General features: G+C 39.9%; 4 protein-coding genes across 8 annotated transcripts; 3 read left to right on the top strand and 1 right to left on the bottom strand.

Moving 5' to 3' along the window:
- Positions 1-5,454: 5,454 nt before the first annotated feature.
- gpr157 (G protein-coupled receptor 157) lies at positions 5,455-26,684 on the top strand. Its single transcript, NM_001131040.1, is given in 6 exon segments — positions 5,455-5,471; positions 6,105-6,150; positions 6,826-7,226; positions 20,950-21,163; positions 22,473-22,664; positions 24,341-26,684. Coding segments are annotated over 4 exon segments (972 nt in total). The 5' UTR covers positions 5,455-5,471; positions 6,105-6,150; positions 6,826-6,843; the 3' UTR covers positions 24,524-26,684.
- A 5,125-nt stretch (positions 26,685-31,809) lies between these two features.
- On the top strand, positions 31,810-46,601 carry slc2a5 (solute carrier family 2 member 5). The gene is made up of 12 exons (NM_001008186.1): positions 31,810-31,896; positions 36,574-36,672; positions 37,100-37,260; positions 39,992-40,116; positions 40,197-40,349; positions 41,510-41,635; positions 42,225-42,412; positions 42,715-42,825; positions 43,846-43,947; positions 45,130-45,205; positions 45,460-45,587; positions 46,318-46,601. The coding sequence occupies exons 1-12, from the start codon at positions 31,852-31,854 to the stop codon at positions 46,555-46,557; spliced, it is 1,554 nt and encodes a 517-aa protein (NP_001008187.1). The 5' UTR covers positions 31,810-31,851; the 3' UTR covers positions 46,558-46,601.
- Positions 46,602-48,878: 2,277 nt separating this feature from the next.
- Positions 48,879-110,172, bottom strand: ca6 (carbonic anhydrase 6). Its single transcript, NM_001079014.1, is given in 10 exon segments — positions 48,879-49,802; positions 51,840-51,947; positions 52,182-52,305; positions 54,679-54,831; positions 61,589-62,055; positions 62,796-62,862; positions 65,132-65,227; positions 66,038-66,186; positions 68,513-68,695; positions 110,082-110,172. Coding segments are annotated over 4 exon segments (366 nt in total). The 5' UTR covers positions 66,164-66,186; positions 68,513-68,695; positions 110,082-110,172; the 3' UTR covers positions 48,879-49,802; positions 51,840-51,947; positions 52,182-52,305; positions 54,679-54,831; positions 61,589-61,978.
- eno1 (enolase 1) lies at positions 107,730-121,418 on the top strand. 5 transcript variants are annotated; one of them, XM_012966301.2, is made up of 12 exons: positions 107,730-107,857; positions 111,419-111,515; positions 113,236-113,331; positions 113,977-114,035; positions 115,574-115,643; positions 115,733-115,866; positions 116,032-116,254; positions 118,814-119,011; positions 119,270-119,471; positions 120,094-120,202; positions 120,332-120,390; positions 120,983-121,418. In XM_012966301.2, exons 2-12 carry the CDS (start codon positions 111,431-111,433, stop codon positions 121,050-121,052), a joined length of 1,305 nt encoding a protein of 434 aa, XP_012821755.1. In that variant the 5' UTR covers positions 107,730-107,857; positions 111,419-111,430; the 3' UTR covers positions 121,053-121,418. The 5 variants fall into 5 exon arrangements, with proteins under 5 accessions (XP_012821755.1, XP_012821756.1, XP_012821758.1 ...); XM_012966302.2 differs by having other exon boundaries at positions 107,754-107,857; positions 111,422-111,515; XM_012966304.3 differs by lacking the exon at positions 113,977-114,035 and adding an exon at positions 113,720-113,778 and having other exon boundaries at positions 107,754-107,857; positions 111,422-111,515.
- Positions 121,419-122,450: the final 1,032 nt, after the last annotated feature.

Genomic DNA, 122,450 nt, shown 5'->3' with positions numbered 1-122,450 from the left:
CCATTGAATTGAATCTGGTCCATTGTTAGATCAAATATCACTTGTTTGTTTTAGATGCAACAAAGGTATTTCCTATGGATACATAGGGACAGACAACACATCATTTTCCCCTTTGTGTGACAGCTAGGTAGGCATGTTTGTCCACTGATTCATAACCATGCTAAGGGAAAGTATGTTCCTTAATGTACAAAGCTTTTGTGATGTTGTCTACAGCTACTGCCTTCTATGGAGGCCAAGCCACTTGCATGCCCTCACTAGGGGCCTCAGGTACTGCCTCGGATGCATGTGTTAGAGCACTAAGGAGCATTAAATCACACCCTTAGTGGTTATTCAGGAGGCTCTTTTTTTGTCTGGGGCACACCTGCGCTCTTGCACCAGATAAAAAATCGAAACCTGTACAATGCGCAAATTAGGGGGAAAAAGTCAGATAAGATGGCAGTATGGCACTGCTTTCGAAAGTTTCCCTGGACGGTGCATTTTGTTCCTAAAAGAAATAACAACTGGTTCAGGGAAAATACACAATAATTTAGTACACTGAAGGGTGCCTAAAATATTGGCTCCTCCACTCAGTGAATCATTGTCCAATATTTTATTTCAGAATTCATAACAAATCTGCCACATCTCCATGCAGTTTGCTTTCTGGCTTGTAATGTGTTAGGAGCTGGGATGTCAGGAAGCCATTGCCCCACCCATTAAGCTACAAAGCATAAAGCATACTCTGTATGGAAAAGTCTCTCTAACTATTCTATAAATTGGTTCAATATATTTACTCCAAGAAGCCCTAAGGGCTCTTACACATGTTCCCTTGCGATGGCTGTTTCATGTGGTGCAAATAAAGTTTATCAGAGCATGGGTCACATGGCTGTGGCACCCTGCAAAATGAAGAATATGGCTAGCTCCATGTGAAATTTCAAAATTAAGTATAAAAAAAATCTGTTTTTGAAAAACGGATTTCAATGTAGAATTCTGCTGGAGAAGCTCTATTAACTGATGCCTTTTGAAAAAAGCATGTTTTCCCATGACAGTATTCCTTTAAGCAGTTGCTGTGTGGTGTGATTCAGAGCAAGGCAAAATGCGTTAATTGATCTGATTCTAAGTACTGTGCTATTACTGACTTGCAGGTGCCAATTCACATGCGTTGTAATACAGATTAAAGTGTACCAGCCTTTTAAAGAGGTCCTCCGTGAATAAACTTGAATTGATATCATCCAAGTAAGGAAGAAGCTTATTTTTCTAGTAGCAAAGAAAAATGCCTTACCAGACTTTACCAGGGACCTGCAAACTTACACCCTTATTTATCTTCCCACTCAATACCAGCATTTTCTTTAAATTATATTGTTATTATTTTCAATACTATAAGCATAATAGTACAACTTGAATGACACATCAAATAAAATTGTTTTGTTTATTCTCGGTATTGCTATGACACCTACTGGCCAGATATGGACATTGCAACTGCTTCTTGGTGATACCAGTTGTACCAGAAATTTCCAAATGATGAGAACTATAAATCTCACTGAAGGCCGTTTACTATTTGAATGAGACAGTGTATACAGGAATATTAACACACTGATTTGTGTCTGAATAAAAAGTTATCATACAGCAGTCAGAGTCATATACAGAAATTCATGGTGTGTGCTCTCTTTACCTAGACATTGTATTAGAGCTGTCCTTTAAAACTGCCAACTCTGACACAAAGTTGCAGACAGAAACAGATTGTTAAGAGAGGAAAAATGCAATTCAGAACTGGTACAAAATGTTTGATTAACCATATTTAGAAATACCTTATTTCCATGAGATGACGGCTATATTAATCTTTTATTTTCATAATAGTTCCCCTTTAATTAAACATTTTTAATGGAATGGCAATCTGTACTTTCTGAAAAATGCCAGATAGGGGCTGCTGTAAGATGCCATAGACAGTCACTATGTATTGGGTCTATTTTAAATCCTATTAATCTGGACCTACAACAATTCCTACATAGTAGAATTAACATAGATTAAGAATATGTCTGAAGAGACATATCACAAAGCTGAACTGATAAACTCTACCCCTCTCCCCAGTTTTTTTCTCCTTTTCTAATAAACATTCACAGATACTCTCTTAATTATGTATATTACTGATTGTATGGATCCTATGCACACCGCCCTCTGAATCCTTGAAATGATTCATTACATACACATAGTAACTATATGGCTACCACTGGCCTTCCTATATTTTTATCTTTCTTTCCTATTCATAACATTGGCAATTTAGCAGCATAAAGCATATTTTTACTGGCCAGGTGACAACCATGTTACTACTTGTCTTTTGTCTGGTGCCCCAATAAAAATGTTACTGCCCCATTTGGTTCTATTCATGTCTCTGCCCCCCTGTTCTCTCCTTTATCCTTGCCCCTCACCATCTAAATGTCACTCCCTCATATTGCCCTGTTCATGTCTCTGCCCCCCTGTTCTCTCCTTTATCCTTGCCCCTCACCATCTAAATGTCACTCCCTCATATTGCCCTGTTCATGTCTCTGCCCCCGTTTTCTCCTTTATCCTTGCCCCTCACCATCTAAATGTCACTCCCTCATATTGCCCTGTTCATGTCTCTGCCCCCGTTTTCTCCTTTATCCTTGCCCCTCACCATCTAAATGTCACTCCCTCATATTGCCCTGTTCATGTCTCTGCCCCCCTGTTCTGTCCTTTATCCTTGCCCCTCACCATCTAAATGTCACTCCCTCATATTGCCCTGTTCATGTCTCTGCCCCCCTGTTCTCTCCTTTATCCTTGCCCCTCACCATCTAAATGTCACTCCCTCATATTGCCCTGTTCATGTCTCTGCCCCCGTTCTCTCCTTTATCCTTGCCCCTCACCATCTAAATGTCACTCCCTCATATTGCCCTGTTCATGTCTCTGCCCCCCTGTTCTCTCCTTTATCCTTGCCCCTCACCATCTAAATGTCACTCCCTCATATTGCCCTGTTCATGTCTCTGCCCCCGTTTTCTCCTTTATCCTTGCCCCTCACCATCTAAATGTCACTCCCTCATATTGCCCTGTTCATGTCTCTGCCCCCGTTTTCTCCTTTATCCTTGCCCCTCACCATCTAAATGCCACTCCCTCATATTGCCCTGTTCATGTCTCTGCCCCCGTTTTCTCCTTTATCCTTGCCCCTCACCATCTAAATGTCACTCCCTCATATTGCCCTGTTCATGTCTCTGCCCCCCTGTTCTCTCCTTTATCCTTGCCCCTCACCATCTAAATGTCACTCCCTCATATTGCCCTGTTCATGTCTCTGCCCCCCTGTTCTCTCCTTTATCCTTGCCCCTCACCATCTAAATGTCACTCCCTCATATTGCCCTGTTCATGTCTCTGCCCCTGTTCTCTCCTTTATCCTTGCCCCTCACCATCTAAATGTCACTCCCTCATATTGCCCTGTTCATGTCTCTGCCCCCCTGTTCTCTCCTTTATCCTTGCCCCTCACCATCTAAATGTCACTCCCTCATATTGCCCTGTTCATGTCTCTGCCCCCCTGTTCTCTCCTTTATCCTTGCCCCTCACCATCTAAATGTCACTCCCTCATATTGCCCTGTTCATGTCTCTGCCCCCGTTTTCTCCTTTATCCTTGCCCCTCACCATCTAAATGTCACTCCCTCATATTGCCCTGTTCATGTCTCTGCCCCCGTTTTCTCCTTTATCCTTGCCCCTCACCATCTAAATGTCACTCCCTCATATTGCCCTGTTCATGTCTCTGCCCTACTGTTCTCTCCTTTATCCTTGCCCCTCACCATCTAAATGTCACTCCCTCATATTGCCCTGTTCATGTCTCTGCCCCCCTGTTCTCTCATTTATCCTTGCCCCTCACCATCTAAATGTCACTCCCTCATATTGCCCTGTTCATGTCTCTGCCCCCCTGTTTTCTCCTTTATCCTTGCCCCTCACCATCTAAATGTCACTCCCTCATATTGCCCTGTTCATGTCTCTGCCCCCCTGTTTTCTCCTTTATCCTTGCCCCTCACCATCTAAATGTCACTCCCTCATATTGCCCTGTTCATGTCTCTGCCCCCCTGTTCTCTCCTTTATCCTTGCCCCTCACCATCTAAATGTCACTCCCTCATATTGCCCTGTTCATGTCTCTGCCCCCGTTTTCTCCTTTATCCTTGCCCCTCACCATCTAAATGTCACTCCCTCATATTGCCCTGTTCATGTCTCTGCCCCCGTTTTCTCCTTTATCCTTGCCCCTCACCATCTAAATGTCACTCCCTCATATTGCCCTGTTCATGTCTCTGCCCTACTGTTCTCTCCTTTATCCTTGCCCCTCACCATCTAAATGTCACTCCCTCATATTGCCCTGTTCATGTCTCTGCCCCCCTGTTCTCTCATTTATCCTTGCCCCTCACCATCTAAATGTCACTCCCTCATATTGCCCTGTTCATGTCTCTGCCCCCCTGTTTTCTCCTTTATCCTTGCCCCTCACCATCTAAATGTCACTCCCTCATATTGCCCTGTTCATGTCTCTGCCCCCCTGTTTTCTCCTTTATCCTTGCCCCTCACCATCTAAATGTCACTCCCTCATATTGCCCTGTTCATGTCTCTGCCCCCCTGTTTTCTCCTTTATCCTTGCCCCTCACCATCTAAATGTCACTCCCTCATATTGCCCTGTTCATGTCTCTGCCCCCCTGTTCTCTCATTTATCCTTGCCCCTCACCATCTAAATGTCACTCCCTCATATTGCCCTGTTCATGTCTCTGCCCTACTGTTCTCTCCTTTATCCTTGCCCCTCACCATCTAAATGTCACTCCCTCATATTGCCCTGTTCATGTCTCTGCCCCCCTGTTTTCTCCTTTATCCTTGCCCCTCACCATCTAAATGTCACTCCCTCATATTGCCCTGTTCATGTCTCTGCCCCCCTGTTTTCTCCTTTATCCTTGCCCCTCACCATCTAAATGTCACTCCCTCATATTGCCCTGTTCATGTCTCTGCCCCCCTGTTTTCTCCTTTATCCTTGCCCCTCACCATCTAAATGTCACTCCCTCATATTGCCCTGTTCATGTCTCTGCCCTACTGTTCGTGCTCCTCACTTTCTAAAGTTCCCGCACAAGCGCAAAGGGCAGCCAATAAGGCGCGCAATCTCACAGCCTGACTGGAATGGAGCACAATTTGCGACAAGAACTAATGAAAGAAGAATTAGAAGAAAGGAGAATTATTTACTGCCTTTGTACAAGCCAGACTCCACGTACTACTAAGGAAAATATACAGCAGAGGGGACAGCGGTACAATTAGAATAACAACGGGGCCCCTTTCTACTGTAAACTATGTTTTGTACATCTGCCCTAAACCAGTAGAAATCCCAAATCTCAGCAGCAGATAGGCCGATCCCGTCCCCTTCCGGCTGTCCCACGCTGAGGCTCCTCCCCCTACACTTCGGGCTGGGAGAGTGAGAATGTTCAGAGACGCTTGAGGAAAGGAGGTCTCTGGGACTGTAAGAGGTAAGTCGGTGTGTGGATTGGGGGAGCGGGGTTATTACACGTTACACCTGCCCTCATACTTAGTCTGACACACGTAGCGCAGTCTCTGCCCGACCCCACTGACCCCAGCTGCATTCAGGGTCTTAAAGATCCGCTTGGGAAATGGCTATTGTCATCCAGCCTTTATAGAGGCGCAAACTTAGCGACAAGTGAAGAGGCTATCCATTGCCTGTGCGGAGCAGTCACTCTCTCAAGGAAGGCACAAGTTACTTGTGGCAGCGCAATAGTGTGTTATAGAGAGGGCTCACCTTGCCTTGAAACTGATTGATTCTAGTTACCATGGCATTTATATGGGGTGCAGCTGTGCTAATGGGGGTCGGGTAACCCAGTAGTAGTCATGCCCAAGTGCTCCAAGCTTTCTAATGAGTTTAGTACCCTGCAGGAATGGCACAGCAAACCCTTAAGGATATGGGCCCCCCTTTAGCATAGTGGTAACAACACCTAGTTTGTTATTTGAATAGGAATCAAAGTGCATATCCACATCATACCAGGTGTATCATAAACTTCCAGTAATGAGGGGAGTTGTAGGAAGACAAAAGCAGCTAGGATGAAAATGTGACTTATTGGTAATGGTGACCTTTGTATTTCCTATAGAAATGAAATTGATGATGGCAGAAGGGCTTCTCTTGAGGCAGTAGAGGTAACTACGTTTTCTGTGATTTGTTGCACACTTTATATATACTCTCTTGTGTAGTTGTTTTTTTTTTTATATATATAACTGTTTAATGCTAATTATTCCATTGACATTCTAGATGGGTACCTAGTTATTGCTACCAATCCTTCCAAACTCTCTCTTTAGTCACTTTTTCCACCAGGTGCCTGTAATGTCCCTTGCTAAATGCAGACACCCCGAAGACTCGCAGTCATAATAAATTCTAATCAATAAGTTGCTTAGAATTTATTTGATGCAACCAGATAGCTATAGTAAGTCATTGGCAACAGTAGGCAATTTTAAGTTAGTTGCTCAATATGTTACTGTCTGCAGTATAAGGGACTCCTCTACTCTCCTGTCTCGCTCTGGGGTTTTAGTTGCTGGTGGTATCTCACATGCCCATTGTTATACAGCCTTTTTGGGTTGTACTGTAAGCTACAAGTATGGAGTATAAAATATAATCAAATCCACTGTTAAATTGTGAAGTAAGCAGAGAACAGCAATAGCTCTTCTAGCATTTTTATTAAAAAATATTTTTGCTATTTCCCTTTAAAACCACATATCTAAAACTTTAGTAATTATTGTTTTACAAGTTACAAGATTATTGATGATTATACACTTATATGAGAGAGTGATGGGTATTTTTATGTTTAATTCCCTTAGTTCCGGGTCTGTGTTTCCATGGCTTGGCTGGTAATTCCTCGGGAAGACCTGAATGTGTCTGAGCAGGTGATCGTACTCTTGTCCTGTGTGCTGTCTTTCCTGGGCTCTGCCCTCATCATTGTAACCTACATCCTGTGGCAAGATCTCAGGAGTCGTCCACGACTCCTCCTTCTCTTCTTGTCTGTGGCAGATCTGCTATCTGCTCTCTCCTATTTCTATGGAGTCCTGCGGAACTTCCAGGATTCCACATGGGACTGTGTGACCCAAGGGGCAATTTCCACCTTCTCCAATACCAGTTCATTCTTCTGGACAGTTGCTGTGGCAGTATATCTGTATATTACCATTGTAAAGTCTCAGCAGAGCTTTGCTGACCAGATTATTCCTTGGCTTCATCTAATCAGGTAAGTAAAAACAAAGTGGTAAGAGAACAATGTTATTACCTTTTATCATCTTAAGTTTGCTTCCAACATACAACAATACAAGTGAGCAGACTCAGCTTTTATTATAGAAATGTCTATTGAAAAAAAATAATTGAATTGGATTATTTTGCTCTTTGTCTTTATAGTTCTGAGGGTGTTGTCTATTGATGGTTTTTACCCAGGCGGAGGAAAGTGAATCCACTGTCATTTACTCCTTTCTGTAGTTACATTCACCGGCATGGGGTCAGCCCATGTGGAGCTACATGGAGCAGATATTGGCATGAAATTGCAGACTTGTTTTTCTGTGCTGATATCTGCTTTGTGTAGCTCCACACAGGCTGACGCCACGCCTGTGAATGGGGCTACAGGAAGACGCGCACAACAACAGATACGCTTTCCTCTGCCTTGGTGAAAAAAAGCAGTTGAAGGAAAGCAGATGATCAGCATTGTGTGCCCCTGCCCTTAAACAGTCATTATGTATAATATTCCGGGCCTCCAAAACTTGGTGTATGAGCATGCACTTCTATGTGTAACAGTCTTTGCTTTAGGAAGTCAGCACCAGGAATTAACCACTTGAAAATGAATGAATTTTACTGGGCAAGTCTGAATGTAAGATGGATTGAGATTAAATAAATGCTAGTAAAAAAACATCAGGTTAAACCATATCAGAAGTTGCAGTTCAAAATTGACAACAGGTAAGGGGAGGTCATAAACAGGCAGTCAGTGATTGGTAAAAAAGGTAGTCAGTGATCGGATGAGGCTGAGAATAAGGCAGAAGGTCCGACCATAATAACACACAGAACTATTAATATTAGATGTCTCACGTGTGCAGGCTGTTGCTCAGAAAAAGGCATCCTAAAAGCTAACACTTGAGGAGGAAAGAGCTCTCCAAAAAAGCAGCTAACTTGCTCCTGGCACCTGAAATACTATCTCTGACACTGCACTGACAACACTAGAATGAGAGGTAGGAAAGGAAGAAGAGATAGAAGGTAAATGCTGCATAGCATTCAGGTCTGGTGGGTAGGTGCTAAAGTATCTACAGTAGATTGCTGGCCACCAGCACAGAAGTTTCAGTCTTACCTTTAGGGCTAATCAACTGGATGTATGCACATATTTTATGTTTTCTTACTATATCATTTTATATTAGGCCATTTCCAGTTTTCATGCTTTCTCCTTTTTTTCTAGTTTTTTTTTTTTTTCTAGAAGAGGACAAATTAAGCTTCCTGTATTATCATAGCATATGTCTGAATCTAGCCAAGGCATGTATATGTTTCTATGTGCCAAATTTAAGTTTAGGAGAATACATTGCAAAAGAACACAGTGGTTCTCTTAAGTGAAAAAGCAACCTCATGTATTATGGGTTATAGTTTCTTTGCAGGGCACAAAGTAAGCAAATATAACAGACCCTTCCTTCCCTTTTTTACTTTAATAAATGTGTTCTGAAACTCAGACGCCCATGTGAAATTCTGCTTCGTCAAGCAGAGGAAATGTAGTGTGAGCGAATAACAGACCAGCTGGGAGCATGTGTGCGCTGCAATGCATAGTTTTGTGAAGGCATTTGGAAGATTTGGCTGCTGTTTCAGCCACTTTTCGTATGCATGTGGCAACTTAGAATGGGCCGAAAAAAAGCATCTTGTTCAAAAACTAAATTCTTTTAGTGTAGAAGGGCACAGTATTGCTCTTGTGATCTTGCTCTCCACTTCCCCATTGCTGGGTCCAAAAATGAGGATGGGCATGAGGGATAGGGGGCTGTTCTGCCAAGCAGAAAAGTAACCTAAGGGTGCTCCTAGCTACAATTGGCACCTGATTCTTTAAAGGAAAGAGCAGCATAAAGCAGATTTGACTAATTCTAGTGTATAATTATTTTAAAACACATCCTGGACCAGAACACTGGTCCTGCCAACAATTACAAATGCACATGAATTGCAGTTAGACTCTACAAAGTATTAGCCTTGTTAAGTTGCATACATTTTAAAATGCATTTTTCTTATGGGAGCCCTGTAAATTCTTGCAACTATGACTATTTCCAAGTGTTTGAGTCATGAGTAGACTGGTGACTGCATTCAGAAAGTGTGTAAAATTGAATAGAAACTTTTAGCGCATTTTGAGGAAGGGAAAGTCATCAAATGAAAACATTTTGCATAAATAAGAGCAATAATCTTTTATATTGTACATTTTTTCCTTTAACAACTTTTATTACATTCCTTCCTCAGCCTTGCAATAAAAAAGTGGATGTTTTTGTGTAGTCTAAAAGGGAGCCTGTTTCTCCAGTTAAAAATATATATTTTTAGAACACAAAAAAAAATACTGCTAAAAATCCAACAGATTTCTTACAAAATTCTCAAGGAAATCAAATGTTACGTATTGCTATTTGGCTGAACAAGCCTGGGAAAGAGAATTTGTTTGGCTGTCCATAATTTAGTGCCCAGTTCAGCTGCTGTATTAATTGCAATTTTTATAGTGGGTAATATTAAAATGGCTGTATTGAGTTTAGTCTTATCTACATTTTATATGATGGGCAGTTTGTTTGTTACTAATCCATTTGTTACTCTATTGCTGCATTTGGACTTAGGAGCTGAGAGTCTGTATAATTGTTTATATACAGATTACTCTGAGACCAGGGTCTTTAGACTCTTAAATTGTAAAATCAGTATTTTTATATTTGACCATGTATCATGGCTTTAACTCTGCTGGGTTTAAAATTCTCCAAATTGCAAATATTGTAAATTATATTTGTCATGTAATAATATTATGACATTATCCTAGGCCTCTGCTATATACATGGTATAGTGATTAATGGTGTTCTACTGGAAAAAAAGCAACACTGGCCTAATGGAAAAATATTTCTGTTATTGATCAATTGATTAAATATTCCAAATTAACTTTTCATAAGCAGACTGTGCACCTGAACAGTCTAAACTAAAGGCTATCTATTAAATCAAGGACATAAGAGAAACACACACATGGATGTCCAGTTTGAATTACTTGTCAGAAGTATGGGGTTCACACCTAGGAATTCAACTGGGGGGATATTCACCCAAGGGAATAACATCAAATCTCATTTTCATTTCAGGAACCAGTATATCCTGACCTTAGAGTGAAAAGAAATATGGGGCCTTATTTACACAGGCTCAGCTTGTGTTAGTTGTGTTATAGGCGAATTGACATCCTTCTGCTAATAAAATGCAGGGATTTTCAGCAGGATTTAATAGATGATAGTAGAGAGGCCTAGAAGATGTCAATATTTTGTTTTACCTTTTTTAATGGCTTTTGTTTTGCAATACCTGTGCTTTCTTCATCCTGTATGTTTTTCACCCTAGCGCATATCAGCACTGCTTGGCTGACAAAGTTATAATTTAGCAGCAGCTGAAAAGGAGCATGTTAAGTGCCCATTTAAGTATGTCGAGCTTCCCTAAGCAAACACTCAAACACATGTCAATAAAGGTTATTCTCTGAGAACTAGGAATTGTTAAACATTCTGTTGTGTTTTTTTACTATCAGAATCCTCCGCTTTACACTGGCATAGTATGGCTTTTCTAAAGTGTGAAAGGAGTGGGTTTGTATAGTATATACAAGAGTGGAAGCTTTTGTTAACATTTGTTATTGCTTCTTGCAATTGTCAGGCCCAGAACATTTGATTTTTAGTAACCATTTGCCTGTAAACCAGTTTTATTAAAATATTGGATATGGGATTGACCTATCAGGGACATTTGCTGGCCATACACGGGCAGATTTAAGTTGCCAATTCAGGTCTTATAAGCCTGTGTATGCGTCCCTCTGATGGGCATACCCCCTGATATCTGGATGAAAAAAGAACCACATTGGGTCACTGATGTGGTCCTTGCTCCAATGACAAGTGGATCCTATGGCATATGTCTACACTTCTAACAGCATTACATCACTTCTTAGTAGACCAAAGTGTATGTGTATATGTATATATATATATATATATATATATATATATATATATATATAGAGCTGATGGGAAGCAGGCACTCACGTCTTTTAGAAATTATAGTTGCCTGGGTGCAGTATAAAAATACAAATGTTGACAATAGAAACAAAATACCGCACTCACAGGACTTAGAGAAAAAAATAGTGGAGTTTATTGTGAAAAACGTCAATCTAACGTTTGGGCCGTGTCCACAGCCTTTCTCAAAGTGAACACATTAATTACACACCCACTCTTAAACCCAAAAATGGCACCAAAGTGTAACTGATGACGTCACATTGTGTAGCACCAATATATATATATTATTGCCTTGTTCCTTCAGGCCTTCATTTGTTAGTTAACTGAGATTTGTCATTTTCTGTATATGGATAGGTAGGCTGCTTTGTGGGAATTCCCTGTGCTCCCAGTCTCCCACTGATTGTTGCTTCTCTCTCACATACTTGCATGACTACTATTCAACATGAGACTGAAAGTATTAGGCATAACTTCTCTCATATTCCTTCTCTTTGTTATAAAGACAGTAAGGAGGCTTAGGGGCTGGCAGCATAACATGACATAACTGGCGGTGTGGCCTACATGGGCATTTCCCACATCTGTAAGATGTATATGAGAAATAAATCTATGCCATCACTGGTGTACCCCTGTAGTAAGCCCTGAGCTGAAATTTTAAGGGTACGGTAACCCATCAACTGGTGAGAAATGAGGTGATTGAGCTTCACGTTTATAGCACAGCTTTATTTGCCAGGAAATTGTATAATGAAATGGATCACTTATAAGTGATCTTCAATACAATAGCTGAACTTTTACAAAAATGTAGCTAGCTGGCTGGCTGGAGCATAACCCATCTTACCTGCTTTTCAGGTATCTTGTTGTTTACATATCTTTGAATAAAATTACTAGAGACAGAATACTTCTGAAGAAGTTTTGTATGTGTGTTTTTTTAGCTTGCAGTGTTGTTTTCCCAACATGCATTTCTGTTTTTTTTTCTTGTTCCCCACATTTCTGCTGTTACGCGTGTTCATAATGATGCTCCATAATGACATATTGACGTTCCGTAACATCAAGAATTTCATTAAACTTTTGTGGGGAAAAAAGCCAAGGTGAAAAGCAATTTATGTGCAAAATGTACCCGGACTAATCGTCAATACGCTACGTAATTAGGTCACCAGCATATAATGTGAAAAAATCCTGCACTCAGGTGAAAAAACGCATGGCCAGGGGGAACCCACTTCCAAGCATTATGCTTACCAAATGGTCTTGTTGACCCGGGTGCTCCTGCTCCGAGTCCGTAGCCAGGGGACAAATCTCACTAGCATATAATGCCACAAATACGTATATGGGCAATTCATCTAACAAGAGTTTGACCGCCATATTGAAAATATGTGGCGTATTTCAGCTGTGTTTTTCAAAACATGTGGATCCCATAGAGTTCAAAGGTGTGGCATTTCCTCGACATATTGGTGTTTCTGCTGAAAAACAGAAGCACTGGCATCATGTGGCAAATATCAGCTGGCAAGTACCCCATGGAAATTGCTATAGCGCGTATTTCATTATTTGCAGTAGGGCTTAATTTTGTGTGTATTTTCACTCGAATCCGTATTTTTAAAAATGTGACGTAAAACCGCCTTGTGACCTTGCCCTTATGAGGAATTTCCCTTAAGCGTATTCGTTGCATACGCTTGTAGATAAAGCATCAGGCATGCCTGGGTAAGCAGCCAATGCAGGAATAAAGTGAGCCACTATTGACCCAGTCAACAATGTATTGGCCAGTGGGTGGGTTTTAAATGATCAGCTCCTGGACTGATCAAGACTCAAATTAATTTTTTAAGTTAATTTGAATAATGATTCCATTTCTTGCACTTATTCTCCCAGGAGTCTGTTTGGATTTGGCATTAAGTTAATGGGTCAGATCGTTATGAAAACATTGATATTGCATGATATATTAAAAGCTTGGCTAATGGCTTTCATTTAATACGTTTTAGTAAATTGATTATTCATTTATCTGTTTCAGTTTATGTATTCCAACAGAGCATAATATTTTAGGAGAGTTTCAGCTTCCATAAATAACAACTTATAAGTAGTCTAAACAACTTTTCAGTTAGTCTTTATTATTTATTTGGTATAATGTTTCAATTATTGCCTTTTTGCTGTTTATAGCATGCAGCTGAAAATGTTGTTTGGTTGTCAGGAGTCACTGATGATGGCAACCAAGAAAAAAGAATTTGACGCAAGATTTAAAATTTTAATGCTATTTTTATTGTTTATTATCATGCCCTCTGCTATTCAAGTTTAAATTCCAAGCATGAAAAAAAATTAAATCCCCAAATAAATAAAGACAAGTTGCATTATATAGAATATATATATATATATATATATATATATATATATATATATATATATATATAATATAATATATATGGAATTATTTAGAATTCTGCTTTGTACTCTATAGAAATCAATAATTTCAAGGTAAACAACTTCTTTAAACGCCCACTACATTTTGTACAGATGTTTAAAGCTATGACAGCCCCTTTAAAAATGGCTGCAGTCCAATTTCATCATATGAGTGCATATGACATCGTATCCCAGAAAACAGGATGAAAGGGAAAGGGCTATCATTGAGCAGATAAACAAATCCTATAACATATTCAGTAAGGGAAAGTCCCTGCTTCTTAAAAAAAACAGAAAATAAATTTGCTTCTTTAATAAACTAGGGCCTGGCTATCTGAGTCCAGGGGCCAGATGTGTCCTCATTGTATATCTTATTTACTTATTGCCTCCCTCTGCTTTTTACTATGACCACAATATGGCCATGAACAAAGGATATATTCAATAATCAGACTGTTACATGAAAATATTTGCCTTTCAACTCTCACCTACATCCTTTCAGTGCAGAAATAGGTTGCATTCTTACAGAAGATTATACAGCATAACGTTCCTACCCTGTAGTTGGATATCAATTACAATAATCTCTAAAAATTGCAAAAGTTTTTTCCAATGTCCCTTTTAAAAAGGGTTTTTTGGTTAAAAAGTCAGAGACACATTTATAAGGATATCCTGCCTCTGATTCTGATAGAAACAGGAGTCATTCAGATTTTCAGTTTTGCAGATGTCTATAGCCTGGTTTTATGTGCGGGATTAAAGAAAAGCCGGGCCTCTGTTCTTTTATTTTACACATGTAGAGTAGGCCCTATGATAGCCGTCAGTTTTACAATGTCAGCCAAATAATAAAACAACAAAATAAAAAAAATTGATTTAAAGAGGCAGTTCACCTTAAAATTAACCTTTAGTATGATGTAATTGCAATTAGCGGTTGGTTGTATTTATTTATTTATTTATTTTTATTATTTTAGTTGTGCTACTTTCCACTGTGGAATTGTTTTCTCATTGCTACAGTTTAATTGTTCTTAGCAACCAGACAGTGAATTAAATGACATGTTGGAATATCAATAGCACAGGGATTGAACAGAAAAATCTGCTATAAAAAGGAAGAGCTTTCAAGTTATGGTTTGACTACAGAAGATTACCTGTTTTGCATAACATTTAAAATTAGAAATGCAGAAAAATGACAGTAATTACTGTATGAATATATGAAGGGATACTGTAAAAGTGCAGATAGCCTCTTCTGAGCAAACAATGTGTAGTGTAATTTACTTTTTTATTTTAATGTAGATTAAGGTACCAGGCACACTGTAGCTGTGGGAGTTTGTGCTTGCCAGTGGCTATATGAGAGGCAGGTCGGCATGGGCACATTGAGACCAGGATCTGGAGAGCAGGCAGAAAGTCAACAGTGTGTAAGGTTCATCACGAGCAGAAATCTGAGAAGCTCCTACTAATGGTAGTTGAGTATTTATAGCTTATATGGAGTCAGTACAAACCCTGCAGTACAAACTTGCAACAAAATACAAATGTAAAACAATTATTCATGAGATCCTTTAGGCTGATGCCACACTGGGCAGATTCTTGGCCTGCGGATAAACAAGGGCTGAGATACTGCCCCTATGTTTCAAAATTCTTATTGTTGTGCCTGTACCCAGAGCCATTGTGTTGGCCCAGGTTCAGACACATCAAGCGGAATTTGGCGCAAAACTACCCGCATATGTAGTTTTGTGCCAAATTCCACTTAATAGTCTGCAGCTCGGTCAACTCAATGGCTCCAGGTGCAGGCACAACAGTCAGCTTTTTGAAGTGGCAGATTCTCTGCCAGCGGTTATCCCTGTGTGGCATCAGTCTAAGGGCAGTGGCACACGGGAGATTAGTCGCCCCGCGACAAATCTTCGTTGACGCTGGTGACTAATCTCCCCGCAATGCCATCCCACCGGCTAGAATGTAAATCGCTGGTGGGATGGCATACGCTTTGCTGCAATGTCCCAAAGTCGCCTGAAGTTGTCTTGAGAGGAAACTTTGTGCACATGTGCCACCGCCCTTAACACTGCAGCGGCAGCACTGATAAATCTCATACCAACATATAATAGTGTAGACAGTAATATGGTGCACACCACTAACAACGATTATACCTGGGTGCAAGAGCAAATGTAGTACAATAAAACAAAAATGTGTCAGCACTGACAGGATTTCAATTATTTGAACAAAAGGTAAATTTTATTACAAAATGTGAAAAAGGAGCATTACAGATTTAAATGTCATGAGAGTGAGAGATGTTTGTACTGTCTTTTCTCTGCCTCCTGATGAAAGTCCCTGTGGGAGACTGAAACATTGAGGTCTGTAATGTTCCTTTTTCACATTTTGTAATAAAAATTACCCTTTTGTTCAAATAATTTAAATTCTGTGAGTGCGGACACTTTTTTGTTTTATTTTAACATATAATAATGTATACATTAAAAGCAAGGAAGCATGTTATTCAAACAGCAAGCAAAGTTATATTTCTCAATAATAATGTATTCTACCCAGACTGTATTCCAAAATGTCTCAAATTGCACATTTAACAGGTCAGCTGACGCTCAAATTTTCAAAGTCTAGTGTATAGATGTGTTGCCCCTCACTGTGGCAGAGTCCCCTAAAGCAGTTACTTTCTGATTGTTTTCCAGTTCTTGTTTGAGGTCCCACATTTGGTCTTGGCCCACCTTAGCTAAAAGTCTCACACTAAAGCTATGCCTTCAGGAATTTATATGGAAAAGGCTACTGCTCAGGGCTCCCTTGCAATTCTGTGTGGGAACCACTGTCCTAGGTATGGACTGCAGTACCTCTCACTGTTACCAGTGTGCATGACAAGGTCTGAAATATATCCCAAAACCGTGCCCTATACCAGTCAGAAAGATTCATATCCTTAAAAGAATACGGTCATGGGAAAAGATGTATTTTCAAAACGCATCAGTTAATAGAGCTTCTCTAGCAGAATCCTGCATTTAAATCCATTTTTTTAAAACACAACTAGATTTTTTTTATATTTAACTTAAAAATTTCACATGGGGCTAGCCACATTCTTCATTTCCCAGTATGCAACAGCCATGTGACTTTGATAAAATTGAGTCACACTTTACTGCTGAGAGCAGTTCTAATGTGTAGCTCTGTCTCCTTCTGAAAGCTCAGACTGAGGCACAATGCACTGAGATGGCTGCCTACATGCCAATATTACAACTTAAATAAAATACATTTGTTGGTTCAAAATAACATTTTAAATGGTAGAGTGAATTATTTGCCATGTAAACAGTGTCATCTAGAAATAAAAATTATACCAAAAAAATCACGACAGTATCTCGTTAGTGTCTTTGAGTAAAATGAATGGGGTCTTATTTTGTGTGACTGTTATGTCTATGCACAATAATGTACACACCTGTCTGTAGAGAACTGCTGCCACCTAGCACCTTACCTCACTGCTCTCAGCACAGATAAGCCATCTGTGTTTATAGATACCAAGGCTGCAGTATATTGAGTCACATGGCACTCACAAGAACACAGTGTTATGCTTAGAAGCCCTTGGATTGTGGGATTGAATTTATTTTTATATCTGCCTCATAAGTGTGAGGGGAGCAATGAGTCTGCAGATATTCTTTCTCACAGAGAAAGCTCTATTTGCCTAGATTCTCTGGAAAGTCCTTGTTCGGTCAAAAAGAATGTCTTTAGGCAGTGATGCAGATCATACCCGGATTGCTGCCAGAACCTTTTCTTAGGAAAAGTAAGGATCTTGGCTTTCTTATCTGCTCTTCCATGAGGTTCTGCCCTTATTTTGTGAAAATGCTGTGCCACCATGCAACAGAATTTCTAATTACTGTCCTGTGTGTTTACTTTTCCCCTGTTATTCATCCTACTTACTTTCTAAGTACAGAAGGGTTAATACTATCTTCCATCTAGTTGAACCACACTGGATCCAGAAGAGTGGGCCCTACAAAAAAACCTTTCTCTATCTCACAGCAAGATGGAGAACCTGACAAGTGGATCTCATGGCCACAAAGCTCAACTGCCAGGTTCCACAATACTGCTTCAGATATCGAGACTCGCAAGTTCTAGCAATTGATGCAATGGGACTTTATCCTTGTATATGTGTTTTCCCCATACCCATGATCCACATCGGCTTTACCAGTTCCCGACAACATCCAGTTATACTTGCCCCGAAGGCCAAAGTTTTGGATCTGTGCAAACTTGCCATTGCACCCTAATGACCCAACCTACTCCTCCAGGGACCTTGTCATTCTAACCTATCCAGACTCTCGCTAATGGCATGTGTATTAAGAGCTCAGTTTGGAGGAACAAGGGTTTCTCTGACAGAGTAAGCCAAACTCTACCTTAAGCCTGCAAGAAAACAACTGCTTCCTCTTATTACCGGTATGGCTTATCTATGTATTTTGGTGTAACCTAAGTACATTCCTCACCTAGTTGATTTCCTTTGAGATGGACTAGGAATCAATTCTCTGAAAGTACAAATATCAGCTCTATCAGTTCTTTTCCAATGACAACTGGAACAAGCTCTTTAAGTACCTCCATTTGAGCCCATTGCTTCTCTATAGATATAAAACTCCTGACTTGGAAAACCACATTTCTTGAGGCCATCTCTTTGGCATGGTGTATTCAGAACGCAGCACTGAGTTACAGGTCCCCATTCTGCATTTTTCAGAAACTGTTCTCCGGACAGTACAGTCATTTCAACCTGAGATATCCTCCAAATTTAATCTTAACCAAGAAATTGTACTCCCTTTTTTATGCTCCAAACCAGCCAATAAGAGGCATCCGCTTCTCCACAACCCTGAAATTTTATATGTTGTACCGCTGACACTAGGAAGTTTGATGCTGTCTTTGTTCACTATGGTGCCCCGAGACGGGGCAATTAAGATTTTAAAGCCTCCATTGCCAGGTGGATCAAAGACCTGATCAAATCTACAGATCCAAAAAAACTGCCCATTACCTTCAGAGTTTCTGCGTGTTCCACACAGGGGACTCCCTTGTGGGCCTCCTAGACGAAAAATTGTATTAACCCTTCTGTACCCTGTGCTGCCATGATGGGACTACACAAAATTGATTTATCGGTGAGTAGAAACAAATCCCCATTTCCTGTACGCAAGCCTTAGATCTGACCAGTGACCTTTTTCAGCTAAGTCAATTAATGTAATACTCTTTAATCTGAAATACTGGCTTACATATATTCATTCTTTTTCCCACACTACCCTCTATTATTATTTTCCCTTTGTATTGGTGAAGCAAATCTAACAGAGAATGTATAAATATATTGCTGTTTTCTCCTTTGCTTAGAGGATTGTAACTCTGCTTTTTTTCTTTGTCTAAGAAGCTGTGTTTATCTTGTTTACAAGAAATGGTTGGCAGTGCTAGAGAGCGGCCAGGAAAGGTCATTTTGCCCTGTACTAGGCACAGTAAGCATGCAGTTCTGGCACTAACATATCACTTATTGTTACTGACTTGGAAACAGGGATTCATATCCCTTTCCTGTATAGGTGGCCTGAGCAATGTGAAAATGTGTATTTTTTTTTATAGTTTTTACCCGTTCCTGTGTGGAACCAATTTTTGAAAAGACCTGCGTCAGAAAATCTTGCCTGCAGGATACCTGCTTTTTTTAACCCGCTGATACCCGACTCTCTGCAGGACCTTATTTCCCAATTCTACTGTACAGCGCTGCGTACATAAGTAGCACTTTATAAATAAAGATATACATACATACATACATACTACACTTCATTATGCACCACTATGCTATACCTAATCTACCTCTGCCACTGCAACAGCAATTTAACACTCAAGTTACTAAAGCTGAGATCCTTGAACCAATAGCTTCCTTGACCTTTAACAAAACACTGTGACTTGATGGTCTCCCACCAGTCCAGTATAAACAGTAGGCAGAGACAATAGCATAATGCCTGCACAAGGTTTTATCTCAGTTGAACAAGGAAAACTTCTAGATTCAGCTACGATAGTGTTAATCCGCAAAGAAGGGAAATATCCAGCCCTCTGTCGCCCTTGCCACTAGACTAAGTAAAGTTAGCACTGGACCAATCTGGCTTCATACTTGGTAGGTCCACGAATATAAACATCAGCAGGCAACACACAAACATTTACACACATCATTTACACTCAGGCTCAAAAATTATATCACTGGATGCTTCCAAAGTATTTGGCTCAAATGGCCTTACCTGTGGGGGGTGTTTAAAATGGAAGGTTTTCATTAAATGGATTAAACTCCTACCAAGCCCTGCAACACAGATGAGCAGCACTCTGGGATAAAAAGCCTCGAAAACTTTATTGTGGAAAGACTACAGACATGGGCCAAGGCCCATGAGTGCCCCAGAGTGCACTTATCAACCATTATTCAACAATTTCTATAACTACAGATGGCCTAATCTACAGGGGCCTAATCACCATGATCCCACCACCCTTTCAAGCCTGCTTTGATGAATGGGAAAAAACATGCCCAGCTTGATCCCCCCAAGGCTTGGGATGAGGCCACAGACAAAGCATATGACTGTCTTATTCAGACATACATTAATACAGTTTTAAATCCTATATCAACTTTATTACTCACAAGTGCTTTGCCAAAAGGAGAACAGATTGAACTTCCTGAGGTGCCAGGAACTCAGAGCCCCATTCTTCCACATGATTTGGGCTTGCCGAAATATTCAGCACTGTAGGAGGAAAGTTGTGCATAAATGACACACCAGCCTCTGGTGTCTGATGGGAATAATTAACAATATTATACCCCAAAACAGACAAAGAACCATGTTCCAAACCCTCCTATTCTATGCTAAAAAACCGATCGCTATAAAGTGGATGTGTAACAAACTCCAACCCTCAAGAAGTGGAGAGAAACACTGGCAAACTTACCTTTCTCTCTGTGCTGGGAAGACTCTTACACATAAAGCACTAGGGTCTGTAACTCGCATACAGATTTTGACTTCAAACTTATTACACTTAACTGAGCTAAGAACATGGTTTAACTAAAATGTGGATGCAACTTTCTTGTGAATCTGACCAAATAACCAATGTACTATGCCTTCTTATCAATCTGTACTTCATGATATGTACTTGCATTGCTCTTCTCTTTGTTTGTTTTTTTAAAGGCTTTATTTAAACAGTCAGGACACTGTTAGATCAAGGATATTGTGAAATAAATGACGAGTAGGCGTTTGAAATTTTTGAAGATTATAAAGGATAACAGTGCAGTTTTTGTGCTGCATTAGTAACCTTTTAAAGCCCACACATGATTATTAAAGAACTGAACTGTTACAATGCATTAAGCATTTTTGTGTAACACTTTGCCCATGCCTTACAGAAGTTTGCTTTTCTCCACAGCTGGGGGGTGCCATTGGTGATCACGCTATCGGCCGTCTGCCTGAAGAAGATCGGTTACGATGCCTCCTACGTGTCTGTTGGCTGGTGTTGGGTGAAAATAGATGTGGAGGATAAGCTGCTGTGGATGCTGCTAGCTGGAAAAGTTTGGGAAATCTTGGCGTATCTCATACTGCCAGTGCTATACATTCTCATCAAGAAACACATCGGGAGAGCAGTATAACTTCTTTTTTATATATATAATATGTATTTCTCTCTTCATGCCTGCTTTTCTGTTAGTTTCCTTGGTAATGGTTAACATAGTATGGAATGCACCTAATTTGCATAGAAGTTGGATGCCTGTAGCTGTTCTCTTTTCCTGGTGACAGAAGGGAAAGCTGCCATTTATACCCACATCCTACACCCACGTTATACCACACAATATAATTAAATGGGAAATTTGAAATACAGGGACATTTTATGTTCCATCTGGGCCTTTCCATGCAGCAACACAAATTTCTTGGAATTGTTGTGAGGTGAACACACATAAAATCTTTAGCGTCTGACATAGTCCAGGGTGGGGCAGAGGCTTAGATCTTTGCTGGGAGGGGGGGTCCTGTATCTTGTCTCCAACCTTGTACATCAGTTCTGTGCATATTTATCTTTCCTTCCTTATCCTTTATGCTTAAGGTTGATGGCACAAGGGACATTTTGTCGCCCGTGATAAATCTTCGTTAACATAGACAACACAACGCCCCTTGTTTCCTTCCCACCAACTAATATTGAAATTACCAATGGTGAAACACAAGCAGCGCAAAGTTGCCCAAAGTTTCCTTGTGAAGAAACGTTAGTCTACTACAGAAAGACAAAGCGCTGCATTTGGCTCCCCACCAGCGTTTTCAGTGTTAGTCAGTAGGAAGGCGTTTGCAGGAGATTAGTCGCTAGCAGTAAATCTCATCTACTGCAGGCTAATTTCCTAGTGTGCCATTGCCATAAAGCTAATGATTCATAAGACATGTTGTCTGCAACTGCCATACAGCAAAAAAAATACCCCTGGCTGCCTGAAAGGCGAACAAAAACTCCAGAAATGAATATGAAAGGGCAAAATTGTTTGTTTGATTGGCCTATTTAGATTTCAAAGTTAATGGCTGAGGATGAAGTGCAGTGAACTGTGATACCTTGCTTCTGTATGAGCAGCTTAAAATGAGTTGCAAAAGTGCTTTGTGTCTGGTTTTAATGGTACAAAATATTCATAGCAACATTGCAGTTTGATAACCTCTCATGTAGAAAAACAGCACCACCTAGTGGAAGTCATTGGATAAACATGGTGATTTTTCTTGCTCATCTTTTGACTGTTCCATTCATGATTTACAACATTAGAATTCCCAGAATAGATCATAAAAACCTGTGCTATTCTGGCAAATATATTGCTGCCTGTGTTTGGCAGTGCTGTATTCATACAGTGTGCTGGGGCAATTAATATCCCTATTATTACTCCCACTCGCAGACTCGTGTATGGCTTTTTAACCTCTGTGTTCTTTTCCCAGCATGCTGCTCTGGCTGAATACCGTCCAATATTGGCTACTTCACCAGTGAACCAGCCTAGAACAATCGCAGACAAGAAGCTTGTTTTCATCCCCATTATTTTTATCTTCCTTCGCGTCTGGAGCACAATTCGATTCATTCTGACACTTTGTGACTCTCCAGCTGTGCACAATCCCATCCTTGTCACCCTTCATGTAAGTGGCCCCACCTATATATATGTATTATTGTTAGCTACAAAGTTTTGTATGATTTTTCAGTTAGAACAGACTCTTTGTACCATGGATACCTGTCCTCTCTTAGATTTGGCAGGTTTGAAAAATAAGAATGGTGATATTTTTGAATTTTTCCCCACTGGTGTTTTACATGCATGCCCAGTCTTTCTATGAATTACGCAGTCATATTTGCATCATGTTTAATTATCATTTTATATACCCCACAATTGATCAAAACATATGATAATACCTCTATGTGTATGGCCACCTTAAAATGCTATATTTTGTTACTGGTCTGTTAAACAGTGCAGCTGAATGTTACCTTTTGCACATAATGCAAAAGTTGCACGTTTGAATAATTAGGATATAAAATGATGCACCAAATCCGCAATTTGGTTCAGGATTTGGCTAAATTCTAAAAGTCACTAAAAATAACAATTGGCATAGTGCTGTGAGTGGATCATGGCCGGTAAGTAATGCTCTGAAATAATACAAAGTGGATTTCCTGGAGATTACCATTATCTTTTGACCAAAAGCTTACTCTACACTGCAGCCCAGCATGTCAGTTGGCTCTCATAGCTTACAAGGGTTCTGTGCCATAGTCCTCATGGTAGGTAGGTGATGTTGCTATTTCACATTCCCTACCTATCCCAATGTAAACAGCACTGCTTTGTGCTTGAGACACAAAGTAATGGAGCTGCAAGCAGCTTTTATTTTATTGCTTATTGTCTGACTGAGAGCATGTGATGCAAAGTATATATTGTTTGTCTTGTAAATAATAACCTTACAACATCCTGAGCCACTAAAGGAATACCGTCATGATTTTTATGATGTACTTTTTATTTCTAAATGACACTATTTGCATAGCAAATAATTCACTCTACCATTTAAAATATTATTCTGAACCAACAAATGTATTTTTTTAGTTGTAATATTGGTGTGTAGGCAGCCATCTCAGTGCATTGTGCCTCAGTCTGAGCTTTCAGTAAGAGCCAGCACTTCACATTAAAACTGTTTTCAGGTAACCTATTGTTTCTACTACATATGTAAATGGAGGAGTCTCAAGCCGGACTTGGATTTCTATTACTATTGAGTTCTATTCTGATATCTACTGGGAGCTGCTATCTTGCTCCCTTCCCATTGTTCTGCTGGGAGGGGAGGGGTGATATCATTCCACCTTGCAGCTCAGCAGTAGTTTGAAGCAGAAGTGTGACTGACGTTTATCAGAGCACAGGTCACATGGTTGTGGCACCCTGGGAAATGAAGAATATGGCTAGTGAAATTTCAAAATTAAAAATATAAAACTGATGTGTCTTAAAAAAAACATGTTTTCTATAACAGTATTCCTAAAGTGGTGCTTTATGTCACCTGAAACTTGTATTCTATGAAATATCATTCCCCCTTTTGTAAGATAGATAGAAGGGTGATTAGATAATCATTGTACTTTACACCTGCCATAACCAGCCAGTTGCTGAGATCTTTATCCTTCTCACCACAAGAATGAGGTGTTATGGGTTCCAGAGATGATAATTTGTGCCCTTTATGCAAAGAGCTGGCATGGATGTAGATGTAGAGCTGGGATAGATTACTGGTTGTCTATAAAATGCTTATAAAAACTTTCTACTGCACACTAAATATTTCCTTTTTTCATATTTCAGGGCATTGGAAATACTTTTCAGGGAGGCGCCAACTGCATCATGTTTGTTTTATGCACACCTGTCATTAGGTCTCGATTAGTGTCCTTGCTCTGTGGCTGCAGCAGATCTTCTCGCAGAGAAAATGAGACGTCAACTAGACGAACATATGGGTCCACCGCAGGAACACCGGTGAACCAGACATGATCAGGCCACCCAGGTAGCGACTGACTTCTACAGAGAAGTTTTGCTTCATTAGAGTCTCTAATTTGGGCTTCCACAAAGACTTCAGAAATATAAAGTTATGGTGGCTATGATCTCTATAGTTACACTTTTAAAAGCAAATTGTCTTAAATGGTCCATTGCAATAATTCCTACAGAAAAAGTACACTAATCCCTGATGCTTTTAGTACCTCTTGGCTGTATTACAGAGCACATTCTGTGTCATATAGCCCCACTGTATATGCTACAAGGACAATGCAATAATTCTCCATTGGAGAAACCTGTTGTAAGTTTACAGTACATTTGCCTCTCTGTTAACGCTGTGATAAGCAGCAATAGCCTGCCATTTGCACATGATGATTGACTTGCAATGTGGCATTAGTGGACAATTGGCAGTGTGTCTTATGGCAAACTAGAAGCAGAATTCTACTTGCAGGTAACCTCCTTAAAGATTTCAAATTAGGCTACAAACGGCACTCCCTTTTCCAATGTCTAAAAACCCATAGCCACCAACCAGATGGTTGCTTTCAAACACATAACAAATAAATACTTCCTCTTCATTGGTTGCTGTGGGTTTCTGGAACAGTAGCAGACTTTGCACCACTTATTATATTTCCCCCAAAGACAGATTTCTGCTTCAGTAAAACATGTCTGCCATAATATAACTGTAATAATGTGAACTCATCTGCACTCCATATGCATAAAAAGGACTTAAGGATGTATAAAAGCTAATTTAGATGCCCTCCATACTAGATAAGCACACTCTTTGCAATATATTTTGTAAAGTTAATATTTTAATTACTTCCGTCCCTCGTCCCCCCCTTCCTTTAATGGTCTGATTGACAATGTCCTACAGCACTGAAGAAGCACCAAACAATATACAATATATCTCTCAGGGGCTGGTTTACTAACATCAGTACTAAATTGCATCAGTACAGTTGCCAGGAGCAATTGATTTTGACCAGAATTCTACGTCCTACAAGAAGGGCTCTGATCTGATTGGTATGGGTTACTTTACAGGTGCAGTTTAGCAGCTATGTCTGTAAATTAGCCCCTTGTTGTTTGTTGCCAGAGAAATAAGAATTTAGTATCCAGAAATATTTTTGGCTGCTATTTAAATGTACTTTTGTTTCTTTGTATAGCTGGTGCTGGGATTTTTAAGTCTTATTTTAGTTTTACATTTGTCATGCAAGAAGAGTTCCACAAAACCATTTAAATAGGCTGTACTTTTGTAAAAAAACACAATTTCTGTTCATGCTTCCATTAGCCATAGTTGTCTACTGAAAGTTAAAAAAAAAGATATATTTATTGCACATCGCCATATCTTCAAGATGGGTACGCAATGACAATTAAAATCCGCCATAATTAAATATAATCATATACACAGTTCTTAATGCCTTTTATAGTATTTTCCAGTAGTGGCCTTCACCTACTTGAATTAGGTTGGAATGCTGTCATGGAGTTATTGTTACAAATGAATGGAATGTTAGCTTAACATTAGAAATCTAATAGACAGATTAGAACCTCTCATCAGGTGAGGACTGCATCTGCATGTTGATGAGTTGCTCTCCTGATGGGTTGCCATAGGGACTCATTGGAATCTGATCATTGGCCCATGTGCTGACGTTCAGAACAGCCCAATTGGCCCTACACACAGTAGCCAGATCAGGAAAGTATCTGTTCTTTGGCGATCTCGCCAAACAAGTGGATCTATTGGCTTGTGACCAGCTTATATATTTTATTCTGCAGCAGTACAACAATAACACAGCAACCTTACTGTTTACAGTTTATACAAGGCCATAATGCCATTAAGCTCATACTGGGCCCTGAAATCACTGAATCAGCAGGTGCTCACCATGTGATGAGATGTACCAAAGGGACTGTTTAATAATGGTACTGTAACTTCTTTTTATATGGGGCCTGCAATATGTATATGCCTGACCTGTAGGACAACCTCATTCTTAGGAGAAACAATGTTAATTAAAATGATGTTGTAGCTGAAGGGGTGGGTGAAAAATAGGAATAAATGTGTATGTCCTGGTGTTTTAAACTGGGTTAAAATGATGAAGTGCCTGTTATTTTGTACTTGTTTATATTTAGCTGAAGGTCGACTCATCAAAAATATTAAAGCAAAGTGATTTATAAAGATGTTTGCATTGTTCCTTTACTGCAGTGGGTTCAGTTTTATTTATTTTATTTTTTTTACAATAGGTAAGATTTTGCTTATTTTACAATTATCAGGCCATAGGCTGAAACATCAATATATCGCATTGCTAGAGAGCATTACAATTAATTATTCAGAGACATTAGTAGAGCCATTTGGTTGGCCAAGGGATAGAATTATTTACTAGAGGGCCATGACTGGTTAGTGGTCTTACAATTGGGGAAAAAGCTCAAATTTATATATCTAATGCCAGAAAAAACTACCTTGCAACCTAGGAATGATATTCTTGCCCAAATAATTCTTGGGAATTTATCACATGACTTGAATTTCCTCAATCATGAAAATTAGTTCAATAGAGTTCGGGTTACGCTGACTTACATAGAGAAATACATAAAGAAAATATTAAAATGTCTTCAAAAAAATTCAAACTACAGAAGAAAGCCAGTTTATTTTCCATCAAGAATGAATAAAATGTGCATTTCTTTCCTTAGGTGTTTTATCACTGCAACATATGGTCAGTTTGCAGCTAAATATCTCTTTGCAGCACTTCAGCCATGCAGGTTATGGCTACTTGAAGTTCCTAAACCTGACTGTTTTGCCAACGTGACTGTCCCTTCTTAGCCTGTCAGTAATAGCTTCTAATGCTAACGGCCTCCTGCTGGACAAATATGGCCGCCCCTTAATAGAGGAACATGGGGGATCAGATATGTAATGTAAAAGCATCAGGAAATACTTTTATGGCAAAATTATAAAGCTCATGCAAAGACAATGTTATGATAGATGTTAAAAAGGTTTCATTTCTGGTGTCCGTATCTCTTTAAATACAACTTCTATAATACATGTTTTGCCATTTTTAGCAATAACCAAAGTCTTGTTATATTTCCTTCACCAATTTGCATCAAAATTAGAACTGCAGCTTAATTCTATGTACCATATACCTATACTTCTAAAAATGATACATTATTTTAGAAAGCATGATATGATAAATGGCCTTTGCATTTGTTCTCTGAGGCCTGCTTTGGCCTGCCCCCCAATTCGTTTATAACAAGGTTACAGAAGGAAAAATTGTTGCATGAGTCATTCTGCCTCTGTTAGAACAATATTTGGGACAGCAAATGTATTTTCACCCAATTATTATCCTAAATTACCTTAAAATTGGGCAATTTGGTGTATCTTAAGAGAAATAACAGACATTTTTCCAAATCTCACACCAACTGGCCTTCAGGCTGAGCCCCCTGTGACTGCCCCAGGCACCCCTAGGTGGGTCAGGAACCATCTTAGGAATCACTGCCCTAGTAGGTAACTGTAGGAAGGACTTACCTGCAGAAAGCAAGCTTCTCAGGGGTAAGGATAGTATGAGAGCCTAGAGCCCCCATTAAATGTGGATTGGAAGGGTGGGACTGGAACTCTCACGATCTTCTCACAATCTTTCTCCAGACAAAACGACCAGGAGGATTATAATTCGCAAGTAGTTATAATAAATAGAGCTTAGAGCCCCCAACTGGTTCCATAAGGGAAAGCTCAGCATGGATTCCTGTGACAAACAGGATCAGATTAATACCCTTGACACATAAGAAAGGGGTTCCATATTGGACCCCTCTCAATAACTATGTGTGGGTATAATTGAAAGTGACTGTAATTGAAGGTGGCTGTTTATTACTACAGCATCTACTCTATACTATGCAGTTTAGTAGTTATAATTGCTTTGTGCTAAGGTTTGCTGAGTGCTTCCATGCTGCCTGGGTAATAGCAGTGTGAACCTTGAATATTCTCCTTGTGTTTGCCTGGGTTTCCTCCAGGTGACTTGATTTGTTTCCAGGTAGGCATTGGTGTATTAAATGCCATCTCACCCCTGAAAGGGGCATCAGTGAGGACAGCGGTTAATTTATCCAGAAGATTTCAACAGCTTCTTAAGGTATATGACTTATATGATGCTTGGAGAGCATGGCACCCTAGTGAAAAGGATTATACTTACTTTTCTCCACCCCATCTCTCACACTGTCATATAGATTTGGTGCTTCTAGATAAGGTACTTTTACAAACCACTAAGGGCTCTGGCACACGGGGAGATTAGTCGCCAGCGACAAATCTCCCTTGTCACAGGCGACTAATCTCCCCGAACTACCATCCCACCGGCGAAAATTCAATCTACCTGCTAGAAACAAGTATCAAACTTATGTACAGGTGGTACATGGTACCTTGTTCAGAATCTTCCCCTCCTCAGCTTCCTATGCTGGAGAAACTGTGGACAAATTGGTTCTTTTATCCATATTTGGTGGGACTGCACAAAACTCTCTTTATGCTGGAAATTCATTTTTGATATGCTACAGGAACTTCTGCACACTTCTCTACCTTTCACACCGAGAACAGTGTTGTTAAACTTAGACCTGGATAATATTGAGTGGAACAAGAAAACCTTGATCACACATACTCTTGTAACAGCTAGACTAGTACTAGCACAGTCCTGGAAATCAATACACCCTCCGACCTCTACAGAACTAACTAACCTGATAAATGAAACCAACAGGTTGGAATACTTCCGTGCTAGAAATAATAATCTACTACATAAATATAACTCCAAATGGTCAAATTGGAATGACAGTCCTTAATCAGATGGTTTTCAGTCCACTCAACCTCTCCCTTCATAAGCTTTACAAGTTTAGAGTATGTAAACTCAAGCTTAACTAACTAATTGGTTTTTGCTTTGATTATGTCGGTACACCTGTGATATCTTGCTCTCTTTATCCTTTATTATCTCTCTACTTTACTTTACCTTATTTGTCTCCCTATTCTGTTTCCTAGCTTTCCCATTTTCTATTACTTTACAGTAATTATTGCCTTGGTTATCTGTTATCTGCTATGTGCCTGTGCCTTTTCTCCTTTGAATGTCTGCCTCCATGGCTACATAGCAGCTTATTTATATAAATTATAGTAGACTTTCTGAAGTAAACACACAACTTTTACCAGTGCAGGGCAGCAGCACATTATATTTTAGTTACTTTTATACACTTTCATTTTTTGGTGTTACTGTTCCTTTAATGGATAATTTGTGAAAAACTCTTGAGGAATCAACAAGATTCAGACGGAATTGTTATTTTTTCTTTTCTCTTAAAATGATTATCGGTACTACACTTTTTTCACTATTATGTAAGCAAGAACTGACATTTGATATAATGTATATGCTTTTTTGCATTTCTCTTTTACTGACTTTATGATACGATATTATGTACTTTTGGAACCTCAAGATGAATAAAAATTTTATTGAAAAAAATAAATTAATTAATGCCATCTCACCTAGCCTGTGATTCTTTACTGCACCTTTCAGTATTTCTGGCAAGCAAAATCCTATATTAATCATATTAATAGCTTTAATTTAAATAAAAGAACTTTAATAGGAGATAATATCCCTAAACGGTTTTAACCAAAAACAGCTTAGTTATTGCATAATTCCATTGCCTGTACAGTCCTCAACACTTTCACTTCTAGTCTCAGTATATTCTGTGTTCATCTGAGTGTAAGAGAACTTTTCCATGAACTCACAAACAAATTTCAGTGCTCACAGGCGTTCCTAGACATAGACACATTGGCCCTGCATTACTTAGCAAGCTGTTAAATGCAAAGAGAGGTGCCATTTGCCATGTTTTGTCCCCAGAATTACAGCATTATTGCATGCCCCATATAATGTTTCACCCACTGCAAGCTATTAATTTTACATGTATACTGCTGCAAAATTTGTGTCCAGCACAAGGAGTGTTCATGGCAGTATGGGTTAAATCTTTGCACCTTGTACCACAGTGCAATTTGATAAATGAGGCCTGTGGCTCCATGTTAGTAACATACTACTAAACTGTCTGTAATCTCCTTTATACAATGTTGATAAACTCCGGTATATAGCCTTGATATTAATTATTGCCTCAGCTTTGTAATAATTTATCTATGAACACTAATTATATTGTTGGTTTATTACTTCGGTGGAAGCTATTAATGCTAATGGTGCCACTTGTGTTTATGCAAACCGTGCAGCTGATTCAGCAAACAGGTGTTTTACTCTGTTGCTTATGGTATCCCCCCTCCTCTAGTCATTACACTTCATCACCTTACATTGTGCATCGCCGCCTATTTATTTCTAATACAGGTGCTAAAATACAGTTCTAATCAACACATGGGTGTCTGGAGCATGTACTTCCTCTTGGGCACATCACAGTGGGCAACACATAAAAACAACCAAAATTAAAGACTTTTTTTTAACCAAGATAAGAGCAGTCTATGAATACAAATCTATGTATTGGTAGTGGGGCATTCAGCAGCCAATTTAAACCCAATTCCTTTCTAGTTTCATTTTGTGTGAGCAGCATCAGCATATAAAACATTGCACTTGCCAGATTATAGGGAGAGGTTGATATGATCAGGGCTAGAAGCCCTGAGAGCCTAAATATCATCAATGTGATTGAATTTTAAGCCTTGGAGCTAAATTATTAGATCAATCTGATATTATCCAGCATATCATGGAAAGATCCCCAAACTGGCAAATTTTACAGTGTACAGCCACCTTAAAGAACTTAAGTATTTCTGCTGCAGAAGTGTGACTGAGGAATGCTGGTGGTTGTGCTTTATGCAGTCACATAGACAGAGAATAATAAATATCTGGGGGGGGGGGTATAATATTTACTGTAGACGTTCTAGATGAAAAAAAACCTAAAAGTTCTCCAGTGGAAACCCTTCTCTTGGTAATCTTTCCAAACCTCTCCTGTTTGTTTACATATCTGTGTAATATGTAAGAGGAGGGAATCATATGTTTTTTAAAAGATTTGTCATTGAATAATTGCTTAATTTATGCTAACTCCTATTTAATCATTTGCTTTTAGTGGAGCCTTACAAATATATAGATATCTTGGTCCATCTTGCCTATATTTATGTAAAGCATATAAGATGCTAATGAGGGATGAAGGAGCTTTCATCTAGCTATTGATGACATATTTATTCTAGAAAGTGAGTGTTTAGCTGCCTGGCTTTGGCATCATCCCTAGCATGCAAACATCTCTTTAATTGATAACATGTCCAAAGTACAGGACAAAGTTCTTCTTTCCCTCTCTGTGTTGTTGTGGAGCTCCGATCGGAGGAACTGGAGAGTTTAGGGGCTGCATAAACCATGGCATCACAAGAAAAAAAGGAGGAGCCTGATGAGAGGAAGGGGGTAAGTAAGTGAAGGGTAACAGAAATAGTTTCCCATAAAGGAAAAAAAAACACATAGGCTACAAAGGGGATGAGAAAACATAAGGATGAGCACAATGTTGTGATGCCTTGCTCTAATATTGAGATAAAGTTCTCATGCCACATATATGGTCTGTTTATTTTAAGTAATGCAAGTTAAGGGGTTCAATTACAATTTATAAAACAAACAATAATTTGGCCTATAAAAGATTATGCTTGCTGATTACTGTTTTCTCATATCCAGCAGCCAGTCAGCTATTCAGGCACGTTCTAGTCATTTAGGCTTGGAAGCAAATACTTGTCGAATTGTTTGCTAGAAACATGTGGGGCGCTTCAGTTAAACTATCTGATTAAGTTCTAGTACTAGGACGTGATGGGTCATTATGATGTTTCATCACTGTCTCAGGAAAAACTGAGCTAATTGTTTCCCATTTGCTGCAGTGGACATGGCCATGAGTATCCCACAGGCAGTCCCTGATTATCATATATACACATGGGTATTTTGTCATTTCTATTTCGCTGCAAAGTCGCTGTGAGCAAAATGGCCTCATATAAACTTAATCTGTAGATAAAACAAAAAGTTTGGGGACCCTGGGGTTAATACTGTGAGAATGGCAGCAGGTTGGATTTCCCCATTGAAAGTCAACAGGTAAAATCTGAACCACAGTTACCTGGTGCCTAACTCTGCAAAGTTTGGGGACCCCGATGTTATTACTGTGAGAAAGGCAGCAGGTTGGATTTTCTCAAAGTCAATAGGTAAAATCTGATTGGTTGTTCACAGCTCCGCCCACTTTTGGGCATCCAACAATCATCATACTTTCATTCAGGCTGACCCCATGATTATGTGATTCAAGTTTGGGGAATGTAGCTGTAAGCTGTAAGACTGGCAGCAGTTTCAATTTCCCCATAAAAGTCAATGGGTGAAATTTGATTGGCTGTTGTTGGCTCCTCCAACTTTGGGGTCATCCAACAAATGTAGCTGTTTCATTCGGGGTGACCCCATGATTATGTTATTCAAGTTTGGGGGGTGTAGCTTCAAAGCTGTAAGTGTGGCAGCAGTTTGAAAATCTTCCCTGTCAAAGTCAATGGGGAAATTGGGGCGTTCGGAGCAGCGCCACAAAAAGACGGGGGGTGGGATCGCTTAGAAAAGCACAAGCAACCGGCTCCGCTATAGGACGAAGAAGTGTGGGGAGTTTGGGTGTTGTACCCCTAAAACTGTAGGAGGAGTAGCGTTTAGAAAATGGGGGGCGCTAAGAAGAAGAAGAAAAAGCGGAAGAATAAGCCAAAGTCGAAGAACAGTAGGTTGGGGTTTGGGGCAAGTGTTTTATTTATGTGTCAGGATTTTGTCTTTTCCATCGTTTACCTTGACTACTGAAACAAGCTTGTGTGGGGACCCTTCGCCCCCTTTGAAGCTCCATGGCTCCCCAGCATCAGTAGGCACAAAATGTTTAATTTATGGAAACAGATTGATGTGGCCCATTGTTGCTTCACATCAAATATTTGCTTCACATCTTGTGCAAGTATTTTTAACAAATGGTGCCAATTTGAGCAATGAATGTGTCTTTGCCGTACCACAAATGCAGTTACACTTTGTAAATGAGGCCACTTACATCTGATCTGATAATGTTTCCGCCATGCATGCCCTTTACAATACAGACTTGATCTTGAAAATGTCATATTCAAGCAGGAACACTGGGTCAGAATGCTAAAAGGACTGTACCAAGTGCCCAGGTCTCACAGGGGGGTCTGCACAGGTCTACTCATCAGGGAGCCCAAGGCATGTCCCCTCCCCGATTGCCTGCATTCTCCACCCCCATGCATGCAAGAGAACAGCACCTTGGCTTAGACTATGCGCACAACTTTGCACACCAAATCTCCCCACAGAGAGACATTAGCGTATCTGCAAGTGGGAATATTTGGTGCTCTAATCTTTTGGGAATGCAAGCAAAAGAGATACATTCCGAGCTCCCCCACAACCCTGTTGTACCCTAGGAACATGCCTCTGCTGCTCAGCCCCTAATTCCAGCCTACAAAGAATTTGTTCTGCATATACAGAAGAAAAATACCTGCTGTATATAGCAGTCATTGCGAAGGGCTGACCATAATGGGTGGAGAGATATAAATACAATGCAGAAGTTGAATAGGATATATCATCTGGAAATATTATCCAGAACATTTAGAAACACTGCATTGCCATAATCTATAGTGTCCTATTTACACAAATAATAGAACTGGTTTGCTTTTTTGCTACAATAAATGCTGTTTCATATGCTTATCAAATGACTAGCCCAAATGCTAGAGTGTAAGAGACATAATCATATGTTACATATTTTATACATGTTGGTAACTAAGCAAGCGAAATCATCTTCATGGCAGCAATCCTATTTGTATAATGTTTAGTTGTTTTTAAGGCACATACCAATCTAATCTGTATATTAATCAGAAACATTCCACACAATAGTGATGAGAGTGGTTTGGGGCAGGGAGGGGGGGTTAGGGCTAAGAAAATGTTGTACTGGGTGGATAGCAGGTCAAACTTTATGCAGAGTCCCTTCCTATTTGTTGATGTAATAGCACAGTTCATTCTCCTGTGAAGGCTTTAAGAGTCATTAAAGGGGAGTTGGGCAGGTCATAACACATTGGACTACTTTGGACTAGGTTGGGTGTGGGTTAGGAACCAGTGGGCTAGTCAACTTTTTTTATTTTTATAAGTAAGGTTTACACTGTACAAAACAGATAATGGTACAGTATTTCTATTACAAGAGTTCAATAATAATGAAGCAGTGATATTAGCATGCTCCCTACATACATATAAGACTATTATCATAATACATTATTTATATAGTACCAATGCATTTACACAACCTTTACTTTAAGAGCACACTGGCACTTCCAAGAAATATTTGATTTATTCCTGTGACCTCCTGCCTTGTGTGGCACCCACCTGTCTGGCTGCTGTGACTGCTTAACTTTTCGTAAGCTTTAAATGGTATCAGTACTGAGATTAACTGGCCCCCTGCATGTTTCACACCTCATATTGAGACTGCAAGTCCCTGCATTGTTCACACCTGTAAGACCACAGACAGACACAGACAGCATACCTCAGACAGACTGTAGGAGCAGTGCTGGCATTGTGTCACTGTACATAGTTGTACAAATGTGTGCCTTACTCTGCCTGCCCTATGCTGCCTGTGTGCGCCATACACTGCCTGCCTCATGCTGCCTGTGTGCCATACTCTGCCTGCCCTATGCTGCCTGTTTGTGCCATACTCTGCCTGCCCTATGCTGCCTGTGTGTGCCATAAGCTGCCTGCCCTATGCTGCCTGTGTGTGCCATACTCTGCCTGCCCTATGCTGCCTATATGTGCCATACTCTGCCTGCCCTATGCTGCCTGTGTGTGGCATACTCTGCCTGTCCTATACTGCCTGTGTGCGCCATACGCTGCCTGTGTGTGACATACTCTGCCTGCCCCATGCTGCATGTCTGTGCGCCATACTCTGCCTGCCCTATGCTGCCTGTCTGTGCCATACGCTGCCTGCCCTATGCAGCCTGTGTGTGCCATACTCTGCCTGCCCTATGCTGCCTGTGTGTGGCATACTCTGCCTGTCCTATGCTGCCTGTGTGTGCCATACGCTGCCTGTGTGTGACATACTCTGCCTGCCCCATGCTGCATGTCTGTGCGCCATACTCTGCCTGCCCTATGCTGCCTGTGTGTGCCATACGCTGCCTGCCCTATGCAGCCTGTGTGTGCCATACTCTGCCTGCCCTATGCTGCCTGTGTGCGCCATACACTGCCTGCCCTATGCACCCTGTGTGTGCCATAAGCTGCCTGCCCTATGCTGCCTGTGTGTGCCTAACTCTGCCTTCCCTATGCACCCTGTGTGTGCCATACTATGCCTGCCCTTTGCTGCCTATGGGAGGTCAAACTGGCAAGGGTTTGTTCTGAGAGTTTTTTAGCATTTGGAAATAGTTGTGAAGGGGTCCCTGAGGTGTGCAATTATGTGCTGGGGGGAGGCATATGGATTTAAGGGCATATCTTAAAGGGGTGGTTCCCTAATTTTTAGTATGTTATAAAAATGTTTCAATTAGTCTTTATTATTTTTTCACAGCTTTTAAATTGTTTGCCTCTTCTCTTAACTCTTGCAGCTTTCAAATAGGGGTCACTGACCCCTGAGCCAAAAAAAAACTATTGCTTTGTGAAGCTACACGGTTTTTATTGCTACTTTATATTACTTATTTTTCTATTCAAGTTCTCTCCTATTCATATATCAGTCTTTCATTCAAACCACACCCTGGTTGCTAAAGTAATTTGGATCCTAGCAACCAAACAGCTGCTGAAGCTCCAAGCTGGAAAGCTGCAGAACAAAAACTGATATAATTAAAAAAACTACAAATAATAAAAAATTAAGACCAATTACCAATTGTCTCAGAATATTAGTGGGTGCAGTTTAAACAATGGTGTAATCAAACTTGGCTTCCATTATCGGCCCTCCATCACGAAGGCCAGAAAAATTCCGTCCCTCAGTACCACAGAAGTTGGACAGCACTGGTATAAAGTATACAATATTCAGTAACTAATCTATCATTTGTATCTTTTGGTGTTACTAATCCTGGTCTGATCAGTCCTTTCTCACTTTACGTTTTTTATGGCATTTCCCAGAGGCTGACTGCAACACTGATTCTGGTGACACTTGTTGCAACTTTTGGGTCTTCATTTCAGTATGGATATAATGTGGCTTCCGTCAACTCTCCTTCTCCGGTGAGCATCACTTTCCAACACATTTATGAAAGAGTGAAATTAGCGCTTGCCACAGTGAAATTCCACCACCCTCTGTTCGTTCCTATGGGGTTTTCAGGCATATTTATTCTCACTTTTACCCATTAATAATGATATAAGATTTTCTTCTACAGAAAGCTTAAAGTAAAGAGAATAACAAATCATATTGGTTAAAACAGAAGATAAAACCTTGGGGCCATTAACTGAAAACATCCATGTTAATAATGGCCAACAAATGTATGGTTCTTATTTGCATTGATTTATAATTCTACACAGGAGTATAAATTCCATACCCCCTTTAGCCTACCCCTGTTTCTTCCCATGTTAAGCTGGAGCTTGCGTTCCAAATCAAGTGTGACAGACATTTTGAAATTTCTTCTCACATTGCCGCACACTGATTTTCTTGCAGTTTATGAAAGACTTCTACAACAGCACCAACATTGAACGCGTGGGCTCACCCTTGGAAGATGCCTTCCTAACTTTGTTATGGTCTCTTACTGTGTCTTTGTACCCACTGGGTGGGTTTTTTGGATCCTTACTGGTGGGTCCCCTGGTCAGCAAATTGGGCAGGTAAATACACGTGCCAGAAGATTCCATATACTGTAGATAAATGCGCAGGTTTAATTTATATATCACACAATCTTGAATCCTGCAAAGTAGCCAGTTATCACTTTTAATGGAAACCTCCTGTAATGCTGTAATAATGGTCAGAAATAATTTATTTGCTTTCATCGTTGCACAACTTAATCCCCATAACCATTCCCCTCCCTCCCTACATGCTCCCCAGTCTCTTCTTGGCTCCTTCTCCCCAGTGACTGAAGAGGAAGTCTCAAAACTGTTGGCTTCCTCTCACCTTACTACCTGCCCGCTTGATCCCATTCCTACCAAACTTCTATGTAATGCCAACCCCTGTCTTATCAAATCCTTAACTCATCTATTCAATCTCTCGCTCTCTACTGGAATCTTTCCCTCCCAACTGAAACATGCACTTGTAACCCCTATTCTGAAAAAACCCTCCCTTGATCCCTCCAATCCTACTAACCTCCGACCTATCTCTCTGCTCCCATTCATCTCCAAACTGCTTGAGCGCCTAGTATACAACCGACTGACGCTATTCCTCTCTGACAATAACCTCCTGGATCCCCTACAATCTGGTTTTAGACAACAACACTCCACCGAAACTGCTCTAACCCGACTAACAAATGACCTCCTTTCGCTAAAGTCAAAAAACACTACTCACTACTAATACTTCTCGATCTCTCTGCTGCTTTTGACACTGTGGATCACCCTCTTCTCCTCCAGACTCTCCGCTCTCTTGGCCTTCGTGACACTGCCATATCCTGGTTTTCATCTTATCTCTCAGATCGATCCTTCAGTGTCTCTTACAATGGGGAATCATCTTCTCCCCTGCCTCTTTCTGTTGGGGTTCCTCAAGGCTCTGTCCTGGGCCCCTTACTATTTTCTCTCTATACCTCCTCACTTGGCAAACTAATAAATTCTTTTGGCTTTCAGTACCACCTCTATGCTGACGATACTCAGATCTATCTCTCCTCTCCTGATCTCAACCCAAAGCTTGTAACTCGCGTCTCTTCCTGCCTGTCCGCTATCTCCACTTGGATGTCCCAACGTTACCTTAAATTAAACTTCTCTAAAACTGAACTGGTTCTCTTTCCCCCATCCAACGCCCACACTGTTCCCGAGGTATCTATAACAGTTAACACCCCATCTTCCCAGGCCCGGTGCCTTGGGGTTATCCTTGATTCTGCCCTGTCCTTCACTCCTCATATCCAATCACTTATCAAATCATGTCACTTTCACCTAAGAAATATCTCCAAAATCCGATCATTTATCACCCAAGACGCTGCCAAAATTCTTATTCACTCTCTTATAATATCTCGCCTGGACTACTGTAACTCCCTATTAATTGGCCTTCCCCTCCAAAGACTGTCCCCTCTCCAGTCCATAATGAATACTGCTGCCAGGCTCATACACCTCTCCAACCGCTCCTCCTCTGCCATGCCACTCTGCCAATCCCTGCACTGGCTTCCCCTACCATCCAGGATAAAATTCAAACTAATGACTCTCACATTCAAAGCAGTTCATAACTCTGCCCCACCCTACATCTCTGTACTTATCTCTAGGTACCATCCAACCCGCTTGTTACGCTCCTCTACTGACCTGCTCCTCAACTCTTCTCTGGAATTCACTCCCACAAACTGTCAGACTTTCTCCCAATCTCTCTGCCTTCAAGAGATCTCTAAAAACACATTTATTCAGAGAAGCTTACCCTAATCTAGTTTAGCAATACCCTGTGCCACACTTCTCACAACTCTGGTCATGCCCATTCCCACACCTTGTGTCTCAACCCTTTCTCCTTGTAGAATGTAAGCTCTTTTGGGCAGAGCCCTCTTCGCCTCTTGTATCGGTTATTGATTGCTTTATATGTTACTCTGTATGTCCAATGTATGTAACCCACTTATTGTACAGCGCTGCGGAATATGTTGGCGCTTTATAAATAAATGTTAATGTAATGTAAATGTAATCAAAGCAAATGACTTTGTTGTACTGTGCGTATTTTCTGAGACTCTTTTCGTATATTTCTGCGACTTTTTCGTACTTTGCGACAAAATTTGTGCGACAAAACCATATTTTCGTGCCGAGTACGAAAGTTTCGGATTCATTCAAGCTTTGGTATTGTGACTTTCCTTGGGCCAGGTTGGAGCTGCAGAGTGCCATTGAGTCCTATGGGAGGCTTCCAAAATCATGCACAGAAGGATCAAAGTCAGAAAGGTTTTCCTGCCGTTCACAATCATTCAGATACGAAAATTTTGTGACTTTCGGATCGCCAATACAATATTATCATGACTAATACGATTTTTTCGTAAGCATTTTCGTGATATTCGCGATCATCAGAAATTATTGTATCTAATCCGAATTTTACCCATTTCGGTATTCAAACTCGTACTTTGATAAATGTGCCCCATATAGTACCTATTCTATTCACACATTTAGACTTACATAGCATGGTTAAAATGTGGAGGACAGAATGGCTTCAATAGCCATGGGTAGCATGAGTTGAACACCATCCTCATCATTACTACTAATTAGTTAATATTAAGTGCTGAGTCCAACAGATCTTCTAAGTCATTGATACTATGTGACTGAGCAGTAGCCTTTTAAAGACTACTGCTTTGTAATTTAAGGTTGTTGTTAAACAAGGACCTCAGCCAATAAAATAATTGAAATTCTATTTATAATGTTGCATGTATGATACATATAAAATACATCTCCGTGTCTCTAGGAAAGGTACGTTGCTGTTCAACAATATCTTTTCCATCATCCCAGCCATACTAATGGGAACCAGTGTAGTGGCCAAAACATTTGAAGTAATCATAGCCTCGCGATTGTTTGTAGGAGTTTGTGCAGGTAAGCCATTGCTTACAGTAAAATGCCCATAAAATATCTATTTTACCTTTCATAAAACTGGAGTATTTTATATGCAACAGGTCTCTCCTCCAATGTTGTTCCAATGTACGTGGGTGAAATGTCTCCAAAAAATCTTCGAGGAGCTATAGGAATAATGCCCCAGTTGATGATAACAGTCGGCATCTTAATGGCACAGATTTTTGGAATCAGATACATTCTTGGAAATACAGAAGGTGAGATACTGGGGAAAACTATTTGTGCACTGTATATGTGAATGTATTTCCACGTTTGAATACTGCATTACCTCAAGGATCATTGTACCAAGGGCAGATTTACCCTTTTCTCATTCATTTTTTCTCCATGTTTTTTAGTGCCTGGATCCACTTAATTTGGCCATAGTTATCTCAAAACCAATGATGAAATTTAAAAAAAAATACTTAAAATAAATTACTTAAAATAAATATGCCAAATTTTATAGAAATAATCTTCAATACTGAAATTATTTATTTTAGTGTATGATAAAAAAAAAGCTGTGGGGGAAAAAAACAACACTATTTGTAGTTAAACTGATATTTGGAAATCTGGCCACAGGTGCACACCAACCAGTCCATGGAAAAATCATACTAAAAGTTACATTAAAGATGAACTGCCCCTTTAACGTTTATTGGAAAGGTTCTTAGATTTACATTTTATTTCATTATGCAGTGACATATCTTGGGTAAAAATTTCCTTTAATTTATATTTAAATAACTAACAGAAAGAATGGTAGTTAGACTGCCAGGATGTACAATGTGGCATGCTTGTATTTGCGGCATTCCCCTGTATTGCAGGATGCAAAGTAGAGCTTTTACTTCACCTTGCATTTACACAAATCTCTCGCTGAAATAATAATATACATTTACAACTTTAAACTTTAAAGGGTCAGAGACTTACTGGTGACTAGCCCTTTATTTCTTTCCATTTGTAAATGCCCTACCCCCCAACACACACACACATAAATGGCAGATTAATATTGTCATTGTTTACCAAACTGTCTGATAACACACTAGACATGTGCCCATCTTTAGTTGGTATACCCTTTGCAGTGCAGAAGACAATAATATATTTTCAAACGCACACGATTGGAGAGATCAAACCCTCTATGTAAAAAGCGGTAAAAGTGCCGGGTGCTGATCCAAAAACCTCTCTCCTCAGACTGGTCAAGTATTAGTGGGCTTGACAAAAGGCCCAGGAGGGGCCCAAAACGTCGCCCTCTGTACATGTGTATATGGGTTAAATAAACAAACCTTTGCACTTCTGCAAATTGCCAATGTACTACTGGATTTATTTTGCAATTATATATTTTCAGAGAACCTATTGCATATCTGCCCTTTAATCCTAAACTGCATTACAGGTTGGCCAATATTACTGGCTCTCACTGGAATCCCTGCTGTACTGGAGCTTGCCTTCCTGCCTTTCTTCCCAGAGAGTCCAAGATATACACTGCTACACAAGGGCAATGAGGACAAAGCAAAGAAAGGTAGCTTTGAGGCTTTTGACACCTGAGGAGTTTTAATGCTGATAGACATCTGCATCCTAATGAGTTTATGCTAATACAATATTTCTCATAAACCTTGCTGGGAGACAGGTTCAGGAATTGGATCACAATGGTTTGTATCATCAGAATCAGCATGACAAACTGGTGGATTGTGGGCACAGTCTTAATAAAACACTCACACACGGAATAACACAGAGAAGAAACAAGGATCTACAGACTATATAGACCAGTGTTGTCCAACCTGTAATGGGCCAATTATATTGCATATAGCATGCTAGAGGGCTGGAATAAATTAAAATGATGATGTCATATAGCAAAGTCTGTGGAGCCTCTGAACAAATTGGGGGCCTTAAAAATCCTATGGAGGGCAATATTTGGCCTGAGGCCTCAAGTTGGACAGCCCTGGTATAGACTATAGGGTCACAAAAGCATAAATGCAAGTTAATGCCATAGTCTTTCTGCTACGCTCATCACGCATGGTAACCTAGTAGGCTTTCGAAGAAAAATTATATATATCAAATATATTTAACTTTTATAAAGCAAATTGTGCTCTCACCCCCTTTTTATGAAGCTCTTCAGCGTCTAAGAGGATGGGAAGATGTGGATAGTGAGATAAAGGAGATGTATCAGGAAGACCAATCAGAAAAGGCTGAAGGACAGTTATCAGTCAGAAACCTTTGTACTTTCCGCCCCCTGCGATGGCAGCTAATCTCCATTATTGTCATGAACATGGGACAACAGCTTTCAGGGATAAATGCGGTGAGCCATGCTGACATATGAAAAATTAAGCTTTTGGACCTCTACATGTTATTGTGTTATTGTGACCTCCTTCCTGTCACGTATGCAGGTGTGTATGTGTGTCAACCTGCATGCACTGAGCTGGGGCTGGAGCTGGGCCTCCGACACATTCAAGAGCCCTAGCCAAACAAAAAAGATGTGACAGTCCTGAAGCTCCAGTTTGGGGGCAGATCATTGTAATTTTACTAGGCTGATGTGCTTCTGGGTTTTATATTATTCTAAGAAATAATGATCACTTGTACTTATTCCTCTGTTTTTTGTAGGTGTATTATTATGCAGACAGTATATATAAATCAGCGGGGGTTAAAGAGGAAACCATACAGTATGTTACAGTGGCAACAGGATCTGTCAATGTACTCATGACTCTGGCTGCAGTAAGTTATGTCTGTATGATATTTAAAATAATTTCCTTCATGATTAATATTATTAAAAACCTGATCTCTGGCTGCTTAAATCAATTTATCCTTTTAAAAAACTCCTTAGAAATAAGATAATAAATAATAGTTCATAACAGCTACATCTGGGATATAAATCTGATTTCCCACTATTTGCCATTATATCATTATATTCAATAGTCTCTCTCCATGTGGTTTTGCCCTGGCTGGAGTTGTAGTGTAGCAGGCAGCTGGGCTTGCAAATTAGTTTTGCAGTCAGATAATAAGATTTTTAATTAAAACATATCCTGCCCCCAAGGCTTGCTTCCCTAACACTACAGTCAATTATTTTTCTTAAAAAAGAAAGATAAAACGTTCAAATTTGACTGATTATGATTATGGTTAATATGGTTTGTGTCCTTGGGGTGGCCCCAGATTGGGTGAGATATCTGTTAACCTCCATAATCTTTTCTCATTCATTATAATGACAAATGCCTGAACTCACAAAGCACTCACCGGTCAGCTGATTGTTGCTGAAAAATATGGATGTCAATAGTTTCTAGTGACAATGGCTTGCACCATGCAGCTTTAGGCAATCTTTATTTCAGGGGAACACATATAAGCATTTTCTGTCCTTCCAGTGGTGCAACTAAGCATCCAAAATCACTGTGCCACTTAAAAAGCAGGGTAATAAATGAGGGTAGCGTCTCCTGAAATGATCATAGCATCCCTCTGAATGAAAAGAAACATACATAAATGGGCAAATGTCTCAGCTTCTTGAAAACACACCTGTTTATACTGGGTGTAATAAGTGCAGATATTTCCATGAACGCAAAATTTCCAGACATCTGACATTTTCTAGCTCTATAAATCCCTGCCTTATTCAAATAAATGCATATATTCCTCTCTGTTTTACTTAAACTTAATAGGGCAAATTCACTAACCTTTGTTGATTAAAGTACTGTATCTGATTTGTAGTGCTTTCATTTTTATTTAATATTCTTGTTTGTTTGGATTCAGGTTTTTATTGTTGATTCTTGGGGGAGACGAGTGCTGCTGCTTTCAGGTTTTGGGACTTGTTGCATCTCTTGTGTTGTGCTAACCATTGCTCTTGTGTATCAGGTGGGGACATTTCTTTATTATAGTAACACTACAGTGCAGTTAGAGTACAAACATAGATGTGAATTACATGAGAATTAAAGCTTGTTTGAATAGTTATGTACCATTTAATTTTATTAAATCTTATGTAGGAAACTGAGTACAGGTATGGAATCCTTTATCTGAAAATCTGTTATCCAGAAAGCTCCTAATTACAGGAAGACCATCTCCCATAGACTGCATTTTAATCTAATAACTCATATTTTTGTATTAAGTATTTTTTGTCATAAACCCATTCACTTGGCCTTATGTAAAAATAGGTGCACTGCTGAACTGCCAACAACAAATATGTAATGGTGAAAGTTGATGTTTCGGTCCTACACAGAGGACCTGTTCAAAACATCTGTCTGTATAGGACCAAAACGTCGACTTATACAATTACATTTTTGCACATATCATAAGTCCCATGAGTGCTCTGTGTTCTACATGCTGATATTATTTTTTGTGGCAGCAATTGGGCCTTTCAAACTCTCTCTCTCTCTCTCTCTGAGTCTGGGGCTATTCAGCTGGGGTTTCGCAGGTATGACATCAAGGAATCTTTAATATCTTATGCGTGTGCATGTGTAAAGCATTCAGACCCTTTCTCTCATTTTACTGCAACACTGAAATTGTTAAACTTTCTAATCCCCCTCACTGTATATTTTGAATGTTTCAACCTGTTTCAAACTGCTAAAAACTTCAAACTTGGCTGATTTCCACCTTTTGACAGGACAATGATCCCAAAAACAAAGCAAAAGTAACACTGGAGCAACTTAGGGCTAAAAACCTGAATGTCTTACTATACCCAAGTCATAACTGTAATTTCAGTCCATTTGCTAATCTGTAAGACTGTTACACACAAGCACCATCTAACTAACCTGAACAGCCTGGAGCCAAATGGGCCACATCATGGAGATCTGAGAATGATTCATGAACAATCATCTGTTTTCCCTAATGTCATCTTGAAAAAATAATTTGGATATTTACATACAATATCATAGAAAGCAAAAATTCAGTGTAGTAGTTGCCATTTAGTCTAGTGAAGGATATTAATACTTTTGTGAGTCACTTTATGTGTAGATAAAATGAAATAGATACATAAATAGTTTATAATCGCAAAACTTATGCAAGTTCTTTAAAATGCTTATATATAACATCTTTCCTTAGACAACAGTGTCATGGATGCCATATCTCAGCATTGCCTGTATCATTATCTACGTTATTGGCCATGCCATTGGTCCAAGTAAGTGCCATCCTTACCATACATTTGTTTTTCTCCCTACAAGAAGTTATCATTCAAAACATTTCCACAGCCTTCCATAGAGACTCAAGTAGCAGCACCCCTTTTAGATATAAATGGTTGGGCAGTACTATAGCTAACAGAATAGTTGCAACCTGACATAACATGTGTGCAGTTATACACAAATATGCAGCTGTCGATTATTTTATCTTGACATTTAATATACTATCATTACATTATCCATTTTTCGTATCCAGGTCCTATCCCCTATGTGATTACCACTGAGATGTTCCGTCAGGCTTCCCGCCCTGCAGCTTTTATGATTGCAGGGAGTGTTCATTGGCTGTCTAACTTCATTATTGGGCTCATCTTTGAATTCCTTATGGTATGTTTATGCTCCTCAACCTGAATACCTTTTATTACAAATTTATAACTCAAAAATTATAAAAATAAACAGCATAAATAGCTCTCGCAATACCTGTCCCCTTTACTCCCCATCTACCTCTCAACCAAGGCTAATTGCCCTCATGGGCTCTCTATATCTCCCCACCCTTTTTATCTTTCCATCCTTTCTACAGTGTTTATCTCTTTTGTGACACTATCCATCTTTGTTTTGTGCCCCGAATCTGCCCACTTCTTTTCTTTTTGCTCTTCTCTTGAAGCTATTTCTACCCATTTCCCTCTTACCCTTTCATTTTCTCATCATCATCTGTGTCCCCCTTGCTTCTCTTTTTCTTTCTGTCTGTTTATAGGTAGTATATTCCTCCTATTTCAAACATATTCAACAACTTATTTGTTTTTCTGCTATTTCAGTTTTTCCATCCCCCCTTTCTGTCACTTTATAACACTCATAAAAGAAGGGGTGCACTCCCATAGTGTAAAATTGTACCAGCATGTTTATTCAAATAGAAGTATTGCACTTACAATGTAGCAGGAAATCATTACTCATCAGAAAAGTACTTTGTTAGGTTCCCAATGCATTTAGTCAGTGTCCTGACTTTCTCAAGGGCTGTAGACAGTATATACTTTTTAGATTTTTGCTCATCTGATATATAAAGTTGCTATGGGATATAATAGTACATAACCCAAATGCTAATTTCACTGTTTTCTGACAGAATGGATTGGGTGCCTATTGTTTCATCCTATTTGCTGCAATCTGCTTGGCTACATTTATTTTCATTTACATTGTGGTTCCTGAAACCAAAGGCAAGACATTCCTTGAGGTCAGTCAGCTTATGGCTAAAAGAAATGGACTGGAGGAAACAGTGGACTCAAAAGAATTTCAAGATCTAAACCCACCATCCAATGAGATCCAACAGGAAGAAAAGAATACAGTAATCCTAACACCATTATGATTAGGCATCTTATTCTCTCTTATAAAAGCCTTTATCATATAAAACATTTTGACCAAGGATATTTCCTGCCAAGGTGACTGTGCTAGTTCTAGTGGGAGAAATATTATGTTTGTTGGACAACAAATAGTCACACAGCAGAAGCACATCATTTTCCAATTCTTCTCATTAAACTTTTGCTTTGGGTAAGATCATACTTAAAGTTAAAATAAATAAAAGGTGCAGGCTCTTGTAGTCTAATGGTATAGAGATGATCATTTTCTTGAAAAGAAAAACATCAAAAACATGAAAGTTCTACGGATGATCTCTTTTTTCAGATGCTAAATGTGGCCATACACTGTGTTATCTGCTTATTTGGTGAGGTCGGCAAACAAGCGGATCGTCTCCCGATATGCCCACCTAGGGCCAAACAATCAAATTAAAATGGTGGGTATATGGGCACAAGAGGACCGCATCATATGCACCAGATGAATTAATTAATTTTAGGCCCGATATCAATCGGTAGGCCCATCGTGGGTGCCGATACAAGGGCAGATAAGCTGACGAATTGGTCTGAAGGACCAGAATCGGCAGCTGAAATTTGCCAGTGTTATGGCCACCTTAAAGGGAATTCGTGTTTGTGCAATTTTCGTGTTTTCTTTCTACCATGGCTAAACTAACTTTATAAAAAAGCATGAATGTCTACTCTGTTATCAACTCCATAATTGCAAACCCATGCTGCTTAGATCTTTTAATTGTTTTTCTGCTGGAGAAGCCTGGAGAAAATGTATGCCCAGATCCATACCTAAAGCAGCTTCTTACTATACCTTTCCCTCAAAGTCACAGGTCTTCAGACTTTGTGGTTTGACCCATTTTTGTGACTTTTTCCAGTTTCACTGTTCACCTATTAACAGTACTGACAGTACATAATTATTGGTAGTCTACACAGTGGCTTTATTCTGTACACAGTATTGACTGTGCTTTTGCTTCTATAAAAAGTCTGACTGTTCATGGGCCTGTAGCTACTGACAGTCTAACTGCGCCTAATTTCTATGTGTGCCATGATTCTCTGTCACTAGGCCTCCAGGTATTACCTATTCTGCCCCCAAGTATCTAGCTATCTTAAGCTTTACTGTGCAGGTCTGTAAACATGCAGGCAAACAGTACTTTCACTGTGTATGAGCATCTGGCTGTTAGATTTGCACAAAGCTTTCCGCAGTCTTGTCTACTAAGTGTTCTCCAGTTTACTGCACTCTGATTGTGTATGGGTCTCCCTCTAATAGAAATCTTTTTGACTTAGAATGAGCCTTCACATATTACCAGTGTGACTGTTTATTAATAATTTTTATTAACATTCATAAAAATATGAATAAGAATATGCACCCTGCTAATATTATTCTTCCAACCCTAGATGCAGTACTATGCAATATTGTTAGCATTTCTAACAGATCGGCATGAACTTTGTGACATGGTGGTCTGCACACATTTTTCAAACTTTCCAAACCTTGCCCACTTCTATTCACCAGTTATATTTATAATGAATGTTGCAGCCACTAGATGGCAGACTGCATATTAAATGAAGGTGATATCAAAAATAATGGAAGGGAAGGATTCTTGAGGGCTGCAGAATACTGGCTTTATATGTCACCTTTTCTGATACAAAATCTGCAAAAAGGCAAGCTGGCCATTTAGGGTCCAGGCGTTTGTTGCCTGCTTAGGTTAGCCTTTTGGGTGTCCTATAAAATGCCTCAAAATACCTTTTTCATGAAACAAAACATTGGAATTCCAGTATTCCTGCTGACAGCAATGCTTTATCACACCAGTAAAAAAATAAAAAGGGAGGCCTAAGCCAAATGTGTATCTTGGGTTGTCATCTTTCTGATATTTTATTGTTGATTTTTTGGGTAGAAAACAGCCAATACACTATACCCTCCTTATAGGATTGGCAAAGGGATGTTTGTCCAAACACCACCAGTACAAAGAGCCTTTATTCCAGTGACCAATCAGATGACTTACAAGGCAAGCTAAGAAAAGGTTGTGGGTGTTTTTCTATTTTACGTTGGGCCTTAAAATATATTTGTACCACATGTGCTAGTGGTTTTTCTTGCCGTTGGTGCATTTTAACTGCAGAGAGTATTATGGGGGTTATTACTGAGACTTTAATAAATTGTGTCTACGTCATCCACAGGCCCTTATTGTTTTTTAATGGTTTTGAAGCATTTCCTGTAGCATAATTCTGCTGCAGAACATTGCATTCTGTATGTCATTATACTACCAACTGTAAGCAACTTTTACGTTTTCATATTCATTATTATGTATGTTAAAGAGGGTCAAACTACATTAGCAACCATAAAATTATTTTATTTTATGACTATGTGCTTTCACAGTACAAGAGTCCATGCCTAAAATATGAACATGATTATTACAAATGTGAACATGATATTTATAATAAAACAAGAAAGTTAAAGCAAAAGTACTCATCACATAAAATAGGGATTTGGATCACTGTATGTTAAAGAGGGTCAAACTACATTAGCAACCATAAAATTATTTTATTTTATGATAATGTGCTTTCACAGTACAAGAGTCCATGCCTAAAAATATGAACATGATTATTACAGATGTGAACATGATATTTAAAACAAAACAAAAGTACTTGGATCACTAACAGCTGTTATCAGGCTCCAGAATAACACCCCCAGAAATTGCCATTGGTGTCTCTCCCCAAGCTAGCACATTCCCCCTAGCAACTGGCATATTACATTGACTCAATGACTTGATATGTTCAGGTTCAAGCAGATAGTTCCAGAGATGAAGTTGACTAATCCATCCAACATAGGCACTAGAAAAAATTCCCAAGGGATCATCAGGGTCTTTTCCTAATAAAACCATACCTTTGTCTTGGATCTCATAACCATGGTGAAGAGTCTTCTCCTTGCCCGGCAACCCACTTACCCAGAGTTTTGCAGCTCCACTTGGTGAGTCCCAGCTTACACAGTAATGAACCCAATCTTCTGATGTGTGGTGTATGTTGAAGCTAATAAACTTCCCTCCTATCCACAAGCCTATATCATAACCTACACTTAGAACAAGTTCCTTATCTTCGCTGCTTGTAGAGTAGGCGAATACAGTCTGAGAGCCTCTGTTCCTGGTCCTCACCCAAACACAGATTGAGAACTGAGTCATCTTCAAGGACCCTGCAGGTCGTACTTCTACACGGGCACCTGGGTGATCCTCAGAAAAGTAAAAGGAGGGATAGGATACAGAACCTGCAGGAGGTTTGCAAATGACATATATGTATAAGTCAAGGTAAGGAACACATTTTATCAAAAACTGTATGAGGAAAACAAAAGGGAAAGAGCTGATGCACTAAATAACAATCAAATAGTTAAATAGTAACTATCTAGTGGATTTGGTCACTTATAGACACAAGTATAGTAAGCATGTGGCAAGATGGCGACATTTCTCATAGCATTAAATATACTTTTCACTCCAGTTTTTGCTCCCCACACATAATTTCTATATCACTTGCCAGCACAGCTCACCCAGCAGTTAGACACACTGCTTTAAGCAGATGTTATGAAAATGACCACTTACCCATTCTTAATGTTGCATGCTACACAGGACTGTATATTCAGTATAGGCACACAAGGTCCCTTGCTAAGACAGTAGCTTTAGGTGGGCCTTGAGAGACTATATATTTAAAAAAAAACATTTTTCACAGACCACCAGAGAACACTTGCACTTGGCAGATTTAAGGGTGGTCGTGATTGGTGTATAGGCAGATTGTACTTCACATGGGCTGGTTAGCAATTGGAGGGTTATGTCAGTAGCCTGGTACCTAGGGCAAGATCCAAACACAGATCTGAACAATAGACAAGCTCCAAATAGATGTGACTGTGCCCTATCCCTGTCATGCATCATGGTTTCATCACCTCAACTATGGATGCAGTGGGGTAATAATATACAGTACTTAAGAAGAAGAAAAAGGTATAAACACTGGGGGGGGGGGTGCCATGTTGTTAGGCCACCGCCAGTGATTCCAGTTGCTTACTGGTCCATTGTACTTTTCCTGTGGAAACTGCATCACCATTTTGGTTTGTCTGCAGTATAACTGAATAAATTAATTTTGCAGTAGATTATAGATAATAATTCTCCCATTGCAAATTATGATTAGTGATCGAAAAATTTTCACCAGGCATGGATTTGTGGTGAATTTCCACATTGACCTCAATTGACGGATTTTTTCGCTAAACAGTTTTGTGAATTTTTCAGCAAAGTGAAAAGGGACAGATTCGCTCATCACTAACTAGGATACTTTAATTTTGCTTTATATTTTTCATGTAAATAATAACAACCAATTCATACCATTACATTAAAGGTTAAGTGCTTTACATTTTGCCATGGAGCACTTTCTGGCAGTGGAGTACCATACCGGCATCTTTATCTATGCTCACAAGTATTGCTTGTATCACCCTGGGCTTGTTCATGCACAGTAGTTATTTTATAGACTGCACTGAAGATGATACCAGGGATGCCAGGGATACCAGGGATACATGTGAGCAGGGAAGAAAATCGCTGTACAGTGTTCTACTGAAACATACCCTGGGTCGGTGTGTTTTTCAAAGAAGAGGTGCACCAGCCAGGGTAGAAGGTAATTAACTGTAGTCACTGGAAATAGATTTTTGTGTGGAGGAATTCAGAGATGGTTCTCCGGAGTAAAAGAGCAGAAAGAAAGGTTTAAAGGGGAAGTTGATTTGAAAAAAGTTGCTGTAAATATACAGATAGGTGCATTAAAGTACTATTCCCAATAGGTTACGGTATAATATAAGCCTAGGTGACAGATGCAGGTAGTTTAAGGGAGTGCAGAAGCCAAGTTAGTAGAAAGTGGATCAGGGAATGTAACTGTATAAGTGCTTTATCTTGAAAAAGAGAAGAGGATTTTGTGGAAAACAGTGAGAGATTTTTACTTTGGTACCAGAAGAGGCATGTGCCTAGGGTGCAATGGTGGTTGGGGGTCACTAGGATGCTATAAATGTACCTCTTTTGTTGTGACTTGGGCCTGGGGACACTGGGCCAAGCTCTATTGCCTCAACCACAAATACTACTTGGTCTGGCTCTGTTTGGGATTAATGTAATTAGGGAATTGATCAATATTTTAATCAATATTTTGGTTCTAATGTTGGAAATGAAATATTGGCTATGTTGCATACTGCAAGATTTTTAATGCACACTGTGTACATGAATAGAGCTAATATTTTGATATAGAGAATAAATGTGCAACTCGCACACAAACCCCTACTTACCTGACATCAGCATCCTGGAAGATTTTGAGCTGTCCGCCCTCTTCTTTATATCTTCAAGTTCAGTCGCAATAAGACGGAGTTTATTTGATATTTCTAGTTGACATGAGTCTGGGAAACAACATACCACTTGTTACCTGCTAGCAGCTGCATTTGCAATACAAACAATTTCAGTATTCAAACCCTATACAGGTTTCTGATCACATTAGTAGAGCAACCACAGCCAACTTGTTTGTTCCATACTAATGCAGCCTCCTGAACCTCTTTCTGGAGAAAGTGTCTATTAAGTATTGTGTTCAGCACAATATACATTCCCATTAACAACTTTCACTTTCTTTGGCTCACCTTTGGGCATTTTTGGATGGAAGGAAGCTTCTACAGTGCGGTCATACAGTGGCTGTGCATGGCGGTAGTCATTACGTAGTGTTTTGTTATGCCAGTCCAACAGAGTGTTTTCCAGCAAATCAATCTACAGAAAAATATTGGTAAATAATGGCACTTGTTATAAAGTATTTCACCTGCATCAATTTACTGCTAGATGATTGTTTGCACTTTATATGTGTTTACTGCAAACAGATATTCTAATACTTTATGCTCTTTCAGGTTAAAGGCATTTCCCATGGAAAGTTAGCCTAGGAAACCTACAGTATATAGGAGTTATTTTATTATGGAAACTGCAGTTGCAGTCAAATAAAAAATTTTACACAGTTTTTGCACACATTGACACAATTCATTATAAAGTATTGTGTCCAAACTTGCACTTTCCAATAGATACTTATCTCTAGTGCATCTGTCCTGCCTCCTGTTTTGAATTGTGCTTAAGTCCACCTACTGACGCAGAAGAACCCTGGAGCTCTGGGTATCTTTAAATTGGTTTCAGGGTTTCCATTGCAGGCTGTGTCAATACTCACAGCATAATTGAGCCCAAGGTATCACACACAGATATATTTTTGACGCCATGTGCCAGAAATCATGACATCCCAATACAGCGCAATTGCCTTCGCAATTGCCTTCGCACATTTCCCACAATCACGTCAGATGCAACACTCCCAGACTGTTTGCAAAATACTGCAGTGCAGGTAAGAACCATTCTTTGAGAAATTATGCTATCCCGACAGGTCTGGACTAGGCTTCTAAAGAGGCCCTGGCATTTCAAGTACTCTGAGGCCCAAACAGTCTCACACCAGCCCAATATATAGTGACTGTCTATGGCATCTTACAGCAGCCACTCTGGCATTTGTCAGAAACCACAGATTGCCAGTCTGGGCCTGCATCCCAACAAAAGGCAACTGCAAACGCTTTAATGCCTTGCCCACCATTATTTCAGATGCAACTCTCCCACTCCCATCTTTAATTAAGCTGGAATTGTAAGGAAAATGCTGTATTGCAGATGAGTAACATGAAGAATTGTGTCTTTGCACTTTAATTACAGAATAAGCCCTATAGTCGTTTTTTACCTAAACCTGACGGAATTTTTGTGTACACATATATGACTTTCAAAACCACTAAAATGAAGAAAATTGCATATTTCAGCATATTTCTCATAATAAAGGTAGTTAAAAAAGAAATATATTAGATGTTATTATATTTCTTATTAAGAGTTTTGGAAAGCTCCGTGTCTCCCCAGCTCCCCAGTGGCTGAAAAGAACACGAACAAAAACATTTTTAGAAAGTACACATTTTTACAGATTCAGAACAGGTAAATATATAGTTCTGCTCAACACAACCAAATTGTTGCTAAAGGTAGTGGTTTTTATTAAAACTAACCCAAAGCTTATATTTTTAGAACCTTATCTTCCATGTGTTCTTAGGAACAAAGAATCATCATAAAAATAAATGTAAGGGGTTTTGGAAGAGTTTCATCCCCAGTATGGATAGGATTGCCAATGTGATTGTACATATAATAGGATCTTATTGCTGCCCTGTATAATTTAAAGGACATGGAAAGGCAAAGTCACTTGGGGGTACCAAAATGTTAGGCACCCCCAAGTGCCCTTTTACCCCGGCTGGTGTATCTGTTGGGAGAGAACAGCACCAGCCCGGGGTACCTGCAGCGCTTCCTTCTTCCTGGTTCGCGAGCGCGCGTATGCGCAGTAGAGTGAACAGTGGAACTTTAACAGAGAAGTCGGCTTTTCACTCTACTGCGCATGCGCCGACTGCATAGTCGCAGCTAAACGAAGCAGGAAGGAGGAAGCACATCGCTCCAGGTACCCCCGGCTGGTGCTGTTTTCTCCTAACAGGGGCACCAGCCCGGGGTAGAAGGTAAGCGATTAAAGTCACTTGGGGGTGCCTAACATTTTGGCACCCCCAAGTGACTTTGCCTTTCCTTGTCCTTTAAGGGAATTATCACTTTAAAATCCATATTTAGCAGGATTCAAAGACATGTTGCAATCAGTATTTAATTTTTATTCACTGTTAAAATAATTTCTATTTTTTACTGTTCTGCAGCTCTTAGGTTTGCCATTTTGTTAAAGGAGAAGGAAAGGTAAAAACTAAGCTTTATCAGAAAAGTGTATTTAAATGCTCAGTTTGCTCCTCTCACCCGCACATTTTTATTGCCACACTCTGTGTCCGTGTTGCGCCACAACTTTAGTGGTGGAAAAAATATTTGGTGAACTGATTTCACAAATTTTGAAATTATATTCGCAACAAGAAAATCGCAGAATATATGCTATATGTTTAGGAGAAATCATCCATTTGCAAAAAAATTATGCGCTGCATGAATTTTATTAATGACCCCCCCATGGGTTTCTTATATTTGATTAAAAAAAAGCACTGAGATGACTAAGTAGACATTTATATTGCAGTAATGTTTTACTGTGTGCCCTGTGCCACTTGTTACCTGCGTTTTTGAAAGGTAGACTGGGGAATCAAACACAGTCCAGAGCACATTCTCTGTGCAGGGAGGAGTAGTAAGGGATCCGCTGTAGCGATAAAAATTACCTAGGTTCTCAGGCAACATAGCCATGACATCCAGTGTATGCATTTCTGTCTCCTGCCCTGGAAAATATAGACATAGATTAAAAAAAAAAGTATCTAATAATAAGTATAAGTAATAATTAGTAATAATATAAGTAATAATAAGTATCTATCCAGAAATAAAATATTCAAAAGGCACCATTTACTAAACTACAGACATGTGTCTCACTCAGAATACAGAATTGCTTGTAGTATCATTGCCTATAAGGCTCCTTTGCACAAAACAGCACTGTGCTCTGCTCAGCTTGCCCATCCAACCCTAGAGTCTCCAAAGTTCCAAGAATGGCCCCTAATTGTGGCACAATTCTGAGACCTGTTATTTGCTCAATTTGCCTTTACCAGCTTTTCCCAGACACAACACTGCTACATTAATAACCCTCTCTATAAGATGAACCCTGGCTGTGTTTAACAAAAGTGTAGAGGTGGTTTTTGAACCAAATAAAGATGTATCAAATAACCTTTAAAAAAAAAAAAAAAAACATGTATCAAATAGGTAGCAACAAATAAGTCTCAGTATATCAATATTTCAGGTACAGTGGCACAACATGCATCCAGTTCACTTTGGGGTATTACTCACACACTGCAGAGTGCCAGTGTTGAATTGGGGTGTCTGTGGCCTACCGGGGCTGCCACCATGGGGGAACCCCCCACCCCAGTCGCAAACTTCCCAACACATAGGCACACCTCCTCCACCCCCCTACGCACACACACACTGCATCACACTGCACCGCATCACACTCATGGTGTTCTTTAACTTGTGTTACATTCTTAGGGGGTGAGGGTGGAGGGCTAAGTTTTTTGCAGGCTTTGGGACTGGGTCGGCAGGGCCTACAAGGGCCAGGTCCACTGGGTTTTTCCTGGTGTCCCACTGGCCCAGTCCAACCCTGTCTCTTGCTGCCTCAAGGGTGCTCCAAGAGATTACACACAGAGTTCCTACGTTAAGTTAGTACCGCCATGGGAACTAGGGGTGTCCCTAGGGTTTCAGAAGGGTTGTCCAGGTGAAAACTGCCCGTTCAGATTTCCAAATAAGGAAATTTGAATAGGACTGTGGAGTGAATGATGTGCGATTAGTCAATCACTGATTGGTGTGCCACAGCCCACCCCCTGATGTCATGGCCCCACCCACAACACCACACCCACCTTACAGCTTTTGATAAAGTGGTGTGACACCATGAAACGCGTCAAGCGTGTGGTTTTCTTTGTATGTGCACAATATGCTTTTAATGAGATTTAAATAAAGTGGAAGATTTTTTAACAGCAGTGTTTGGTTGCTCCGTATAAATCTTCTTATCGTTTTGGAATTCTGCCGTCTGGGTTCCGGCAGGGACGTAGAGCACACACTGACTGTCCGGTAAATGCTCCCGTGAGATCTAATTTACCACACCCACCTTGCCCTGACTTTTCAGCATAAAAAGGCGGCAAGGTGTTAACTACCCCACAATAAATATCCTTGGTCAAGCACAGCTGCTCTTTCTAACTACCCTAACCATATAACTCTTATTCTGAATCATTCTATTACATGATCTGCAATGCACTGTCTATATATCCCTTCCCCACAAATTCCCTAAGGGTCCTTCTTCCCTTAGGGCCCAACTTTTTACTGGGATCTGCCACATGTGATCCCTCTGCCTTCTGTACCCTACACACCCATGAGATTAGTAAATGACCCCCAAAGGCACCGTTCCACCACTCCAGGTAAGACATTGAAAAACTAATGTTCCAGAGAGACAATTTAATTTTAGATGTTAGACTGTCAAGGTTGCGAGGGGACATGATTACTCTGTACAAGTACATTAGAGGGGATTATAGACAGAGAGGGGATGTTCTTTTTTCCCATAAAAACGATCAGCGCACCAGAGGCCCCCCATTAGATTAGAGGAACAAAGCAACGTAGGTGGTTTTTCACAGAGAGGCAGATTCTGTTAATGCCATTAACAGGGGCTTGGATGATTTTTTGACAAGCATACTATCCAAGGCTATTGTGATACTAAAAGCTACAAATAGTATTGATGTTGGTATATATGGTTTATGTATGTGAGTGTCAGTAGGTCAGTATAGGTGTCACGGTCGGCACCCAATACCAGAACAAGTGCCAAGCACCCTGGTCTCGGCTCGTGCTTCACCAGTAGCGTGACCGCCTTTGGCTTCGGGAGGAGCCCTCAGCTACTCGGATGCCACCTGGACTTGTACGAGAGGTGCTGAGCAGGAGTTCTGGCTAGCAATGGGGCACGACTGTATATAAGTCTTAAGGCCGATGGTCACGGTACAAATAGGAGTAGGCAAATACGTGGTCAAACAGGCTGGGTCGAGGCGGGCAGATAACTAGGATCGTCAGGCAGGCAATAGGTCAAACCGGGTAACAATCAGTAGGATGAGGCGGAAACAGTAGTCAGGGACAGGCACGGATCAGGATACAGAAATCAGAATAGTCAAAGCCAGGCAGGGTCAAAACAGGAACAACAAGAAGTATAAAGCACAATACAGGCACCAGGAGTAAAACCTATCACGGGCAATGAGTCTAATGCAAAAGGCCCTTTAAATAGTTTGAATTTCGCGCCTTTGCGCGCTGACGTCATGACGTCAGCGCGCATGCGCCTATGAAATGCGGAAGTGCGCGCGGGCGCACTAAGAGGTAACCGGCGCGTTGGATGGACGGCGCGGCGGGCGTCCCCGCCGAGCCGGTAAGGCCCTTACATTACCCCCCTCTCCAGGGGGGGCCACTGGACCCCCAGGTCTCTCAGGAAACTTAGAATGGAATTGTTTCCTGAGACGGTTAGCCTTGATGTCGTTAACTGAAACCCAGGAATTCTCTTCAGGGCCATAGCCCTTCCACCTGACTAGATACTGGAGCCGACCACGCACCATACGAGAGTCGAGAAGCTCCTGTACCTCAAACTCGGACTGCCCATCAACCAATACTGGGGGAGGAACAGGTACTACACGAACCTGGGGAGCTGGCTTTAAAAGAGAAACATGGAAAGAATTAGAAATCTTAAAGGTTTGAGGAAGACGAACAGAAGAGGGGTTTATAACCTCAGTAATAGCATAAGGGCCAATGAATCTAGGCCCCAACTTAAGAGAAGGGATTCTCAACTTAATATTTTTTGTGGACAGCCAGACAGAATCACCAACTTGATAGTGGGGAGCCTCCCTGCGAGATTTGTCAGCAGATTTCTTTTGGATAGCAGTAGCTTTAGAAAGTGAATCATGAACATCAGACCAAATTTTAGCAAACTGATTAATCGAAGAATTAACAGAGGGCACAGACGACAATGAACCGGAAAACGAAAATGCTTTTGGATGAAGACCATTAACAATGAAAAAAGGAGACTGACCAGTAGAGGAGTGAGTGGCGTTATTATATGCAAATTCTGCCCAGGGTAATAGTTCCGCCCAAGAGGACTGATTGTCAGACACATAACACCTCAGAAATTGTTCAAGTGACTGGTTAACTCTTTCAGTTTGCCCATTAGTCTGAGGGTGATATGCGGTGGAAAATGATAATTCAATCCCCACCAGAGAACAGAATGCTCGCCAAAATTTAGAAACAAATTGTACCCCTCTATCCGAAACAATGTTAATCGGAAATCCATGTAACCTGAAAATATTAGACACAAATAAATCAGCCAAAGATTTAGCGGAAGGGAGGTGTGGGAGGGGAATGAAGTGGCTCATCTTACTAAACCTATCCACTACCACCCAAATTACCGTTTTACCTTGGGAAGGAGGAAGATCTACAATAAAATCCATCGAAAGATGGGACCAGGGTCTGTCAGGGATTGGCAGCGACCTTAACAATCCCTGAGAAAGGTTTCTGGAAGACTTAGATCTATGACAGACAGAACATGAATTAACAAAAGTTTTGACATCTCGAGTGAGGGAGGACCACCAAACGCTACGTGACAGGAGAGACACGGTCTTGGCAATGCCCGGGTGCCCCGCCAATTTGGAATCGTGAGCTTCCTTTAACACCTGTTCCCTGAGATTTTCAGGAACAAATAGCCTCCCGGAGGGAGTCCCAACTGGGGCAGAAGACTGAACTGTGGATAAAAGGTTGGTGAGATCAACCCCCAGAGCTGCCACAATCAACTCACCCGGGATAATGGGTATGCACTCCCTAGAGTCAGGAGGATTAGATTCAAAACTCCTAGAGAGTGCATCAGCTTTAGTGTTTTTGGAGCCAGGCCTATAAGTAATAGAAAAATTAAACCTGGTGAAGAATAGAGCCCACCTAGCCTGTCTAGGGTTCAACCGTTTGGCCGATTCAATATATAATAAATTTTTATGATCTGTAAATACAGAAACAGCATGTTTAGCCCCCTCCAGTAAGTGCCGCCATTCCTCAAAGGCCCACTTAATTGCTAACAGTTCTCTATTACCAATATCGTAGTTGACTTCAGAAGGGGAAAAATTTTTAGAGAAAAATGCACAAGGGTGCAGTTTGTTAGTCAAAGGGTGCCTTTGAGAGAGAACCGCCCCAGCCCCAACCTCAGAGGCATCGACCTCAACAATAAAGGGAAGGGCAGAGTCAGGATGACAGAGAATGGGGGCAGATACAAATTCTTTCTTAAGAAAATTAAATGCTTGCACGGCCTCAGAAGGCCACAAGCTGGGATCTGCTCCCTTCTTAGTAAGGTCAGTGATGGGGGCAACAATCAGGGAGAAGTTTTTTATGAACTGACGATAATAGTTGGCAAAACCTAGAAACCTTTGGGTAGCATGTAGGGAAAGAGGTTGTGTCCAGTCCAGAACTGCTCTTACTTTCTCTGGATCCATTTCTAGACCCTTACTAGAAATATGGAACCCCAAGAACTGAACGGATTTAACCTCAAAAGTGCATTTTTCAAGTTTTGCGTACAAATTATTCTCCCTTAACCTTCGTAACACCTCTTTGACATGACTACGATGGTCACTTAGGTTAGAGGAGAAAATCAGAATGTCATCCAAATAGACCACTACGAACACCCCCAGCAGATCCCGGAAAATGTCATTGACAAATTCCTGGAACACAGCGGGAGCATTGCAGAGACCAAAAGGCATTACTAAGTATTCATAGTGGCCATCCCTTGTGTTGAAAGCGGTTTTCCACTCATCCCCTTCCCTGATACGAATGAGATTGTAAGCACCTCTAAGGTCTAGTTTAGTATAGATGTTGGCACCTTTAACGCGATCAAAAAGCTCAGAAATTAGTGGAAGGGGATAGCGGTTCTTAACAGTAATCTTGTTAAGCCCCCTATAGTCAATACATGGGCGAAGACCTCCGTCCTTCTTGCCCACAAAAAAGAATCCAGCACCGGCAGGGGAATTTGAGGGCCTAATGAACCCTCTTTCTAGATTTTCAGAAATATACTTTCTCATTGCCTGGGCCTCGGGCAATGAAAGAGGATAAGTTCTCCCTCTGGGGAGAGTAGAGCCAGGAATGAGGTCAATTGGGCAATCATAACGCCTATGAGGTGGTAGTGTCTCGGCAGCTTTCTTTGAAAATACATCAGTATAGTCATTATAAGCTGCGGGTAAGCCCTCCAGGGACGTGGCTGCCACTATAGGAGAAATACATGAACCCATACAATTAGGTCCCCATTGAATAATTTTCCCAGATGCCCAGTCAATAGTGGGGTTATGAGTCTGGAGCCACGGCAACCCCAAAATGAGCGGAAAGGTAGCACCCTTTATGATGTAAAGTGCTAACTCCTCGCAGTGAGAATTTATACACAAAGACAGAGACATAGTTTTCTCAGAAACCAATCCTGATCCTAAAGGTCTTTGATCTACTGCCATGATTCGCATGGGGGTACTTAAAGGGAATAAAGGTACACCAAATTTGGCTGCAAAAGCAGCATCCAAAAAATTCCCCTCCGCCCCCGAATCCACAAAAGCAGATACCTTGACTGAGCCCGTGGGCCAGGTTAGTTTGACCGGAATCAAAATCCTAGAGGCAGATAGGGGAGAGGAAACACCTGCACCCAAATGGAGCTCCCCTTCTCCATTTAGGCTTGGGAGTTTCCCGGCCTCTTAGGACATTGATTTAAGAAATGACCCTTCTCCCCACAATATATACACAACCCTTGGGAACGCCTGCGAGCCTTTTCCTCAGGAGATAAGCGGGAAATGCCCAATTGCATGGGTTCCTCCAGAGGCAAAGGTACAGAGGGGCCAGCACATTCAAAATTAGACATAGCTTTGGGAGAGCTGAAAAAATTAGAACGAAGAGAAGTATTTCTCTCACCCCTTCTTTCCCTTTGTCTCCTATCTACCTGGATGGCTAAAGACATGAGGTCATCCAGGTTAGAAGATAGGGGATAGTTGACCAGACTATCCTTGATGGAATCAGACAGGCCTATACGAAACTGACTGCGCAAGGCCATGTCATTCCAGCCAGTTTCTACTGCCCACCGACGGAATTCAGTGCAATACACCTCTACATCCCGTTTCCCCTGGCGAAGCCTACGAATCGCGGCATCGGCAGAGGATGCATGATCCGGGTCATCGTAGAGAATCGCCATGGAGGCAAAAAATTTGTCTAAGGAAGAACGGGCTGGGTCTGAGGTGGGCAATCTGAGGGCCCAAATCTGAGGGTCACCCTGAAGGAGGGTCATTACAAATCTTACTCTCTCCTCATCAGTAGAAAATGAATGAGGAAAGAAACTAAGATATAACTTACACGCCTCTTTAAATATGAAAAATTTGGACCGGCCCCCACAGAATTTTTCAGGGAAGGCAATCTTAGGTTCTTGGGGCCTAATGGTGTTACCCCACATGTTAGCAGAACCTACCGGAGGAGAAGATGCAGGACTGGACCGCTGCTGAGGAGTCTCCAACTTACGGGTCAGATTATGAAAACCCTGCAGGAGATAGTTTTGCTTCTGCTCCTGTTCCTCTAGGCGTTGAAGCAAGGTGGTCAGCAACACTTCAGTGGTGGAGGAGGCAGATGGAGCAGCAGCGGCTTCGTGACCATAGTCTTCAATGGCCCGTGATAATGTCACGGTCGGCACCCAATACCAGAACAAGTGCCAAGCACCCTGGTCTCGGCTCGTGCTTCACCAGTAGCGTGACCGCCTTTGGCTTCGGGAGGAGCCCTCAGCTACTCGGATGCCACCTGGACTTGTACGAGAGGTGCTGAGCAGGAGTTCTGGCTAGCAATGGGGCACGACTGTATATAAGTCTTAAGGCCGATGGTCACGGTACAAATAGGAGTAGGCAAATACGTGGTCAAACAGGCTGGGTCGAGGCGGGCAGATAACTAGGATCGTCAGGCAGGCAATAGGTCAAACCGGGTAACAATCAGTAGGATGAGGCGGAAACAGTAGTCAGGGACAGGCACGGATCAGGATACAGAAATCAGAATAGTCAAAGCCAGGCAGGGTCAAAACAGGAACAACAAGAAGTATAAAGCACAATACAGGCACCAGGAGTAAAACCTATCACGGGCAATGAGTCTAATGCAAAAGGCCCTTTAAATAGTTTGAATTTCGCGCCTTTGCGCGCTGACGTCATGACATCAGCGCGCATGCGCCTATGAAATGCGGAAGTGCGCGCGCGCGTGCACTAAGAGGTAACCGGCGCATTGGATGGACGGCGCGGCGGGCGTCCCCGCCGAGCTGGTAAGGCCCTTACAATAGGTTTGTGTGTGTGTTGGGTTCACTTGGAAGCATTAAACTTGACGGACTTCAGTCTTTTATCAACCCAACTTAACTATGTAACTATGTTGCCTTTATCAATTTCCATAAGCCTTGAAAGCCTTCTTTAAAGCCTTCTACCTCCATTATTATCTCCATAAACCCTTCCAGCATCCCCTGCTATTCTTACAGTATGTGAGTGAAGAATCCAGTTTATATTATGGGATTTATACATTTTTTGCACAGAACTGTGCACGTATATAATGATTATATCCTGGCACTACAAATCATTCTGGTTGAAGCAATGGCAACAGTGTAGGGGATGCCACTGGTGTAAAGGATGGCCCAAACATGCAATGATTACCTGCATATCGAATCTTGGAAAGCTTAGAGATAAAATCACTGTAATACGTGTTTTCATAATTACCAGTCTAAAAATTAAAAAAAGAATGTGAGTAGGATCAAGGGAAATAAATACATATTACACATACATGTATACAAATACATATTATGTTGACAATTCAATTACAATTCAGAAAAAATGCTCTTGTATGTTTATGGTGGGAGAGAAGAACATATAAAGCTAATAAAAAACATATTGCATTAATTCATCCGTACCGCATTGTGTATGTGTGAGCACACTAAGAGTTAATACTAATTTTATTTTATTTTCAAGTTGAGGGTATATCTAGTATAAATAAATTTAAAGCAACTGGACTTGTTTGGTAATCATTGAAGACGTTTCACTACTCATCCGAGCAGCTTCTTCAGTTCAACTGACTGGTATGGGAAGTCCTCAGCATATATGCTCTTCCACTAATCCAATCACAATGGCACTTTGTAACTCTTCAGAAAGGTGACATCTGAAACTCACAGAGGTGTGAATGCTGTGGAGTTACTTTGAAAGGATTACCAAACCAGTCAGTTGAACTGAAGAAGCTGCTCGGATGAGTAGTGAAACGTCTTCAATGATTACCAAACAAGTCCAGTTGCTTTAAATTTATTTATACTAGATATACCATGACCTGGATGAATGAAAATCTTCATAGACAAGTTGAGGGTATATTATTTTTTCAATGAATTGTGTGATGTAAGACACATCACTAAACACTATTTAAAAATATACCTTTTACAGGTTATTAGACTGTAAGTTCTTGTGAGAACTTCACATATTGTCTCCTAACAATATCTAATTGTAACTGTGCATCTGTTCTGGTGAAATGTTGTATAATAAACTGTTATGTTTTGTATTCATATCCCTTTACTCAGTAAAGTTCTGCAGAAGTTGATGGCACTAAATATAAAAAAATAAAAATTATTGTCTGTTTATTCTAAGGATATTGGTTATGGTTTGATTCATTGGAAATGTGTAACACAGACACAGAGCTGGGCTACAAAACAAAGAACTTTTCATATTACTGTAGGGGAATATTTAATGAGCATGATTTGTGACTATGAAATCATGGAGCTGCTTTTTTTTTTTCGAGGCCCAATGCAGAAGGTGGTATTGTGTTTTGAAGTACATTTACTTTTTAAGTGCTTATTAAGCTCATGTATATTATGGCATACTTAATGCACCATGCTTTATTTTCTTCCTAGCAAGCTGGTTTGTTTTTTACTAAGCATGCTGGGAAGCAGCATAGAAATATTGTTAGGTGCAGCACCCCTTACTGTATTGTTGGTATTTCCTGAGCCCCAACTTGACACACAGAAACCCTGAAATGACCCCCTAACAGACCAGGCAATATTTTCAAGCCCAGATGCAGGCACATTAATAATGCTATTGAAAAGCAGTGTCTTAAACCACCCACAGGATTACTCTGTTCATGTTCAATTCAGTCTGATCTTTCAGTTAGTCCACTAACCTTTTATGAGCCAGTGTGGATTTAAACATAATGTTTGTTTTTAACCTATAGAATTACAGTTAATTACAGTAATCATGCTAGTTATTACATTTATGCCTGCCTGAAGAAGGTTTAGTAACTTTGGTGGATGGGGTTAAAGGAGACTCACGTTTTTATTCAGAGCAGGGCTGTCCATCTGGAAATATATGTAGCCCTAAAAGTGGTTTGTATGCCCTCTGTATGACAAAGACCTACACTGATGTTTTTGCTTAATATCACGCTTCTATGAAATCTTGAAGAAATTTGAGCTCCTGTTACTTAAAAATCTACTCTTCAATTACATGCTGTTGCTACATCCTAATGTTGCTGCTCACGTGAGTAATGACTAATGACATAGGTTCTAGGCTCCTATTGTTTATTTCTGCAAACTCCTACACAGATTCCCATGTAGGGGCACCACTACTGGTGTAATCTCTTGAATAAATGTATTTTACATACTGAACTTTCTGCATCAGCCTAAAATATTGAAATACATCACTATTATATGTATTATAGATGATCTGGAACTCGCCATCTTGGAGTGGCGTTCGCAATCACAATGCTGATCATTTACTGATAATTGTCTCTACATGTGTTTTAGCAGAAGCAATTCTCAGTATTGTGTATGGCAGGGTATTTTCTGGCATTAAGTAGCTGTAACAAGTAGCTGCTACTAAGTAGCTCTGTGTGTTTTCACACTTATAGGCACACTGTTACCTACCTTTAAATATTATTCTGGTTTTCTTTGCCATCAGCAAAAGGAAATATCACTGAATTCTAAAATGTTAAGAGAATGGTTAGCCTGGGTATTACTTACCGTATAAAGAAATGCAAGCACAGCTAACCCGTTAGGTTTGTCCTTTGCCTCATCGAAGGTCTTGTAAGTTCCTGAGTTGTAATGAACAACGTGGAGCTGTGCAGGGAAAAGACACAGTGGGGCTCATTTATGATTGCAAGGTGCAGTGAGAATTGCAAAGTTGCAGCCATGGGGGCTACCTACAATCCTGGGCCCTGCACAGGTTTACTACAGCAGCAGCAGTTATGTGGTATCATGGTTTTTACCATGCTGGAAACACAGTTTGCATCCTAAATCCAGCAATTCCTGGAATTGCTGGATTTCTGATAAAAAACAAAAATGTTGCAGATTACAGGGCTCCTTGACTTGGTGATAAATTGCACAAGTGAATCAGCCCAAATTTTGTACCTTGCACTAGCTTGTAAATCAGCCGTTAGATTAGTCTCAGTGACAGTGATGTGACAGTGATATATGTAGAGCAAAGTCGTGCCCCACAGACTAGCTTCTCTGTCTTCAGACATATTAACACACACATTTACCAAGAGTCACTCTGATTTACCGCCCCCCCGCACCCTGTCAACCACAGTAACAACCCAGTCTCCCACTCCCTGTAATTTTCAGAAGAATCTATATTAACCCCCATACTTTAAATAAGTATTTCAGCGCTTAAATGTGAACATAATCATTGAAAGGTGCCAGGGGTGAAACAGCCAGGCTGTGGCTAAGATGTACCTAAGATATAAAACTCCTGTCTTGTATTAGACACACTATACAGATCTAAAACTGGCAACAGACAATATTAAGTAATTACATTTTTTTCCATTCCACACCCTCATGGAATTCTTTAAAACTCCTGATAGCTTTCCTTTATTTTTATATGGAACTGAAGCAGATGAATCAGGAAGCAGGACTAAATGTTGTTCTTACCTCAGCAAGATATCTCATTCCATCAATGGTGTGTTCTGAGCCACTGGTTTCAGATTCAAGTCCTCCCCAGTGTAGGTGCATTTGTACTGCAGTATAAAGACTGTTAAGCCCTTTCTTTATAGTCATGGAGGGTGGAAGGTCAATTTGCACTGGAAAAAATACGAATAAAGTTTTTAGAAATTCTTGTGTTTTTAAAATATGATATGGAATGATATCATGGAATAGATGCTTAGTTACACTAATGGTCCCTTACCAAAGTTTGTGGACCTTAGCTAGAACATGGCAGAGTCCCTATAATTCTACACATGGTCCCATGCACATGTAGGATTAAATCAAGCAAGTGTTTTAAAAGCAGAGCACATCAAAATATAATGGGAGCAAAGTACTCCAGATTGGCCAGATGACGAGGAGGAGAAAGCTCTAGAAGCTCCTTGCCTAATGTCCTTTAATGTTGGTGATTTTCTCAAATGCTTATTTTGCATCAAACCTGCATTACCACTGTTATAATTTAAAGAGCTAAAGTACACTCTAATGAGTTGGCATATTTTTTACATCTTTTCTTGGCGCTGCCCTACAATTATACCTATAGCATATATACATAATATACAGTTTGGTCATTCCCCTATGGTGTGCTTAGCGATGTCATCAGTTATAATCGGAGCTTAGTGATGTAATTTCTGTCTCATGACTAAAACTTGTATATTATAAAAAATGAAGTACCCCCTGTTGTAAAATATGAGGCGTTCCATGACCTGTATAAAAGCACTCGGCCTTCAGCCTCGTACTTTTATATGGTCATGGAACTCCTCAATGACTTATAATATCCCTTTATTTTACAATAGGGGGTACTTTATTCACTATATATATATATATATATATTACAGTGCTTTCTGTGGCCACCACTATTTAGGTTCAAATCTCTCCAAAATATTCAACTTTCTTCTAACGTCTATCAAGGAACCTTTGTTTCTTGTTATACATATATTGTCCTCAAATGGCTCTCGGGTATCCTCCTACTATTGGGTTGTGGAAGACCCTTTTACCAGACCATGTTACATTGGCCCATTTGGTTTATATTATAAATGGTATTCCAGATATATGTGATCATGTTTAGCAATGTTGGTTGGATTTCTTGAACAAATCTGGGGATGTCAATGTCCATGCTTACCCATTTGTTGACGTTTTTATTGTTATTTGTACTATTTGATTTTATTTACAATGGTACAACTTATGCCAACCAGTTGCCTATCAGGTACAAAGCGCATGTTTGGGTTTAAATTGCTAGCCTAAGGGAGGTGTTTTGTATACAACTCCCTTGCACCCTCAGCTTAGTGTGCCCATAAAAACTAGCTTTTGCATCAAAGGAGTAGTTAGGAGAATGCAGGTGGATGCCCAATGCCTCAATCTATACTTATGCTGGTGGCATACGTACTGAATGATTATCAGCTAGGACAAAATATATATAAAAAGGCCTATTCCCAATTAAATTACATGTAAATCCCCTACAAAAAAATGAATCAGTGAACAGTCTCTCCTGTTGTTCATAGGTTAATAGTAAGGCTGCAGCATCCACTTAATCCACTTCTCCTCCTCTGACCCACTCGGCCCCTTCAGTACTGCTGGTTTCCACAAAACCTCTGTTCCTCTGCTGGAGAAACATGTTTTTTATCCTAGCATCCTGTCTTCAGCTCAGTTTAATCATTACAATGCTCAATCCAAGCAAGACTTTTTATCAAAGTTATTTCCGCCTGTGTAAGCTTGTATTCTTAATTGAATGAACATTATAGCGCACATGTGATGTTTGCAGAACCAAATGTCACTGAAGATTAGTGAGACGGAAAATGGCTGTCTGGTGAAAGCTGCTATTTGTTTTAGGAAAAAGTGATGGTGCTGGCATATAGGGGATATATGCAATACAGGTGGTCTGCTTTAGGTGGGGGAGATGTGGCCAGCTCTTATACATGTTATGAAATTGTAGGGTTTACATGTCCTTTAATAAAATATTTATGCTGACCATATTATGTGGCCACCTTGTTCCACTATTAAAAGATCACAGAATATTGTATTGGGAAAAATTGTATTGAGTAATGTCTATTTTATCTACCCCATAAGTAGAAGAGGAGATAAAGGAGGTTGTGGACAAAGAAGAGGAGAATAACAAGTGTTTTCCATGGCTGACATTGCAAGCATTCAGTATAATCTTCATAGATGCTAGAGGAAAGCACAAAAAAAGTGGGAGAAAATAATAAGGTTTAGTTGCCTTTTAAACTGAGTGTAGCTAGAATCAATATTGGGGGGGGGGCAGCAAGTGAGGAAAAAAAATAGAAATGGGGAAATAAATTACCACAACATGTCATTTGACAGAAATAAATGAAGCAGCAATTATTTATATCTATAAATTTTCTACAGATCCAACAGTATATGAGAAAATGAATTTCTTATTCCAAGACAAATCCAACCAAATTCTCAGCTTACCTGAATGACCATTGTTGGTGACCTTGAAGTGACCAGTTAAGGGCCCATCATAACCAATCAGTTCTAACTGAGCCAGTTCTGGGTTGTGTCTGACTTTCTTCCTCTGAATGTCTATGGGTGACTGATGTCTCAATGCACAGACAGGATATTTTTTCCCCCAATTTGCTTCATCCACCTCTCCCTCTGTAAACAAGAAGCTTTTAGAAACTGACTTATTAATACAGTACATTCATTACATAGATGTAAACAACATTCATCACAAGTCAGCTGGTGTGAGGTGCCTTTAGTTGCACACTTACAGCCGGATGCCATTTCTGCATGGGGTGGTTTGGGGGCTACTGGCATCTTCTCTGCTGGAGGAAATGCTACATGCATCATTAGCCTTATACTACGCCTTTGTATTTTGAACCTAGAAGGGCAGTCAGGTCACCCATGAGTGTTTGTTACTGGTTTATCCTATGCCCTCTGCTAATCTCTACCATACCTCCCAACTGTCCAGATTTTTGCGGGACAGTCCTGATTTTAACAGCTCAGTCTGCAGACCCAGATTCTTACTGAAAAGTTCTTTATTTCCCTTTGATCTCCTGCACTGATCGCCAAAAATGATACAATGTTTTTCAAACTTAATTAAACAAGCAGCTTTTGGCAGAGAGCCCAGAAAACTCAACAGGCAACACCTGCACTTAGATACACCTTTAACTATTAAGCTAAACAGGTCTCCTGGGGGAACTGAGACTTGCAGCTTAAAGGGCAATTTCAGCTTCATTAGCAAAACTGTAATAACACATAAAACCCCCAAAAATGTACTCAAACTTTCATAACCTGCCAAATTTTGTAAAATGGGATTGGTATTTAGGGGGGTGTGATCACAAAAACGAGTGTGTGGCCCAAAACTTTCGCTGTGCTAAACACGGCATCTCTTTGAATTTTTCAAATGTTGGGAGGTAAACTCTACCGCTAAAAGTTTAATAATATATTTGAAGAAAATTGAATTGTAAGTACAGGATATAGGCGATACATTGTAAATTGTTTGAATACAGACTTATTATGGTCTGTTTCAAGGTAGAGAGTCTCTATGTCTCCATCTTAGTTAGTACTGATATTGGTATGTATGGTTTATGTACTGTATGTGAGTGTATAGATAGGTCAGTATGGGTCTGTATGTGAGTGGATAGATAGGTCAGTATGGGTTTATGTATGTGAGTGTATAGATAGGTCAGTATAGGTTATGTGTGCTGGGTTCACTATGTAACTATGTAACTGTGTAACAATAACAAAGGGATGTGTCGATGCAGGGAGCACAAAAGAATTTCCTAATGTACTTCAATGCTTATAAATTGAGGGAAGGAAGCTCCTTAAAAATGATGGGATATTTGCATTGGTGTAAAATTTGTATTGATTTTTATTAAGTTTCTTGCTACATTGGCCACAGGGTGTCAGTGTGAGATAAACTGTGCCAGGTACAGTATAAATGATTGATAGCCTGCCAGAAGGTCTATAAAGGCCTATTACATCATGGTCTGTGCCAAGATTTTAATAGAGGTGTTTTAATTTTTGAAGATTAAAATAAGTGCTGTTGGAAGAGTGAAATGTGCGCAAAACAAACAGCCTAGCTGTCTGTAAGCAACATAGCTAGGTCTCTTTCATCTACATAAGCCTTCTGTAGACTCTGTTAGCTAAGATTCTTAAAGGGGCAGTTTACACAAGAAGTCAACATAATTCTTATTTGGAAGCCTGGGACAAAGGATGGGCTTGTTTATGAATAGCCTGTGATCTCTATAAGGGCTATAGCCCACGGGGAGTTTCCTGCAGTCAAATCTTGGCTACCGCAGGCAACTAATCTCCCTGAAATGCCTTCCATCGTCAATAAAGTGAATCGCAGATGGGAAGGTACACGTGGTATTCATTTTCCAAAGTTACCCGAAGTTTCCTTCTGCAGGAAACCTCTGCCAACTTTGGAAAACCTAGTGCCCTATTTGCCTTCCCACCGTTGATTTACATTATTGCCAGTGTGAAAGCATTTAGAGGGGATTAGTCGCTGATATTTAATCACAGGCAACCAGGGGCGGGTCGAGCCAACCGGGCGCCCTAGGCAACCCGGTCGGCCACCTCACCCCTGCACCTGCATCGTGCACCCTCCCGTGTATTTTGGCGCGCATGCGCAGATGGAACGCGCGGGGAGGGGGGAGCAGCCATGTGAGATAAGAAGCGACGCGAAACAGATCGCAGACTAGGGGTAGGCAGGAGAGGCTCCTACCTGGTGCCCCCCAGTTGATGCTCCCTAGGCAGCTGCATCTTCTGCCTACCCCTAGTTCCAGCCCTGCAGGCAACTTATCTCCCCGTGGCCCATGACCCTTATGGGGGAGAAGGGGAAGTAATAAGCGCAACAATGATAAAGTCCAGAACTTTATAATCTTCAGTATGTAGTTAATGAAGAAAATATATGTTACCAGATTTCAGACTGGGCTAAAAATGATTGTTATCTCAAAAAATGTCACCTTTATTGGCAAATCTTCATACCCTCAGAAGGGGCTATACAAATTCAGTTTGGCAAGCATTTTTCATAACTAATGCAAACATAAACAAGCATAAATAAATATATTTTCCTTTACAGACACCCATGCTATCAGTGCACTTAGTAATCCCTCTCTACTTTAGGAACACTAGTCTTCTACTTTTCTTAGCACATTAAAAATGAGCTAAAGTTAAATCAAATTTTGGTCTAGTTACAATGTAATCTATTCATAGATCTTACTGTACCATCACAGAGGCAAAAGAACCCTAATGATATTTATGATCTTTCCCTTTAATGTTTCCCCGTAACCTCCCTTCTTTCATGTTTTAGCAAGTTATACCCCTGTTCCAAGTAGCCTTTACATGCTCAGGGCTGTTGGCTGCTAATAGATTAGGAAGTTTGCTGGATATTTGAATATGTTGCAAGAGAAAACTCTGACAGCCCTTTTATCCTTTGTTTAGCACTTAACACTTATACTAACGGCCAATGACTAATCAGTTCTGGGAAAACAAAATGAAAAGGCCAACATTTATTCAAATTTGATTTTTTGAGGTTGTTGAAACCAAAATCCACAGCAGCAAATGTATGAAATATATACTATGTATGGGATCTATTATGCTTTGGACATGCAGTCTTCCTTAACATATAGTTTTAAGGCTACTGAAACCATCATAAGACTCAAGAAAATTGTTTTTTAAAGAGAACTCTGTTGAAATGTAACTTATATTTATTGAACCCCCTATCTGGAAACTTGTTACATTTTTTTAAATGATTTTCTTTTTCTCTGTAATATAACAGTATCCTGTACTGGTTCCAACTAAGCTGCATGAATCCATATCCAAAACAGTCCAAGGTTTATTTCATGTTTAAATAAGACTTAAGTTATGGAGATCCAAATTATAGAAAATCCCTTATCCAGAAAACCCCAGGTCCTATTCCTTCTGGATAATCTCACACCCTTGGAGTTAAATGGATAATAGGTTTCCAAATACCTGTGTTTACCAAAGTAGTGCATCTGTACTCCAAGAAGAATAGCAGGTCATAACAACAGACCAGGAGCTTCTCTTAATATCCTATTGTAAGGTATTTAAAGCATAGTAAGCATTGTTCTGATTGGGGCAAAACGTCACTTGTAAATATGTTTGTCTGCATCTTACTACCCCTTTGTTTTATATGAATCCCTTACCTTGGTAAGTCCATTCTACAACATGTGAGGTGGTTAAGTGGCAGGCGAGGACAAGAAACAAGTACAGACCAAGCTGCAGAAGCCTTGCCATAGTTCAGCCTGCTTGTATCCGTAAGGACAGATGTGCTAAGCCTATAATCCACAGCTCATAATATGTAAATATTTTAAAAAGCCGGCTTCATGAAAGGCTCCTTTCCCTCCCACTACACAGGGTTCTGCCCCCACCACCCACCCTCTGTCTACATTTACCTAGTTTTTTTTTTTAAAGGGAAGGCATAGTTGTGCTGAATTTTGGTTTCGCCTTAAAAGGATTTTATTGATCTGGGCTCACAATCCTGTCATGTTTTACCAGCTTAGAATAGAGAGTTTGGGTCTTTGCCCAGTTTATTGCAGGTCTGTGTTAGACTTGAAAAGTTGATATTTGTCTTTTTGCCACTCTGACTTATTTAGTAGCCTAATAGATTAAAAGCTTACTCCCATAAACATTTAAAGTATTTAGTGAAAAGTTTTCTTGTGTTTCTGTGTAGATAATGAAACTTTAATTAGGCCGGTATAACTGTGTTGGTGCCTTCTTAGTCCACTCTATGGGTTGCTGTCTGTGTGATAGAATTTACAATATAGCTGTCTCTATGTTCAGTCTGTAGGTCTGTTTTCCTTTAACACTCTTCCTGAGTAGCCTGGCTGTATTTATATAATTCAAATATTGGAGCCCTAAATAACCTATAATATCTTCTAACGCTGTCAGATTATATGTCCATGTCACACCTTTAATTATTGACAATAACTAAACCCTTTAAAAACTATATGGCTGTATTTTATACACTGAATTTACTGTACCAGCCCAAAATTACTGTCATACAACAATTGCTTGTCTTTTGATCACGTTAGGCAATCTTTTGTGTAAGTGACAGTGACACTGCACATGTTCAGACAAAGGCAAGAGATCCTCTTTACTCACCCATTATCAATATACAGTATATAGGATATAAAGACATTTTGTTCATTAAGCTACTAATAAATGTCCCCCCTTTTCAGCAAAACAGGGATTGTTTGTCCGTATATTGCAATATATTCAAGTTGGCCAACTATGTCAAAGTCATCCCTGGTGTGGCCAGCCCTACACTTACTTTTATCTGATTCATTAAGAATTCTAATGCATTTATCCCTGTGCATTTTTCACAGGGATAAAGTTTTACCTGCAACTTGGTTTCCAAGGTAAAGAAAACTCCCAAATTGCCCTTTTTATTGGCTTTTAGTGGGATCAGCTGACTGTAACTGGGAATGATGGGAGCTACAAGAAGAAGCTGGCCACTGCTCCTGTATAAACTATAGCAAAAAAGGGAAAGTTGTGTTTACCATTACATTTTAAACCATTAGGCAGGGGTACAATGAGTCTGTGACCACAAAATTCATACAAAGACAAGAGGTCCTCTGCACTCATGCATTTTTTGCTCATTTTGTGAAAAATGTATAAGGAAGCAATAGAATTTTTAAACATTTGATCAGGAACATTCCTGCACTTAGTGCCACCCTGAGGTGGCATAGCTGATGATGTTTTTCTTCTTCAGATGAGGTTGAGGGGAGCTGCATCCCTAGTATAGAGAAAGTAATAGCACACTCTGCACTTGAAGTGACAATATTCCAATTTAAAAATCAAAAATTTCTTTGGTATAGTTACCAGGACCAGCTTTTTGCCACCCCTGGAAAATTGTGGGGCCTCATGGCAGCAGCGCCCCTGAATCTGATTAAAGTGTAGGATTGGTCAAACCAGGGATGACTTTGATGTATTTTTTGCAATATATGGACAAACAGTCCCACTTTTGTTTAAAGGGGAGGGCATTTTAGTAGAAGTAGTGTACAAAATGCAAAGTACATTATGTATGAAATTTGTATGAATTTTGTGGTCACATCCCAACTACACATGCTCAGTCTGCTCTGGGTTGTTGGTTAGGAGCTAACCTAAGGGGGTCAATGGAAAACATAAGCATTAGTAGAAAATGATTTACATCTGTTACAGTAGCTAATTCTACTAAACTGATTCAAAATGTGCTGGATTTTATCCTGCTATGTAGTTTTAACCTGTATTTATTACTTATCCCCTTACTACTGTGAATGTTATATATATTATATATTCATGCTGTATAATGCAAGTCGGTCACTATCCTCAAGTGACTAACTGAAGCTGCAAGTTACAGAGGCGCTACTAGGGCAGTAATCCCCAACCAGTGGCTCACAAGCAACATGTTGCTCACCAACATTCTGTTGCTCCCAGTGGCCTCAAAGCGCTAATTTTTGAATTTCTGTCTTGGAGGAAAGTTTTGGAGGCAATGTGTACTGCTAAGCAGAGCCTCCTGTAATGCAAGTTCACAATGGGCTACCAAATAACTAACTGCAGCCTTTACTAGTCACCCTCTAGAAGCTTTTTATGTTTGCATTGCTACTCAACTTTTTTATATTCAAACATTGTTCACAGGTAAAAATGGATGGTGACGTCTGTACTGGGAACATATTTGGAGGCACAGATCTTCACTGCTATTGAATTATGGTGGCCTTGAGTTGGTATAGAAACTTGAAGTATAGGGGGCTGATTTACTTACCCACGAACGGGTCGAATGGAGTCCGATTGCGTTTTTTTCGTAATGATCGGTAATTTGCGATTTTTTCGTATGTTTTGCGATTTTTTCGGATTCTTTACGAATTTTTCGGATCCAATACGATTTTTGCGTAAAAACGCGAGTTTTCCTATCCATTACGAAAGTTGCGTAAAAAGTTGCGCATTTTGCGTAGCGTTAAAACTTACGCGAAAAGTTGCGCATTTTTCGTAGCGTTAAGTTTTAACGCTACGAAAAATGCGCAACTTTTCGCGTAAGTTTTAACGCTACGAAAAATGCGCAACTTTTTACGCAACTTTCGTAATGGATACGAAAAACTCGCGTTTTTACGCAAAAATCGTATTGGTAACGAAAAATTCGTACAGAATCCGAAAAAATCGCAAAACATACGAAAAAATCGCAAAGTAATCGCAAAATGTTCGTTTTCAAGTCGGAACTTTTCCAATTCGGGTCGGATTCGTGGGTTAGTAAATCAGCCCCTAGGTGTTACATTTTGTCTATGTTTTGTGTTTTTGGTGTGAGACCTGGGATGATTCCAAACAAGAATTGTTGATCCATGTGTCTTACATTTTATCAGGTGTATAATATGCAATCCCACTGTATGCACACTTTCTACTATGCTACTTTTCTTCTGAGAATTGTAAAGGTATTAAAGGTCTTATTAAAGGTTCTTAAAATGGTAAATAGACATGTGAATGGCACTTTAGAAAATTAAAATATAATGCAGTCTGGTAACAAATTAAAAGAGATTAGGGCGAGGTCCTCAGGATCCTATTTACACTTAATTTAATAAACTATTGGCTTACCCTGCAGTGTTCTAAGTGTATTGCAACACATAAAATATAACACTCAATATCAGTATAAATGCAAATGGATCCATGGCACACACAGCACCCAAGAGTATAGTAGGTCTGCTGATGGGCAACAAAATATAACTTATGTCACAAGCAATAGCCTAGATCCATGACAGACAGCTTATCGCTGCAAAAACATTAGTCAACATTGTGGGTCGAGTTGACTGGCGTTAAGATAAATGGGAAATGATGCAGGCATTCTCTTGAGAGAGAAACCACATAACACTCTTGTTTGCTCTTGTGAATAAACAGGAGAGAAATAGTATAGCCTCCAAAAAAATAACACAGTGCATTTCACCCCTAATGTTAAAATGTGAGCACCAGACCAGAATCCTTCTTCCTTACTGCCACTATATCATAATTCCATCTATCTAGCTATGTGCCTTTACACAGTTACTGAAAAAGTAGCTTTAAGAAATATTGACACCAGAAATAAAACCATATTTTTAAATATCTATTATAACATTGTCTTTGCATGGTATTTATAATGGTCCCTTAAAAGTTATCCCAATGCTTTTACATGACCTATCTGATTCCCCATGTTCCTCTATGATGAGTCCGTTAGCATTAGAAGCTATAACTGACAGGTTGAGAAGGGACAGTCAGGTTGGCAAAATAGTCAGGTTTAGGAACTTTAAGCATCAGTTACCTACAAAAGCAGACCTATCAGTGCAAAGCAGTCACGTCTAATGTATGTTAATATTTTGAAGAGTTGTTTTTTAGTTTTAGTATCACTTTACATTCATCCCAGCAAAAGTATAACTACTTACTCCCTAAAGTGACTAGGGCTTGGCCTTAAAGGGGTGGTTCACCTTTAAGTTAACGTTTAGTATGTTATAGAATGGCCAAGTCTAAGCAACTTTTCAGTTGGTCTTTATTTATTTATTTTTTTTACAGTTTTTGAACTTCCTCTTCTTCTGTTTGCAGCTTTCAAACAGGGTCATTGACCCCAGCAGCCAAAAAAAACCTGTTGCTTTGAACTACAGTTTAATTGTTATTGTATTGTTATTGTTACGTTTTAGCATTGTATTCAAGTCCTCTCCTATTCATATATCAGTCCTTTATTCTCGCAACCAAATATCTGCTGCAACTCCAAATGGGAGAGCTGCTGGACAAAAACAGGAATCATTAAAAAACTACAAATAATAAAAAATAAAGACCAATTGCAAATTGTCCCAGAATATTACTCTCTACGTCATACTAGAATCCAATATTAAAGGGATGTAACTTGCATAACTACTGGAAACTGTTCATTGCTTTTCCCAGATGAAGACAGAGACAACGTAACAGATCTATAGTACAAATAATTATGCAGACAAAATGTTTCCTGTGTATAAATGGAAGATGATGTCACTTTTAAAATAAGCCCTATACAGTTTTACAATAGCAGCTGAAAAAACAAGAAAGCCATGACCCTCTTGTTTCAGAAATAGCCACATCTTTAACTAACTCAACATGGGACAACATGTATATGAGCTTATGGGTAGAGATGCAGACGATTACGTTTATCTGTAACATATCCTGGTGTCTGTAACTGATGTAGTGAAGTGACTATTAGGCTTAAAGGCCCCCATACACGGGCCGACTATAGGTGCCGATATCGGTCCCTTGGACATCGGTAAGCGAGCGGATCTGCTCGTGTATGGGCACCTTAAGTCCCACCTGATGGTGTCTCTGCTGCAAGACATTGAAGTCTTGAGATTGCTGCTGATATTGGGATGGTGGTGACAACCCTTCTAGTGAGCCCTAAGTTGTCGAGAAGAAGAAAACCCATGCAGGGAAACAGAAACCACCAGTTGCACTTGATTGATAAGTGATTCACTGATGAATTTCTAAAATGGACAGGATGGAAAGAGAACATGTAGTTGTGCATTTTACAACATAAAAAAAGTAGCAGTGATTCATCCATGGTAATAATCATCCACTAAAAACTCAGCTTATTCTTATAATAGAATAACAATGGCATGGCTATATAAACTAGTTATATAAACCATGTAATAGCGATGCACCAAATCCATTTTTTTTTGGGTTCGGCCGAACCCCAAATCATTTGTGAAAGATTCAGTCGAATACCAAACTGAATCTGAATCCTAATTTGTATATGGAAATTAGGCTACAGAAGGGTTAAATAGAAGCTTGTGCTTAAAAATGTTTTTACATCCTTGTTCATGTAACCAAAAGTCACATGGCTTTAAGGATTCGGCTCGGCCAGACACTTGGATAAGGATGAATCAAAATCCTGCTAGAAAGGTAGAAACTTCACTGAACCCCGAACTGATTCCTGGATTTGGTGCATCCCTGCTATGTAATATGTTTGTGCTGTGGGTAACAGGGGTTAAGGGGAAGCAATCTGACCAATCTGACGTACTATACACTTAAAGCTGGCCATACACGCACCGATAATATCGTACGAAACCTCGTTTCGTACGATATTCGGTGCGTGTATGGCATGTCGGCGAGACGACCGATATCGCAGGAAGCTGCTGATATCGGCTGACTCGCCGATCGGCCCAGTTAAAAGATTTTGATCGGGCGCCATAGGAGGCGCCTGACCAAAATCTGCCTTCAGTGCTGAATCAGCAGAAGGAGGTAGAAATCCTATTGTTTCTACCTCCTTATCTGCCGTTTCAGCCCTGAATGGTTTGTGACTGATGGTCGCACGAAAGATCGCAAATCGCCACGTGTGTGGCCACCTTAAGAATATGGCCAGCGTAATCCTAAAGTGGTAACCTGCTCTGTTAAATACTGTCACCCTGCACTCATATCCCCCCCGCACTCTGTCATCCGTAATCTCTACTGTGAATTCCCCCTGTCATCAACTTAACTATTATCTGTAGGCACCAGGTCAACATTGCTGTAATATAAAGGCAGCCCCCGGTCTGTTACCCCCTGCAAAAGGAAATCAAAGATTCAAGAATTTTAAGCATTGTCAAGTTTATTGTTATATTTACTTTGTATTTACAATTTGTATATCACAAAAAATCCACTTTTGTACAAGTGTAATTCATATTACATATGTATTTCAATAAACTGAATTTATTCTTGTTAAAAAACAAGAATATGGCCAAAGTTCCAGATTTAACCACACAGAAGTACTTTGTACATAGGTCTCTCAATTAGAGAGAAAAGTGTTTAATGAAAGTACAAGCAACAAGCAATAGGTTGCCTTTAGTACAGTGCCTTGTACTGCTCACTCAGCCTCTCTCCTGCAGCCATTATAAACAGGGAACTTCATCATTAAAAATATAGGTGAGGGGCAGTGGTGTGACTCCCAGGGTGCCCAAGCAGAAACTTTCAACAAACAAACAAAAAAAAAACATTTGTATGAGCATTGGAGGGCCTTCTACCCTGAGGGGCCCCTGCACAACCATACAAGCCATATGTCTGCCCTTGGATTCTGATTCTGATGTAACTGACCCCAGTGTATATGTTTGTCAGTTTTAACTTGACTGATGTGAATGATTAAACCCTTTCTGTTAAGTGTTGGTTTAGATATCAATGCTATATAAATAAAGGATAACAACACTAAATCCTTGTCTAAACAAAACAAGGTAAATGGGTTTAACATCTGAATGAAAATATGGCCTCTTTATAAGCAGTTGTATTTAGCATTTACATTGACTTTTTGTGTATGCAGCAATTTGTGCTCCCAAAACTATCCCCAAGTAAGTTGAGTGTTAAACCCGGCAAAATACTCTCTTTGCACTTCTTTATAATTGAGCTCAGTGCCACTCAGTCCTTGCTGCCTTCCCTTTCGAATCCAGTGCTGCTGCACCTATTAAAGCAAGGGAACCCTAAAGCTACCGCCATCTCCTGACCAGGCAGTAGTTCCAGGGTTCCCTTCGTGCCCAGTATAAATAGGTACACTGCACTTACGCCTAAAGAATCAGGTGCAGACATTACACGCACACTGAACACCAAAATGACACCAGTCAGATTGTATCTAATTTGCAATTAAATGCACGTGCAGTTGCATTAATTTTGGCGAAATGAATGCAATTGTATCTGGCGCAACACCCCCTTGTGACCTCAGTGACATTAGAAATCTGTGAAATAATGCTGTGGGGAAAAGCATGATAATTTCACTTCAAAATGTCTTTGCTCACTGCACTTGTGGACTTAAATAACCCGTAGGGTGTTTTGTTTGCATTCTGCTGGATAGATAGGAGAACCAACCTGGTCTGGTTTGACTAGTACAAAAAAGTGTCCAAATGTAAAAGTCAGTTTCCCTGATACTGATGTTGTTAAGGCTAAATATGCTTATATAGAGATGTTCATTATACATGTCCTGATCTGCTTCTGTAGTCATAGGTTTTTGAAATCAGCATTTTGTGCACTATATTTACAAAAAGCATACATTACACTGCCAATTATCATTTTGTGTAAGCATGTCAGCTTAAGTGGAAAACTCAGTGAAATACTTGGAAGATAAAAACATAACTTAACAGTGATGTAACAAATTCTGAATATAAACATGTATGTATGTATGTATAACTTTATTTATAAAGTGCCACAAAGGTACTAGTTATGTGCATTTGCCTTTAAGCGCAGGACTAGGCAAAATAATGTTTTAGTGCTCCAGAAGGTAACAGCTGAGTTTTATCTTAAAGCGAGTGAGTCAGTGTTCCCTATGGAATGATTCAGGGATAGAGTTCCAGAGGGAAGGAGCAGCAAGATAGAAAGGTTTAGCGTGCCAGCATGCTGAATTAACAGGGTTAATGGTCATGCCATCAATAGTAAGGGTGAAAGGGTAGAAGGGCTAGGTTTGGGTGGGAAGACCATGAGCTCTTTTTTACCTAGGTTAAGTTTGAGGTGGCATTGGTTCATCCAGGAGGAGATAGCCAGGAGGCAGTTAGCAATCTGAGTTTGAACATCAGTGGTTAGTGCAGGGGTGTCTAAATATATCTGGATGTCATCTGCATATAAGTAATATTTAAGGCCAAAAGAAGAAATAAGGTCTCCTAAAGAGAGAGTGTACAGGGAGAACAGCAAAGGACCAAGTACAGAGCCATATGTATTAGTTACTAATTTATGAAATATTTGGATTGGATGAGTATGGCAGGGATTTATTTTCTGTCCTATTTCATGCTGAAATGGTACTACGTTTAGGTCCTAAACTGGTTCTAGGCTGGATAACTACCAAAATTAAATGCCTACATTCACATTCCAACAAAAAGAGATCTCATTTCTCAAATTAATAGTAATGTAAACTTCTATTACTAAATAAAATAAGCAATAAAATTCAGGCACGCACACACGCCATACTTGGCGCAGATATAAGCAGCCGATTTGAGGCCTTCAGACATTCTGCAGCTTTTCTTCCAATGTATTGAATCTCCTAACAGGCCTACCTGATGCAGGCCTCAGCTACTGCCGTCATTGCAATCCAATTCAGTGGAAAGATCCACTCGTTTGGTGACCTCACCAATATACAATATACAAATCCAAGACCTTGTTCACTTTACTTATTTTTATACAATTAGAGTACATTCTTATCAGATCCTGGTACTCATATACAATAGGTTTCAAACAAAGCTACCTTACCTCATTAGATTGCTCTGCTCTGAATTTGATCTAACCAAGTTGCATAAAAAACCTAAGAATGATTCTGATCCATCTTACACAACATGGCTGTGTTGAATCTCGAGCCATAGGTTAAGAGACACCAGGGTTTGTTTATTACAGACATGCTTCGTTCCCTCAGGCATATAAGCCTGTAATGTAGTGTAACACAACACACCCTACTAATGTGACCATTCCTTGGCAGGTTGATTTACAGCAAATACGTTAGATGATACATGATGCCACATGCTCTGCACTTTTTACCTGCCATAAAGCATGAGGATATTGATATCTCATATACCACATATACCATCTGCACTAATACAGTCCTTTGCTGCTCAGTTAACTGATCCTTCCATCCTACTATTTTTCCACATTGAGCCAACTGATGTACTGTAGTGTTTCCTTCTGGAAGATTTGATGGGGCAATGCATGGGTTACAAAACTAGAGACTTGTGCAAAGGAACAACGGGTGATTGGTTGGTCAGGCGCTACTAACTGGGTGTGGCAGCCCCGGTGGGCCTGGTGGGACACCCCAGTTTGATGCTGCTTTATATTCCAGATCACCCCTAAATATTTTATATCAGTTATATGCAACCAGTGGCAACATGTTGCTCCCCAACCCCTTGGATGTTGCTCTCAGTGTCCTCAAAGCAGGTGCTTATTTTTGAATTCCTGGCTTGGAGGCAAGTTTTGGTTGCATAAAAACCAGGTTTACTACCAAACACAACCTGCTGTAGGCTGCCAGTCCACATAGGGGCTTCCAAATAGCCAATCACAGTCCGTATTTGGCACCCCCAGGAACTGTTTTCATGCTCAAGTTGCTCTCCAAATCATTTTAATGTGGCTGAAAAAAGGGGACTCCTGTTGTATATAAGGATGTGCCAAATCCCGATTCGAAGATTCCTTCTTTTTTCACCAGGATTCAGATTAGGCAAAATCCAAGTGACTTGGCGAACTGAATCTCAGTCCTTAAAATCATGTGACTTTTGGCTACGGAAGTAAAAAAAAAAAATTTGAACCTTCCATAGCCTAATTTCCATATGAAATACCTAAGCATAACCCATTCCAGCTTATGTTTGTCTGCTAAACCTCTCAAATTTTGTGTAATCATTTACAACCACAAGAGCAGTGTGCAAAGTGCAAGTTTGGATGTAAATTGGCATGTTTTTTACCCATAATGCAGTGTTTTCCACAACATTTCAGCCTAATTGCACATGGGAAATTCAACCCACTAGATTTGCGCCGCATGCAGCAAAACAAATGCAGTTAAGCATGTGTGTGGTTCAAGCTGTGGCTCATTCCCAGCATATGGCATTACAATTCTTCTGGCCCCTTTTGATGCAACCCACTGTGGAAGGGTGGCGTTAGCTCCCGGGTTCCATAGTGTCAAAATGGCCACTTTAGTGCAATCCCCTCTCCTTCTATATGCTATACAGTTATAAGATCCATTATATGGAATGCTTGTGATCTACGGTTTTTCAGATAAGGGTTTTTTTTTACAAAACTTAGGTCACCATACCTTCTTTATACGTCTACTGAACAACATTTAAACATTAAATAAATCTAATAGGACCAATATGGATTCATACTATTTTAGCTACCATTAAAGTACAAGGTACCGCATGTATGTATATTTAAATTTATATAATGTATGCAACACTGTACAGTACAACAAAACATTAATAAAACAAACAGGGATAAAATACAAAAAAATACAAAATTACATTACAGATTAAATGCGAATTAAAGTAAGACAACAGGAAGGAGGTCACTGCGCTGTACAGGATACAATCTAAGTGGGTGGGTAACATAGACACAAAAAGGAGGATGCTTGCAGCAGTTTATAGTGGTTGTCAATACACTATAAGAGCCAGGACTGAGTCAGATGTTATGGTAATACTCCAAGGGCTAGTCTTTGAGTTTTATTATTACAGAGAAACAGGAAATAATTGTAATACTGTAAAAAAAATAGATTTATTTTCTTGTTATTATAATTACTATATACTGAAGGCCAACCAGACTAGGTCATAACCCTAGGTGTGTGTGGGGAGCGTGAGGTGAAAGTTATTAAACATGGTTGGACTGGAATGGGAGACTTCTGCAGGAAATAAACTAGGATGGCATACGGTTACCTCACCGAAAGGTTCCAGCTAGACAACTGTTCTAAAACCCCAAATGTGAAAAGTATGCTCCCTGCTCTGCTGTCCAGTATGTGCTATCTCCATCTTTAATTGCTTTTGTGTCTGCATGATTTTACTTCATCACTCCTTCCAAAATACATTGCACAATTTTAGATAATTCCAAATCTTTATAATCTTCCCTATGCAAGCAATCTCAGTATAAACAAATGTATGTTTTGTGTTTATTCTTGTAAAATACCTGAAATCCATTATTTTCAGTGGTAAATCATGATACTGGCTTCATTATGATGCAATGGAAACAATGCAAATTAGGGTGTTAATATCGCAACAGACATTTTCTCCGTTAGTGGAGAAAATGCCAGTACTGCCTGATGTCAATTGTTTTCTAGCCAGAGACTGTCCTGTGTGTGCAATGACAAGTGAAAGTCATGTTACCACACAGTGTGGCATTGGGTAGTACTGGCATTTTCTTTTGCCTCTACACTGCCCAAGCAATTCTCATAATCAGTGCTTATTATTGTATACAATATATGTTTATGCTGTACTATTAAAGGCCTTATCACCACTTCAACAACGACAGTACTAACAACTCCCTACTCATTTTATTAATAAATGCAATAAATGCAAGTATTCTATTATCTAGAATACTTGAGATCTAGGGTTTTCCACAATTTGGATCTCCGTACCATAAGTCTACAAAAAATATTTAGACATTATATAAACCCAATCGGATTGTTTTGCCCCCAATATGGATTCATGTAGCTTAGTTACTATCAAGTACAGGGTACTGTTTTATTATTACAGAGAATATCGACTCAACAGTAGATGATCTTTTCATACTTCTGAGCTTTCTGGATATCAGGTTTCTAAATAAGGGACCCCATAACTGTACATTGTCATTTGGCAAGATTTTTTTTCAAGAAACCATGCTTACTATCTGTAGCGGAACTAGACGCCAACAGGCCCAGCATCTGGAACTTGCCATCTTGTAGCCAACTATCTTGTTAATGCCACCATCAGGCCCAAGGCAGGATAGGCCCAGATGAAGAGGCACCCCCTGTTAGTTACATTAATGGTTAGCATTGGTCCAACACATAATACTAAACCTTATCTCATGGCAGTTATTTTCAGATGTTTTCTCTCTTCATATGTCAGACTTACACATTTCACTTTTTGAATATGACATTACATCAGATTGACTTCAGGCTACTACCAGCATACCTTGGCAAGCTTAGTTCAAGCAGAGCTAGTCTCACATTTATTTTGCTTTCATGCTTAAGGTCTGAGACATGTCTAAACTATGTGTCCTTCTGTACTACTATATTTCCAGACACTGGTCATACACACAGAGGAAATGAAATAGCTTTACACATTTGCCTTGGCAGTGTTCCATGTAACGCATACCTGTAACTCTTGCAGTTAAGCAACCAACATAATTTAGTTGTATAGTGCACAAATCTCCACTCCATGTTTTTTAAAGGGAAAATTTTTTCAGGAGAGAACCCTTATTCCAACACAGGGGTTAAAGTTCCAACAGTGTAATGCACTGGGGCCACAGGGATTTTCCCTTTATTTTATTAACTGGACCAAACATAGAAAACTATCAGGTCTCCAGATATTGTTTCACTAGTGCTTATTCCAAGCCCTGCAGTTCTGGAATATCTATAATGCAGCATTTATTGGTAACCCCTGAGATTGGTTCCCAAAATGATTCCTTAGTTCTTTAAAGAGAACACCAAAAAGCCTATGGATGTGAGTAAGCTGCACTACATTCTTATGCTGAATTTATTATGATTGTTTCTTCACCTTTAAAAAATGGGCCCCATAATATTTTGAGGGATCACAGCCGGCACAACATGTATGACTGTGAAGAAGGAAGACAATGTATCGCAGTCCTTCCCCACAACACTTTAGAAAGGTAAATAACAGAACACAACTTATTTTTTGGAAAGCTTTCTTAATTTGGCTTGTTACCTCCTTATCAGAAACGTTAATATTTTGTAACTTACTCCAGCGACCTTTGATCTGTTAGCTTTCAAACTATCCTAAAGGTCAGTTACCTGTGTTTTAACCAACCTGTTTAGAGTAGATCAGTATGTCCTGCATCCTTCTAGCTGAAGCTAAACTGCATTTATCAGCAGAGGAGGGCATATAAAGTATGGTGGATACATGACGCAGTAGCAGAAGAAAAACAAGTATAATATTAGGACAAATTGTAATAACACATACAGTTCACATGATGTTAAGTTATATTACTTGTGATCGGCAACAAGTGCAAACATTCAAAAAAGCGATATGTAACAGCATTTATTACTGTACACTCATAAACACATGCAAGTATGCCATAGGAAGCAGAAGCACCTTCAGTACATACACTGATCAGATACCATGGTTACCTGGGACTTTTAGCACAACAACATGGAAAGCCAGCCACAAATAATCAAGGATTCTAAAGCCGTCGCTGCAAAAATAAAGTTGTGCTTAAACAGTACAGAGAAACATAACACGATTGACCAAGCTAAACTGCCAGAATGATTAGTCTAATTAATTAAGACCTACTATGAAAAGGCAGAGCAGCACTGTGAAAAGAATTACTTTGGCCACATTGTAAATTTGGGCAGGAAAATTTATGAGCAAAAATTACTCTTGTGTAGCAAATTACCCCTGGACACAAGTATTTTAATTTAACATGCGAGTTTATGTTGCTTTTAATGTGAGAAAAACGATTGATGAAGTTGAGACTTTTTTCTCATTTAGTTGTCTAAAGGTAAGAGACTGACACCCAGTGGTAAGACCTTTGTACTACATCTGCTTCCATGCCTGCAAAGCAGTGAGGCCTTGCACATAAGGCCCCTCTAATCCAACACCTTATTTCCAGGCCCGGATCTGTGGGAAGGCCACATAGGCTCGGGCCTAGGGCAGCAGGCCGTCCAACCACATGTTCTTGTTCTTACAGACACCCAGAGCACTGGGGACTGGAGATTCTAAAAGTTGTATGAATCTCTTGCGCACTGTCCAGGTTTCTGTAGGTGCCAGTGAGTATGAATATACCTGCTGTGGGTTGGAGGAGGCAGCTGGAGAGCAAGCATATGATGTGCATGTGTGCTTTGCAGGGGGTGAGTGTGTGTAAGGGGGCGCAGTAGGAGGCAGTCTTAGGGGCACATTAATTTGAAAGCCAGAGCTGTGGGTACGCTGCTGCACTGCTCTGCTTATTTAGTGCTTTTCTACTTAATAAACTGTGTAAGGAGTGAGAGGTAAGGGGGGCCGATGGAGGTCAGTTAAACATCAGGCGGACAGATTTTGGTCTTTGGTATGTAGGCAAACAGCAGCAAGGTTGGTGCTAAAGCTAAATAAGGGGTTGGTATCTATTTAAAGGCAGCCATACATGGGCCAATCTGGTACTCTGACAGTTTGGTCACCTGCACAATGCAACACCATGGACATAGTATATAGGTTTGCAGACATACATATGTAGATAATTGTGCGGAATTATCCATGCATGTATGGCCACCTCAACAGGAAGTGATTTTGCTTCCAAGCTACACAGCACCAGGGATAGGTTGCAGGAGGCAATGCATGGATTCTTGATGGTATAAACTAAGAACTTGGCGTTTAATAAATTATGAGGTTCTCAGGATAATCTCAAATCCACGGCTCTAGAATTTCTCACACCATGAGGACAACCTTACTTCTGAGTTTTGCAAGCAAATCTACAGGACCTGCGGGTCGGGCATGTTTGGGCTGACATGCTCACATCAAAAGCAGGTTGAGGGAAGGTTTGGGCCAAGCTCTTTTGCCACCCTCCCTGCCTCCAACTGAACCCCGCTGACAGTTCTGGCAGTGTCGAATTATAGGCGCACATGCCCTGTTCCCTCCATGACGTCATAGATGAAGTGGGTCAGGCGTGGGTCTTTAAACTGGACTAGGGATAGACAAGAGAGTTACATGCTTAGCAACCCCCCCCCCCCCCCCCCCACTGTTGTGCCCCACATGCTTCTTCTGTCTACCCCTATTTCTGGCCCTATTCCCTATCCAACTGACTTTACAGATTCATCAGTGTGTGTTTGCTATTTCTGGGTTATGAACTGCATCAGCCTCCATACGTGGCCTGGAGCTACTGCCTGCTGTGATGCCCTGCTTGATTATCTACTTGACCTTAAAGAAAGAATCCACTTAAAGTGGATTAATATGCCTGTGAGATTTATAACACCCACATGTAGAAAGCAATATGTTTGGAATAATATACTTATACAAGTATAGAACATTCAGATCATTTCACAGGCTTGCAGTTGTACACAATATTTAAGCATAAGAATAGGCATTAGTGCCAAATTTACAGTGGTTGCAAGATTTCACGTCACAGTTATTTCTTTTTAAATAATGCAATACCAATAACAATATTTCCTTTATATGGATTTGCTTGAATGTAGAGTAGCACAAGCTGCTGAACATTATCAAATACCCTGATTATTATAAACATTAATATCATAAAATATCTGTTAATTTCCTTTTTAAAGTACTTACAATGGTTTAAAGTACTACAACTGGTTTCCAGTTCCACTTTGCTCTAAAAATACAGATAAAAAACAACATTGCACATTGCAGTCATTATCCATTAAGAACAGGAAGGGTACTCAATGCCCAGTTCCTTGGGGGCATTTGGAACAATTCTGATAATTTACAGTTGACTGGATGAAGCAATTGTTCTTGCCATGAAAAGGGTCTTTTGTTCATATGCAAAAGGATAGAGAGAATACACTACTGTGGACAAAATATAAATGTTAACCACTAAATATGCTCCCAATGATGACAAAAGTTGTGGACTGGCGTACAGTTCAGTAAGAACCATCTCTACCCTTTATCAACAATGGATGACCTTGAGCTAACTTTTTTTTTCTTTTATAAATTCTTTATTTTTGTATTTCAATAATGGGGGAGAGGGTACAGAAAGAAGAAGGGGGGAGGGTAAGGAACCTTGAGCTAACTTTAAATATTGAAGACATTTGCATGAACTACGAGGGGGATAACTTCCAAAAGCATATAAAGACTTTACTTACAAAGCATTATTTGGTTTTGAAACCTTTTATTATGTTTGTGTCACAATTTCTACAATATTAGGTGCTTCTGCTACAGTCTGCATAGACAGTATGACATATGTAACTATTCGTTTGGGAAGTATTTTTCCTTATCTAAATACAGGCAAATTAACTCATATAAAATACAGACTTACCTATTCCTCTGATCATGTGATTTCCTATATCATGTGTCTGTTATACTATATAGGTAAAATAACCACAAAATGCTTGATAAATGGAAATCAAATAAAATAAGTAGGAAGACACCTGTTTACTGAACTGAAATGAATGCTTATTTACCATGTTCCACTGCTCCCCTGTGGAATAAAGTTTGCCAAACTGTTGTTACAAATGGAATGTGAGTTAATATTTCACTACTCACATGGGTTGGACATAAGTAACAGTTTGAGATGCTCCCTTTGACTGTTGTTTATCACCTTACACAGACTGACATTGGCAATACGGCTGAATTTTTATTTGCAGAAACTGAGATAATATGCACCTATTAGTTATTATTAATAATAAATAAGACTACTCAGTGTGACAATCAGTGTAATGTGATCCCAGAAGAATTTTTTAATGTATGCTGAGGTGGGGTGTTTAGTAGTTAGACAGTATCGTTGTATTATATTACGGGCACATTTACTAAAAAATTTTTTTTCTGGCCTTGAAAGTCATAGAAACTCGACATTGTATAAATTCGAATTATCATTGCTGCATTTAAATAGCGCGCAACCGAATGCGTTAATTTTACCACATTGCATTAATTCTTGCGCAGAAAAAACGCATGATTCACAAACACTTAGACGCGCTAAATATTGCATTAGTCTATGAGAAAATTAACACCTACTTAGGGCAGGCGGTAATTATAGAAAAGTACAGTTCATAAGCTTTTGGCGACACAATAATGACTTTGCAGTGTGATTTATTCAAGTTTGTGTTGGCCCTAGAGTGATGCAGCCTCCAGTTTGCAGGGAAATGTCATTTTCAAAAAAAGTAGCTTTATGAACATAATGGTGTGTATGGCTAATATGGCGTGGCGCGATAAGTAGCGCACGTGCGTTAATTAGCGCGCGCGACAAGTAGTTTGATGCATTAATTAGCGCGCGTTGTGTCAAATACCGCACGAAAATAGTCTTCGCAACTTAAATAACGCAAACAGCATTGCGTAAATATCCTTTTAGTAAATCGTGCGTTAAGGCGCGAAAAATAATACGCCATAAAATTTTTAACGCAGCTATAAATAGCGCTCATTTTAACGAACCTTAGTGAATCAGCCCTATAGTATCAAATATACACTCCATCCATCAACTGAAATACTTGTTACGGTCCCACCAACTAGTAGATGCTTGGAGAGAAAGCAATCCTAGGGGCTGATTTACTTACCCACGAACAGGTCGAATGGAGTCCGATTGCGTTTTTTTCGTAATGATCGGTATTTTGCGATTTTTTCGTATGTTTTGTGATTTTTTCGGATTCTTTACGAATTTTTCGTTACCAATACGATTTTTGCGTAAAAACGCGAGTTTTCCTATCCATTACGAAAGTTGCGTATAAAGTTGCGCATTTTTCGTAGCGTTAAAACTTACGCGAAAAATGCGCAACTTTTCGCGTAAGTTTTAACGCTACGAAAAATGCGCAACTTTTTACGCAACTTTCGTAATGGATACGAAAAACTCGCGTTTTTACGCAAAAATCGTATTGGTAACGAAAAATTCGTACAGAATCCGAAAAAATCGCAAAACATACGAAAAAATCGCAAAATGTTCGTTTTCAAGTCGGAACTTTTCCAATTCGGGTCGGATTCGTGGGTTAGTAAATCAGCCCCCTAGTGTTAAAAACTACATCCACTATTCCCACCCTCACAAGGTCTACTCTCAAATTGACCATATTTTCCTTCCACGAGAGCTTTTACTGCAACTTAAATCTATTTATAAGATTCAAAATATTTCCTGGTCAGATTATTCTCTATTCTCTTTTGACCAGCGTAATTATATACTGAAATCTAAAATTTACAGCTGGACCCTTAAGGACTTGGTCCTTACCATCCCTCATCAAGAAAAGGAAATTGTCACTACATTCACAATATTTTTCAGAGAATTTGGGCTCTGTATCTGAAATAACAACACTATAGAAAGCACAAAACACAGTGATTTGGGGCAAATTAAACTTGGAACTCAATATAAAAAACAAAGAAACAGACACCCTAACCCAAGAACATAACACTGATTGACTGACCAGCAAAATGACAATCCCAATATAGATCTAGGAGTACAAACTGATCATATCCACTCTGACCTAGACTTGGAATTTACACAGGGTGCTGAAAAAAAGCTACAGTGGTCACACTGCATCTCCCATATTTCAGAGCTCCTCCTTCACTCCAGGCCAAAATATAGCGGCCTTCAAATGGTGGCTGGATAAAAAATTGGTTAAAATTTTGATATTTTTTTAGATGGCCATATTATACCTACAAGATCAGATGCAACTCTAAAAACGAATATTCAGAGCCTATCAATTACTGCATTATATAACCACCCTTGAGACCTATTGGTCTAGCACATCTGGTAATATATCTTTCTTTGAAGGATGGTGTATACAAAGTTCTTCCCCCCCAAATACTTTCTCTGTTATACATTACTCTTAATAAAAATAAAATATCATGTCCTCGTGACCACCATTATGTACAAGCTTGGAAGAGAGATCTTATTTGATCTATGGACCCTGAAGATTGGTCAGCCATATGGCCAATATGGTCAGCCATAAAGTTTATATTTTATATATTTCGGTTGTATTTAACCCCAGACAGGACAGCAAAATGCATTAATAGTGCCAATCCTAACTGCTTCCAGGAATGTCCGCAAATAGATTCTATAGGGTTGATTCACTAAAGGTTGATAAGCGTTATCGATGCTTTTTGAGTTAAAATTGACACGAAAAAAAACAGCGTGATTCGCTAAAGTATTATCGCATGCATTAAGTCACATATCGCGTGCGTTAAATAGTGCGCAACCGAATGCGTTAATTTTAACGCATTGCGTTAATTAGCGCGCAGAAATAATACAAACGCATGATTCACAAACACTTTGCATTATCTTGTGTTTTCATGCGTATATCGGCTACATGTGCCTGAACCTGAGCGTATCTCATTCATTCGGGTGCAGGCACATGTAGGAGATGTAGGGTGGAATTTTCAGCAAGTGCTTTTTCGCTTGCCGAAAATATCCGCCCTACGCCTCCTGTGGCATTAGCCTGAGTGAATCAACCCTTGATTGCCTTGTATCACATATGGTGGACATGCCCAATTGTTACTAGATTTTGGATCCAGGTGTACCCCATTATCTTTTGCCTGTTTCAGATTAACATCAGACATGATCTACTAGAAGCCCTCTTAAATAAGAAATGTGCTGCTGTCACCAAAATTCTATAAATAAATGGAGAGCACTCACTTCACATACAAAAAAAAGCAATATAGGTGTTTGGTGCAAAAAAACCAAAAACTGTACCCCCATATAGGGTACCTAAAACAGTAATTTTAAATAGGATAAGGGTTTGCACACAGAAAACAATAAAAAAAATAATCCTTTATATAATATGCAGAAGGTTTAACAGCAATCAATTTTGATCACAAAATGACAGAAAATAACACGTAAAATTGTAAGATAATACATACAACAAAATGTGCATAGGCAAAAAGGAGACACACAAGTTAGCGGATACACTTAAGGGAAAATTCTTAAACCAGAAAACCTTTAAACCTCTTGTAGAAAAATCTTAATGCAGTGCTTGTCTTGGCCAATAAAATGTGAAAGGATCCAGGTTGGGTGTGGCAAAATCTATGGGGTACCATTTGTCCTAAGAAAATTGTGTATATTTATATTATTTTTGCAGTACATTGTTTATTCCATTATTAAGAAAAAGTAGAAGTGTTAAGAATCACCCTATGTGGCTTAACTCTGAGGTAAAGAAGTTAATAGGGAAAAAAAAGGAAAGCTTTTAAGAAATACAAGTCAGAGGGGACAGTAGCTGCGTTTAATGAATATAAACACTATAACAAGTGTTGTAAAACAGCAATCCGGAGGGCAAAGATAGAAAATGAGGAGCGCATCGCGGCAGAGGCCAAGACTAACCCCAAAAAGTTTTTTAAGTATATTAATAGTAAAAAGATGCAGGTTGAGGGTGTGGCCCCATTGAGTTATAGTAACAATATGGTTACAGCAGATACAGAAAAGGCAGATGTGCTTAACCAGTTCTTTTCTTCTGTGTATACAGTAGAGGAGCCAGAGTACACAGTGGTTGACACAGGATATGGTGCTTAAAGGGTTACACAAGATAAATGTAAACAAGGCACCAGGGCCAAATGGAATACACCCTCGGGTACTGAGAGAGCTAGGGGCAGAATTACAGTGGCCCTTGTTTCTGATATTATCAGACTCACTTTCATCAGGTATGGTACCTACGGATTGGAAGAAGGCGAATGTCATTCCTATATTTAAAAAGGGAGTAAGATCTCTGCCTGGCAATTATAGGCCTGTAAGTTTGACATCCGTGGTGGGCAAGTTATTTGAAAGCTTGTTAAGGGATCACATACATAATGATGTACTGGAGAATGCCATTATGAGCAGTAATCAGCATGGCTTTATGAAGAACAGGTCATGTCAGACCAATTTAATTGCTTTTTATGATGAGGTAAGTAAGAAGCTGGACAGTGGGGATGCAGTAGATATAATCTATTTGGATTTTGCCAAAGCATTTGATACCGTTCCCCACAAACGACTGCTTTCTAAACTAAGGTCTATTGGTCTTAGTGAAGTCATTTGCACATGGATAGAAAACTGGCTACAGGATCAGGTACAGAGGGTGGTTGTTAATGGTACATTCTCTACTTGGAGTAAGGTTCTCAGTGGGGTCTCTCAGGAGCTCAGGGTTCTGTACTGGGTCCACTTTTGTTTAACTTGTTCATAAATGACTTAGGGGAGGGTATTATGAGTAATGTATCAGTGTTTGCAGATGACACAAAACTCTGCAGACGAGTCAATTCTATCCAGGATGTGGCATCCTTGCAGCAGGATCTTGACCAACTGGCAATCTGGGCAGCTAAGTGGCAGATGAGATTTAATGTGGATAAATGTAAGGTCATGCACCTGGGATGTAAAAATATGCAAGCCACTTATACCCTTAATGGAACTGCACTAGGCAAATCCATAATGGAGAAGGACCTTGGAGTCCTTGTAGATAATAAACTTGGCTGTAGCAAGCAATGCCAGGCAGCAGCTGCAAACAAGGGCAAACAAGCTGGAGAAGAGGCGCTTAAGGGGTGACATGATAACTATGTATAAATATATAAGGGGATCATATAATAACCTTTCTAATGTTTTATTTACCAGTAGGTCCTTCCAACGGACACGAGGGCACCCACTCCGTTTAGAAGAAGGGAGGTTCCATTTAAATATTCGGAAAGGATTTTTTACTGTGAGAGCTGTGAAGTTGTGGAATTCCCTCCCCGAATCAGTTGTACTGGCTGATACATTATATAACTTTAAGAAGGGGCTGGATGGATTCTTAGCAAGTGAGGGAATACAGGGTTATGGGAGATAGCTCTCAGTACAAGTGAGGGAATACAGGGTTATGGGAGATAGCTCTCAGTACAAGTGAGGGAATACAGGGTTATGGGAGATAGCTCTCAGTACAAGTGAGGGAATACAGGGTTATGGGAGATAGCTCTCAGTACAAGTGAGGGAATACAGGGGTATGGGAGATAGCTCTCAGTACAAGTGAGGGAATACAGGGTTATGGGAGATAGATCTTAGTACAAATTGATCCAGGGACTGGTCCGATTGCCATCTTGGAGACAGGAAGGAATTTTTTCCCCTCTGTGGCAAATTAGAGAGGCTTCAGATGGGGTTTTTTTTGCCTTCCTCTGGATAAACTAGTAGTTAGGCAGGTTATATATAGGCATTATGGTTGAACGTGATGGACGTATGTCTTTTTTCAACCCAACTTACTATGTTACTATGTTACTATATGAAATAATATTCCCAATGCAGGGTACCGATGTAATTATGTAATCAAAATGTCAAGAATGTTATACATCTGCTGACTTGTAAATAACATTTTTAGCTTGTTTGTTCCTTTAATTGGAAAGCTTACAGATGAATGTCAAATATAATGCTGTATTTGCAGAATAATTCTGGCACAAATCTGCTTCTCCTGCTTAGCAACTGCCAAGAAACAATATGGCAACCCCTTCTGTAACCAGCATGCTTGGTTATTGCCAGAAGTATATAAATGAGTATTCATAAATGCAATGTAATACATATCACTTAAAGGTTATGTATTCCATAGTTATATTCAGTGCAAAATAATTCAACAGTAGTCCTAAGCTTCATAAATACATGGTACTATTGGGATGTTAGCCTCAGTGACCTTAACAATATGCAAGCCCTTTGTATAACAGTCATTGGAAATTATACAGAAACATTTTGTATAGACAACTAAAACTATATATTTAAAGAAAATATATACTAGATAAACCTATATATACTGAATAAAGATTAGACTTTTCTAGAGTGAATGACACTGGATGGTTTAATGTAAAGGTCAGTCAAGGAGACAAGGTTACAAACTAAACAGGCATACAAAAGGAAAGCGGAAAAGATGATTATAGCATGCAGAACTCATCAATAATCCAATACCCACATCACATTGCAGCACTCCTAATGCTTTTGCTTCTTCATTTTCTGTTTTAAAATAGATCTTGGCTGCATTTATTCCTGTTCAACTGAACTGATACAAACACAATATAATGCATTAGATCTAAAGAATATTCAATGATTCTGGAAGCAAACCAAACCAGCTATTGTTATTTTTATTATTATAATTATTATTAATAAACAGTGCTCCCTAATTAAAGAAGGCTTTGCACTGAGGAAGTTCTGTAACATGTAAATTATTAATTTTGTTACAGTGAAATATACTATAGTAATGCTATCACATTAGGGCAGCTTATACCTCACTAACTGGATCCCTTTGGTTGACTAACAATAGTGATGCCTCAAGCATGGTCACCTTTGATCACTCCCACTATCACCCTAACACTATATTGTATATAATGCGAGTAACTGAGCAAACGTAAAATGTCAGAGGACCCAGAATACGCCAGTCATTTCATGGGGAAATATTTTGGGAAATGGCACACGTACCATTTGAGCAGAAATGGGGAATGATCACTAAATTAAAAGCAACTCATCTATAGTTCACCAAAGCCTCAAGGTTTGTGTCTGTGTAATGGAATTATAAGTGTTACAGGGTCATAACTAGTTTTACCTTATGCCTAGTTACGTCTTATTTGCTGGTTCAGCAACAAGCAAGGGCTACTTTCAGCTCTTCAGTTAAATTGAACCCTAACCTCGAAAAACAAGTTTACAGCTAGTTTCACCTTGAAACAGTTTTCCACTATTGATTGAGACATGCAGTATATCCTCTGGTTGGCTTTATACGCACTGCAGAACACTGCTTACTGTAAGTGTATACAACTGACTGTCTTTTTATATTCACATATACAAACAGGCTGGATACACTGAGGTTTATGAATTCTACCACCTCCTTTCCCTATATACTGTATTAAGGGCCATTTTAATAAATGGCCAAAAGGGGCATTTACCCAGGGCCCACCATCAGACTTTTCATCTGCTATAACCTTTGCCAGACCACTTGTCAATAATAGATTTCCGGATAACAGTTTCCATACCTGTACAATAAATGTGTGTATACATTGATCATACAGATTACAGATCCAAAATGGAGCAGCATTGTACTCATGACATGTGAAGGTCATTTTAAGCATTTTTAATTCCAGTCCCTAACTTGCATTTATTGCTTGTGGTTTACCACAGTGGAGGATGGGAACCATATTTTGCCACCTTTAGCTACTGCTGCTTAGTAACACTAGCCTAATTTACAAGTCCAGTTTACAGTGTAGTGTAGCTCTCCCTTATCCTTATTTGCATATGCTTTGGTTTGGTATTCACCCAAATCTTTCACAAAGGATTCAGGGGTTTGGCCGAATTCCAAAATAGTGTATTTGGTGCAACCCTATTTACTATAAACCTTCGACTTGTCATAATATTAGATGAAAACAATGTAGAACACAGCAGTGCTAAGTTCTGATTGTAGAGCAATTAATATAAACTCATTAAGGAGACATTTGGGGGTCATTTACTAGTGCAGCACAAGTTGCATCCTGCACCCACCAGTGCTCCCTAACCTATGCATCTGAATTACATGCACATAAGGGGATGGCAAGGTGTGGGAGAGGTGACACCTATGTGTTTCCCCACGCCTGCCCCAAAGGAATACAGCACTGCCAAATGCAAGCAGTGTTTCAGCACCCTATTTCCAGTATTAACAGGAAAATAAACTAGCAGAGAAGGGTGAGATGCCAGTTGCTGTGCACTAATATATATATTGGGGAGTTATACCTAAAACCAACAGCTGTGTCTGCTTATCTCTTTTGCATCACTAAACACTGAACAGATTCTGCAAACTGAATAACAGGTGTGACCTTAGGGGGTAGGTGAAAGGCACAGCCTTTTGGTGACACTCAACTCCACTTTAAATGTGTGAGGTCAAATGAGTTGTAACATAACATACAGTAACTGCGCCATTTTAATTAAACTTAGATTTTTTTTAATATGAACTGGGTATGGCTAGTTAATATTTAATATTCAGATTTTGTTGCTCATTTAAATTGTATGCATTGTTTCCAATAAAATATGAGATAAAGGGGCATTGGAAAATTACATTTGTTTGACATGCTCTGTGCTTTTAAATAAATCAGATTGACCGCTACTCAAGACATTATTCTCCAAAACTGCTTGAAATGTCTTCTCTACTATATATACTTATTGTACAGCGCTGCGGAATATGTTGGCGCTTTATAAATAAATGTTAATAATAATAATAATAATAATATATAATAGATATATAATAAAGACTGTATTTGGGAAATGCTGTAAATGGAAAATAGTTTAATAGATTGGATTTTTAAAATCTGTACAAACTGCTCTGAATTCTACTCACTGCTCAAAAACAGTAAAAAAATCATACTTGTGGTTATTGGTTCCAGCGGGCGTATGTGTACTGTTTGTGGCTGGGAAATTACATTTAGAACTACACAAAAGCAGGGATTTATAAGAATAACTCAAACATTCACAGTAAACACTGCATAATATGTTGGTTCTATATAATAACATCTAATATAATAAAAATAAAATCAGTCAAAAATGAATATTTTAAGCATTGCATGTATAATCCAGCATATTTACGAAAAGGTGTAAATAGTGCTCTCACCACAGTTCTTCATAGTCTCCACCAGTGTGGACGACTAAATGTCAGAAAATACTTTTGCATTGGTGTCAGTATGAATCAACAGTGGTAGAACATTTTAATCTACACAATTTTCGCCTGCGCTGGAGAAGTTTAAGCATGGGCGACAACATGTAGCTCATGCCATTGCCCTAACAGTAAAGTAACTATATCTCTCTCGCATAAAGCTCTACCATACCCTTGTACCCTATAAAAGGAAACACATGTTACATGTATACATAAAAACATTCATCTGCATCTAGTCAAGAGAAGGGAAAAACATATACAGTCTAACAGGCTGACAACACTATGACTAATTGAAAGGGCATAAATAATTTATGACAGTAAAGGTAAGGTTAAATTACAAGGCACCAAGAAACTAGAGTATTTAAAATCACTTATGGCCCCAGCAAGGACAAGCAATCCAATGACTTCTCTGTATCATTATAATCTGAATATATTTCTTATATTTTAATTTACAGGCAAATCATATTTGGGTTCTGTGTCAGGACTCATAAAGTATCAGAGCAATATTTCCATTATAATATTTAGATCTTAACCCAGAACTGTGTCTTGCAGCTTGCCTTACATGACAATATCCCATATCTGTTTGCTTACAGCAATCTCCTGCATCCTGCCCTTCACCATTGTGCCGTTCTTCTATGTTACCAATTGTCTTTGCTGATATACTTCACTTTTGCCCACTGCTTTGTGCTGCTATACTGCTTACTCTTCCCATCTGTTTTGTCATTTCTCCATTAACTTAAAGCTTATAAAACATTCCCACTTCAAAAATTTTGTGTATTATGCCACACCCTGAGCCACCCAAGGCTAGAGTCGCCACATTTTCTAGAAAAAAGTACTAACCTTCTTATATTTTTCTTTTCTTCCCAATTAATAACATTGGCATCAAGCATCATTTTTTCCAGTCAGGTGGCAACACTACCCTTGCCATACCCAATCACAAACAGGCATAGGATATTCTCTTGAATCTCAGGACCTTGGGTTTTCCGAACAAGGGATTTTTCCATAATTTGGCACTCTATAACTTAAGATCCAAACAATTATGGGCAGCACTTTGTCTATTTCATTAAAATGCCTTTATTGTCACAGTGCGGGCAGCAGCAAAGTTTTGAGCCAAATTGGCTCTTTATCAAGCTAGATCTGCATGTGCAGGAGTGTAGGGACCCTGTAGGACTGTGCACTCATCGGTGGATTTAATGGCAGAGTGAGTGCTGCCTATTTTGCATCAAAATTTTTTTAAACCCAACAGGACTGTTTTGTGACCAATATGGCTTTATGGATAGGCTTTTACTGGAAGGTTTTTTTTATACTTTTTACCAGCACCTTTAAAATGCTTTCTGTACTGTGTAAGGTTGACAATAATATGTGTAAAAATTAAAAGATTTTTTATTGGGGTCTATTTTCCCTTGTGCTTTAAATAATCTGTCAGCTGTAATTAGTAAGAAATGGTGTTGAGCAGATGAAGAATGTGTTCTAAATACAAGCGTGTTTATTTAGGACATGCATGCCAGCCAACTGTCTATAATTTGTAGGGACCTGTCTCTCTGTATCAGCCTCAAAGTGATTTTGGTACACAAGTGGCACAAAGTGTTTATTTAACAGTCCCAGGCATTTTAGGTTATGTAGGATCCCTGCATTCATGAAATCTATGTTTAGATATGCCTAGAATACATATATACTATAATTGGGTACAATTAATAATCTACATTAATAATGTACATTTTAACAAAAGTTTGTTGTGCCCTTTGTTATGCCCTTCCATTGGGGTTTATATGAGTCCTTCAGCAGTTAAGGCTAGATATTTCTGCTCACATTAAAATGTTCTGTTTATAGTTTATATGGCACTGTGAATCTGTTATGCAACACAACAAGAAAGAGTGTGTATGCCAAATTGGTTGGGGGGGGGGGGTGAGATGTGTGTATCAGTTACAACATTAACTACCAAAATTATAAAATATGTATGAAATATATATGTATTGAATAAAGTACCCCCTATTGTAAAATATACGGGTATGATAAGTCACCATATAAAAGCACAAGGCCGAAGGCTCAGTGCTTTTATACAGGTCATGGAATTCTGATGTGAGTTCTAATATCCTCATATTTTACAACAGGGGGTACTTTATTTATTACATACCCCCCAACTGTCCCACTTTTTGCGGGACAGTCCCGGTTTTTAGAGCGCATCCCGCTGTCCCGGAAAGTTTCATGAATGTCCCGCGTTTCCGTAATAGATTACAGAAACGTGGGACATTCATAGACCTATCCAGCACAGCGGGATGCGCTGGCTGGAGCCGGACGTTCCGGCTTTTTCTGCTGCTGGTCTGCGGCTCCCTGTGCAGCGCGACAGGCCCTTTTATAAGGTTGCGCCTGTGGGTACATGTGACGTCATTACGCACCGGGCGCAACCTTATAAAAGGGCCTGTCACAGCTGACGAAGGCGGAGCTCCTATGGGGGGTACTGTGTATTGGGGGCTACTGTGTATTGGGGGCTACTGTGTATTGGGGAGTACTGTGTATGGGGGGGTACTGTGTATGGGGGGCTACTGAGTATGGGGGCTACTGTGTATGGGGCTACTGTGTATGGGGGGATACTTTGTATGGGGGGCTACTGTGTATGGGGAGCTACTGTGTATGGGGAGCTACTGTGTATTGGGGGCTACTGTGTATGGGGAGCTACTGTGTATGGGGGGCTACTGTGTATGGGGAGCTACTGTGTATGGGGAGCTACTGTGTATTGGGGGCTACTGTGTATGGGGGGCTACTGTGTATGGGGGGCTACTGTGTATGGGGGGGCACTCTGTATGGGGGCTACTGTGTATGGGGGATACTGTGTATGGGGGGCTACTGTGTATGGGGAGCTACTGTGTATGGGGAGCTACTGTGTATGGGGGGCTACTGTGTATTGGGGGCTACTGTGTATGGGGGGCTACTGTGTATGGGGGCACTGTGTATGGGGGGGCAAAACTGGTACATAGTTATAACTCACTGCCTTCTCTCTATATTTGTATTTTATATGTAGGAGTTGCTATATTGTTTTCCTTAGGTAGTACAGTATGAGGGAATAGCACATTTGCGTCTGATCCCGCCATTTCAACTATATAAAAGGAGTATTTTTTTTTTTATTGGGTGTGGTAATTGGGCTGTGGCCACAAAAGTGGGCATGGTCAAAAATTGCCGCCCCTTTTTTGTCCCTCTTTTCATTTTTCAAATGTTGGGAGGTATGTTATTATAATATACAAGTTTTAGTCATGTGACAGAAATTACATCACTAATCTCCAATTATAACTGATGACATCACTAAGCACCGTTTATAAGGTTATAATTAACAGTTTGGTCCCATAGGGAAATTACCAAACTGTATATTATAAAACAATAAACAACACAATAAGCTTGAATCAAACAAATGGAATACAAAGGTGAGTAGGCATCCAAATGACATAATAGCAAATAAGTAGTGATGGGTGAAATAATCTGGCAGGCATGGATTTGCGGCGAATTTCTGTGTTTCCTGGCGGATTTGTTTTGCGTGGAACAATTTGCCATGCACAAAAAATTGTCATCCGTGTCAAAAAATTGTCACCGACATTTCCGCTGTTTCATTAATCTTTTGCCATTTTGCAAATCTTTTCAAAGATTTGCGAATTTTTTGGGGAAGCAAAACTGGACAGATTTGCTCATCACTACAAATAAGCATCTTGTGCTAAAAATGCAACCACAAAACCTTAAATCATAGGTAATACAACAAGTTAAACTATCTACACTACACTCATCACAAATATCATGAAAATTAGAAAAACCTGAAAAAGTAATATCATACCTGTAGTTTTAATGACAATGCACTCTAGAATTATAACATTACAGACAAAAATATTTGTATTAAACGTCCTTAGCAATCATAAGGGAGACTTCAAGGCTAGATTTTTATTACTCCAGGTATGGGACCTGTAATCCAGAATCCTTATAAGGGGTCTTTCCATAATTTGGATCTCCATACCGTAAGACTAATAAAAATCATTTAAACATTAAACAGGATTATTTTGCTTCCAATGAGGATTAATTATACCTTAGTTGGAAAAAAAGGAACTTATTTAAAAATTAGAATTATTTTATTGAGGATATGGAAAATGGTTTTCACATAATTCAGAGCTTTCTGGATAATGGGTTTCCAGATAAATGATCCCATACCTGTAGTACTTGTGTTTCTATTTAAGCACTTTAGCCTGATCTAATGCAGACAGGATTTAGAGTAGCTTGCACTAAAAGCAGTATCCAACTTTTTCCACCAAGAGGACCTAAAATCTATAGCATGGTTGTTTTTGGAGCAACATGGATGGCATGAAACAAAGAGCCTTTTAGTTAGTCCTGGGTCCATTTATATGTGTTACTTGGAAGGCATCATTTATTATTCTATTTAAGAGAGCTTGTCACCTATATAATATATATATATATATATATATATTGATATTAATGTGTGACAACATTCAAATCTAAATCTGGTTTTGGCTGTTCATCTAACAAGCACTGATCTATCTCTCTGCCACACAGCTTTTTACATAAAGACTGCATCTTACACACGGGCACACACAGGCATAGAAACTGGCAGGCTATTTGTCTAACACCTCACACAGAGACTGTCTCCCTGTAGCTGACACACTGTAATACACATGCAGAAGGGAACTATATATATATATACAATATATATACACTTAACCGGCTTCAACTTGTTCTTTTTTCTGGGTTACCAGCAGATTGGACAAATCCCATGCAAGATACACTTTTGTGTATATATTGGGAGTGGGAGCTTTCTTCAGCTTTAGTCAGGACACAAATTTCAGGAGACATTCAATAGAAATGTTCATAGAATATTATCTAAACATGCATTAAAATGAAGACGTTTTTTCTGATTACTCAGTACAGGAAGGTCATTGCTTAACAGGAACTCCACAATTTAAGTGGAAAGTGACTAAGAATACATTTGGTTTTATTTTAGAACTGATCATAGTGCTTCAGTCAACCAAAATGCAGTTTCAAATTAAAAAAAATGTATTATCCAAATTTTTATGGGGCCTAAATGGATCAAAACAAGGGTGTCACCTTTCAGTAACTCTCTGGTCACCACATTCAGAGCACGTTCACCCATTCCATTCATTCAATGTGTGTCCTTTGTCACCTACTCTACATAGCTAAAAGTTTCCAGTTATCTTGTAGCAAAGAGGCAGCACATCAGCATGTATGTAATTAATGAATGGCATTCATTGACCTGTGTGTCTGACACAGCTTAGAGCTTCAGAATCACCGCGTGACTGTACGTATTCTGACAGGAGCATTATGCTATACAATAGATGAATGATTTAAAAAAAATAAAAAAAATAAAAGATTTAGCCAATGAACTTCAGCATGTCACATTTGAGCTTTTAGCTTGGTCTATCTTTTGACAGTTTAAGAATTATTTCTACAGTCTTATCACTCACATCTTGTTGTAAAGGACTTCTACTTGACAACTTTACACAATTACTGTATCTGCCGTCTACAAATTAAAACAAATACTGTTTTGGTACATTGGTACATTGCAGTGGTGGCAGATTTGTCTACTGGAGTTCTGTTTATGAGCTTAAGTGGCAGATGAATGTTCCACCAATGTATTGTCAGTTGCCAATTTCTGAGACTTCCTGTACCATATCTATTATGTTGCAGTGATGGATATTGCAGATAGATGCTCAAATCTATACACTGAGGAACCTAGGCAAGGGACTATCATACCTCCAAGCACACATATTGCTTGTCAAGAGTATTTAATGCTTTAGGTTCTGTATATGCTTCTCAGTATGTTGAGCTATTTGTGTGTCTCGTTAGCTTTTAGACACTCTGCAGTAGTTACAACACAGCAACCATTTTGCATTATTGCACTGTACACAGTAACAGTAGGTAAATCTATGAGCACAGCACAGACATTATTGCCATTACTAATTTTTATTTTTTGCAGTTTTGTCTTATTCTTCTGGTTCTTTCTAGCTGTAAGATTAGGGTTACTGACCCCAGGAGCCAAAAAAACTGTTGCTGTCTGTGAGGCTACAGTTTTAGGATATGAATGTCTACATTATACTAGGGGGCTGATATACTAATCCACGAATCCGAATTCCGAATGGGAAAAAATCGGATTGGAAACGAACATTTTGTGACTTTTTCAGTTTTTTTTCAGCCCTTCTTTTTCTGTTTTCAACAATAAGCATCTATGGACCACTAAGCATTTAAATAAATAATTAAGTCTAATGTTATAAACTTAAATAATTTAAAGTTTAAGGGCTCGTACTAATGAGCATTTGCTTCTGTGCTTCCCTGCGTTCCACCGTAGGGAAGAGCAGAAACAAATGCACACTTTTCTTCCTAATGTGCTTGTCTTCAAACTGGCATATGTAAGAGCCGAACACAGGTTGGATGCAGCACCTTGCATTTCACCTGTGTTCAGCATTTACATGCGCCTGTGTGAGGATGAGCATAGTAGGAAGAATAGGGTGATTGTTTGTGCGCTACCCTGAGGTGGAACTTAATGCAGGGAAGAGAAGAGGCACATGCTTGTACAAGCCCCAAAATAGCTTTTAACTGGTGCTGTTTGAACAGGTTGTAAAATTTGCTTTGAGTCTGGTAATGCACAAAGGTGTTTCCATATTGTTAGCAGCTTTGCACAGGTAGCTTCATTCATAGCTGTAAAGGAATCCTTTCACAGGTATCAAAGTGCAAAACACAGGCACAAAGCACCATATTTTTTGGACTTGCCACCCCAGAGTTGCACCTTACATTACAAGGCACAGAACAGAGCACAATAAAGTCTGCCTCTCCCTGAAAACTGTGCTACCTGCACATAGTAGTGTGCAGGAGGAGGTACCAATGTCAACTAAGCCCTTGTTATTAGGGTGCTAATGATCTCACAATCCAGATTTCATATTGCCATTTGGGGCTCACACACACACACACACAAGTGTTTGCTCATTTTTTGTCTCACCTACGTTTAACTGTTTAAGGCAGCCCTGTCAGTACAGCTTCTATTGGAATGAATGGGCTCTTGAGGGCATTGCCTCTCAGTGGAATACATGAGCAAATGCTTAGTGTAAAACCCTTTAGAATGCCTAGGAATCATGTTTCAAAAAATCCAGGACCGGTTCATTATCACCTAATGATATGGGGTTAGATGAAATCTCTGAGGAGGGGCAGCACATGGGAATCCTCTCTTGGCACTCCTAGCTTGAGAAGAACTCAACAAATTTTAAGCAAAATAATTGTGTTGAATATTCATGAAACTGCAGCACCAGATTTGAGTTTGGAGTGCCCAGAGGCCGTCCCATTTGCCACCCCCCTCTTCCCCATTGTGAGCATGCACATCCCCTTTTCACTCACTCACGCACTGGGGAGAGGATGCGCTGAAGATGTTTGGGCATCCCGTCCTCAATGAGCCAGTTTTACTTGTGGCTGGGCGGCATGCTGCCCCTAAATTTATGCCTGGGCCTTTGTGGCCTTGCTCCATTTGGATATTAGGCAAGCAGTTGCATTGTCCCTCTTAGTTTGCAAGGTCTCATACACAAGAGCGTTTCGTCCTGCTCTTCCCTGTGGCAAAGATCTCCCACGGTCACCACAGGAAGAAATTCAACACTTCCATGATTTGGAACACAGGAGAACTCCGCAACAGGGGAACACAGGGCAAAACTCCTGTGTGTATAAGCCCTTATGCACAGAATGGTCGTTATATTTTTTAGCCCTGTCTCTCTTGTGCTGTTTAGCACCTATTGTGGTTACACAGCTGTCATCACTAGGTCACTAACTGGGAAGTTCCTCAGGAGAGAAGGGGAGAGGTTCAGCTGTGCAATCATAAAGGAGACAGGGGTGTGTCTACCCTGAGAACCTTTCCTTAGGCAGCATCAAAGGTGTTTGCCTCCCCTCTTACCTCAAATGTAAGAATACAAGAGTCAAAATATCTTGTTAGAAAAATTGGCTCTTAGGTTAATGTCCGACAGAGAAATTTAGCGGCGCAAAATTTCCTCCTGTAGGCAACTTTGTGCGACTTTGGAAAGCTGAAGCGATGCATAGGCCTTTCCACTGGTGACTCCTATTGTTGGAAAGGCATTTTGGAGTGGTTAGTCGCAACTAAATTGCTCCATCAAACATTAGCCTTAAGGTTACATGGGGAGGCTTTTTTTTCTGGCCCTGGTAAAGTGCCATGTAAAGCAAAGTTCTACCTTTCCTCTTGACTAAAACAGAACTGGACAGTATTGAGGTAGGCAAAATGGCACAACAGTAAATTTAGCAGAATTCCATTTTTTTTAATTCTGCTCTTTTAATGTAGAAATGGCTGATTTACTAAAATAGGTGATATCCATCCAAGTGCAAAAAGCAACCAAAGATTAGAAGTTACAAAATAAAAAGCAAAATCAGGTTGGTGGCTTTCGGTAACTACACAGACGAGGCGCAGGGCAGATATTTTCAGCAAGCGGAAAAATGCTTGCCAAAAGTTCAGCCCTAAGCCTCCTACTTGTGCCTCCACCCGAATGAATAGAATACACTCGAGGGCAGGCACATGTAACGGAAATACGCATAAAACGCAAGTGTTTGAAAGTCTTGCATTTTTATTCGCAATTTGGCTACATGTGCCTGCACCCAAGCATATTCTATTCATTTGGGTGAAAGCACATGTAGGAGTTGTAGGGTGGTAGTTTCTGCTTGCCGAAAATATCCGCCCTACACCTCATCTGGCATTAGCCTTAGTGCCGGTTTGTTAATCAGCCCCCAGAGAGCACACCTGTGCACTCTATTCAAACAATTCCAAAATACATTGCAAGGTCTTTGAGGCAGGGACTTCATTCTGTGTATGGAAACTCTGAGCATGTACATATTATTACTGTTTGATGTAAAACTGTACCTGTTTGTTTATGTCTTATAAAGCACTGAGTACAGTTGTGGCGCTATAAATATTTATATATACATTTTTAAAAAATCATCTTCAGCGTGTTTATAAATATGTATATGCAGCACTTTACATGAACTTTTAACAAACAAGGGTGTTACAATTATTAACAAACAATGGCTGCATAATAAAAATGGCATCAGAGAGCCCTGCTCACAAGAGCTTACAATCTATAGGGGTTATCTATAATTACACTTGCAAGAGGAATAGGAAATATTGGAAAACTCTGCAACATGGAGATTGTCCTTGTTGTAGTCAGTATAAGATGTCCTAAATGATTTATAAACCATTGGAGAATACAAGTGACCTCCAGAACCCAGGATTTATGACCTACACCATCTTCAAGGTTATTCTAGAGGCCAATGAAAGACATGCACCAGTACTGGCCGGGTTGCTGTGAATGGATGATGCTCAATTTCATTGTGCTTCTTCCAGTATTTAACTAAATCATAACACACGTTTTAGAAAAATTAAATAAAGTGTTTGAACGGAAACCTAGATTTGTAGACGGATAGTTACATAGATCTACTTAAATGTGCTTAATATGTACGCATCAAGCTGAATTATTAATAAAAAGGTCAGCCATCCCATGTATATATACATAAATATATAAAAAGCTATTGTCTAATGTTAGTACTTTACAATGATAGCCGAACGCATTCCATATATATATATATATATTTCCTTGACTATGAAGTCCAGGACGCATAAAATACAGAGTAATTATTATAAGCCAAGCAGCGGATAGCTACCCTGCATCACCCACAGAAGCCTGCCCACAATACTAAGCTCAGTAAAGAGAGTGCGCCGGTGCACGTAGTACATCCAATCTACCGCAGCTCATTTGATTGGCAGACTTCCCGACTGTCTGGGAAACGTCGAACGAGCAGAACCCGGCCAATCATATCAAGGCAGAGTGAATCAAGGGAGGGGAAGATCCTACGGTAACGGGGGCGGGGTCTCTTGCGGCTGCGCTTCTATATAAAACCAGCGTTGGGAAGTAATAGATTCTCCCCAGTCATTGCCGGAAGAGAACGGTTGTACCTACAAGGTAAGGGATGGGCAGGCTGTGCTGGCAGTAGGGATGGTGGTGCTGGTGTAGCTGGCAGGTGATGTTGCTATTCATTTGGGTGGTGTGGATATTGCAATTGTTCGTAGGATCACTGTTGGTAACTACGTACTTGCTTGTAGTGGGCCCATGGGTTACCGTGTCAGCCTGATGTATGGTGCATCAGTGGTTTGTAAGACGGGCTGTTGCTTTTCAGTTCCCTCTCTAACTAACACATGCATGTCATTTGGGAGTTATAGTTTAAAACCCCGATTATGGGTTGATGGCCTAGGCCATAGTGGCAGGGGACGTCTTTTGCACCCCAGGGTTTTAGGGCTCCTGCTCTAGTAATGAGAGCCCGTGTGGCTGGGTGCCTTGTACACAGGCTGTAAGGCTGATTAGTCATTGAGTTGCACAGAATCCAGCGCTGCAGCAGTGACTCACAGGGATCCACCTTGGCTTCTATACAGGGCAGCGCTCTAGAACAGTTCCTAGAGAGACTTGTGCTGCAGGTATTGCCCCTCTGACCTAAGGATAATGCCTAGTCAGCTCTGTCTGTGTGGCACACACCCACACTAAGCTTGGTGCCCGCTGGCCTGGCCCTCCTTCCCAGTGTGTGCTAATGCTGGCAGGCTGGCTATGTGCTGCAGGAATGTGCTGTTCTAGATACTGTACTACTGTATCTGTGACAGATGCTCTGCCTCAGCTGCTCAGTGCCACAAATAGACCCTCTCCCCTCCATAGGCTGGGCCTTGGGCAGCTTGCTAAGAGCTTTTAGATTTAACTCTTTACTCAGTAACCAGCACAGCACCCTGACCCACTCAAGATGGTTGATTCGTTAATCTACAGCTTATTGTATCTTTTCTCTGGCACAGGCTCTTGGGAGTTGTGTACCATGTAAAAACTGTAGTATATTAATGCTCAGTAATTGTGTTACTTACCCAGCCCTTTGGTTATGTTCATAAGAAATGGAAATTGCCTAGCCATCTTGTAAGTAAAGGAAATGAATCTCAAGCTTAAAATGGCATCTGCTTTAATGGGAATTTATTTCTCAACTGATCTGTCCCTTGGTAGTGCAACCCCACTCTTAAGCCCTCGTATCATTGGCAGAAGTCTTGTTTTTAAAGGGGATGTCAATTGCCCATAATATGCATAAACAGGGAGCTAGGGTATGCTCCCTAATCCGTTAATTGCAGCCATTATATTAAGAGTTAACTTGGCCTCAATGTTGCTCCATTCCTTATAGTGTGTGCAGTAGAATTGCCCAAGTTCTCTATTTGCTGTTATGCCACAATGAGCTTGGCATCCTGTAAATTCACTGGTGACAAAATGGCTACACAAGGCGCCTAGGGAAGGTGTGGCATGCTCTTAGATACCCGATTAAATGTTGCTATAGTAATGCTGTTGCTCAAAGCAACACATATTCGTATGCTGCTGATAGTGCCAAGGGACTGAAACAGTTAATGTTTAGATTTACAGGCAAATTGAAGTGAAGCTCCCCTCTTCCATCCATAATTCAGGCCCCATTTTGCCTTTAACAAGATTAAACACTCAGAATTTATAGTGTTCCCCCATATTGACTGCCTTAGACATTTTCACTGTTTGGTCTTAAATTTAATGAGCTCAAAATTGGGGCCAATGGACTTTGTACATGCTGTGTGTGTGTGTGTTTTTTTTTTGTTTTTTTTTTTTTTAGTACTGTAAATGTTAAAATATGCACATAGTGCTGTGGAATATGTTCGGGGGGGGGGGGTTATAAGCACACATTGATACATAGGGTTTAAGGGAGACTTGAGATGTGCAGATTGCTTTAAGGCTCATGCTGGGTTGGCGTGATGCCTGCATACAGGTGTGACTAAGAAACTGCACGTTCTCAAATATGGCGCTTTTGGAATGAGCTAAGCTGCTCTCCAGACATGACGGCCCCTCTCATGGCTCTTTTAAGGCTTGCCAGTCCTACGTAAGGAAGAAGCAATTATGAGTAATCACCCCCCCACGCATTCACACAAGTGACTTAACGCATACTTCCTGGTTTGTTTGTGTGCACTATAGGATTCCCCCCCCCCCCCCCATAGAATTCTTCCCTCACTGTTTTAGTTCTGCTCATCAGATTCTGGTAAATGTGTGTAACACTGCTGTTGCATATTAACCTGATTTTTGTGGCAAAAGTAATAGTTTATATTTAAACACCTGCATTGTCTGTTGGGTGCTATACGAGAACACTGACCTTGTATCCGGGAGTGCCTTCCTGTCTGAAGATTAAGTGTCAGACCTGTTAACTCACACTGCAAACGTTAGCGCTCCATTATTGGTCCAAGATGCATCCTTCTGTGACAGGCAAAGAGTTAACCTTTGTGGGAAATGCTGCATTGCTGTGACGTAGAGGAGGTGGTGCAGAGAATCTGTAGGGAAGGTCGGTCGCCAAGGACGTCAGCCATTACAGTAGATGGTTGAAAGCTTTCTAGTTCAGCTGTATTATCTGCTGCTGTCTGTGAGTGCACTTCCTGAGCTGAGATGGAAGCTTCTAGCACTACTTATTCTCCATTGTTCACAATTCTATCAGCAATAGAAAACTCACATTTTACAGGGTAAATTTGAAAATCACTCAAAATGAAAGCTTTAAAACTCTGGCTTACAAATTAATTGTGGTGTAGATTTTTTTTTTTTTTTTTTTTTTTTTAAGCAAGGTTCAACAGGAGGCTGAATACAGATTTGTTGTCCCTAATCTTCCCCAAGGGTTACATTTTCTTTCCCCTTGACATTCTCTACTATTGGGCCTGCAGGAAAACCTGGTGCAGACTAACTGGGCTCACCAAATAAAGACTGGGATTTTGCAGTTTTTTGTGCCGTAACTAACTCGGGAAATGAGGTATTTTGTGAGGTGGTTTTTTTTTTTTTTTTTGTGAACATCTCCATATATCCATGGTATCTGGTACCTTCCTTTCATAATTGGATCAGTTTTGATCCAAAAGCAATATGTGGTTGTCTTCCCACAGGCACAGGTGGGATGCAGCATGTTGTGTTCCTCCTGCTTTCACCACTTATATGTGCCTGTGTGAGGATGAGCACATTTAGAAGAGGATGAGTTTGTTTCTGTTTTTCCCTGTGATGGAATTCAGGGTAAAGCAACAAAGGGAAACTGACGCAAACATTCCCAAGCATGAGCCCTTGGTAAATTTAATCTTCCACAAGAAGGAAATGGCATGCAAACAAACTGCATGTGCCAAACCTGCTAAAATAGAGAAAATGGGAATGTAGGAAAATACTTTTAAATCGCTCACATTTGGGAGAACTATGTTCAACAAACTAGGCTAGGCTATTTTGGGTTAATGTTTCTGTACCAGCCAAAGGCCATTACAGTGCTTTCCCAGGGAATGTCTGCACCTCCTGAGTAGATCTTTACCTTTTGGACTAACAATCTAAGTATAGGAACCTGGTGTGGACAAGTATGAAGGCCTTGTTGATTAGTAGAACATCATAGTTTGCTAAACTTATTTTAAAACTGCCTTTTTTTAATCCTGTATTGAAACTGAAGTGTTTTTTTTTTTTTTTTGTTCCTTTCAGTAGAAAGTAAAAATGTCTATCAAGAAGATCCTTGCACGTGAAATTTTTGACTCTCGTGGTAACCCAACAGTGGAGGTTGACCTGTACACATGCAAAGGTGGGTTTTCCATTGTTTTTATATGTATAGCTTATAATTCCATACACCCCATTTAAATTCTCTGATGCGTCTGCTTGCCCTACATATCCATGTGTACCTGTGTGATGCTAGGTTATAAACTAGTGCAAGTTGCTCCAAGGGTGCTTAACATATTGTCCACATATAAAGTCGGTGAAAACACTTAAAGGTTTAAGCTAAGGTCAGGGTGTTGCATAGTACTTTGCAATTAGCCCAAAAAGTTCCAAGGCACACACAGTTCCTGTGCGGTTAGTTCTTTGAACATAAAAATGAGATGTAGGAACAAAGTGATCTGCACTGAATAAAAATGACTTCTTCCTTTCAGCAGGGAGAAAATGACAATATACATGGGGAACAAGTTTATTGCCAAGTTGTACATTTCCCCTTTAAGTGGTACTGCTTGCCAAAAACTGTACTTGGATCGGTCTGCTGCATTCCAAAGGAGAGCAATTTCACATGGGTTATGGCAGGGGATGTGTGGTGCCCTCCTGTCAAAACCTGCCCAGGCGAATTCTAGATGCTAATGCAGTCTCCCTCTTGCTGTTCATTTAGCATGTGCCAAATGCAAATGGGAAATTAAGCCTTCAGCTGATCAGTGTACAGAATCTTGTATCCTAATGTGGCCAGCTTATTTCTAGTGATATCCAAGGAAGACAAACTTGGAGACATCTAGTCGCTGACTAAACTTATCCTAGATAGTGCTGCCTTGCAAAAATAGTTCAGACTAGGTTAGAAAATAGAACATCCCCTTTAAAATTTTGTTTTCAAAAGCATGTAAAAAGCCTAATGCACCAACTTTTTGGGCAGTCTCCAGCAATGCTGGGAACTATCCAAACGCAGTATAGTATAAATATACATTTTAAATCAAACGTAATGTGGTCTATGGAGGATCCTAACTAGTGGATATTAAAGGGAGGCAGTCCTTTTTATGGTGGTACTTTATTTCTAAATTACTGTTTGCATAGCAAAAAAATAAAATTTCTGCTTTCAGTAACTTATTCTTTCTCCTACTCCCATGTAACAGGAGAAGTGCCAAGCCGGACTTTAATTTCTTACTATTGAGTGCTATTTTGATATCTAATTTGAGCTACTGTCCCATTGTTCTGCTGGGAGAGGGGTGATTACTGCTGTGCTGCAAGTTGGAGTGATAAGTGACTGAAATTTGTCGGAGCACAAGTCACATGGCTGTGGTTAGCCCCATATGAAATTTCAAAATTAAATATAAAAATCTGTTTGCATGTTTGAAAAACGGTTGGTCACTGCTGGATTCTCCTGCAGGAACTATTAACGGATGCATTTTTGAAAAAAAGCTTTCCCATGACTGACTTGAGTGTAGAAGCATCTTAAATGCTGTTGCCCTCCAGTACAGCACCATTGTGCCATAACCCTAAAGGGGCAAGGGTTTGGATGAATTTAGATTCTACGAATCTCTAGTGATAACTCACTTGATATGTCCAGTAGCAAAATAAATCCCAAATACATTTTGGGAGTTTTGCCTTTGCCTTGGTGGCTTTCCTAATGGCTTTCTAATATCCCTGCTTAGGGTTGTCCATAACAGATTACAACCCCTAAATGGTAGATTTTCCTAAATTCATATATTTTGTGCTTAATTATAATGCTTAAATATCTTTCCACATGTTTCATATTTAGGTATTCTAAGAAATTAAGTTTTTTTTTATACATAAAATGCTATTTCTTCCAGGTCTCTTCCGTGCTGCTGTTCCAAGCGGAGCCTCCACTGGCATTTATGAAGCACTAGAACTCCGGGACAATGATAAGACTCGCTACATGGGAAAGGGTAACTACAATGTTTTGTTCTGATAATGGGTAGACTATGCAGGGCTTAGTAATGTTGCCCCCTTAACTACTAAGGAAACATGATGATCACTGGTGCACAAAAATGTAAACTTCAAGAATTTAACCCTTTAAAAGGACTTTGATCTTGCTGCTAATAACCTGGCATAGAGCAAAGTTCGACTGTTAATATAAACTCCACACAACTGATTTTTTTACTAATGCTGCAGATTTTAGTTTACTGTACCTTTTTGATTTAAATTGAAGCAGAATTTTGTTAAATGCAACTATCTATGGATCTATTTTAATAAAAAGGCAGGCCCACCAATTTGTCAGGGTTTTGTTTTTTTTTTTTTTCTAAAGCATTGTTTCTCCTTCCCATTTGCTGTCAGGTGTCGGAAGAGCTGTCAAATATATAAATGAGTTTCTGGGACCTGCATTATGCACCCAGGTAACGGAAGCCAGTTATGCACCCAGTTCTTCCAGCGCATGGGTTTGACTAACTACCAGACAAACTAGCACTGCTAAATATGACTCTAGGTCAGGCAGTCAACCTGAGGCTTTTATTTGGGTGCATAACTGAAAGGCCTCAATCTTAGTCTGTTGCATGCATGCATGAGCAGTGATTGAATATGCTTGTTCCTTTCAGGTGTGGCTAATGCAGTTGAGCACATCAATAAAACCATTGCACCTGCACTGATAGGCAAGGTATGGGTTTCTGTTTTACTAAATTGCTGTAAAATCTAAATTATATGATCTCTACATAAAGGAGTATAAAAGGAATGTACTAACTGCAACTGGTGGTTTTGTTTTACTAATAACTATTGCAATGTGAAATGTATGGGCTATTAAAAAGTCCCTTTTGATATGGTGGGTGCCTGTGCATCATTAACAAACTGTCTGCCTTTGGCTGTATTTAATGTTATCTTGTACAGATTTTGAAAGATCCTAGAGGAGTTTGTTTTAGATGTGCTTTCTGTTCTGGCTTCATTTGGAGCTGCCTAGTTGCTAGGGTAAAATGCCCAACTCTATAGAGTAAATTCCAGGCTTGCTGCAGGTGTGGTTTCGATTGACACTTTAGCCTTTAGCCATATTTACTAGAAGGATGGCCACAAGCTTCTCTCCATGGCTAATTACTAAAAACAGGCAATTTGCACCTAAGCAGTGACCCATACTGCAATGTTCTGCCAGCAGTGCTCTGAAAAATCCTAATGATTGGTTGCTCTGGTTTACTGCCTATACACTGGGTGACAAAAGTGGTGCATGGTGCCACTTAATGGGCCTTAAAGATTAATATCTTAAAACAGAGCAAATATAGATCAGGCAGGCTTTACTTTTCCATTAGATTGAGGATTGTGATTGCGATTGCATCTGCACATTCATATGGTCTAATTGTTGGCCAGAGGGCTACAGTTGGTTCAGACCAATATTGCGCACCTCAATTTAGGTATATCTGAAATATATGCTTGTTTGGTGACCTCCCCAAATGAGATCTCTTAAAGGAGAGGGAAATGCATTTTGGCATTATTTCCTCTGCAGAAAGCTTTACTATACCTGAGTAAACAGCCCTAGAAGCTCCCTCTATTTAAGTTAGCAGCTGCCATTTTAGCTTGGTCACTAACTTGTGCTGCAGCTCTTGCAGTTGGTTGCTCTGATTGCAGTACAGATGGGAGTGGGAGAGGAGCAAACTGAGCAGGCTTGTACTGTGCCTTGAAGTATTTCTCAGAGAAGGAAGTCTGATACTGAACATGTGTACACAAAGAAATCTTGTGTTTTTACTAGAGGACTGTGCAGCTTTTTGGCTGTGTTCATAGACTTTCTGATGGTTTACTTAATTTTTACCTTTCCTTCTTTAATAATGTATGACCAGCTTTAATGTAAACTATGGCAATGGATTGACTTTACACCTGTGAAGAGAACCTGATAACTGCCTTCCACCCCTTTGTATGTGCGCTGACAGGCACAGAATCAAGCTGTTGGCATGCACAGCAGATTATGGTGCAAACTTGTGTGTGTGTTCACATCGAAATCTGCTGCCAGACAGGCTAAAGCCATACCTCTGCATTCACAGCTGGTAGCAGGCCAACTTTTTCTATGCTTTCTACACTGTAAAAACTCCTTGTGTGCCCATAGCCTTTACTAAACAGATTGCATTTGTACTGCCAAAAGTTGTGCAGCACAATATCCAGTGGGACAGGATACACCTCGAAATATATAATCAAGCTTACTGTTTATCTCCTTTACAGAATCTAAGTGTTGTGGAGCAGGAAAAGATCGACAACCTCATGATTGAAATGGATGGGACTGAGAATAAATGTAAGCATTTCTAGAGCTGCATCTTCTGTTACATTTGCAAATGTTTATAATTACTGGCATTTTTATTGGAAATATCTGTTTCAATGCAGCCAAATTTGGTGCTAATGCACTCTTGGGAGTGTCCCTAGCAGTGTGTAAAGCTGGAGCTGCAGAGAAAGGAGTCCCACTGTACCGTCATATCGCTGACCTGGCTGGGAACCCAGAGGTCATCCTTCCTGTACCGGTATGTTGGACATGTGGAGGTGCACAAATGTATTTTAAGCCATTCCTTTTAGTTTTATTTTGGGGGTTCCGATTTATATTTAAGACCTACATTAAGCCTGTCCTAAAGCTTAACCCTGTTAATTTATAAATACTTGTTTCACAAATGAATCAAATGTGTTTCTAGGCATTTAATGTGATAAACGGGGGTTCTCATGCTGGAAACAAGCTGGCTATGCAAGAATTCATGATCTTGCCTGTGGGTGCAGACACCTTTAAGGAGGCCATGCGCATAGGAGCAGAGGTGTATCATAACCTAAAGAATGTCATCAAGGCTAAATATGGACAAGATGCCACTAATGTTGGTGATGAAGGAGGCTTTGCTCCCAATATCTTGGAGAATAAGGAAGGTAAGCAGAGCAGATTCTGTTACCCAACATTTATTGCATCTTCCACTAAAATACTATACACTATCTTAACCACTAAACACTTTCAGAAGGGCATCAAATATGCCCAGGGAGTTTTTTGTTGAATATGTACAGGTACTCTTGTATCAAAAGCAGCTTACCCAATCAAGTAACCCCTCTTCCCATACATTAACTGAAGGCCAAGAATGTTGTGCAGTTGTAGTAACACAAACCTTGACTTTCTGCCCTTTGGTTTTTACCCACAGAAATGAATGCAATGACCACAAACACATTTCTTGGCCAAATTAAATCTGCTACAGTTTTATGCCTTCCACTGCATGTCATGTGCATGTTTAAAACACCCATGGGTGTGTACTCATTGTATGCATTTTTACCTAGCACTTCCCTAACTGACATTTTGTACTGTTCTAAAGGTTTCTCAAAAGCAAATTTGAAGTGTATAGACCTTTTAGCGAGTTCAGTCCACCTACATCTGCACTAGGTGCATCTACTTTTCTATTGGTTTATTGGTTAACAGAGCTGTAATCTTTCAGTTGCGTATCAGTCACTAACATTCTCATGTCATGTGGGAGCTAACCTATTTATAGGAATATGGTAATACAACTTGGAAGCTGCATACCACAAGCATGTTAAGTGATTGAGCAGCCGTGCATCTTCAAAAATAACTTCCTGCTTGAAGGGTATACACTTAGGGGCTGATTTACTAAGACACGATTTCGAATCCAAATTGGAAAAATTCCGATTGGAAACTAACACTTTGCGACTTCTTCATATTTTTTGCGATTTTTTTTTTTCGGCATCTTTACGATTTTTGCGAAAAAACGCGAGTTTTTCGTAGCCATTACGAAAGTTGCGCAAAGTCGCAATTTTTTCGTAGCGTTAACACTTGCGCGCAAAGTTGCGCCTTTTTCGTAGCGTTAAAACTTAAAAGGTGCGACGTTTCGCGCAAGTTTTAACGCTATGAAAAAATCGCGACTTTGTGCAACTTTCGTAATGGCTAAGAAAAACTCGCGTTTTTTCGCAAAAATCATAAAGACACCGAAAAAAATCGCAAAATTACCGATCATTACGAAAGACGCATTCGGCCCGTTCGTGGGTTAGTAAATGTGCCCCTTAGGGTGAATGTAATAAGAATTATTCACTATGCAAAAATATATGCCTCTGCAAACAAATTTGCTGTTGCAAAGCCCATATTATATTTGCACAAATGTAGAACTTTAGCGACCACTTCTGACCTTGGAAGAAAGTTTGTGAATTTTGTGTGCAGTGTATGTAATAAAACTTCTTAATGAAAGTTTGCTCCAAAAGGTTATGCCACCTTCATGCCTTTGAAAGTTTGCAATGCAGGGCACACTTTTTCATTTACAAGCCTTTTTTAATATGGCACCCTATACCCTATGGCAAACTTTGACTTTTCAACATAGATATTAACACTTTTATCACTAGCTGATACCTACAAGTAGTACCAGGTACATATGATTAGAACTTTTTGTTAAAGGATCTTGAAGGAAACCAGTCTACATTGCTTTGAAGTGTGTGCTACCACCTAGACTGAAAGAGCTGAGAGGTTAGGTATGTCAGGAAAGGGATTTAATAGAGAAAAGAGAATTTCTAAGAACCCTGGAATGTATCTCAGAACATTCAGGTAGCTCTCGTTCCCCCTACTAGCGGCAATAATGTTAACATGCGTGAATCTAAAATTAGAGGCTGTACAAATTTTAGTCTTCATGGGAGGTGTGCTAGTAGGAAACCCTTGCTGTCCAAAAAAACAACTAAAGTTCTGGACACCAGGCAAAATGATGTTCTTTGGAGACGCTATCAGAACATGTTAAACTAAAATTAATTTCACAGAACCTGATACAAAACTGTAAAGCATGGTGGGGATGAAATGTTATGGTTTGGACCTCTGCTACATCAGGTCCTGGACAGCTCAACATTATAGAATCTGCTATGCAAAGTAATTTTTCTTCAAATATTCATGTAAATAGAGTATTTATAAACTGTTTAAAATATACTAAATGTGCATATGCAATTTCACATGAGATAGTGAGTTGTGTATCTGCTTTAAGTACCCCATGTTAATTTGACACCCCTAGTCAATATCTGTTGCCATCTATTCTATAGTGTTGTAGTCTACTCTACTACTGCAAGCACTCGTGCCTCCTGCCTTACACAGGCAGCATAGGGCAGGCAGAGTATGGCACGCGCACACAGACAGCGTAGGGCAAGCAGAGTATGGCAGGATTTTGCTATACTACCACCATTAATATGGGTATGGTCATGTGATAACACAGGTGTGGTTAAGTGGGTGTGGCTTAAAAAAGGGGAGTGGTCAAAACTGGCTTCCATTTATCTGCCCTCCATGTTGGCTGGAAAAATTCCAGCCCTCGGTACCACAAGTTGGACAGCGCTGATTTAGTACCAATGAATACTTAATGCTGATGTGACTTGATAGTATAGATACCATTTTATACCTATTTACAGGCTAATGAATGTAAGAGTCCAGAGATGATGATGATGATTTTTACTTTGCTATTCTAGCCCTGGAGCTTCTGAAAACTGCCATCAACAAGGCTGGCTACCCAGATAAAGTTGTAATTGGAATGGATGTTGCAGCATCTGAATTCTACCGTGACGGGAAATATGACTTGGACTTCAAGTCCCCTGATGACCCTAAAAGACACATCTCCCCTGACGAGCTGGCTGAGTTGTACATGAGCTTTGTCAAGAATTATCCAGGTAAAATTTCAACTTTGAGTCATGTTGGGAGAGAAAGTGTTTCTTTAAACCACAGGAACGGGGTGAAAACTGACCCTTGTTATCATTGTTGCTATTTTATAAATCGTGACCATAAATGTGCCTGCCAGAAGTAGCACGGCTATGGGACAACTGCAATTTTTAAGTTGCAGGCTTGGGAGGAGAGATGAACTCTATGCCATGTGGGTCACAAGTAAAGTTTAGCACCTGCTCATGGATTTCTTTTTAATTTTACCTTAGTGGTGTCCATTGAAGATCCCTTTGATCAGGATGACTGGGAAGCCTGGAAAAAGTTTACTGCATCTTCGAATATCCAGGTAGTTGGTGATGACTTGACAGTGACCAACCCTAAACGTATTGCCAAGGCTGTGGATGAGAAGTCTTGTAACTGTCTGCTTCTGAAGGTCAACCAGATCGGCACAGTGACAGAATCCCTGCAGGCGTATGTACCTACTACTAAATCCACATGTTTTGATTAAATTGCATATGTGTAAGCCAGCTTCTTTAACATGCTACTAAATTGTGCAATTTTGTTCAGGGCCCTCCACCTCTTATCAGTTATTGGTTGCTTTGTATGTTAGTGTATAAACAGACTCATTGTACAATGCTGCAGAATGTTGGCTTTGTAAATGCATGATTATAATCAATTGAATCTATACCATACACCACATTTTACTGTAAGCATCAAATACATCATTTTTAGGATTAGGCTTCACACACAATTGCCGTTTAAAACAAAATCTTGTGTTAAATAAAGCCAGCTGATTAACAGACCTATAAAGAATGCAAGGCAAAGTGAATAGGAAAGAAATGGTAAAACATTTTTCAATTGCATTTACAAATAACTTTAAAGCCATTGGAGCACTTAACATATATTGGAAATTTTCAATTTTGTTTTTTGTTAAACTTGAATACAAAAAATATATTCAAATCTCACTTGAATGCAATTACTGCAGGAGATATCCTAAGAATGGCAAGTTAACATAACTAGCTTTGACTTTTGTGTTAGCATCTAGAATTCTAAAAGATTATGTACTGACGGGCATGTAATTTTTCATGATTAGGTGCAAGCTGGCTCAGTCAAATGGCTGGGGTGTGATGGTCAGTCATCGCTCTGGGGAGACAGAAGATACTTTCATTGCTGACCTGGTGGTTGGTCTCCGCACTGGACAGGTAAGCAATGACCACAATGTGCTGACTCCATGCAGGAGAGGACAATGAATAAAGCCTAGAGGTTAAAAACAATCTTGCAAATTTAATTGCAGAGGGTTCTTTAACTTACATTTCTATAATCTTTTATAGATCAAGACAGGTGCTCCATGCAGATCTGAGCGACTTGCAAAATACAACCAATTGCTCAGGTAAGTGATTGGCCTAGAAGTGTGTTCTTGCCGTAAAACCTATCTAGGAATAGAACTCTACATTTGAAAGTAGAACCTTGGATTAGGAGCAGGTCCCCCCCCCCCCCCCCCCAACACCTCCTATGTAACAAGTGTTTTGTTTTTGGGGTTTTTTTTTTTTTTGTAGGCTAGTGGAAAGCAGATCCAGTCTGATTGGCAGCGTTTTGTAGCTACCCTGACATAGCATCAGCCTGAGTGTAGCCACATGGAGCAGATATCGGCCCAAAAACCCCAAATCATGCATCTCTGCTCTGTAGCTGCACTCATGTTGACACTGAGCCTGCTGGGCAGCTACATGGAGCTGCAAATGAGACTAGATCGCTTTCTGCCTGTGCACAGTATGCTGTGACTGGCCTTATTGCTATCAAAACTGCACTCAGCATTCTTTCTGCTGCTGTTCCAGTGCCAGTCTGGGTTCATGTGTTGCTGTAGGCTGAAATGGCAGTGAATTGTCTTCTGGCAATGCACATTACAGCCATCTATGGGGAAACTCACTCTTTATGATATTTTGGAAAGAACTAGTGCCTAAAAATTTTTGTGTATCTCTGTATAGGATTGAAGAAGAGCTTGGCAGCAAGGCCCGCTTTGCTGGAAGAAATTTCAGAAAACCTGTTTTCAACTAAATGGAGGCATCCTTAGGCTCTCACCCAACTGATGTAGTAGCTGTGCACCTAGGAGAGACTACAGGAGGTCTTACATGTCACTGCTGAGCCCTCATTTAATTTCAGGCACTTCCAGCAATGTTAGATGTTACAGCCTCTCCCAGCATAACCTTGCTGTCTTTCCAGTTTAAAAGCTTTGCTGCTTAGGATTATTCCAAATTCAGTGTCACACTGGTGCCTGCATGTAGTCCTTGTCTTTTCTATTGTGGCAGTGGTCCTGGTCATGTCAACTTTGTAGTCTTGTGTTCTCATCCTATTGCAGTTTCAGACTAGATAATGGTTTGTCACACTCTAGACACGAAGAGGCAATAAACTCTTTTGAAGGTGCAAAGTCTTTTTATTGACTTTTTACAGTACGGTCACAAATAACAACCAAAGCAAACAAATGAATGAATCTTGCAATTCCATTGACATAAATCATAAGCCATGTGTAATCTTGCAGCACGGCAGATTCAATTTGGAACAACCAGCGTTTAGGTTGGTCAGATTGTGCTCTTAGTCCACACTCTGGATCAAAACAATATTATTGGGTATATAAGGGTTTTGGCACATTTGGACAATCTCCTGAAAATGCTTTCTCACCAGTGGGGAAACACTCATTATTGATGTGCAGGTTGTCAAACCAGCAAGGCATGTGTATTTATAGACCCACCCATTCCATGCCAATGGGGGCAGGTGTGTGTGCCTATAAATACAGGCTGCCAGAGGTGGAAGCCAGGCAGAGTAAGGTCTTGGACAGAAGAGAGGACCCAAAAAACTGTAAAGGTCAGGCCAGACACCTGACTTTTAGGCCAGCCCACACATTACTAATACACGTTGCTAAAGATTTCTCAGTTTTCCAAAGGCAACTTGAAGCTACTCTAGAAAGCAGAAGTGACTTGTATGCTTCCCCACTGATTTACATGGAGAGAGGATAACGCATAAAACTATATAGAATAACTGTAGACACCAGAAAATACTTGGTTGGGGGGTAGGCTGCAGCACTACTTAATTTTAACTCAATATAAGTTGAAAGAACAAACTCGAACATGTGTAACCTATAACTACTTATACCTCTTTAAATGAACATGAGGGTGGGTGCTGCAGTTCCTTCCCATCTGGCTGACACACTGAAGACCTGAGCAGCCAGTGTGCTCAGGTATTTATACTCACTGCACCCTGACTCTAATCCCCCACTTCTCGATTATCCTCTTATAACTATTCCCTCACCTGCAGAGGATTGCTACTCAATTCTACCCCATGGCAGGTAAGGCTTTACCCTTACTTGGCCATCCACTCTCCCATGCCAGCGACAAGTATCTGTCCATGGTAGCACAGATTTACTGACTAAGTAGGATTCTATTGAAAATGGGACTTCTA

The sequence above is a fragment of the Xenopus tropicalis genome, chromosome 7, assembly GCF_000004195.4.
Source record: "Xenopus tropicalis strain Nigerian chromosome 7, UCB_Xtro_10.0, whole genome shotgun sequence".
NCBI classification, from domain to species: domain Eukaryota; kingdom Metazoa; phylum Chordata; class Amphibia; order Anura; family Pipidae; genus Xenopus; species Xenopus tropicalis.
Note: the sequence above shows the minus strand (reverse complement) of the source record. Positions and strands in the feature narration are given on the sequence as shown.

Excerpts from the sequence above, each read along its gene's own strand:
- slc2a5 (NM_001008186.1), top strand. The coding sequence starts at position 31,852 with ATGGCATCACAAGAAAAAAAGGAGGAGCCTGATGAGAGGAAGGGG. Across the intron at positions 31,897-36,573 it reads AGCCTGATGAGAGGAAGGGG|AGGCTGACTGCAACACTGAT; the intron begins GTAAGTAAGTGA and ends GGCATTTCCCAG. Across the intron at positions 40,117-40,196 it reads GTTTGTAGGAGTTTGTGCAG|GTCTCTCCTCCAATGTTGTT; the intron begins GTAAGCCATTGC and ends TATATGCAACAG.
- eno1 (XM_012966301.2), top strand. The coding sequence starts at position 111,431 with ATGTCTATCAAGAAGATCCTTGCACGTGAAATTTTTGACTCTCGTGGT. Across the intron at positions 113,332-113,976 it reads GACTCGCTACATGGGAAAGG|GTGTGGCTAATGCAGTTGAG; the intron begins GTAACTACAATG and ends TGTTCCTTTCAG. Across the intron at positions 120,391-120,982 it reads AAATACAACCAATTGCTCAG|GATTGAAGAAGAGCTTGGCA; the intron begins GTAAGTGATTGG and ends ATCTCTGTATAG.